The sequence below is a fragment of the Pan paniscus genome, chromosome 11 (assembly GCF_029289425.2).
Source record: "Pan paniscus chromosome 11, NHGRI_mPanPan1-v2.0_pri, whole genome shotgun sequence".
Taxonomy (NCBI): Eukaryota; Metazoa; Chordata; class Mammalia; order Primates; family Hominidae; genus Pan; species Pan paniscus.
Genome location: NC_073260.2, coordinates 52,675,265 through 52,819,443, shown reverse-complemented (window position 1 = coordinate 52,819,443; position 144,179 = coordinate 52,675,265).

Here is a 144,179-nt window from a genome sequence, read left to right as displayed (position 1 = left end):
CGATGAGGAAGAACACTCCTAAAAGAGTGGGGGCCTGTACTGGCAGCCTAGGGCTTATCTGCAGGATGGAAAAGCTTCCAGGTAGAGCAGATGTGAAGTCTGCTCCTTTTCTTGCCTTTACTGATTGTGAAGCTGATGGGAGTGACTTGTTTTCAGTAAAATGTACCATCGTCTTGACACCTCCAAAAGCTTGGTAGACTCAACTCACTGGACAGAAATGCAGGGTGCTTGGAGAGATTTAGTCTCAGTGGGAGAACACATTGCTACCATTCGCTGGCTCTGACTATGGAATATCTAACTCAGCCCAGAGCTGAGGGTATGACTTCATGGGAAGCAGCTTCCCCATCTTCACTGACCTGAGCTTTTGAGAATTAACATCAAAACCCGAATCATTAGCATTGAGATTGGAAGGGCACTTTGTCATTTTCTAGGAGAGAGTGGAATCTTCCTCCTGAAAGATTTTCCCTAATGACTACCTGCAGTCCCAAGGGTTGGTAGCTGTGCCAGGCCCTGCATGGTATAGCTTGGAAGAGAAACTTGGCTGAGCTATGGAGACTTGAGAAGGTTCCCAAGGGTTTCCTTCTCAATGCAGTTAGGTGACCCTCTGACTTACTGTCCAAAACGGGACAATTTCGAGAATAAAAAGGGGTGCCTCAAATGGCTCCCAGAGGTTTGAGGATCCAGGGCCCTGCCCACCTTCTGTTTCTAGGTCTGAGCCTTAGAAACAAGACACAAGACCCTAGCCTCAGAAAGATCTCAAAATCAAGGAAACTTTTCCATCAGGTAATAACGTTTGACTTGTTTGCTTATAGGACATAAGCCCATCACAGGGCTTACCCAGCTGCCTTTGAGAAATGTTTGGGGCCACATTGGCTAAAATTAAGTACTTTGTGGTGAACTGGATTTGACTGGAACTAAAGGATCAACTTCCAAGCTCACTCCTGTGGCTGTCGGCAGGAGGCTTCAGTTCCTTACCACATAGACCTTTCCACAGCATGAGGTGGGGACTCAGTGAAACCAGGTTCTGAATGTCAACAGAGAAAAAGACATTTTTGTTAATTGATTGATATGTGGTGGCATTTAAAAAGAATTAGCACTTACTTTTTTTGTTTGTTTTTTGTTTTTTTTTGAGACAGAGTTTCGCTCTTGTTGCCCAGGCTGGAGTGCAGTGGTGCGATCTCGGCTCACTGCAATCTCTGCCTCCCCCCGGGTTCAAGTGATTCTCCTGCCTCAGCCTCCCAAGTAGTTAGGATTACAGGCACCCGCCACCATGCCCGGCTAATTTTTTTTGTATTTTTAGTACAGATGGGGTTTCACCATGTTGGCCAGGCTGGTCTCAAATCCTGACCTCAGGCGATCCACCCGCCTTGGCCTCCCAAAGTGCTGGGATTACAGGCATGAGCCACGACACCCAGCCTTGCTTTTCAAATTAGTACACAGTTACGGCAGAAAATTTGGAAAAGAGAATCACAATAAAGAAAATTAAGTCACCAGTAACCCCAACACCCACTGCTAACATGTGGATGTCGTATTTTTCATCATTAGTCATTGGGCAGCTGTCAAATTGTTGATGTGATTCTGGCACTAGAGCTTGTAAGAATGCATTCTAAAAGCCAAAGGAAAATTCCACTACAGGTGGACCAGAAGAACATTAAAAATTTGTATTAAAGGCCAGGCACCCTGGATCACGCCTGTAATCCCAGCACTTTGGGAGGCCAAGGTGAGTGGATCACTTCAGGTCAGGAGTTGGAGACTAATCTGGCCAACATGGTGAAACCCCGTCTCTACTAAAGATACAAAAATTAGCCGAGTGTGGTGGTGCATGCCTGTAATCCCAGCTACTCAGGAGGTTGAGGCAGGAGAATTGCTTGAACCAGGAGGTAGAGGTTGCAGTGAGCCGAAATCACGCCACTGCACTCCAGCCTGGGAGACAGAGTGAGACTCTGTCTCAAAAAAAATTGTATTAAAATTAATATTTTTAATTGATAAATCATGATTCTATACATTTATGGGTTACAATGCGATGTTTTAATATATGTAGACAATGTGGAATGATTAAATCAAGCAAATTTAACATATCCATCATCTTGTTTACCTATCGTTTTTATGGTGAGACATTTGAAATTTATTCTCATAGTTATTTAGAAATATAGGGTACTTTATTATTGACTATAGTCATCCTGCTGTGTAATAGATCTTGAAATTTATTTCCTCTGTCTATCTGAAACTTCAGAAGAACATTTTTGACAAGGCGGATGCTAGGATTTTGGTGATTGTTATCATGCAAGAAAGGTTTGGTAGAGCTTTGGTTATATTTTTTTCCTGATGAAACAGGAGTTTCCATGTCTAGTGATTGTGAGCGCACTGAAAACAAGAACTTTATTTTAACTTCATACCTTTCATAATTCCTGGCACATGAATATTTGTTGAACTGAATTGAGATATACTTTCTATCATTCAAAACACTTTCACGTGCTCCAGGTTGAAAACACCACCTTGTTGCAAAGGGCCACTACTAGTCTAATGAACCTATGTATTAGTTATCTATTGCTGTGTAACAAATTACTGTTAAATTTACCAGCTTAAAGTGACAAACATTTTAATATCTGCCAGGGCTCCAGTGTCTGCAGATTTGACTGGAACTAGAGGAGCAACTTCCAAGCTCACTCCTATGGGTGTTGGCAGGACGCTTCAGTTCCTCACCACATAGACCTTTTCACAGCATGGCTTCCTCTAAAGTGAGTGGAGAGAGAGGGAGAGAGACAGAGAGAGAGAGAGAGACAGGAGACAGAGAGAGAGGAGAGAGAGAAAGGGAGAGAGAGAGAGAAGACAGAGAAAGCAGCCACATGCCACAGTGTTTTTACAACTTAATCTTGGAAGGGACATGACATTACTGCTGCTTTAATCTATTCTGTAGAAGCAAATCACCAAGTCCAGTCTACACTTAAAGGGAGGGAATTGAGTCCCATCTCTTGCTGGTAGATGTATCAAAGAATTTGTGGACATATTTTTGTTTAATTTTAAAATGTACTATCATTAATTTTTTTCTTTATTTTCAGTAGTGCAATGAGAGTGATATATATATATATATATATATATACATATATATATATTTTTTTTGAGATGGAGTCTTGCTCTGTCCCTTAGGCTGGAGTGCAATGGCATGATTATGGCTCACTGCAGCCTCTGCCTCCCGGGTTCAAGCGATTCTCCAGCCTCAGCCTCCTGAGTATCTGGGATTACAAGCACCTGCCATCATGCCCAGCTAATTTTTTTGTATTTTTGTAGAGATGGGGTTTCGCCATGTTGGCCAGGCTGGTCCTGAACTCCTGACCTCAGGTGATCTGCCCGCCTTGGTCTCCCAAAGTGTTGGGATTACAGGTGTGAGCCACTGCGCCCGGCTGAGAGTGGATATATTTTTAAACCATTGCAATCTATACAGCTATATAGATGCCATATATAGAATCTCTAATTTATACTCCTTTAATAGTTCACTATGTAAGTAATATAAAAATACATTCTCTACACACAAAAAGCCAAAACATTACCTATGACCAGACTCTCCTTTGGTCCCTCCCCTGACACAGTTCTTGTCAGCTGAGGAGCTCTTAACTGACCAGTACTGTTACTACTATACGTCTTTCCAGATGTTACACTGTGCATTTTATACTTAGAAAATATTCCATGTTTTGTCTACATGAGTATTTATACACGTAGTGTCATACTGCATGTGCATTCTTTATCTTTTTTCACTCAACAATATACTTCAAATTTGCCCTTTTAATTTAAACTAATACAAGGTATTCCAGAGTACAGAAGACCAAAATCTATTTAACGATTTTTCTATTGCTGGGCAGATAGGTTTTTTATAGTTCTTGATATGACAAATGCTGAGCCTTGTGTAGAAGTTTCCCATGCTAGTGGTTCTCTCTAAGGCACGTAACAAAAGACAGAGTTCCTGGGTCACATTTTCCTACTAAATGTAACGAAGATGCTTTTTTATTGAGATGGAGTCTCACTCTGTCACCCATACTAGAGTGCAGTGGCACAATCTCGGCTCACTGCAACCTCTGTCCCCTGGCTTCAAGTGATTCTCCTGGCTCAGCCTCTCGAGTAGCTGGAATTACAGGTGCCTGCCACTGCGCCTGGCTAATATTTGTATTTTTAGTAGAGACGGGTTTTCACCATCTTGGCCAGGCTGGTCTCAAACTCCTGACCTCGTGATCCACCTGCCTCGGCCTCCCAAAGTGCTGGAATTACAGGCATGAGCCACTGTGCCCGACCATGAAGATCCTTAAAAAGGAAACAAAGAGCTAATGTAGCTTCATTCAGCTTTTTATTTTCCAGAACATATCACTATTTCCTTCCATCTTTCCTCAAGTTCTCCTGGCCAACTCTTTAATAGCACAGGTCCAAGACCGCCATGACATAGGAATGGATGAACAGTTGATATGGATCATGCGTGGGGGATAGAAGGTGAACGTCGGTAAACAGGCTCGGTCATCCCCTTCCCTGAGGTGCTTGCCTCCTTCCACTCATGCCTTTGTGTGATCTCGCCCCTTAAGTATGGGCAGGGCTTCTGACTTGCTTCTGACCAACGGAACATGGCAAAGGCAATGGGAGGCCACTCTGTGATGACGTTGGGTTAAAAAAGACCCTGTCTCACTAGCAGATGTGTTCTGCTCTCTCTTCATTTGTTGGCTTCGAAGAAGCAAACTGCCATGGACTCAGCTGAAAGGAGTCAAATGCCTCCAACAATCACATAAGCAGGGAAGTGGACACTTCCCTAGTGGAGCCTCTGGTGAGAACCCAGCCCTGGCTGACGCGTTGATTGCAGCCTGTGAGACCTTTAGCAGAAGCCCTCCTGACCCACAGAAACTGTGAGATGATAAGCCACTAAGTTTGTGGTAATTTGTTATGGGGCACAGATAACTAGTACACGCAGTCCTACTGAGATTTTCTCTCTCCCTCTTTTTTTTTCTATGAATAAACACCTTTCTATTTTTGAGCTTTCCTTTCCAAGTCACACATTTTATTTCAAATAATTGATAGTTGTAATAATCAGCTTGCTGCTTGAAAATACCCGCAAGCCTCGGGGTATATTGTCTTAGTCTGTTTTCTGTTGCTATAACTAAATAACTAAAAGTAGGTAACTTATAAAGGAAAGAAGGTTATTTCTTACAGTTGTAGAGACTGAGGCTGGGAAGTCCAAAGCTGAGAGGTTACATTTGGTGAGGGCTTCTTGCTGGTGAGGACCCTCTGTAGAGTACTGAGGTGGTTCAGGGTATCACATAGACAGAGGGGCTCACTGAGAGCCAAACTGGCTTTTATAACAAACCCACTCTTGTGATAACTTGCCTACTCCTGTGATAACTTGCCTTCTCCTATGATAACTCATTAATTCATTAATCCATGAATGGATGAATCCATACATGAAGGCAGGATGGATTAATGTGCCTTCATGTCCCAGTTACCTCTGAAAGGCCCCACCTCTTGATACTGTTATATTGGGTATTAAGTTTCAACATGAATTTGGGAGGGGACAAATATTCATACCATAGCACACACCATAAAAACTTCTTGCTCATGCATCTATAGGTCAGCCAGGATTGGTTAATCTAGGCCGGCTGTTGCACTTGGCTGCAGGCTGGATGCTGAATGGGCATCTGCTCCATGAGTGTCTCATCCTCCTTGGACCAGGGGACAAGTGAGGCATGTTCTTCTCACAATGTGCAACATGCCAAGTCCAACTGTGAGGCATATTTCAATTCTTGCTTGGGTGAGGAGTGTTGACATACCATTGCTCAAAGCAAGTCACATGGCCAAGCTCAAAGTCAAGGGACAGGAAAGTATACTCCCTAGACTCCAAGGCCATGGCATGGAGCAGGTGGACTGGGGGAAGTACTGGGAGCAGTAAGTCAATCTCCCAGTGAAAAAACATGGGATTTGGAGTCCAGACATGTGACTTCTAATCTTTCCTTCCAACATAGCCTTTAGCAAATCAGCTTCTCTCTTCAGGTCCTAGTTTCCTCATCAATAATAAGGGAGGTTGTACTAAATTTGCTACAGCCTTGAAAATAATCATTAAATATCTTCTATGAGCAATGAACTACTTCGTATGGTAGAAAAAAATGAGTATGAATTTACTGAGACAAAGGATTTGTGGAAATAAACAAAAATTACATAACTGAGAACAAACTGAAGCCATTTATTCAGAGCTTGCTATAGCAAGGGTCAGCCACCAACACTAGTACTTGGTAGAGACTTAAAGGCAGGCAGGAGAGTCGGAAAGTTTTGTTGTGAACAAGATGGGAAGGTGTCAGGGATGCTCTGATAGGAGGTTGTTGGCATGAGGAAGTTGGAGGCAGGCTAACTAGAAGCAGGGCAATCTTATGTGATTGGTTCAGGGACATACTTGGTTTTCTCTGGTTGGTTAAATTTAAAAGCGGAGTCAACAGTTAGAGAAGCTGGCAGTTTCTGACCAGCTCCTGACCACTCTGGGCAAATTGCTGCAGAGGTTGTGAGTTCTAGTGTCTGCTTTGCAGATTTAGCCTCTCAGCTTTAAGACAATGTGTTACTTTTCTATGGCTGCTGTAACAAATTACCAGAAACTTGAGGGCTGAAAACACAATTGTTCTTTCACAGTTCTGGAAGTCAGAAGTCCAAAGTCAGTTTCACTGGGTTGAAATCAAGGTGTCTGCAGGGCCATGTTTTCTCTGGAGGCTCAGAGGAGAATCTGTTCCTTGCCTCTTTCAGCCACCATTCCTAGGCTTTTGGAGGCATTACTCCCATCTCTGCTCCTGTGGCCACACTGCCTCCTTCTCTTCTGTCTCCATCTCCCTCTTTCTCTTACAAGAATACTTGTGATGGTATTTAGGGCCTGTTTTAGTCTCCTTGGGCTTCTACGACAAAATTTCGTAGCCTGGGTAACTTAAACAGCAGACATTCATTTCTCATGGTTCTGGAGGATGGAAAGTCCAAGCTCAGAGCACCAGCATGGCCAGGCTCTTGCAGAGGGCCCTGCTCCTGGTTTGCAGGTGGCTACCTTCTTTCTGTGTCCTCACATGGCACAGAGAGAGTGCTGGTCTCTTCCTCTTCCTATAAGGACACGAATCCCATCATGGGGGCCTCACCCACATGAAGTCAGCTGGATCTAATTACCTCCCAAAGGCCCCACCTCCAAATACCACTCCACTGAGGGTTTCAACTTCAACAAATGAGCTTTGGTGGGACACAAACACTCATTCTATAGCAGGGCCCATCAGATAATCTGGGATAATCTCCTCATCTCAAGATCTTTGATTATTCACACCCACAGAAACTTTACCATGTAAGGTCATGTTTGTGGGTTCCAGGGATTAGGACATGGACATATCTTTGGGAGCCATGATCAGCCCACCATAGTATTCTTAAACCCTAGTCCAGTGGTTCTCAAATGCAGTTCCTGGACTAGCAGCATCAACATCACCTGGCAGCTTGTTAGAAATGCAAGCTCTCTGAAGCCCCAAACCTACTCAATTAGAAATTCTAGGGATGGGGCCCAGCAATGTGTTTTAGCAAGCCCTTCAGGTAGTTCTGATGTACATTGCAGTGTAATAACCTTTGTTCCAATCTAGTGTTCTTTTCTCAGCATTTTGGTGCCCAGTCTAAAGTGTTCTTTTATAAATATATATATATTTTTATCTTTATTCAGAGATTCCCAGATTTTTCTCAATTTGGCCTCCACTTCTGTGCCATCTCTGATGGATGGCTAAATGCTTGGAATGTTTTGTTTAGAAGAAACAGTACCATGATTGATTAACAAGGTCTGTCATGGCAGAGGAGGGACAGTGGTTCTACCAGTCCCACCTTAGCCTCTAGCTCTCTGGGGGTAATTTGTGATGGAAAAAATAAACAAAAACCCGCACATTTCACATTTCTTTATGGGAGAAACACTTAACATTGTCCTCTGTTTGTACTATTTTATATTGTGTTTGCATTCTTTATATCTTTAGGAGAGGTCTGATTTTGTATTAGCCACAAATATCTACACAACTGAAACAAAGCAAAACAAAACAACAAAAAGAACTCACTTTTTTTTTTTTAAGCCAAAGCTGCAAATGGCTCTGTGTCGATGGAAAGCTGTTTTTATTTGGCAACAAGACCTGGAAGGCTGGGCTTGAATTCATTCCCCTCCCAGGAGGCTACCCCAGAGCCCTACTCCACACCCACAGAGGACTCTGTGGTTACTTTTCATAAGCTGCCATAATTTTCAAAGCCCAAAGGGCTCATAATCAGATTTGGGAAAGCTGCTCTATTTGTAAGCATCTGAGTCTGCCTTTCGGGAGGCTTTTCCCTGAAGGGAGCGATGACTGACAGAAAAGACATCCTTTTTTTCCCCCACTTGGGGATAATCCTTTGTTTAGCAGGTCTTTATTGTTGCAGAGGAAGTTTACTTAGCTTCTGATCCCACTGGACTGATTCAGCAACTACCCCAACAGCCCCACCTCACTCAACATCCCGCCTCCTACCCCACCCCACACAGAAGAGCAGACCTCTGAGAAGGGGTGGGATGCGAGAGAAAGCACATGGACACAAATTCACATTTTGAGGCAGGTCTTTTTTCTCCTCAGCCTTTTGGATTTTGTCCTTCCACCTGCAAACCTAGCCTTACACAAGTGGGAACTGTTTTCAGCCGGGTTACAGCAAAAGGAATCTTTTGCAAGGATAATGCAGACAGGAGAGGGTTCCAGCTTCACTCTGTGTTCTTACCACCACGTCTCTGCCTCAAGAAAAGCCCAAATAGCAAACATACAGATTCTAAATCGTACTGTTTTTTAAAATATTAATCGAGTGAGTCTTCTGGATCCCTTTTATTTTTACAGCCTCGCTTAGGCTTCTTTAAAAACTTTGCCACTTTGGTCAGGCTAAGACCCGCTGAATCCTATTGCTTAACTATTGTTTAAGTTCTTAATCACTTCTTCAATTTCCAATATCAGTTTTCTTGATTCTTGTTAAGTAGCATGCTTTCACAAAAGACAAAAATTCTGACCCACCGCTAATATTTTTAAAAAATAGTATTAATTGTAACTAACATTTATCGAGCACTTACTTTATGTCCCACACTCTTCTAAGAGTTTTCCACAAAGTAACTCATTTAATCTTTACAACAACCCTATCTAGTCGATAGTATTATAGGTTGCAATTTAAACATGTGAAAACCAAGATTCAGAGAGGTTAGATAACTTACCCAGGGTCACATGGAACATTTCCTCTTTCCAATTATGTTTAGCATTTTACTCTAAATTTATTATAGTCTTTTGTTTGGCAAAAGGGGTCTTACTTCTAGAAGGAGACTGTTTAGGGATAGTAGATCAATCTCTGCTCATGAACAAAAGCTTTCTCATTGTGATGTTTATTGCTAACTGGGCTGTGGGTCTTGAATCCTGGGCATTGACCTAATTAAATATCAAGCTCCAAACAGCTGAGTTGACTGGCCAGCCAAAGGTCACATATCTGCAAAAAGGGAAAATAAACTATCTTCACCCCAACTAGAATGAGTTTCATCAACCAAATCCTATTTTTTTTTCATGGTTCAAGAATTCAAACAATATTTTTCCCTGATTAGTAGAGTTCCTCCAAACTCTTTCTTCTGCCATCATTCCAGGCAGAGGCCCCTTTTACCTGTGCAGTTCTGCTCTGTTGACTTCTAAGCTGCTACTGATGCTGTTTTTTTCACATCTGTCCCCGGTACATGCTTCTCCAATAGAGGCAAATGTCTTAATAATTGATGATTTTTGTTTGTTTGTTTTTAACACTTTTATCTAGGTTTTAAACATGTTAGAGACTCAACTCACAGATAAAATACAGAATTGACTTTTATTTCAAACGTATTTTTAGACTTGATGATTGTTTGATTTTACTTTTGAAAGAAAAAAAATTTCCCCATATTCAAGTCATCCAAGTAACTTTGTATAAGCTGTGATTAAGGATTATTGCTGGATGTTAACGTGTGTTCTCTTCTTTCTTTTCTGCCTTGTATTCCAAGTGTCTCACAGTGAGGAGTATGACTCATCTATCCTTGGGGAAAGTATTTTTTTGCTTTTCGGGTCCCTAACTCACCTTGCAGATGTTGGTAAGATTCCAGGCAGCACTGAACCTCTGGGATCACATTCTCTGTGTATTGTAATCCTAGATGAGCAAACGCTTTTGCATTATGTCATTGTTCGACATATTTCTGACTACAGGAAGGAAACCAGGGAGAACTAATAATAATTTCCTGTACAGAGGATTGTGCTGGATTTGGGATATAGTCAACAGGTGTGGGAACATCTGTAGCTATCCAGCAGTGCTTTCCTGAATAGTTCTTTATAAACATAATTAGTTCCCCTTCCAGCTGATTTGACTGTATCGATAGAATAGAGCTAAATCACAGGAATAAACTACTGAAGGCAATTAATTGCTTTTGGTAAATTCTGTAATCAGGAATTTTTGTCTTGAAGAAATATTATAGAATTAGCAACTTCCAGAGCACCCAGATAATTATTTTTTGGGGGTTTGTTTCTTAAGTTTTATGGAAAAATTAGGTATAATTTTGAAAAATTTTGCTTAAGTTTAAGGAAACAAAGCTTATTCTTTTTATTCTTTATGTGTACTGAGAAGAACACAATAATTTCCAAAATAGACTGTTGTTAAATTTATAAGATGCCATAGGTTTGGACTGAGCTCCTTCACTGGACCCCTACTGACCAAACCAAACTGGAGCCATTTATGCTAAAGTTCTGTGCCACCAAGCCAAAACTAAGTTGTTTATCTGATTTTCCAAGAGATCAGGAGAGAGTGGTAATGGTCAAATCCCCTAACAGGCTAGTTTTAGCTGGCTTGATAAGGAAGCACTGTCTGCTTTAACCCTTACAAGGAAAGTAACTTCGAAATGGCCAATTTGCTTTTTGTTCCTTGTTTCTGTATTCTTCAGCCATTTTCTGTTTATAAACACTCACTGCCCACATTGCAGAGCGGAGTTCTCTGAACCTCTTCTTGATTCTAAGGGCTGCTCAATTTGAGAATCATTCTTTGCTCAAATAAACAAACCTGTTAAATGTACTTTGTCTAATTTTTTTCTTTGTTGCTGTCCATGAAAAGTAGAACTAATTTATAGTCAATATCTGCAGGGACCTAAACTTGAAGGTGGGAACAATCAGCAAATCAATGACTTGTGTTTAACTTTTTTTTGGTTGGGGTAGGAGGAAAGCTAATTGCTAAGTTGTTTTAACTAAAATATGCTTCCATGAGGAATAGCAATAAAAATCATTTGAATTCTGGCAGTCAGCCTTCTTTCATACCTGTTGTCCAGAATGAGCAAATGAACCTTTTGTTTCAAAGGTTTTTTTTGTTGCATTTTTGGACCTAGAGAGGAATTATAAACATTTAAATTTGAATGCATATCCAGAGTTAGACAAGTATGTGTGTTCTGGTGTGAGCAGAGCTCTTGTCAGTCATAACGTGGCCGTGCGTTCATTCTAGCAGTTGCTGTTTTTCTTCTCTCCCAGTATACACATGCTTGCTTTTCAATTAGAACTTGAGTCATCTCCAGAAAGTTACCAAAATAAACTCACCATCAGTGAGCTCATAGGAAAATATTGCCCAGGTGTTCTAGCAAGTAGGGGTCATGATCTTTAGCCTTCTCTCCCACTTACCCTCCCTACAATTCTTAAGAAAGACTTCTCTAAATGAAGCTATTGCCTTTAAGTGTCCTCAGGAATTTGAACAGATTGAAACTGCCTGAAGCCATGGGGTTTACTGAAAGGCTTTAAAAAATAGTCATTTCAAAAAGCAGAGGAGGGAGCCCTCCTTCAAAATGGCCCAACAGTTCCTTGGTTCACAATAGGCAATAGATATATATTTTAGGATTGGCAGTCTAGAGGCAGATGCTACCAGTTGTGTGCATGAGTGTGTGTGGTACAACTCTAGCAGTTAAAAACATTTTATATATTAATATATGAAAGCACGCACCTCTGTAGAGACATTGCATTTATTTATCAATTATATACATGTCCTCCTGTACCAATATATAATGTATATTAAAACTCCCAGAGAAGTAGAACATTTAGAAGAATAAGTGAAGAATAAAAATAACTAGAAGTTCTATTATTTTCTTACCAGAAGTCTTGTGCACTCCAGGGGAATTATGCTCACCCTACTTTGGGATCCACTGCTCTGGAGAACTCAGTGAAACATGGGCCCTCAAATACTCTTCAGTCGAGCCCCCTCTGTGTGTGGAGCTGAAGGAGCATGGGACTGGGAGTTAGTTCACAGGGGCTGGATCTGGCTTCCTATGTAGCTCATAACTGCCACTTTATTTCTTTTGAGTTTTGTTTTGTGGAATAAAAATGAAAGGGGTTGAATTTACTTAATTTACTTTGAGGTTCTTTGCAACTCTAATAATCTATGATTTTAGAGAGCTAAATTTTGGGGCCCTTGGGCAAAATGACAACTATAGGGGAGGCCAGAAAAGGTGGTGCAGTGGAATTGTTGGAAATGGGTGGGTGTCCAAGAATCAGACAGAGGAAGGAGAGGATTCCTAAGTGGGGTGGAGGCAGCTCCAGGAAAGAGCTGACTCAGGAATGAAGGTTGCAGGCATGGGAAACCATGAAGCAGAAAAATTGCAGGCTGGTGGAAAATGCCTTTGGGTAGGTAAGAAATGAAGGGTAGAATGGTTAATTTTATGTGTGTCAACTTGGCTGGGCCATGGTGTCCAGAAAAACATTATTAGGATAAACATTTTGGATGTTTCTGTGAAGGTGTTTTTTTGGGGTGAGATTAACATTTATGCTTGGTCTGACAAATAAGATGTCAGTGGAGATGGCCTTTCCCTGGTGCCAGCTGTGGCCAATTATTTTTTAGTGAGGCAGTTTAACAACTGCCTGACCATCATCTGATTGTCACCTGACATTTCTGATGGGGGACGGGGTGGGGGCTGGGGGGAGCCCTCTCCTGCCTTGCTCTCATGTCTAACTAGTGACCTACTGTAACAGTATGTAAGATGAATTGAAACAAAAATGAAAAAAGTCCGGAAATAACATAGAAGCCTGAAAGATTGGTGCATGTATTCATTTATTCATTCTGTCAATCAAGCATTAAGTCTTGAATATATCACTGTGGCATACTTAACGTATGTCAGGGTAATCGATGAGAACAAGAGTCAGGTCCTTTGCCTTCATAGGGCTCTTAGAATTGAGTGAGGGAGACGCATATTAAACAAACACACATTAATATTTACTTAAAAAGTATAATAAACACTATTAAAATGAAGAGACTGCTCATAAGAACAAAAAATAAATTAGTGACATAATTCTCAAGAAGGAAGAGAAAGGGTATATTTAAGAGAGATAGCAAAGGAATAATAACAGGGTTTGGAAATATTTTGGGAATCAACATGTAGGGATTTGAAGAGTCAAAGATGGCCCCAAGGTATCTAGGCTGGGAGGAAACTGTTCTGTCCAGTTCCCTACATTCTGGACTTTGATGATTGTATCTGCTGGTGTCATTTGCCATGTTCTTCTAGCCCTGTGTTTCCTGTAAACTGTTAGCTTCACCTGGAGCCTTGATTAGATTCAGGTTCAATGTTTGTGGCTAGAATGTACCACAGATGGGGGCTCTCTCCTCCCTATTGCCTCACAGTAGGAGGTGACTACTATTTGATAGCCATTGTTTGAGGTTAATGTTGATCAGTGGCTTAAGGTATTGCCAGCCTGACCCATCCATTCTACAGTTCCTTATCAGTCTTTCACCTGATGGTTCTATTAACCACTGATGATCATTAAGGGCTGGAAAAGGATGACTTTCTAATTCCGTGATTCCATCTGTATTTATTGGCTAGAATTCCCTCACTGCTGTCCCAAAGCAGAACAACTCGGCATTTATGAGGGCATATGAGAGGGATTTGCCCTTGGGCCCTTGTGGGAGCTGGTGAGATGGTCTTTGTGCCTGGTGTTGAAACAGTTGGAAGGGACAGAGCATCAAAGTGGGAACAGCAAGGACAAGCTGGGACCCACCAGCAGGAGCAAGACCATGGGGATGGACTAGAGCTCTTGTCAGTCTCTCAGCTCTTTCCACCTCAATGATGTGGGTGGTGTCTAGCAAAGAAGGTACCTGGCTCAGGGGTTGGAGAAGGTGAAGGAGAATCTGGGGAAATGGAGCAGCTGCAGGCCCAGCTGCTGCCTGTGTCAATAGGAAGTTCCACAGAGAGAAGCAGGAGCTACAGTAGCACCTACGAGACCTCCACCAACCTTCTGAGTGTAATATTATCAGGCTGCTTCACTTCCATCTTCCAAATCTCTCACAAAATGTCTTTGGTGGCCCTCCTTCAATTCTGCTTAGTCTTTATCTCAATCACATGAGCAGGATGCCCCATTTCTTTCTTGCTGTTATATCAATTGGGCATTACAGCTGTATCACCAGCTCTAACAAGGATTCTTTGCACCAAGTTAACAATGCTTAAATATTATTCCTTTCTTCTGTCATTACAACAACAAAGTTTCATAATTAGGCCTTTCCTGTAGAGTCACCATTTTGTTATGAAGGGGGCAGACTTGAAGTAGTAAATTATAGTTTTAGTGAAAACACATTTTTCCACCAGGGTGAGGATATGTGGTTACAACACTCCCTCAAATGAATAAAAACCCAAACAAACCAAAAATGCCTGTCCCAAAGTACCAGAAAATGGATCTTTCTGTGAGCTATCTGTGCAGATATAGTTTATTGCTGATGCTGAATCATATACAAGAAACACACCATCTCCTGAAGACTATGCTGGATTTCAAGCATTCTTTCAGGTATTATAGTTGAATGTAGCAACAACAATTAAGGTAATCTAATTAGAAGCTTAGAATACTCCTTAATTCGCATCTTTGTGGTGCCTTTTGCAGAAGAAATTCCACTGCTCTCAAAGGAGGTTTCAAATCCTTAGAAAGGTGATTTCTATTCATTGGTTTAATTTTGATTCTTAATCTCCTCTCGGAATAATTTCCACACTTCTGAAAGTTGACTTCTATTCTGCCCTAACTAGCTCTGTGATCATACTCATAGGCTCCAGAGCCCCACCTGTCACATCTTGAAATGATAGGGTTGGACATGGATGGTTCTTAATGCTTCTAATGGCTTTAACGATATGTGTGACTATGACAGATTAAATGACCACTTTCCCATAACCATCGGGTTTCTCTCTCCATGCTGCCAGAAGACAAATTTATGGCCCCATGTGACCTATAATTAGTACTAAGCTTATTTCTGGCTCAACTTAATACATACTTTTGTTTTCTCTTTATTATTTCTCTTATCTAGAGCTTTTTCATGCTCTTTCATTGTTCTTTATGTTACTTCTGCAAACTATCTTAAATAAACTTTGGAAAACAGCAGGGTATAAATAAATACACACTTATTCTTATTTTATAATACAGAATTAACAATATAAGATTATAATTATGAAATCACTTCCCAACGACTCGATGTAGAAAATGGAAAATGGATTTCTTTCTTTTTTTTTTTTTTGAGATGGAGTCTCGTTCTGTTGCCCAGGCTGGAGTGTAGTAGTATGATCTCAGCTCACTGCAACCTCCACCTCCTCCTGGGTTCAAGTGATTCTCCTGCCTCAGCCTCTCAAGTAGCTGGGATTACAGGCGCATGCCACCATGCCCGGCTAGTTTTTTGTATTTTTAGTAGAGACAGTGTTTCACCGTGTTAGCCAGGGTGGTCTTGATCTCTTGACCTCGTGATCCGCCCACCTCGGCCTCCCGAAGTGCTGAGATTACAGGCATGAGCCACCACGTCCAGCCTAGAAAATGGGTTTCTATTATTTGAGGACATCAATTAGTTGAGTTGTGTGCAGTGTGGTGGTGGAGACAGTGGAGACAGTTGAGCAGCATGTGTGCAAGCACAGACACACCAAAGAGAGAGGTATGTTGTGGGGGGGGGGGCGGGTTCTGATCTGACCCCACCTGTGTATAGGCCCCAACTCTAGCCTGATTTCCTGATTTTGTACAAAGATGACAAGCTCATTCCCAACTTCAGATCTTTGCTATTTGCTCTTCTATGTCTACCTACCAGCTCCTTTGCCCTGCCTTTCTCACGCAGCAACACTTTCCATCCCTTACACGTCCATTTATTCTCTAGTTTTCATGGGTCATTTCAAACCTTACCCCCATGCCAGTGCATGCTGGGTAAGTCTGAATTATAGACTTGAGCGCTTCTGTTTGTATCATCCTACACTTTTTTTTTTTAAAGTATAGTATTTAGCATCTTAAGTCTTGCAAAAGCTAAGTTTGCTATGGCTTTACTTCTGGATATGCCATAATTTCTATCACAAAGAGTTGGTGATCAATAAATATTTCTTACTTGATCAATAGTCATAATGAAAACAATGTAAACAAAGGTATGAGTGCCAAGGGTGTAAAAATATTTTGAGAGTTGGTGGGGAAGCAGAGCAATAGATGATTTAGTGGTCATTGCCAACCCCAAGTGTTTTCACTGAAAATATGAACTCAGCCATTTAAAAGTGGCTAATAGGTTTGTTTTTGTTCTCACCTAGGTTTCTGTGACTGGCAGATACAGCATGAAATATGAGTTCTCTGCAAACTGTAGCTAATATTGGAAATGCGTATTGTGGCTTGAAGTTAGGTATCCTACCTGAGCTCACATATCTTTTCTCTTGCTTCCAGCACAAGAAGGTGAGATTCCACACAGCATGATAATTACCTGTTTACCTGCCAAGGCCACCCTCTTGGTGGCTCATTTCTCTAAGGAGAACCTGGGCTCATCACATTCACCACTGTTTCCCTCGGCAAGGCCTCTAGAGCCAGATAGTACATTATCCCTGAAATGAAATTTGAATCAAACACTTCCAGAACAAAAAAAGTTTTTAATTGTCCATGAACTGTTTTGACATTTTTGTTGCCAGGTAGGTAGGTATGGAAAGTAGTTTTTAAAATAGACATCAGGATTTGTGACCTTTTGCCAGCACAGTCTGATGTCTGAGCTCATGTTTAGTTTACAGGGCTACCCCTCCAATAAAGATAAGCTTATTAACACATTATTCTCTTTATTTGGCTTTTTAAACCATGATTCTCCTTTGAGACCCAAATTATTCAAACATAGTAAAATGTAAGAAGTGGCAGTGGTCCAGTAGACATAGATTTTGCAGCAATTCAAATCACAGAATTCCAAATACAAAAAACTCACATTTAGGATTAGAATATTGCTGTAGTTTTGTTTTCAAGGTAAATATAGCGTGTGTGTTTGTGTGTGTGTGTATGTGTGTGTGCATACATCATGAGGTCCTGAATCAAATTTGTTCTGTCAATTGTGTTATCAAAAAGAAAAATTACAGGCTAAGCACTCCTAGAGCAAATATGTTTTACTAATATCATATATTTACAATTTATACTCAAACTGCTTCCCAAAGATATTTGAAGCAATTTATATTAATAACTATATATAAAAAAATTCTGTTGTAGCAATGACTCTGTACCAATCAGAAAAATTATAAGCTATACATTCCTAAAGCAAATATGTTTTACTAATATTATCATATATTTATAATTTATACTTAAACTGCTTCCCAAAGATATTCAAGCAACTTATATTAATAACTACATATAAAAAATTCTGCCATAGCAATGACTTTGTACCAGTCACTGTTCTATTTTTTACATACATTTCTGTATCTTCATATCTGTGTTTTCTGTTTATGTGTATTAACTCATTTAACTGTCCCCATTTTACAGATAAGGAGACTGAGGCACAGAAAGGTTAATTAGCTTCCCCAAGTTTACACGGCTGATGAGGGGCAGAGCCGGGATCCAAACCTAGGCAGTCTGACTTCAGAGCCCAGACCCATGCCCTCTGCCAGCATACTGAATATTATTAGAGTAAAACTGGACAATTCAATATCATACAGAAGTGAGGAAGGAAACAGACCTGAGGCATCGGCTAACATAGTCATTGTGATTAGATACTCAATGTGAGTCTCAAAGTCTTGGCAATTAAGACATAAATGGAAACATATCAGTGAGAGAAAGCCCCTCAGTTCAAAATTCCTGATGCTGAATTTATTTATTTATTTATTTAGACACAGAGTCTTACTCCGTAACCCAGGCTGGAGTGCAGTGGTGCAATCTTGGCTCACTGCAACCTCTGTCTTCCAGGTTCAAATGATTCTCCTGCCTCAGCCTCCCGAGTAGGTGGGATTACAGGCATTCACCACCATGCCCAGCTAATTTTTGTATTTTTAGTAAAGACAGGGTTTTGCCATGTTGGTCAGGCTGGTCTCGAGCTCCTGACCTCAAGTGATCCTCCCACCTCGTCCTCCCAAAGTGCTGGGATTACAGGCATGAGCCACCACACCCAGGCTGATACTGAATTTAAAAAGTAACATCATCATGCAAATGTTTTGGGGGGCTATAAGGCCTCGACTGGTTTACTCAGGATAGTTTAGTCAGCATGTATGTGGGGGAATGGCTGGGTGTAGACTGACCTCCGAGTCTTCCTCACAGGGGCTGGTGCTGCTGCGGAGGAAATGAGAGGGAGGGATGGGTAATGCCTTCTGGGCCAGCATGTTTGGGGCAAGCAGGGTGTACCTTATGGGGACACACTTTCTGTCAGGAGCAGAGCTGGGCCTCCAAATGAAAGGCATCTGTTGTTCTCAGGCACATTCTTGGCATTTCATTTGAGAGAAATGCCTGATGGCCAAAATACCAGCAACGTGCTTGTAAATAACAAATTCCTCAGAGTTACTGAACACATCTCATCCTCTTTTTCAAAAAAGCTTACAATCATTCTTTTGCAGCTTACATAGATGTATTGTTTGCACACCAGGGTTTTTCCTGTCAAATATAATACATTCCTTTGTATCCTCTTGCAATGATTTTGAAACACACAGTTATCTACCAGAGACTTAGTCCTGAATTCTGGCACCTGAGCATGCATTGTCATGCCTTGTGAGATTCTCATTGAGTGTGCTGTGGGAACGAGCAGGCAAGGCCCCCACTGAAAACATGGCTGATGACATAGGGTCAGAATCATTCATTCCTTCCACAAATATTTAATGAGTTAGTTCATGGCACATGTTAGGATCTACACTGGGGATTCAATAATGAATCAGGCGTAATCGCTGAAGGAATAGAAGGTCCTTTGGAAAAGTCTGATAGGACATATGCAACTATCATACAGAGTGATAGGTGGTAAAATAAAATTAATGACAGGGTGTTGTGGGCTCTTATTTCAGCAGGGGGCAGAAGTGAGTACAGAAAGATCCTTGAGGAGATGACATCCTAGCTGAGCAGTTGTTCGAAGATGAGAGTAAGCAATGCTGTAGGAAAAGGCTGTTAGGAAGAAAGGCAGGCATCAGAAAGCCTGGGACAATGGGACAGCAGGTGCTCTGGAAACTCTAAGCAGTTTGGAATGGCTGTAGCACATGCAAGAGGTGAGCTGAGGGGCATGCACTGTCTGGGTCATTTAGTGCCGTGGAGCGTGCTAATAAGTTTGGACTTTCTTTTTTTGGGCAATGTGGAGCCAATGAAGAATTTTAGGTAAGGAGGTAGCATCGTCATCATCACTATCTTTTTCACTGCTCCTTTGTATGACTTATGTGTTAGACAATGTTCTAGGTGTAACATACACAGTATTGCAGTTGATTCTCCCAACAATTCTCTGAGAGAGATACTATTATTATTTCCATTTTGCCATGCAAAGATGGGCTTTAGAGAGTAGAGTCTATTAGCTTGCTGAGGCTGCTAGAATAAAGTACTACAGACTGGGTGGCTTAAGCAACAAAAAAATTATTATTATTATTATTTATTATTACTTTTTGAGACAGAGTCTTGCTCTGTCGCTCAGGCTGGAGTGTAGTGGCATGACCTCGGCTTGCTGCAACCTCCACCTCCCAGGTTCAAGTGATTCTCCTACCTCAGCCTCCCGAGTAGCTGGGATTACAGGCATCTTCCACCATGCCTGGCTAATTTTTTGTATTTTTAGTAGAGACAGGGTTTCACCATGTTGGCCAGGCTGGTTTTGAACTCCTGACTTCAAGTGATCTGCCCGCCTTGGCCTCTCAAAGTGTTAGGATTACAGGCGTGAGCCACTGCGCCTGTCCCAAAAAATTATTTTCTAACAATTCTGGAGGCCAGAAGTCCAAGATCAAGGTGACGGCAGAGCTGGTTTCTCCTGGTCTCTGCCCTTGGATTGCAGATGGCTGTCTTTTTCTTATGTCTTCACGTGGTCTTCTCCCTGCACCTGTTTGTGCCCTGACCTCCTCTTCTCATAAAGACACCAGTCAGATTGGATTAAGGTCTACACTAATGACTTCATTTTAACTTAACTACCTCTTTAAAGACCCCATCTCCAAATGCAGTCTCAACTCAGCATATAACAAGAAGTAACTTGATCAAAGTCACAGAGCTGGTAAGTGGTGGTGTGTGGAATTGAACCCAGGCATTCTGACCTGGAGCCCGAGTTCTTAACCATTATGTTGTAAATCTCAAATTTGTGTTTCAGGAAACACATTGAATGTAGAATAAGGAATACACGCTGGAATGGGTAAAGTCAAAGTGAAAAGGACCAGTGAGGAGGCTTTTGTAACAGGTCTAACTGAGAGAGAATTGCACTGAACTCTAACAGTAGCAAGGGGAGTGCCCACAAATTGATACCTTTAGGAGAGATTAAGGAGGTATGAGAACATGGTGACTGAGTGAGAGAAGGGAATGAAGGAATGGACGAGTTGAGAACATCTCCTAGGTTTCTGGCTTGGACACTTGGTGGATGGGAGTGCTATTTACTAGGAAGATAGGGAACTGACGCTGTTACCAAAGTCCTCTGCATCGAAGGTCTTTGAAGATCTTCATGACAAACCCTGCTCTCTCTGCACTACATGTTGGGGCTGATTGTAAGAATCATGGTTGGCTGATTCAAGATAGATAAGTATTTGCAGCTGCTCAGCACTCTAAAAAATGCATCTCTCTCCTCTTTCCAGAAAGGCTTAAGCCTTTCTTGAAATGTGTATTTTCTTCTGTTTTCCTTTAAATGTTACTTTCTGGATTTTCATACTCGGATTCATGGACTGATTTCTCTGTCTCCTGCTCTGTGCATCAGCTCAGTGAGAATTCGAGAACTCTCTAGTTGTATGTGTCTATGTGAGCATGTGTGTGTGCATGTGTATGTGAGTGCTGTGTGTAGTCATAGGTTCCACCAGCTCTGTGGTCACATGAAACTGTAATTGCATTGAATGTGGGAAGATTAAGTGCTTAGTTATGAATTCAGTTTAATAATGGCCCAGGCGTGGTGGCTCATGCCTGTAATCCCTTTGTAAAGCACTTTGGGAGGCCGAGGCAGGAGGATCGCTTGGGCCTGGGAGTTCAAGACCAGCCTGGGCAACATGGCGAAACCTCATCTCTACAAAAAATAAAAAACAAAATTAGTTGCATATGAAGGTGTGTGCCTGTAGTCCCAGCTACTCAGGGGGCTGAGGCGGGAGGCTCACTTGAGTTTGGGAGGCTGAGGCTGTAGTGAGCCACTACACTCCAGCCTGGGCGACAGAGAGAGATCTTACCTCAAAATAAATAAAAACATAAATAAAATAAGAAGAAAAAAGAAAAAATGGCAATGCCTTTTTTTGCTTTGGACGTTTCTTCAAAGAAAGTTATAATAGGTGTGACATGGGCATCTGTTACAGTACTGGCTCCTTGGGCCATTTATTCCAATGGAAAAAGAAAACCTTTTTGGAAAGAGTGCCATAGCATTTCTGGCCACTACCAACTCCAGCAGGAAAAAGAAGATAGAATTTCTCTCAGAGTTTTGCTAACAGCAGCAATGGCAAGACCTGGAGTTGGTATGACATATTAGAGTTTACACAGTGCTTTCATACACATTATTTTATTTAATCCCCAGAATAACCTCCACTTTTCACCTGGCCAGCTCCTTCATATTTTTACATGCTTTGGTTTTGTTTTCAGCTTCTTGATTCTTTTTATAGGATTGAATTACAATTTACACTTGTTTGTCTTTCTCCCCAACTAAGAATGGGGGTTCCCTGAGGGGAGGGGCATGTCTTCTTACTCACTCTTTTATTCCCAGCAACTCTGCTGAGGACGTTTGAGGAGAGATGGAGGCAGTGCAAACTAAATCTTCTTCTACTTTTTGTTTTAATTTTAGAGGGTAGAGAACAAGCTTGAATTTATTCATTCTACAAGTAGTATCAGCTACTTTATACAACACACCATGGTAGGAGTTCTTGAGATGCGCAGAACTGAATAAAGTTGTTGTTATCCTTAGATGTACAATCTAGGGGGGTCAAGATGGGGTTACAATTTGGGTGAAAATACCAGTTTTCCCAGGACAGACTTGTTTTATGCGTATTGTCCTTCCTTATTTTTCTTTTCTGATCTTTAATATTTAATATTGTAGTTTATAAATAAAAAATAGAGATATAAATTCATATTCATAGTTATGGGGGATTAAAAACAAATTATTAAAAGAATAACTTATGGGTAATAAGATGGGGCATAGGGAAAGATGGGATAAATATTAACTTTCAATATTTTTCTGAATATGTTTACTTTTTTTTTTTTTTTGGAGACAGGGTCTCACTGTGATGTCCAGGCTGGAGTGCAGTGGCATGATCTCAGCTCACTGCAACCTCTGCCTCTCGGGTTCAAGCAGTTCTCATGCCTCAGCCTCCCAAGTAGCTGGGACTACATGTGCACACCACCACACTTGGCTAATTTTTGTATTCTTGTAGAGACGAGGTTTTACCATGTTGGCCAGGCTGGTCTTGAACCCTTGGCCTCAAGTGATCCACCAGCCTCAGCCTCCCAGAGTGCTGGGATTATAGGCATGAGCCACAATTTTATACTTGGAAAATGTGAAGAAAACTTTAAGCAAACAAAGGGGAAGAAATATGCTAGACCCCACTGAAAAATACAGTAATTTCTTCTGACAACCTGCTTATTTCTGTTATCACCAATTACATATTTTAATGAAAACTGAGGTTAACCACATAATATCTAATCATGGCTATGTTTAGGTTCATATAAGGACTGAATGGCCCAATTATACAATTAACCACTGTGAAGGAAAAATAAGGCATTATTTTCTTCACTTTACATGTGAACAAACCAACAGCCAGAAAGGTCAGATGTCTCTGATAATTATTTATTCATTTATCTGTTCATTACACAACACTTACCGGGTGCCTATTATGTGTCAGGCACTGAAAGGGCACTGGAGCTGGAAAGAGGAATGAAATCCAGTCTATGCTTTCTGAAAGCCCAAAGTTCAATAGAAGAAATGAAGACATACAGAGATAATGGTGACATGGCTGGAGGAGTCCCTACTGGATGGACAACTAACTATACCAGGCAGGGTCAGGGTAGAAGGTTCAAGAATGGCTTCCTGGAGAAGAAGAGGCCTGGGGTAGGTAGAACTGTTAGTCCCAGGGTCAGCGAGAAAGGCGCTGTTAGAGCTAGTGGTGAACTCCTTAACCAGTCTAGATCAGGACTTAGCAACTTAGGGACCCTAAGCCAAATGCGACCTACCTGTTTTTGTAAATTTAAATTTTTCCTTAAATTTATTGAGATGAAATTTATATAACATAAAATTAACCATTTTAGAGTGAACAACTCGGTGGCAATTAGTACATTCACAACATCATGCAATCACCACCTCTATTGACTTTCAAAACATTTTCATTGCCCCAAAAGGAAACTCCTAAGCTGTTAAGTGGTTACTCTCCATTCCCCTCTTTCCCCAGCCCCTCTTAGCCACCAATCTACTTTTTATCTCTATGGATTTTACCTATTCTGTGTATTTCATACCAATAGAAGCACACACCATGTGATCTTTTGTGGATGGCCCATTTCAAGTAGCATAATGTCTTTGAGGTTATTTATGTTGTAGTATGAGTGAGTACTTCACTGCTTTTTCATAACTGAATAATATTTCATTATAGGTATATGCCACAATTTGTTTATCCATTCTTTTGTTGATGGGCATTTGAGTTTGTTCCTACCCCTTTTCTATTGTAAATAGTGTTGCTATGAACACTATTTGCTATTTATTTGAGACCCCGTTATCAGTTATTTTGGGTATATATCTAGTGGTGGAAATGCTGAGTTGTATGTTCAGCTTTTAGAGGAACTGTCAAACTGTTTCCCACCACAGCTGCATCATTTTACATTCCTATAAACAACTGGTGTGATTATAGCTCAAGGCAGCCTCCAACTGGGCTCAAATGATTCTCCTGCCTCAGTCTCCTGAGTAGCTGGGACTACAGGTGCATGCCACCATATGGGCCCAGCTTAAAAAAATATATACATATATAATATAATATATATGTATGTATATATTTAGAGGCAGGGTCTTGCTATATTACTCAGGTTGGCCTCAAACTCCAGGTGTCAAGTGATCTTCCTTCCTCAGCCTCCTGAGTAGCTAGGACTAGGCAGGCAGCACCACACCTGGCTTCCTCCTTTTCCCCCTTTTTACAAGTTATAACCATCCTAGTGGGTGTGAAGTGGTGTCTCACTGTGATTTAGATTTGCATTTCCCTAATGACTGAGATTGAGCATCTTTTCATGTGCTTGTTGGTCATTTTTACATTTTCGTTGAAGAAATATATATTCAAGTCTTTGCCCTATTTTATTTGGGTTGTCTTTTTGTTGTTTAGTTGAAAGAGTTCTTTATATATTCTGGATACTAGGCCCTTGCTGGCCTCATAGAATGAGTTAGGAAGTGTTCACCCCTTTTCTATTTTTTTAGATGAGTTTGAGAAAGATTGGTATTAATTTTTCTTTTAATGTCCACCCCCCATTTCTATGAATAGAGTTTTATTGAGACATAGCTGCATTCACTGATTTCCATATTATCCATGGCTGCTTTTCACTGCTGTCAATGGCAGGGGTGAGTTGTTGCAACAGAGATTGTGTGGTCTGTGAAGCCGAAAACAATTCCTATCTGTCCCTTTACAAAAAAAAGTTTGCTAAATCTGCTTTTCTGCTCATATGACTCTCTTATATGGAAAACTGAGAAATATCCCTTTTTGGAGTAAAATAGTCATAATAATTCAAAAATTGCATGAGGCCATTTAGTCATGCAAGTTCTGTTTTACAGGTATGTTTCTGTATTTTGGACAATGGACTGAAAAGGGGCCCTCACTTATCACCCTAAGAAATAATGCCGATTAGAATGTTGACAGTGGAGAAAGATGAATATGAATTGGATACACGATATAAAAGTAAGGGAGAGAACATGTCTGACCTGTGCAATGAAGGAGATGAGGACGCCTCCTCACTTAACTAGGAAAGACAGAGGAGAGCCACATGGTAGGGAAATCATACAATAGGTCATCTATGTCATAATATAAATGAGTACTTCATTCCTTTTTTGAAAGTGAATAATATTTCAGTGTATGTATGTGCTGCAGTTTGTTTATCCACTCTTGTGTTGGGAATATATCTAGTGGTGGAATTGCTGGGTTGTAAGTTTAACTTTTTGAGGAACCACCATATTGTTTTCCACAGAAGCAGCACCATTTTACACCCCTACCAGCAATGTACAAAGCTTCCAATTTTTCTACATCTTTGCCAACACTCTTACTCCCCTATTTTGAAATTATAACTATCCTTATGGGTATGAATTTTTGTGGTATCTTCAAGTTTTGATAGGCTGAGTTTGGGGTTATTTAATTTAATTTAATTTATTTATTAATTAATTTATTTATTTTTGAGATGGAGTTTTTGCTCTGTTGCCCAGGCTGGAGTACAGTGATGCCATCTCGGCTCACTGCAACCCCCGCTTCCTGGTTCAAGCAATTCTCCTGTCTCAGTCTCCCAAGTAGCTGGAATTACAGGTGCCCACCACCATGCCCGGCTAATTTTTGTATTTTTAGTAGAGATGAGGTTTCACCATGTTGGCTAGGCTGGTCTCAGGTGATCCACCCACCTTGGCCTCCCAAAGTGCTAGGATTACAGACATGAACCTCCACACCACGCCCAGCCTGGGGTAACTTTTAAACATCTAAACAGAAGTGGCATGGCGAGGCGACAGATGACCCCTAAAAAATAGTCCTCGCCTCTCAATAATAAATGTATCAAGGCAGACTCTCAGACCTTCTGACTTCCAGAGGCATTTGCTACCTAACTGGGCCTTTCTAAAAGACTGGATGAGGCCGGCATCTCCCCACACCCTGATCTGGAGGCTTAACCCTGTCTTAGAGGCCTCTCCTGTCAGCCCCTGAAGTTTTCGCATGGTTTCCCTTAGGAGGCACATCAAGTCCTCTCACAAATTACGTCTCCAGTGTTTTAAAGTCCGAGGTGCCTAAGCAGATTATGTTTTCCCTAACTCTCACTAAACGCACAATTACAACTACCCAACTTCCATTGTTCACACTAAACTGGAAGCTTTCTAATATATTTTACAAAAAAAGTGTTTGCCTATGTAAAAAAAAAAAAAAATATATATATATATATATATATATATAATCTGGGGCAAGGAATGAATCAAGATGGAGAAGTCAAGGATGGACCGATGGTAGTAGAAAGACTAGTTGTGAGTGTGGATTCCATTCAAATATACATCTAAGAAGAAATGAATGGGGGAATTATGATTTATGTAAAGGTCTCAAACTCTGATGAAATAGAAATAATATAAAGCAACAAAAATTGGGAGGGAGATTGGAGGTAGGAGGAAGTAAAAGAGGGTCTCAATTTTTTTTTTTTTTTTTTTTTTTTTGAGACAGAGTCTCACTTTTTAACTCAGGCTAGAGTGCAGTGGCACAATCTCCACTCACTGCAACCTCACCTTCCGGGTTCAAGCAATTCTCCTGCCTCAGCATCCTGAGTAGCTGGGATTACAGGCACCCACTACCACGCCCAGCTAATTTTTGTATTTTTAGTAGAGACAGGGTTTCACCATGTTGGCCAGGCTGGTCTCGAATTCCTGTCCTCAAGTGATCCACCTACCTGAGCCTCCCAAAGTGCTGGGATTACAGGTGTGAGCCACCATGCCCAGCCTGGGTATCATCTTTTTTAGTGGGGAATCAATCCAAACTATTTAAAAATAAAATATGTATTTTTAAAAACTGGCAGCCACAGATGATGACTCCAGGCTGATAATGACTTAATTTCTTTCTGGATCTCAGATGGCAAAGAAAGAAACATTTATCTGAAATTCTGCAATGTCCTCACTTTTACTTCGGTTTCTTTTATCTTTGTAAATGCACCTAAAATAAGATCAAGTATTTTTAAAGGATAACTATTACATAATTTTATTTTAATGAAATCATTTTTGTGTCTATCTTTATCCATTTATAGATATCTCTATCAAATCTAACGTATTAATTCTTCTTCTGTTGGTTTGGAGAGATTCCGTAAAAACAATATTCGTAGACTCTTACCATTGCTTATTTCTGGCTGTCATGGTTTGAAGTGAGTTGTTTCTTTCTTGGAACTTTGTGGATTGCTGAGTTTTTTATGCTTTTGTACATATACAGGTATTACTTAAGAAGATAAACTTAGCCGATATTTTCCCATAAATTCACTTTATAAAGGTTAGTTATTTTAAAGGTTATATATAAAATTCCTGAATGCATTTAGAATTTTACTTAACATCATGTTATGAAGACCATTTTATTACTTCCCACTATTCATTTGAAAGGAAGATTGTTTTAAGATTCTTATATTTTTACAAACACTGCTGAGCTCAAAAAACATTTAAACTTGCAGGCCACATTTGCCTAATTAGAAGTGTGAGCCTTTTTCTTAAGTTTCATAGTCTCTCTTTAATAACTGTATTGGATTTATATTTCTAATACAGAATCCTACTCCAAAGGGAGGAACATCACACCACTGGTTTTATTGGTCTTGGAGAACAGTAAGGCCATTGAAAATATTCAGAGGAACAGAAAAATCAGCACATGTTATATGTGATACCTGGATCTGTTGTAAAAGAAGAAAAACAAATTGGAAATTAAATATAAACTATTGAGATAATAAGAGCTCTGGTTGAATTCCTAATAACTAGGAAATTTGTTTGGGCCTGACATGTGAGATTTAACATGTTTCTTTATGACTAAGTTTACATTTGAATGGAAAGGAACCATTTTCAGAAGTTACTTGAAGTTTTAATTAATGCATTTTCAGCTTCCCTGGCAGAAGTTTAGTCTCTCTCTTTCATCCTTGTATAATTTCCTTTCTTTCCTGCTCCCTCCCTCCCTTTCTCTGTCTTCCTCATCTTTCCCCCTTCCACCCCACCCTCCCTCTCTCCTTTTTTTTTTCTTGCATTCTTTTTCTAAATGTAGTTTAAGGCCTATTTACTTAGGCCTCGTTTCCAGACCTTGACAGATGCGAGCTGTGCCCTAACACCGTGCGTCCAAGTCAAGCCTCAATGTGCTCTAACCCCAGTGTTTATGCTGCCTATTAAAGGCATCACTTTTTGGAAATATATAGGGAGTTAAATGATCTCTGACAGCTGTGAACTGCAGAAAAAAAGGACTCTATTGTTCAAAGAGCTGCCTTTAATATTGAGGAGCCCTTGCTAAACACTGCAGTCTGCAGTATGGCAAATGTTAATTGGCTGTAAACTTAACAAGAGCTGGTTTTCCTCCGTTCCCTCAACCTCCCCCAGTTCATTTTCTCCCCACTGCCTCTTCCAAGGTTCTAGTTTCTAGTATTCTACTTCCATTTGCCTTGTAAACTCACCTCTCTTAGATACCCTCTAAGATTTTTGGAAGTGCTATTTTCTCATAGTACTTTTTTCTTTTTGAAAGTAAACAGTGTACAACCAGACTCATTAGAGGCAAAAGTTCAGAAGTTTTGAATGTCCAGTCTGTGGAAGTCTTTGGTGTTCCTGATGGCCTCCTGGATACTTCTGCTTTCGTAAGCCATGTGAGGTTAGTTTCCTCTCAGAGCTTCTCCAGTGATTTTCAAGAGCAAACTTTATTTTATTATTTATTTATTTGAGACGGAGTCTCCCACTGTCATCCAGGCTGCAGTGCACTGGCGCGATCTTGGTTCACTGCAACCTCTGCCTCCCAGGTTCAAGCGATTCTCCTGCCTCAGCCTCCCGAGTAGCTGGGACTACAGGTGCCTGCCACCACGCCCGGCTAATTTTTGTATTTTTTAGTAGGACAGGGTTTCACCTTGTTGGCCAGGATGGCCTTGATCTCTTGATCTCGTGATCTGCCCATCTCGGCCTCCCAAAGTGCTGGGATTATAGGTGTGAGAAGAGCAAACTTCATTTATCCCTGGGCATTTTATGGCTAATAAGCAAGGGTAATAAGAACGATGTAGGATTGTTTAAGTCTTTCAGAATGGAGGGGAATCCCATAACCTTTGGTGGCCTCTTCCTATCGCTAATATTCTTCCTAATCTCTTCCATGAGCCCAATCCAACGTGTCTGTTAGGCCCAACTCAAGTTCCACTTTTGTTTTACGACCAACGTTTGTAGTGCCTATCATCATTCAATACTCACATATTGTGTTAGTTTATATATATGTATTTGCCAGAATTTAGATTTCATATAACTTGACTATTTTAAAAAATAAGATTCACTGAAGATGTTACTAATATGGCTGAATATTTGCAGCTCATACATAAGCTTACAAATCTGAGAGCATGTGTTGATTTTGACTGCCTCATTTTTTGCCTTCATCTTTCGAGTCTGCACCATACAATGTGATGCCCTAGATAAACACTTTGAATGGCCTGTTGACCTGGGCACTGCCAGGTGCACATTTTCAGTTCATTAGTTTGGTTTCCTTCTGAGGTTGTAAGCTTCTTATGAATTGAACATCACTTTATCATCCCTTTACCTCCATAACCAATTCAGAGCTGAGCACTTTGCAGGTACTCAGTGAATGTTTTGAGTGATAAAAATTGACATTTTTAAAGCTGGAGGAGGTCTTAGAAATCAACAACCACTCTTTCACTTTGTATTTAATTAGTTTTTTTATTTTGTTCTTTAATTACTTTTTGGTTGTATGCGAATAGCAATTTTGTTTATTTTTACTTACATAAAATGTCATTAAAAATTAATACATGTTTGATTACCTGAAAAAAATGTTCTGCTCATTGTCTAAGTCTCAATTGACAAACTTTGCCCTTGGTGAAGTCTTTCCTGACTTTCCCTGATCTTTTCAGTCTGCCATGAGACCATATAGTATCACTCATTATGGGTTATATGATTTTATATGTTAATTGTTGGACTCTCTTCTAGACTGTAAGCTCCTCAAGGAGAGATACCACGTTATTTTATTTTGTAAGCTAAACATTCAGTCCTTCAACAAAATGCAGAGTTGGTCAAACAGTTATCAAAGAACCCTTTCCATGTGTTCAGCATAATCTTATTATTTATCTATTGTGCTATGCATCTTTTAATATTGATTTGTAGGAATTCTTTAAATATTAAGGATTTAATCTTGTGTTGACTTTGCAAATATTTTCTTCTAGGCCGTGAACTCTCTTTTAATTTTCGTTTATGTGTTTTAAACTTTTGTGTAGTCACTGTGTCCATCTCTTCTCACAAAAAGACCTTTATGATGTGTAAGTGTAATGTCATGCTTAGTGAGACCTGTGGGAGGGGCTCTGGCACTAACTGTGTCTGAGTGAACTTTAATCCATGTGTTCCACAAGCATTTGAGCACCGGCTATGTGCCCAGCACCAGGACAAATGCTGAGTAGACACAGTGTCTCCCCTCAGAAAGCGTAGAGTATATTGTGAGAGATAGACACTTAAAAACGTTTATAGTCTAGAAGGTTCTATGCTGTTAAGAATAAGGAAAGCTGGGTGTGGTGGCTTATGCCTGTAATCCCAGCACTTTTGGAGGCCAAAGTGGATGGATTACCTGAGGTCGGGAGTTTGAGACCAGCTTGACCAACATGGAGAAACCCTGTCTCTACTAAAAATACAAAATTAGCCAGATGTGGTGGCACATGCCTGTAATCTCAGCTACTTGGGAGGCTGAGGCAGGTGAATCGCTTGAACCTGGGAGGTGGAGGTTGCAGTGAGCCAAGATCACGTCATTGCACTCTAGCCTGGGCAACAAGAGTGAAACTCCCTCTCAAAAAAGAAAAAAAAGAAGAAGAAGAAGGATAGAGTGCTGCTGAGGGAAGATTTCGCAAGGCATATTACAAAGCCCTCACTTGGTTGGGTGAGGATGTAGTTAATTGGAAGAATTCCCATATGAATGACATTCTAAGCTGGGTCCAGAAGGACAAAATGGATCTGGAAGGAAAGATGTTGCTGGCCTCTCAGAATGTCTCTGTTTAGTGGGTCTCAATTTATCATTCCAGTTTATCAGACTGAGAGGCACCTGACAGGTATTGGGACATTCCCAAGCCTTGGGATCCAACTCCTGTGTTACAGGCAACTCCAGGTTAAGCTGTGCTCAGGTCTGCATTTCATTCCCAATCCTGTCATTTATGGCCTGACTTCCTCGTTGTTTAACCTCTTTAGCCCCAGTTTCCAAATCTGAAAAACAGGATAAGATACAAATAGTTGTCTCACATAATAGGAAAGATTAAACTATATAATAAATGGAAAGCTGCTTGCACACTCTGGTTTCATGCTCAATAAAATCTTGATTCTCCATACCCCCTTAAACTTTGCCTGGAGTACAGCACATTTTATTCTGGTCACTTAAAGAACTCCTTCATACATAAAAATATGGCTGGGGGTGGTGGCTCACACCTATAATTGCAGCACTTTGGGAGGCTGAGGCAGATGAATCACAAGGTCAGAAGTTTGAGACCAGACTGACCAACATGGTGACCAACCCCGTGTCTACCAAAAATACAAAAAATTAGCTGGGCATGGTGGTGGGCACCTGTAATCCCAGCTACTTGGGAGGCTGAGGCAGGAGAAGCACTTGAACCCGGGAGGCAGAAGTTGCAGTGAGCCAAGATCACATCATTGCACTCCACTCCAGCCTAGGTGACAGAGCAAGACTCTGTCTCAAAAAATAAATAAATAAATAAATAAATAAATTATATATATATATATATATATATATGATAGTGAGTTTGTTTAAAAATGATCTCTAAACTGTCATTGATGGGTTATGTTGAAAGTATTTGTGGATTAAAAAAATTTAGAGTGTTATCTCCCACAAGTATGAAATATGGCATTAACTATCCAAAAAAAATACAAAAAATTAAATATTTCTTCTCTAGGTGAAACCAGCTCCTCCCCTCCTCCTTATTTATTACATTCTGCTTCTAAGCAGTACTTTTATTTGAAAAATGCATGCAAGTTACTGCAGAGCCTTTTATAAGTCTCGTGCATGCACGCTTTGCACACATGTACACTCAGCAATTGAGCTAGAATGATTTACTGGAAAATTGATGTGTGTTTTGTTCTGTCACTTGCCTTCCCCAGTTGAAAAAAGAATGACAGGTTCTCTCTCCATCTCACCCAATCTCTCTATCTCTCTTTCCCCAGCTTTAGAGATTTTACAGAACCCATAATCAATGCTGCTGTTTGAGAGCCTCCTCTTTTTGTATTTTATGAAATGTAAAGCCCATTGAAGACATTTCCTGAGGTGTCCTTGAGGGAATGGGAAGGGGGACGAGTGCATTGGAGAGCTGAACAGTGACAGCAGCAGCAAGGTGCAGTTTCTAAATCAGAGGTGTGGTCAGAGGCCAGCAGTTTCTCAAGTGATGGGACTTGTGCCTATAAAGTGAAATGTCTCAGCAAGACCTCAGGAGGCAAAAGGCTTTCTGGTGCTGTTGGGAAGGCAGGACTTTAGCATGAGGATTTCTCTTTGTAAATGGTCTCTGTTACCCCTTGAAAAAGAAAAGCCTGTTCACCCACAGGGAGACCTTGGGGCTTGTGGCAGTGAGAAGAATAGGGTCTGGTAGCAGATTCTGTTTTCCAAAGGTGGACTCCACAATATCTTCCATCCTACATGCCCTTCTTTGATGTGGCCCTGCCACACTCTATAGAGGGGTGAGGTCTAGTTTCTCTCCACTTGCATCTGGGCTGGCCTAGAGATTGGCTTGTAACCTGAAGTCGTGCAGCTTCTGCTTTTGTATTAGTCCATTTTCATACTGCTATAAAGAACTGCCCGAGACTCGGTAATTTATAAAGAAAATAGATTTAATTAACTTACAGTTCAGCATGGCTAGGGAGGCCTCAGGAAACTTACAATCATGCAAAGGGGAAGCAAGTCACCTTCTTCACAAGGCAGCAGGAAGAAGTGCCCGGTGAAGGGGGAAGAGCCTCTTATAAATCCATCAGATCTCAGAACTCACTCACTATCAAGAGAACAGTATGGGGGAAAAAGCCCCCATGATTCAATTACCTCCACCTGGTCTTTCCCTTGACACGTGGGGATTATGGGGAATATGGGGATTATAATTCAAGATGAGATTTGGGTAGGGACAGAGAGCCTAACTATATCAGTTTTGGTCTTTGGCAAGTAAGTTCTCTGGGCACTCCTTCCAGGGGTGCTCCATTCCAGGACCCAGCTGGCTGCTATGCTGTAAGAAACCCAAGCTCGGTGGACAGGCCGTGTGTAAGCACTCCAGTCAACAGCATTGGCCAGGCTCAGTTTTGCAGCCATCCTGAACAGCTTCCAGATGATTCCAGCCTCTCGCTCTTCTTCTTCCCATCTGAGTCCCCAGACATTGTGGAACAGAGACAAGCATGCACAGAGTGCCCCAACTGAATTCCTAACCACAGCATTCATGATTGTACTGAAATGGTTGTTGTCTTATGCCACTAATTTTTTTTTAAATGAGCTTTATCAAGGTATTTTAAGACACGTCCATCACCCAAAAATTTCACTGTGCTTTTTGTCATTAGTTTCCTCTCCTCATCCCAATCCCAGACAACTTCAGATCTGCTTTCTGACTCTGCAGTTCCTTCTTTTCTAGAAATTCCATACAAATGGACTTATATGAGTCTTTTTTTTTTTTTTTTTTTTTTTTTTTTGACACAAAGTCTCACTCTGTTGTCCAGGCTGGAGTGCAGTAATGCGATCTTGGCTCACTGCAACCTCCGCCTCCTGGGTTCAAGAGACTCTCGTGCCTCAGCCTCCTAAGTAGCTAGAATTACAGGCGCCCACCACCAGGCCTGGCTAAGTTTTGTAATTTTAGTAGAGATGAGGTTTCAGTATGTTGTCCAGGTTGGTCTCAAACTCCTGACCTCAGGTGATCCACCTGCCTCAGCCTCCCAAAGCGCTGGGATTATAGGCGTGAGCCATTGTGCCCGGCCTATATGAGTCTTTTATTTGAAGTTGCAGTGAGCTATGATTGCACCACTGATCCCCAGCCTGGGTGAAACAATGGGACCCTGTCTCCCAAAATAATAATAATGATAATAATAATAATATGAGTCTTTTCTGTTTTATGCCACTGCACTTTTGGGATATTTTGTTATGTAGCAATGAATGGCTAGAAGAACTCCCCTTTCCATTGTCTAGACATTGCATGAGTTTTATGAACAATTGTGCCCCTAAGGAGGGAAGGGTGCCTGATAATGGCTAAGACTGAATTCTCTCTTTAGGCTAATTTAAGTGGATTTAAAAGAAGTGGACATGTGCTGTTTCCTCTTTATCTGAGTTGGTAGACTAAGATTCATTTATGGTCTTTACCATGATGAAGTCAAGGGATAGGCCTATTTTTAGAGTAGTGTTTAAGGGTTCTACACATTTTCATGAAACACAAAGAGCTACTGAATATGGCCAGCTGACCAGCTCTGCTCCCCATCAGCTGCCTGTAACTGGGAAATGCAGCAGATCTTATCCATCCATCCTTCTGGTGCCACAACATAGACCTGCTGCCTCATTCCTCTATTCCAGGGCTGTAGAAGGTGACGAAAGTCACATTATCAAGTGGGAAACTATTGTGCCTCTGTTCTTTCAGGGAATTTTAGACTTTTAGAATCCCTTACAGGTTTGGGAGCTTTATATTTTTATTCTTTGCCAACCCAAATATCAAGAAGGCTGAGAGGAAGAATTGACTAGGCAAATGAACTGCCGTGGAGCTGTTTCTTATTTATAGGAAAGTAGTTATAAAAATCAAGGAAAGAGCCTGGTGCCCTTGCTTATGACTGGAATCCCAGCACTTTGGGAAGCTGAGGTAGGAGGATCGCTTGAGCCCAGGAGTTGGAGACCAACCTGGGCAACATAGGGAGACCCCATCTTTACAAAAAATTTAAAAATATAGCCAGGTGTAGTGGTGCATGCCTGTGATTCCAGCTACTCAGGAGGGTGAGGTGGGAGAATCCCTTAAGCCCAGGAGGTCGAGGCTGTGAGGCGTATGGCACCCCTATACTCCAGGCTGGGAGATAGAGTGAAACCCCATCAAAAAAAAAAAAAAGAAAAAAAGAAAAAAAGGCAAGGAGACAAAATCTATGGGGAAAGGAGTGGGTGAAAATTGAAGCAAACTCAGAAAAGTGTCCAAAATATTATGCCTAGAGGCAAACATAGGAAGGATCAAAAGAAAACATTTAGTCTCTCCTCACCCCTAATTTGCATGAAATCCAGTAAACACAAGTAAATGCACAACTAAACCGGGTTCTTTTCAACACCTCTGGGGAGGGCGCTCACAAGTCCTCCTGGGGTAACTCAGAGCTATTTAAAAATAATAAAGGAAAAGAATACTGTTGACAGGTGCTATGTGCTTTGCTTGATGTAACCCTTGTTTCTCAAACTGGTTTGTCTCTAGGTAATATTTTTATTAATCCTCTCAGATCCTTTAGTGTCACCTCATTGAAATTAATTTTTTTGTTGTTGGTCCAGGTCTCTGCGGAAGATGCTCTTTGTGGAGTGAATCGTTAACTGGGGAGGAGCCCACCTAGATTCAGTCATAGAACATCGTGGATTAGATTGTCATACATCAAGGAGCCGAGGACCATTCCCTGGGTAGCGAAGGTGATTATGATTTATTGTAATTGTAAGTGGGCTCCAAGCTGGATAGAGGATCATCTGCTCATTACTCTCTCTTTGGAAAATCCAATCCGAAAGGAGGTCTTTGGAGGTCACAGATCTTTGGAGGGTCTTTGTGTCTTGTTTCTTAAGTCTGTCTTTACTCACGTGTTTATAGAGGACACAGATGAAAGCTGCTTGCCCCCTTTACATGGGACTCACAGTGCTCCCACTCAGTATGGCTCTCATCAGAGATCCCAGGAAACTCCCCCAAACCCACTGAAGTGAACTGTGGCTCAAACTCGGGAAGGAATGGCACATCCTGCATGTGTGTGTGACTCCTGGGTGATGTTCTCGGGGACAGGGGCGCCTTCTCCAGGAGTGGCCAGAGTCCTGTCTGACTTGGACCTGGTCATAACCCTGTCCACTGCGTCCTGGCCCTGTATTCTGCTGCTTTTCCATGAGCCTCACCATTTGGCCCATATCTGGCCGGCCCCAGAGCTCTTAACACTACTGGAGTTGCCAGTCTCTGCCTCAAATTGCACAACATTTAGTTTTTTTTTTTTTAATACAGAGTAGATTTTCTGCCTTTTTTTTTTTTTTTTTTTTGAGACAGGATCTCACTCTGTTGCCCAGGCTGGAGTACAGTGCCACCATCTCTGCTCACTGCAAACTCTGCCTCCCGGGTTCAAGCGATTCTCCCACCTCAACCTCCCAAGTAGCTGGGATTACAGGCACATGCCACCATACCTGGCTAATTTTTGTATTTTTAATAGAGACAGAGTTTCACCATGTTGGCCAGACTGGTCTTGAACTCCTGGCCTCAAGTGATCCACCCACCTCAGCCTCCCAAAGTGCTGGGATTACAGGTGTGAGCCACTGGTCCCGACAGATTTTCTCTTTTAAGACCCAGTATTGTTTTACTCTCTTTTAGTCTAGATATTTATCTTTCTACTTATTATTGTATGGACTTAAGCTGTTCTGGGAAGTTTTCTGAGCTACTCCTCCAAATAAGAATGCTCTCTGCTTATGTGTGATCTTAAAAATAAAATCCCTTTATTATTGATTGGAAATTTAAACTCGATGACCTAGTTTCGGACTGAAACAGGTGTCACTTATAAACTAAGGGTTGCTTGGAAATTTTCTCATTATTCAAAAGCTTTTATTCCCCACCCCCACCCCTGTCCCCCCTCTGCCGCCCTCTGGTCATTTCCAATCTATTATTCAAGAATCTTTTGGTTGAAAAAGGTGGGGTTTAGAAAGATCTGACTCAACACTATCACTTTATGGGGTCACTGTTTTTTTTTTTTCTCTTTCTACACATAAGACACACTTACTTAGGTTGCAATGTTAATTAGCAAGCAAGAAAAGACAAGACAAGAGGAAAGCCGTAGCTTCCCTGACAATGAGAGTGCTTTGAATTCATGTGCACACTGGCAGTTGCCTGGCCAGGAGTGGGGACACATGGAGGGATACTGGGCACATGGAGTAGTATTAGTTCACCTCGACTTAGGTGGCTTTAGGTGGCTCCTCCTTTTATCCCTTGGAAGAATCCATGTTCTTTGCCTTTGGTAGAAATATTGTTTTGTATCTTAGCCAAACCCCATCAAGGCTTCTTTAAAAATAATGAGTCACAGTCATTTTCTTAAAAAGGGACAAAGAAAAGGCTAATCAGTAAACGTGATATGGAGGAGAAAATTGGCATGCACATGTCAAGTGATTTAAGCCCCTTAGCAAGTGAGGGCTTTCTCCATCAGGCCAGACCTTGCATAATATATTTAATTGGGAGTTGGGTGGGAGTTTGGCGGAATTCCAAGCCAGAGCAACTCCAGGGAGAGAGGTGTGTGTGAGAAGAAGGGGTGTGGGGTGGAGTGAATACCTGAGCGTTCAGAATCACAAAGGTTTCCAGGCAAAAATTATCCCTGCCCTCAACTAGACCCAATTAGGGAGAGTGACACAACCCACATCACTGCTTCTCAGCTCATTAATTCCTGCCACTTGAGAATGCAGATTTTCTTTCCCCCTATCATATCTCAAGTCCCAGGCAATGTACTTGTAGCTTGTGATGCTGCTGCATGAAGGCCTTGTGGCCATGGCAGGCCATGCTGTACAGGGCTGGGGCTGTATCTGTTCCGTAATAAAAAGTCAGTAGACCCATGCAGAATGCTAGAAAGAGCCTCACAATGACAAAGTGACTCCTGGTAATCCTAACTTTTTTGACTTAGTGGCAAAGCCTGACTTAAACCCCAAACCTTCTCATTTCAAGGTGAAATCATTCCCTTCTCCTGCTCTAAGGCTTAATAAGGTGTGTATTAATCTGCCAGGGCTGCCATAACAACATACCATGGGCTGTGAGGCTTACACAACAGAAATTTATTTTCTCATTGTTCTGGAGGCTGGAAGTCCAAGATCAAGGTGTCAGCAGGTGTGGTTTCTCCCGAGGCCTCTCTCCCTGGCTTGCACTGCCTCTCACTGGAGGCAGTGAGAGGCTGGAAGTCCAACAGCAAGGCGTGTGCAGGTGTGGTTATTCTCGAGGCTGGAAATCCAAGATCATGGTGTCAGCAGGTGTGGCTTCTCCTGAGGCATCTCTCCCTGGCTTGCACTGCCTCTACACTGTCCTCACATGGCCTTTCATCTCTGTTCTAGCATCTCTGGTAAGGACATCAGTCATATTGGATTAGGGCCCACTCTAACAGCCTCATTTTAACTTGATCACATCTTTAAGGGCCCTTTCTCCAAATACAGTCACATTCTGAGAGATTCAGGTTAGGATTTCAATGTACAAATCTTGGGAGAACACAGTTCAGCCCATAACAGGGTGTGACAAGGATATCAAGAACATGGGAGGGAGATCACAGCCTGTCCTGTGGCTTCCATGCAGTCACTGACTCGACGTATAAACCAACATTCTGTATTTCCAGCCTTATTTCATTGTCTTTTTGGTCTGGGTGATGATCTTGTTTCTCAGTAATTGACCATTCAAAGGGTACCCAGTTCCACAAGGAGGATGATGTTGGCTCTCAATGTTGGCTATTGCACTTGAGAAATACTTGGAGGAGATCTAGCATGGGAATCTGTAAGGCATGGTAGTCTGTAAAATTCTCTGGGAGGCCCCAGAGAGAAATCCTAATTTCCAGTCCTAATTTCTCTGTGGTTTTTTTTTTGTACATTCCTTTTTTCCTTTCCTTCAAGGAATACACTTTACATAAATTTGCTTTGATCATGCATGTGGAGCCAGAGTCATGGAACATTTTAAAAAATACTTGTCTTTTCTCGACATTGCAAACATGATAATTTCTGTTACAGACTAAATATTTATGTCTCCCCCAGCCCCACCAATTCATATGTTGAAGTCCCAACCCCCAGTGTGATGGTATCTGGAGGTGAACCCTTTGGGGGGTAATTAGGGTTAGATGAGCTCACGAGGGTGGGGACCTCTTGATGGGATTAGTGGCTTTATAAGCAGAGGCAGAGAGAGATTTTTCTCTTTTTTCTGGGAGCACAGTGGAAAGGCCATATAAGGTCACAGTGAGAAGATGGTTATCTGCAAGCCAGGGAGAGAGCTCTCTACTGATACCAACCCTGCTGGCAGCTTGATCTTGGACTTCCAGCCTCTAGAACTGTGAGAAATAAATTTTAGTTGTGTAAGCCACCCAGCCAGTGGTATTTTGTTATGGCAGTCTACTACCATTTCCTAAGAAAAGAGTAATGCTTCTAGAAGAAAGGTAGGAGCAGCCATAATTTTAGAGAAAGTCATAGATCTTGGGTTTATCTATCAGATGCCTTTGAGTTCACAGACACCTCTAGAATTCTGTAGAGAACACTGATCTTTTTCACTTTGTGAGATTTAGGAGTGGAGCTTTCTACCAGGAGACACTAAGTCATTTGGTGGAATGTGACAGAGGCATGAGAATCAGGTTTCCCTGGTATAAACTGATGTGAGAATAGGTCACCAGGCACCTGCTATGGCTGGAAATGCCTGTGTACAGTGCGCAGTGCATTCACCCAGCACTTTCCTCGTTCGCCCACCAGGACTCTCCTCATGTCAAATGTGCAGAAAGAAAGGAATGAGGGTCTGGCATTTTAATGGATTCGGGGTAAAACACTGCATCCTCTGAAGTGATCCATATATTCTGGAAGTCAAAAATGTTTTATCTAAGTAAGCAGATCATTGCCTCAGTTCTCTTACAGTTTTCGAAATGTGTATGTGTTTGTGTGCATGTGTTTGATTTGTACTTAAAGTGTCAGGTCCCTGACATCACAGTTGTGGGTGGTTAGATCTGATGTCAGGAGGGGATATTAGGGACAGATAGAGAACTACAGGGAAGGCAACTTGATCCATGTCTGCTCTGGTGTGTCTCACACAGCTTTGAACCCATGGACCGGCCTCCTGCCCTTGGCTGCTGGGAAGCTTACAGCTCAGCCATCTCTGTGTTCTGGTTTCTTTCTTCCCACTCCCTGAAAGCAGCGACTAGGAGATAAGAATAACTTACACTGGAAGTGTGGCTGTGGACCTAAGTGTGGATAAGCATAATATACGAAGTGAATGCTGCTGACACCTAGCAGGCTGTTACTCTCCACTCTTGTTATCGGAGGCAGCAGGCAGGGGAGGAGATTCGGCTGATCTGTGTCCAGGTCCTGCTCTGAGGCTCCCTGGCTCAACACGACCTATTCACCCTGCTGACTTTGGCCTCCTCATCTGCAAAACGGGAGGAATTTCTGCCATGCCTGACTCACAGGGTTGCTGTGAGGATTAAATGAGAATATATTTGTAATTTGGGAACATATTTGTAGTATGTACTTATACCACATACATATGTAATATGTATGCATATATGTATGTGCATACATATAAATATGTATATGAATTATTCTTATCATTTCCTAGTCATCATTTTATGCGAAATGCGGCAATAATGGAGAACTTACGGGAGGCAAATTCAATGTTATGATTGACATTCTGAAAGGACCCCATGTGGGGGAGGAGGGGGGTGCAGTAATATATGACTTCATTTGTGGTGAGAGGGCGTGCAGTTTTAAGTATGTGTGGCCTTCCAATTGTCTCTAGTTTGTTTTCTAAAACCACAGTTCATGACATCCAACTTTTACAAGACGAAATGTTTCCCTGATGAAAAAAATATTAGCAGTAGGTTAGAAATATCGAAAGAAACACATAAGTTTGTGCCCTCCAATGTGTCTTTAAGACTCCTCGGAAAGATAGCAGCTGGTATTCCAGAATTTTTTCTAACTTAAATTCATTTCTCCTCCTCCCTCCCCACCATTTTTTCCTAGTTAGAATTTAGTGTTTGCCGGCTGGGCTTGTTCAGCCTGTGCTTGTCGGCTCCAGCTTGGGTCAAACGTGAGCGGCTGGGCATCAGGGACCACAAGGTGGCAGTCTTGCCCGTGGGGGTGGGATCTGGCCCACCTTAAGATGGCCTCCACCTCCCCTTGGCTGTGGTTCAGAATCCCCCCAGACTCATGCAAAGAGGGCACAGCTATTTGTGAAGGAGGTCAGTGCCTGCAGCGAGATGATTGAAAGAAGGGGCGGAGCTCTGGATTCCTCTCTCTGGGTCAGCCTCTGGACTGATGCAGCGTTGATGCTGCACGTCCTGTGGAGTGGGTACACTGGGAGTCTAACCTGGAGACAGCCACTCACGCTTGACCCCATCCCAAAAAGAAAAAGGCTCACGAAGCTTTCAGGAAGCTCTACTCTGCTTTCTTCCCAATGATCTCCACAGCAATGGGCATTTCTTTTCTTTTCCCCCCCTGAAATTTAACTTAATGTTACATTTTATTTAATTATTTCTCCCCATGCCAAAAAAAAAAGATACAGAATAGCTTAATTGAGACACTAAAAGAGAATAAACTGAATAAAAGGAACTCATGGCAAATGGAAATTAAAATGAAGATCAAGTTAGACTCAGTGTGTAAACCTATAGAGCCTATATATTTATGCTTGAAGTTCTCAGGGAAGCAAAAGCTCTTGCCTTGGGCCCCCTGCTGTAATGCAATTTGTGCAGGCCCTGAAGGTATTCACAGAGCTGTCTGGGCCATAAAGGCTGTCAGCCCCATCCTCCAGGCCCTCTCTCTCTTCCTTGACAGCTGGTCAGATGTTAGAGGTTGCAGTAGAGGACTCTGAGACCCTAGGGATTGGCAGGGCCACAAAAAGAAAGTGCCTGGGTCCCTGAATTGCTGTGTGGATGAGAGCTTCCCACTGACCAGGAACCCCTCTTGGAACTTTATAAGATCTGTTGTGTTTGAAATTGTTGGTTGAAGCAATAGCCTGTCTGATTAATATGCTTTCCATTGTACTCTGGGCAGCCTTGAGAACCATCAGGAGCTTGAGCAACAGTCAGAATCATGTTGGCTGTGAGCCTGTATCCTGGTTGATTGTGTGCCTGTCCTGTGTGTCCCAGCTGGTGCCATGTGCCTCCTTAGGCCTGCTATAGATTTGTGATTCTATCACTGAAATTTGCTTTGGTCTCTGATTATCACTTTCTTCCTACTGCTACTTATTTGCTGCCCATTCAGAAGTGGAGGATGATTTTTTTCTCAGTTGACCAAAGATTTAGCTCTAGCATTAGATATTCAGCTTACCAAGGCATTACACCTTTTGCCTATAGCTTTTCTTCTTTCCCAGTCCATTCCCCAGGGTACCGTTTCCCAAATTGTTCTGTGGAACACTAGCTTAGTACATGATATCGATAAATATGTGGGGATAAAGAAGGGTTTTATGGCCAAATTATTGAGGAAAAAAATGGATTAGATGAAGTTGAAGATTTCTTGATGAGTATGGTGGCACATGCCTGTAGTCCAGGCTACCTGAGAGGCTGAGGCAGGAGGATTGCTTGAGCCCAGGAGTTAGAGTCCAGCCTAGGCAACATAGTGAAACTCTCTGTAAAATAAATAAATAAAACAAGACAATTAAAAAAGAAGATTTCTTTAATGCAGGACTTCTCGGAGCTTTTAACATTCTAGTGAAGGGAACAGCAAAGTGTGGCTCATAGGCCAAATCTGACCTGCCACCTGCTTTTGCAAGTAAAGTTTTATTGGAACACAGCCATGCTCATTTGTTGACATATTCTCCATGGCTGCATTCTTGCTACAGTGGCAGAGGTGAGTAGCTACCTCAGTGACCAAATAGCACACAAAGCAGAAAATATGTACTTTTTGGCCTTTTAGAGAAAAGGTTTCCCAACCTCTGCTCCCATGTCTCCAAAAGGAGGAATACATGTGGGTTCACACATAGGGGTTCACACTTATTTGGCTTCAAATCCCTTCCTTCCTTGGACAACCTATTAACCTCTTGAGAGTTTCAGTTACTCTTGGAAGATGTCATCAGAAGATCGGAAGGCGTTCGTATGACCCTTCGTATTACCATATATTCATATTATCTTTTATTTCTACCTCCACTGCCAAACTCAAACACATTTCTAGTTGCCCATGAACCCTCATCTCAACTTTTTTCTCACAGCAAGTTCCCTGCCCTGTTTCTTTTCCAACTCCTCAGTCCCAGGAGTTACTTCTCTTAATCCCGGTGTTCTGAATGACTGCAGGATTGAAATTCTGCGTCCTACTTCTCTCTAAGAGCACTGGATGGCAAGGTTCTGCAGGTGGGCTGGTCTGCCCATCCCCTGTATTAACCATGGTGGAGGGCGATGAACCTGACAGAATGCACAGGCTGCCAGCCGCCCTGGAGCCTGCCTGCTCCTAACTGGCATGCAGGCCATGTATGGTAATGCAGGAGGCCAGCCTCCGGCCTCGGGAAGGCTCATTCCTACCTCCGGGCAACTGTAGGTGTGCAAATAGCTCAAGGAAGGATCATTTTAAATGCCTTGAAAGCCTGATTTGTAAATAATCTAAGACCAAAGACAGAGCAAGTTAAATATTTATTTGAAGATTATGTCTCTAAGGAGGGATTGTTGAAAATTAGTGAGTGCCTTCCCTTCTTGCCTTCCCTCCCATGCTGGAGGGCATATTATTTTTATGGCTGTGTTTGACAGCCAGAACAAGCCTCTGTAGATTTAGTGGTTGTTTGTAGTGGCATTTATGTGTTTGAATGAGCTGGGCAAACAAGAAGGAGGGAGGTGCGGGTGGTTAATTAACTCTGAGAATCTCTTTGCCCACACTTCCATACTCGGGAAATGCTGGTAAAAGAACCATTCACAGGTTTTTTAAGAAGAATGGCCACACAAAAATCCTTCCCTTCACAGGGCTGGTTTGGAAAGCACAGCAAATCAGCACTCCTGCCATTGTAGACTCAGAATCTCCAGGGTGAAAGGCTTGCTTCTGAGCAGAAAATATATGTGGCCATGACTTTCTGGATCAGAAAACCAGCAGTCCAGTCAGTTCCTGGGATACTGGCATTCATTCATTCACCCAATAGTTTCTTGCCACTTGATAGTTGTAGGGCCTGGGTATGTTCATATATATATACATATATCCAGGTCAGCCTGCTTTCTGAGGTATACACAGAAACAGATTTGAAAAATTGCTATTTTTTTCTTTTTTAATGAATAAATATATAGTGAAAATCAAGCCTGTTGGAAAAAAAAAAAAAAAAAACTCCAAAAATCTTGGTCGATCAACCTTGCATTTAACCATCTATAGCACTTTCCTCTCCTGGGATATTTTATAAGATAAACTAGGCTCAGACTGTGGGCACCTGGATTCTCATCCCATTTCTCCCAGACAGAATCTGTGAATTCTTGGGGGAAGCCCCTCACCTCTTTTGGCCTCACTGTTGAGATGAAGGTGTTGGATCACCTCACTCTCTGGGCCTCCTTGTTGAGATGAACAACTTGCATTAAATAAATGTCCCCTCAACTTGCATGATCTTAGGAATCATCTGGAGGATCCAATTCAGTAGATCTGGGGTAAGGCCTGGGAATCTAAGATTCTATTAAAAGCCCCAGGTGATGGTCATGGGAACATCTGGGAAACACTGGATTGGATGATCTTTGTGGTCCCCTCTGGATATGACCTTTTAATATCATCATTTTTCCAGGAACTCCCCAACCTACTTCAATGGATGTCTCTGAAAAAGCTTTAAGAAGAGTCCTGAGAATCACTGGACTTTTCAAACCACACAGACAAAAAGAGAAGCATCAGAGAAAGGTCATACACAAACGTTTCAAAACCACTGATGCACCGTAGCTCACAGGTGTTCTCCTTGAATGGGGTAGCAGGGACATAAATGGGGCAGATTCCCTTAGTGACAAAAAGCACAATGGCGAAATGAGGACAAAGTCACTGTACTGTGCCGTGGCCCCAGGAATGTGGAGAGTGCATGGGAGGACGGGACCGCGTGTGGATGTGGGGTCAGAAGCCACCCATCCAGCTTTGACACTGTGGATGCCATTGGGCACTGATTTCAGGAGATACACAGAGGAAGGGGGAGCTGTGGGCACCTCTTCTTTCCCTGACTTACCATGGCCCTCTGGGGTAGGGAGGTTAAGAACTTATAGGCACTCACTCTCCCCTCTGTCCCAGGCTCTCATCCCAGGCCCTGGGATGCTGCTGCCAGCTCTCTGGGTCATCCTCTAGTACTTGCTCTCCTTCCATCTCTTCTCCAAGGCACCTTTCCTCCCTCTGCAAGAAACTTTTCATGCCTACAAGCCCCACTCCTTGTGCATGAGAGAAAAATGAGAGAAGCTCTTTTTTGTTGTGCACAGAGGTTTTGCAATACCTCCTTCTCCTCTTGCTCTGTGGGTCTAGCCCTAACTCCTGCTAACTCCTGCTAAGTGGCTTAAGCTTTTGGGCTCTGGTGAGCCCTTCACCACTCATTGTCCCTCTAGCCTTAGGGGAGGCATCAGCTTTGTGCTCTTCTGAGCTTTAGGTTGCCTCAGCATCTCTTGTTGGGCTTCTCAGCTCTTACATCATCTTTGTGTTAGTTTGTGGCATTAAGTTCCTTTGGTGTAAGAGACCTGTATGCGTTTCTGTTTTTCTGACTTGACCCCAAACATCCTAATTTTCAAGGTAGGCCCCCGGGGTTAATTGCTGCTCTGAGTAATGCATATAGCAGTAGCATCTGACAAGTGACTGGCTGAGATGCCATACTTAAACAAAAACCTCACACTTAGGATGTCCCAAATTGAATACATTGACCTTTCCAATTGTCTTCCGATCTCAGTGTTTACAGAATAACATTTCTGGCCTGTTGCAGTTGCCACTGTTCAGATTCTCAATGTTCTCTACACCTCTTCCCTCTACCTCACCCCGCACATTCAATAGAATGCCAGTCCTCTCGATGACAGTGCCCTGATAAGTATGAATCCACACCCCCATAAGCATCCCCATAACCCAGCTTCAGGCTGTTATTTTTCCTTTTGCTGCAAAGGCCTCTGCTGGTCCCTGGCTTTTGGTGTCTTCCCACCTCTGATCCACACATGTGCTTCTGGAGGGATATTCCTCAAGCACAACTGTGTTCTGTCCACCGCTGACAAGATAAAGGTCCCACTCTCCCGGCAAATGAGCCCTTGGAGGATCTAACCCATCTATATAGCCTCGCTCCTGGCAGGCGGTACCTCTCACCATTTCTCAGGCATACCTTGCATTTCCTGCATTCACACTGTTCCCTCCTCTCAGAATGCTCTTTCTTCTTATTTCTACCTAGCTTCAAGTCTTGGTTTAATGCCAGCTCCAACCTAAAGCCTCTCCTAATCCTCCTATCTGGAACTAATCTCTCCTTCCTCAACGCGCTCCTGCGTTTCATTGTTCAGCCCCTTTGCCTCTTACCACATTCTGCCTTGTAGGGTCGCTATGTTGCTAAGTCACCCCCAAATGGAAAGTCCTCTGGATGTGGTGCTTGTTCATATGTACAGCTCCTATCAAATAGTTGCTGTTCAGTGGAGACTGGGTAGAAGACATGTTATGGTCACTCAGTTAATGCATATCACATTTGTGAATTACAGCAATGCTTTCATACATACCTCTCTATATTTAAATCTATCTATTATTTTGTCAATGACATTGCTATTCTTCTTGGGAAATAGTACTGGCTTCTCTTTTTAACCCAGTCTCTTAAACACAATCACTGGATATTAATAATTTATTAGACAAAATTTCCCATACAGATGATTTGAGTGTCAGTCACATGCACATGTTAGGTGATTTGCATACATTATTTTATATAATCCTCTCAAGGAGGGACTCTCTTTATTTTATAGATGAGAAAAACTAAGGCTCATACAGATTAAAGACTTTTATCAACACTGTTAGCTGGTGAGTGGCGGGGCCAGGATCTGAAGGGGGATCTACATGATTTAAAACCTTACGTCATAGAAGGATACGTTCTTTACCTTCATCTTGGGGAAGAAAGATTTATCTCATGAGAAAAGACTAAATTTACAGACGAAAACTTCCATTTCTTGTGTCTTACTGGGCTTGGAACGTCTCCACTGGTCTTTGATGACCCTGGGCACTAGTGAGGTTGCCCACCTTACTCCATTTCTCCCCTGGTTTTCTCCATAGTAACACAGATACTTCTTAATGAAGTCCTGCACCCCAGATTCCCAATCTAGTTCTTTCACCAGCTCACTATCATTAACCCCACCCCCAGCCCCAGGTAGGCATGCCATCCTAATTCTCAATAGCTCACCAGTTGAAAAATAGCTTCTCCTTAGAAAAGACCCAGAGGATGCCATGCTGGCTGGTGGGAGATGGATCTTGCCATCACGGTCACAGACGCGAGATGAGCAGCAGAATTCCTGGCTTGGCCTTCGTGTCGGGTCTGAGGAGGCTGGAGCTGTTGGCAATTCTTTCCCGGGTCTGTCTTGCCTGCCAAGTTGGTTGACCTCTGGGGCATGGTGAAAGGTGTAGCTTTTTGGTTAGCTATTTTTCAGGGCTTTTCGGTTCCCTTGCTTTCTTTCCCCTTTAGTTTTTCTTTTCAGAGAGACTCTTAGCTTCCTCATTCAATGCAATAGCCCAGATGCATTGAGGCATGGGGGCCCAGAGGCACTGGACTCATTAACATGAGTCCTGTAAGTGAGTATAAAAGTGTTAATACAGTAGCAACGTGAGCCGGCTCCCTTTAAAAAAAAACAAAAAAAAACAAAAAAAACTCTTAGTTTTAGGTAATCCTCATTGTCTTTCTTGCCTTATTTCTTCTCCACTCAGAGTTTCTGTCTTTCCTTTTACCCTTTCTTTACTCTTCTCTCCATCTCCCTTTGTCTTTCATCTCTCTTTAAAGGCAAAACACGACACAGCTTCTCAGTGTATGCCTGTCAGACTTGTTGGCCCTCAGGCTGAAAAAGTTCTCTGAGTTCTCAGGAATCCTCCCAAGGCTGGCTGGCTGGTTTTGAGGACTATCACACCAAAAAGTACGGCTGCCTTCCAGGTACAGACCAGGTTGGACTGGATTGGGAGTCTAATTACCAGCAGAAAATTAAAGAAAGGTAATAATTGCCCTTAAGCACTTAACAAAAGCAAATCTCACCTTGAAGGTTTGTAAATTTGTAGTGAGGATTGATTTAAGGGAGCTTGTGCTGCACTCTTTGTGTTTGATTTGCAAACCAGAATGCACACGCCTCCATATGCATAATTGGATCCTCACGGTCTCTGCCTCCATGTGACCATGCAGTAGTTTATTTATCCAGTGCTCATTCAAAGAAAAGCTGAATGGAACAAGAAAACTCCCACTTTGCGATAGGATTAGATACCATGGAGTATTCCTCCCCCGTACTCTTTCAAAGATTTTTTTTTTAAGTTTCTAAATCTGCTTGGGAAGAAAAAGTAAATTGCCAGAAGTGAGATTAGTGGGGAATATTGTTCTTAGGACAATAGTGTCTTTATGGCTTGACTGGTATGAGCTCCCCGCTTCAAAAAAATACAAGAGCTGGAGGTGTGGGGGTTCTTAATTGCCTACATCTGATCAACTGGCAGCAAAAAAAAAAAAAAAAAAAAAAAGAAGAAGAAGAAGAAGAAAGAAAGAAATCTCATTCAGCTCTGATTTGGCCTGGATCAAGTCCACTTGCTAATCAGAGTTTAATGAGGATGCCACTGGCCCTGTTGTATTTGCCGATGCTTCCACTAAGGTCCCTGGCCTTCTGTTTGTGCAGGGAGCCCTTGCATCCCGCCGCCCCACGAAGCAGGATGCGGGCTGAGATGGAAAAGTCCCGGCCCGGAGAAGTTAATTAAGTTTAGGCCCTTGGCGTTCCAAGTCACCGGAACCGATGGTGGGAAGCCTCACCCACCGGCACAAAAGAGACCCACATGGAGCTCTGAATGACTGTCCCTGGCGGTGGTAGCTGGGCTTCTGCGCGCCCCACTGCCAGCTCTTAACCCCGGGAACTGTGTCCCCTCCCCTCCACTGCACAAACTGAATAGGCCTGCAGGACCGCGGAGGGCCCTGGCTCTGGCGTAGGAGGTTTTGGGAAGCGCATGGTCCAGCATCGGATGTTACAAGAGCGCGGATGCCAGGCCCTGGCAGGGATTGACAGATCTGTGAAGGCTCAGACGAAGGCCTGATTTGTTTTGTGACAGTTCCTTTGGTTTTTAACACAAATTATCATAAGCAAAAAAATTGAACTTTAGGTGAGCAAGCCACTCTTTCTTTCTTTTTTTTTTTTTTCAATTGTATATTCCAAAATCTCTGAGTAGAGGAAACTGAGCATCTGTGTCTCCATGGGGATGCTGCGGAGAGCTGTAGGTCTTGGGTTCAAGGAGCCCCAGGGTAAGGGACTCCCCCTCCTTGCTGCCTGTTTGTGTTCCTGGCAAGCAAAGCCAGGAGGACAGTGGAAAGAATGGGAGGTTGAGAGGCTTACTGACTTGGGTTAGAGTTCCAGGCCCACCTGAATTCTTTGAGGCTCAGTGTCCCTTATGACAAATAGAAAAATCATAGTCATTGGCCAGATAACAATGTCTCGGTCAAGACAGGGCTAGTATATGACAGTGGTCCCATAAGATTAGATGGAGCTGAAAAAATCCTATCACTTAGAGACATGATAACTGTGGTAATGTCATAGCACAAGGCATTGCTCACGTGTTTATGGTGATCCTGGCAGAAACAAACCTACTGCGATGCTGGCTGTATAACAGTCGGACACATACATACATATGTGCAGTGCATACTACTTGATAATGATAATAAATGACTGTTATTCATTTGTGTATTTACAATACTATACTTTTTATTATTATTTTGAGTGTACATCTACTGAAAAAAAAAGTTAACTGTAAAAGAGCCTCAGGCAGGTCCTTCAGAAGGTATAATAGCAGAAGGGATTGTTATTCTAGGACCAGATGGCTCCACGTGTGCTTCTGTCCCTGAAGACCTTCCAGTGGGAGAAGATATGGAGGTGGAAGACAGTGATATTGATGATCCTGACCCTGTGTAGGCCTAGGTGTGTTTTTAGTCTTAGGTTTTAGCAAAAAAGTTTACAAAGTAAAAAGTAAAAGCTTAAAAAATAGAAAAAGCTTATAGAAAAATGATATAAAGAAAAATGTTTTTGTAAAGCTGTAAAATGTGTTTGGGTTTCAAGCTAAATGTTATCATAAAAGAGTCAAAAAGCTTAAAAAAGAAAACTTTAGGCCAGGTGCGGTGGCTCACGCTTGTAATCCCAGCACTTTGGGAGGCCGAGGCAGGTGGATCATGAGGTCAGGAGTTCAAGGCCAGCCTGGCCAAGATGGTGAAACCAAGTCTCTACTAAAAATACAAAAATTAGCTGGGCGTGGTGGCGGGCACCTGTAATCCCAGCTACTTGGGAGGCTGAGGTAGAGAATTGCTTGAACCTGGGAGGTGGAGGTTGTAGTGAGCCGAGATTGCACCACTGCACTCCAGCCTGGGTGACAGAACAAGACTTCATCTCAAAAAAAAAAAAAGAAAAAAAAACAGAAAAAGAAAAAGAAAACTTTAAAAAGTAAAACAGTTACAATAAACTAGGGTTAATTTATTATTGAAGAAAGAAATTTTAAACATAAATTTAGGGTAACCTAAGTGTCCAGTGTTTATAACATCTGCAATAATGCACAGTCATGCCCTAGGCCTTCACGTTCACCCACCACTCACTCATGAACTTACCCAGAGCAACTTCCAGTCCTGCAAGGTCCATTCATGGCAAGTGCCCTATAAAGGTGTATTGTTAAAAAAGTAATTTTTTTAAATATATATTTTTTTATTTTTACAAGACAGAGTCCTGATATGTTGCCCAGGTTGGTCTCAAACTCTTGAGTGATCTGCTGGCCTTGACCTCCCAAAGTGCTGGGATTACAGGCATGAGCCCCTGCACTCAGCCCTAAAATGAAATATTTTATACTGTATTTGTACTGTACCTATTCTATGTTTAGATATGTTTAGGTACACAAATAGCTGCCATTGTGTTTCAGTTGCCTACAGTATTCAGTGTAGTACCATGCTGCCCAAGTTTGTAACCTAGGAGCATAGGCCATACCATATAGCCTAGCTGTGTAGGAGGCTATACTTTCTAGATGTGTATAAGTATGCTCTACGATGTTTACACAATGAAGAAATCACCTACAGTTGTGTTTCTCAGAATGTGTCCCTGCCGTTAGGTGACACATGACTGTACTTACCATAGTGTAAGGATTGAGATATGTGTGGACATTGTCAGGAGTGTCATTCTCAAGGTCACATGATAAGTGGGCCTGTTCCTTCCAGGCTGATGGTTCTCAAAATCTAGCCATCATTAGAATTCCCTAAAGAGCTAGTGAGCATGCGTGCTCCTGGGCTCCACCTACAGGGACTGATTCAGCAGGCCTGAGAATGTGCATTCCTAACAAGATCCAGGTGATGCTGATGCAGGTGAATTGTGGACCAGGTTTCAAGACATAACCTTAGATGATAGGGCAGTCAGGCAGGGTTCTGCAAGTACTAAGTAGTTTTATGACATCTGAAGCCACCTGCATTTACAGTATTATGGGTAGAATTTATTCTACTGGTCTATAATTAATTTTTCTTTCAGTGTCTCTCTTATTAACATTTATTGAACATTTTCTGTGTCCCAAGCATTATATTATACTAAGCCTATTACCAATATTATCTCATTTAATCCTCTCCTTTTCTCATTAAAACTTGCAACTAGCTGCATGGCTTTCTCACGCCATTCATAATAAGCTCAAACTGTTACCTTTTCAATGAGGACTTACGCTTTTTAAAATCAAACCCTCTCTTCATTCCTCAGCACATCTTAGCCTCCTTTTCTGCTTTTTATTTCCCTTTGAAAAGTATTAATCGCTATTGGATATACTATGTATTTTATTTATTTCATTTGTTATCTGAATACCCTCAAGATTTCCTTCCTCCCTTCCTTCCTTCCTTCCTTCCTTCCTTCCTTCTTTCCTTCCTTCCTTCCTCCCTCCCTCCCTCCCTTCCTTCCTTTCTTCTGTGTTGTTTACTGGGATTTCTCTAGTCTCTACAACAGTCACTGACCCATTCTAGGTGTGCTATTAAAGTGTATTAAACAAATGAAAGAACCAGCTCAGGAAGTAGATACTTCACTTTGTGGATGAAAAACAGGTTTAGGAAAGATAGGTAATTTGGTCAAGATTGCATACCAATAGGTGGACAAGAAACAACAAAAACTCAGGTATGTGTGTCTCCAAAGCCGTGCTCTCAACCCGGGGCCACCTGCCCTCACTGCCATCATGCTCTGGGCTAATTTGGGCAGGTTCCACTGGGAGCCCAGAAACCTAACATCCAGCATCCCACGGGGCTCCGAAGGCCTATTCTCTCCTGAGAGAGCAAACTGAGAGTGTAGGGTGCAGGTTGACCCGAGGTGGGGAAGATGGTCTTCTGAGAACATCACACCTCAGCCAGCCCATCGTTTTGGAACATCTGGGTGCAGCAACAGAGAATTTTACCAACACAGCACTCCCTCTTTGCTGAAGAGCTGACTGAACATGTTTTTCTGCTTCACAATTTGAATTCGCCCTCCAAGAAAATCCTTTCTCCAGCCCATAGGCAAGCTCATATATCTTATTTTATAATCCCACTGCTGAAATGTCAGCTGTAAACTGTGGAAGCCCATTTGGTTTTAATGCATGAGTGGCTCAATACATATTTGAGCAAATTAGTGAACAAAACTTTTTAAATTAAACTATTTTTTTGAGATAATTGTAGATTCATGTGCAGTTGTAAGAAATAATGCAGAGATATTTCTCAAACCCTTTACCCTGTTTCTCCCAATGATGATATCTTGCATAGCTGTAGTTCAATATCACAATCAGGATATTGACATTGATGCAGTGAAAATGCAGAACATTTCCATCTCCACAAGCATCTCTCATGTCGCTCTTTTATAGATACACCTAGTTCCCTTCTATCTTCCCTGTCCATAACCTCCTGGCAATCACTCATCTGTTCTCCATTTCTATAATTTTGTCATTTCAAGCATGTTTTATAAATGGAAACATACAGTATGTAGCCTGGTAGGATTGACTTTTCTCACTTAACATAATTCTCTAAAAATTCATCCAAGATGTTGTATGGGCCAGCAGTTCATTTCTTCACTGCTGGGTAGTATTACTTCATGATGTAGTTATACTAATTGTTTAACCATTTACCTATTGAAGGACATTTAGATTGCTTCCAATGTTTGTCTATTAAGAATAAAGCAGCTATGAATATTCATGGATAGGTTTTTGTGTGAACGTGAGTTTTCATTATTCTGGGATAAATGTGCAGGTTTATAATTGCTGGGCCATATGAAAGTTGATGTTTAATGTTTTTCTAAAACCACCAAACTGTTTTCCAGAGTGGCTGCAGCATTTTGCACTCCCACCAGCAATGTATGAGTGACCTGGTTTCTCTGTATCTTCCTCGGCATTTGGTGTTGTCATAAATTTTTATTTATATCATTCACATTAGGTGTGTAGCAATATCTCACTGTGGTTTGAATTTGCATTTCCCTAGAGGCGAATGATGCGGAACAAGTTTTCACGTGCTTATTTGCCATCCGTACTTCCTCCTTGGTGAAATATCTGTTTATGTTGTTTGCCCACTTTCTAATTATACTGCTTGCTTTATTGTTATTGAGTTTTCAGAATTTTGTATACATTCTAGATACTAGTATCTTGTGAGAGATGTGATTTGTAAATATATTCTCTCAGTCTGTATCTGTTTCTTTTTTTTTTTTTTTCCATTTTCTTACCAGGGATTTTCACAGAGTTAAAGTTTTTAATTTTGGTGAAGTTCAGTTTATCAATTTTTTTTCTTTTATGCATTGTGCTTTGACATGTAGTGTATGAATTCTTTACTTAGCCCTCGATACTGAAGATTTCCTCCTACATTATTTCCCAAAAGTTTTACATTTTACACTTAAGTCCATAATACATCTTGTGTTAAGTTTCGTATAAGGTATAAACTTAAATCAAGTTTTATTTTTTTTATTGGTGAATGCCCAATTACTTTAGCACCATTTATTGACAAGACTATCCTTCCTCCATTAAATGAGTGGCACTTTTGTCAAAAAGTTGAGTATATTTATGTGTCTGTTTCTGGGTTCTTTATTCTATTCTGTTGATCTGTGTGTCTATCTTTCCACCAATACTACAGTCTTGATTAATGTATGTTTTGATTAATATGTTTTGAAATCGAGTGGACTGATTCTTCTTACTTCATTCTTCTTTTTCAAAATTGTTTAACTCTTCTAGTTTCTTTTGAATTTCCATATAAATTTTAGAATAATCTCATCTGTATCTATAAAAAAATCTTGGCAGTGTTTTGGTAGGAACTGCCTTAAATCTTTATTTAATTTGGGAGAATTGACATCTTTACTATGTTGAGGGTTCTAGTCCATGTCCATGTGAGATATACTATGTCTTTGATTTCTTTCATCAGTATTTTGATGTTTTAAGCATGTGAGTCCTATACATATTTTGTTAGATTTACACCTGCTTTGTTTTTTGAGCTACTGGAAATGATAGTGCTTTAAAATTTGTTACCCTGTGTTTATTCATAATGTATAGACACGCAATTAATTCGTATATATTGATCTTATATCCTGCAGCCTTGTAGAAGTCACTTATTAGTTTTAGGAATTTTTTTTGGTAACTATCTTGAGATCTTCTCTGTAGGAAAATCTGTCTGCATGTAGAGGCAATTTTATTTCTTCCTTTCCAAGCTATATGCCTTTATTTACATTTCTTGCCTTATTGTCTTGGCTAGAACGTCCAGTACTACATTGGATTAATGATGCATGCAGATATCCTTGTCTGATTTCATTCTTGGAGGAGAAGCATTCAGTCTTTCACCATCAGGTATAATTTTGGCTGTAAGTTTTTTTTGTAGATGCTCTTTATCAAGTTCTAGAAGTTCTTCTCTATTCCTGTTTTTCTGGGAATTTTCATCATGAATGGGTATTGGATTTCGTCAAATGATTTTTCTGTATCAATTGATAAGATCATGTGACTTTTTTCTTCTTTAACTTATTAATATGGTAGATCTTGTTGATTGATTTTCAAATATCAATTGGTTTTGCATATCTGAGAATAAAGCCCACTTCGTCATGGTGTATAATTATTTTTTTGTATTGCTGAATTTTATCTGCTAATATTTTGTCAAGAAGTTTTGCATCTAAATTCATAAGGGATATTGGTCTGTGTTTTCTTTTCCTTCTCCTTTTTTGTACTGCTTTATTGTCTTTATCTGGTTTTGGCACCAGGGTAATAGAAGCTTCATAAAATGAATTGGTAAGTATAACCTCCTCTTCTATTTTCTGGAAGAGATTATGTAGAATTAATGCTAGTTCTTCTTTAAACATTCTCCAATGAAACCACCTGGACCTGGAGATCTCTTTTTGGGGAATTTTTAAATTACAAAGCCAATTTCATTAGTAGTTGTAGGGCTATTCAAATTTTCCAATGATCGATTCCAATGTTGGGTAAGTTGTGAGAAATTGGTTCATGTCCTCTAAGTGTCAATTTTATGTGTGTAGAGTTGTTTGTAGTACAGAATGGGGGGTCCCTGACTTATGATGGTTTTAATGCAGGACAAGTGGGGCTCAAAGTGGGACTTAGCCCATGAGGGTTCTTGGCTTTGCCCAGGAAATAATTCAAGGCAAGCCAGAGGTAGAAGAAAACAGCTTTATTGAAGTGGCAGTGTTACTGCACTGATGGTGTTACAGCTCTGTGACTGCTCCTGCAGAGCAGAGCTACCCAGTAGGCAGAAAGTAGCAGCTCAGGACAGTCTTGCAGTCATATCTATACCCACTTTTAATTGCATGCAGATTGAGGGATAGTTTATTAAGAAATTTCTAGGGAAGGGGTAGCAATTTTGGGGTCACTGGACCATTGCCATGGAAAGGGGTGGTAACTCCCGGGTGTTGCCATGGCAATGATAAATTGCCATGGCACACTGGTGGGCACGTCTGATTGGAAAGCTGCTTCTGCCCCAGCCCTGCTTTAGCTAGTCCTCAATCTGGTCCGGTGTCTGAACCCTGCCTCTGGAGTCAAGTCCCACCTCCTACCTCAGTTCCATGAGAGTTTTGGATGGTGGGTGCTCTAGTTTTTTCTCTCTCTAGTTTTGTCTCTCTTTCTTTCTCTAACAGTGACTTATACCATCATTAGATTTCTCTAGTCAATTTTCCCGGCAATGTAACAGCACTTTCATATGTGAGGCACTGAGAAAATACTGAAAAGACAGGCAAAGGCATAACTTGGCCCTCAGGGGAATCATAAACTAACCCAGACAGATGCTTGCTTGCCCAAAATGATCCTGTTCAGATAAAATAAGATGCAATTTGAAATCTAGCCCCTAATTCAAATTTAAAAAACAACCTCCATGGTTTTATTTATAGCTTATTTCTTGATTCCAGCACCTTTCCTGTCCAAGTAAGAACCAGTCCTCCCTCATGTGTGAAGGCATAACAACTGAGTCTGACTCACTGCCTAGCTCTATATGATGTAAACACAATAAAAGTATATTAAGCCAACTTTGATTCAATAATATAAGCAAATTTTCTTTTATTGTGGTAAAATATACATAACATAAAATTTACCATTTTAATCATTTTTAAGTGTACAGTTTTGTGACATTAGTATACTCTCATTGTTGTGCAACCATCACCACTATCCATCTCCAGCAGTCTGTAATTATCCTTGCTGAAACTCTATACCCATTAAACATTAACTCCTCATGTCTGTTTCCCCCACCCTCCTGGTTTAAACTTTATTTTGATGGTAAGGGGTAAAGAACATGTAGCCCCTGGAAGGCGTATGAAGCATATGCTCCAACTCTTTCTTTCTTTTTTTCAATAGTCCTTTATATCAGACCCAACACTGTGTGTATTAGTTAGGTTTCCATACCTATTTTACAGATAGGAAACCAAGGCCTAGTAAGCTAATGTCACCCCCTTTAACTGAACACAATTCTTGCTTGGCCTTTCCTTCTTGCCTAGGTGAATTATCTGCCCACCAAGAGTCAGATGACATTTTATGGCCTCCGTTGCTGGCTCATGCACTGCCCTAGGGTTTCTGAAATTCCAGCAGTGTGCAGGTGACTTGTAGATGATTGTATTTGTATTAGTCCGTTTTCACACTGCTATAAAGATACTACCTGAAACTGGGTAATTTATAAACAAAAGAGGGTTAATTAGCTCACAGTTCTGCATGGCTGAGGAGGCCTCAGGAAACTTACAATCATGGTGGAAGAAGAAGGGGAAGCAGGTCCCTTCTTCACAAGACAGCAGGAGAGAGAGAGCTCAGGGGAAACTGCCACTTTTAAACCATCAGATCTCATGAGAACTCCCTCACTATCATGAGAACAGCATGGAGGAAACCAACCCCATGATCAATCACTTCTCACCAGTTCCCTCCCTGGAGGTCTGTCCCTCCCAATTTGAGATGAGATTTGGGTGGGGACACAGAGCCAAACCATATCAGTACTGATGGTTCTGCTGTCATTGATTCTGTTTTCCAGTTACATCAACAAGGAACCTGGGGCTCCACCTACAGGTGTTTAACTATGAGAGAATGAGATCTCTGGTTTTAAAGGGGTTCTTAGCCTAGATTCCAGGCTTGACTCTACCTCTCAACCACTGTTCAACTTTGAGCAGATTACATGGTCTCTCTAAATCTCAGCTTCCTCATTGTAAAGGAGCTTCAGTTTCTCCATGGTGCAACAGGGATAGTAACATGCTTGATGTTCCCACTTAGATATCTGATAGGCATCTCAAACTCAACAGAATGAAATTGAATTTTGATTTTTTCCTCCTGAATTGGTTTCTTCTGCAGTCCTCTTTAGATTAATTAATGGATCTGACAGATGACACGACAGAAACCCAGAAGGAGTCCTCCATTCCTTTTTTTTTCTTGATCATCAGAAAGTCCTATTTATTATGCCTGAGTTACAGTTTTGTTACGTACATCAATTTCTCTTCAATTTCACAGCCATTACCCTGGTTCAGCTCCAAAAAGGACTATGAAAATAGCCTCTCAACTGGTCTACCTGGTGCTTCTCTATCATCTTTAACAATACAAATGAGGATAAAAATAAGAATGTTTTTACAGTGCTTGGTTTGCCAGCCACTGTTCTAAGTGTATTACATATATTAATTTATTTAATCCATGTACCAGTCTTAGGCAAATCCCCTACTTAAAATTAATCCATGGCTTCTCATTGTTTTAAGAATAAAATTCAAGCTCTCTATCTTGCTCTGCAAGATTCTGAATGATCTCACTTCTCCCTCCAATCTCTCCTCCCCAGTCTTCACCTTCACTCTTCAGAGGCTGACTACACTGCCTTCCTTTTTATTTCTCAAATATGTTCTCAAGTCTTTGCAGTTCCTGTTTTTTTCTGTTTTGTCTCCCAACTCTTTGCATGGCTAGGTTATTCCCATGCTTGAAGTCTTAGCTCATAAAATACCTCCTTGGAGAGGCCTTCCCAATCTTGTTTATCCTGTTTATGGGCCAAGAATTCTTGATCACATCATCCAGGTTATGATATGATGTGAACAATGCCTATCCCAGTTTGTATTGATCTTGTTTGTTTATTTGTGTATTTTTTTATTACCCCATTAGGTTGAAAGCTCTATGAGGGCAGAGACTTCATCTGTTTTGTTCCCTGTTCTTTTCAGCACCAAGGAGAATGCCTGGGTCCCAAGGGACTCAGTGGCTGTGGCTAGGATGAATCAGTGAAAGAATAAATCACACATGACAGAGGGCCTTTGACCTCATAAGGGTATTGGAGGATTAAAATGCATGGGATAGTCTATTGGTTGTACTTTATGAATCAGTCACCAGCTCAGATGTTTGAAAAGAATAATTATTTTCTTTTCTGTTATTTATCATTTCCTATAGCAGTTTTAAGTCGAAAGTTTCTTTTTCTTAGACAAGCAGACATGATAACCATAGTCTTCCTCTTTCAGACCCCTCCCAGATGTGTGCCAACTCAGGAATACCTTGTAATGCCAAAATTACATGAGGCAGGGTGATCAAGTTACTGCCAAGAACCAAGAGCCATGTCTACACAGTAGCTCTTTTTTTTCTTTTCTTTTTCTTTTTTTGAGACAGGGTCTCACTCTGTCGCCCAGGCTGGAGTGCAGTGGCATAATCGTGGCTCACTGCAGCCTTGACCTCCAGGGCTGCAGTGATCCTCCCACCTCAGCCTCCTGAATAGCTGGGACTACAAGTGTGTGCCATCATGCCTGGCTAATTTTTAAATTTTTTGTAGAGACGAAGTCTCATTATGTTGCCCAGGCTGGTCTCGAACTCCTGAGCTCAAGCAATCCTCTTGTCTTGGCCTCCCAAAGTGCTGAGATTTGAGTGTAGCTCCTTAAAGAATTCAGGACCCACTCAGGTAGGGGACCTTCGGAGACTCCTGGCATCTGCTCTGTCTGGATGGACATGCAGCCGCTCCTCTGGGATCCTGCCCCTTCCTCTGTGGCATTGCCAGGAGAGGCCTACTGGTCTTACTCTTCCCACCCCTCCGCTAGGCTAGGGAACACTTAGGGGAGGGGGGAGCAAAGGAGGAGTCCTGCTGAACCCCTTACGCCTGGCAAAGACCTCATTCCTGCTCTTCAATCCCCTAGGGTCTTGCGGCTTAGATTCCTGGGAGATGATGGTCGGGGAGATTTTCAGGCTGCCTCCATTTATCCTCCCTTGAGTCAGCGATTACAGAAAGGAAAGGAAAAACACAAGAGGAAAACCATATAATGATACATCATAAAAAATATCTAGCCAACACTCACAGAGCACCAGTTACAGTGACCACCTAATAGATATTAATTCCTACTTTTGTCACATTCCTCCCTCCCTTAAAGGTCTCACAAATGATCTGTGGAGTGAAACCCCATTGGGTCATTAAGGCTGACCAGGGTGAAACACTTCTCTTACCAACTTATCTGTTTCCACAGGACTCACACTGTGGTGTAGCATGTAAAGTTCTTTCTCCCATTAGAAATTGTCCAAACAGGCATCCAGGTGACTTATCCAAACTCCACTTTTGCATGGAGTTTGGATAAATCCTCCTTTTTCTCTGCTTCCCAGAATGGTGCTATTGGGTTTGAGATATTCATATGCACAAAGTGGGGGTGACCTGCTTCAGAAATCCCCGGGCCTGGGTTTATCCACATTACCAAGCTTCATCTCCCATCCTGTGTTCTCTGGTTTCCAGATGCCTTTGTTCAGGGCTGTGTGTGAAGCAGATCCTCTCCAAGGACTGTTGAGAAAAGCCAAGGCCAAGGGCAATGTCCCTGTGGAGTGCCTGGAGAAAGAATTCAGGGACAATCTCCATTCTCTGTAACTCTCTTCACCGTGGTCCTACTTTACTATATATTTAGTATCTCACTGTAGGTTTTTTTTTTTAAATAGACTTCGTTTTAGAGAAGTTTTATGTTCACAGTGAAATAGAGCAGAAGGTATAAAGATTTCCCTTATACCCCCTGCCTCCACACATGCACAGTTGATGCCATTATCAACATTCCCACCAACATGGTCCATTTGTTACATTTGATGAGCCTACATCAGTACGTTATCATCACCCACAGTCCTTAGTTTACATTAGGGTTTACTGTTGGTGTTGTACATTCTATAGACTTGGACAAATGTGTAGTTGTGTGTATCCAGCACTGTAGTATCATACAGAGTGCTGTCACTGCCCTAAACATCTTCTGTGCTCCACCTATTCATCCCTTCTTCTCCCCACTGATCTATTTAGCCTTACCTTTTCCAGAATGTCATAGAGTTGGAATCGTGTGATATGTAGCCTTTGCACATCGGCTTCTTTTACTTAATAATATGCACTAAAGGGTCTTCCATGTCTTTTGTGGCTTGATAGCTCATTTCTTTTTAGAGCTGAATAATATTCCTTCGTTTAGATGTACCACAGTTTATGTATTCACCTACTGAAGGTCATCTGGTTACCTCCAAATTTTGGCAATTGTGAATAAAGCTGCTGTAAACATCTATGTGGAGCATTTTGTGTGTGAACATAGTTTTGAATTCTTTTGGGTAAATACCAAGGAGTGCATTGCTGGATCAAATGGCAGACTCACTCAGTTTTATTTTTAACCTCCCATTATGGAGAATTTTGAACATATGCAAGAGTAGTCAGAATAATCAAATGAACACCTCTAAACCCATCAGTGAGAGCCAACAATCATCAATCCATGGCCAATCCTATCCCATCCACACACTCATTCATCCCCCTACCCAAATTATTTTGATGCAAATCCCAGACATTATATAATTTATTTTGTAAATATCCCAGTACACATGTCTAAATGATAAGGACCTTTTACTATGCCATTACCACAAAACCATGATCATATCTGAAGTAAATTAATAAAATATCCACCTTTAATATCATCAATTAAGCAGTGTTCAAATTCCAGTTATCTCATGCTTATCATACATACTTTTATAGCTTTATGTTTGAATCTATTCCAGTAAGATCCTCACATTGTCATTGTTAGATGTGTCTTATAAGTATTCATAGGTTTCCTCTTTTGTCTTTTTTTTCTGTAATTTTTAGAAACTGAATTGTCTCTTTGAGTTTCCTGCAGCCTGCACTTGGAGTTTCCCACAGCCTGCACTTTGACGATTGTTTCTGTGTCACGCAGGAATTTTTTGTTGTTGTTGTTGTTGAGATGGAGACTCTCTCTGTTGCCCAGGCTGGAGTGCAGTGGTGCGATCTCGGCTGACTGCAACCTCCACCTCCCGGGTTCAAGTGATTCTCCAGCCTCAGCCTCCTGAGTAGCTGGGATTACAGGCACCCACCACCATGCCCAGCTAATTTTTATATTTTTAGTAGAGGCGGTGTTTTGCCATGTTGGCCATGCTGGTCTCGAACTCCTGACCTCAGATGATCTGCCCACCTCGGCCTCCCAAAGTGCTGGAATTACAGGTGGGAGCCACTGCGCCCGGCCATTTTTACATGTTCTTCCAGTTTCTGCATTTCCTTGAATCATAGTCTTGATAAAATTCAAGTTCTATTATTCTGGCAATAGTACATCAGAGATGGTGTCCTGTTCTCAAACCTGGGTCTTGTAGAATAGCTCTGTCCAATAAACTTCATGTGATGATAGAAACAGTCTATATTTGTGTTGTAGAATTATGGTAGCCACTAGCTCTATGTTGCTATTAAGCACTTGTAAAGTGGCTAGTGCAACCAAGGAATTACATTTTAAATTGTATTTAATGAAATCTAAAGAGCTACATGTGGCTGGTGGCTACCATATTGAACAGCACAGCTCTTGAGTTTCTGAAGTCATTGTTAGTGAGCAAAGTGTGGCCTGTGGGGCTGTAGTTAGGGGCTGGTGATGAAACGTCTTTAAAAAACAAGCAAGCCAGCAACTTCTCCCTCCACATGATGCAGTCAACACAGTTGCATCATTTACTACCTGAAAGGGCCAAAGCTGAGCTCCAGCACCCATCTTTTCCTTTTGGACTGAAAGGAGAACTCAGTCCTGTGTGCATCTTCTATACGCTGGGACCTGGGCACTGGCTGCTGCCTCCTCTTCATCTGTGGATGTCCTCAATAGTCCTAGCCCCCAGGCATCCTCAAGAAAACATACAATGATCATACATAATTCTCATAGCTATCTTCTGTAGAAGACCCTTTTGAGTATATGTGGTTTTAGTTTTTCAAATGAGTATCAATTGCCTTGAGAGGGATCTTTACTGTGGAGTAAGTAAAGAAAGGCAGGATATTATCCAATCAAAGATGCCACCCAAGAAAAAACAGTGGTACAATGGGATTTGGCTGCTCCTGGGCTGACACCAGCCTTCCTTTCAGGTGACTTTGATCCTGTGAAACACACTGAGGTAGTCATTAGTGCTACACTGGTACCCAATTCTTCTTTCCTTCAAGACACACAAAAAGCTGTTTCCTGTCCCCCTCTGTGGTTGAGCAGAGCCATCTGACCTGATCTGGCCAATGAGATGTGATAAGTGTTTCAAGCTAGAACAGTTCATCTTCTTTTTTTCTTCAGAAATGAAACTTCCTCAGCTTGAGTTCTTGAGTGAAGATAGTAAAAAGAAGAATGTGTTCCAAAGTGAAGGACACGTAACATGAGAAATAAACCTTTGCTGTTTTCAGCTACTGTCATTTTAGGAGTGCCTGTTACCTCGGCTGAACATAACCTGTTCTAGTGAGTGCACCTGTTTTAAGCTTAGCAAGAGGATGACTCAATGTAGTATGAAGAAACGGCATACACAGATTACAGTCCATTTAGAAAAAAAAACAAAAACAAAGGAGGAACTTATTAAAGTTGGTAACTAGGTTTCCTGAAGATTGGGTCTCTGCAATTGGATCTGCTCTTCTCTCCATAGGACTTCACTGGACCTCCAGAATCTTCTTCATGGATATTCATTGCGTAAGATAAAGACTCAGTGCTTTAGCACTGAGATTCTAATTCTGCGTTAGAACTGAGAGTTAATGTAAAGTGGTGTTAAAATGAGTGTTATATGTACACATATTTATTTTTTGATTGTTGGTTAATGTTTGCTCCCTAAACTAGACTCTAAAATCCATCATAGCAAAGACTGAATCAGTTTATCACTGTGTCCCTAAATAACTATGAATGAATGAGTGAATATATGTAGATATGTCTCATTGAGCATTCCTTGAGTGTTTCAGTGGGTGTGGAGCAGCTGTCTCTGTCAAAAGGCACAGGATGTGGTGGGGTGTGGGGTGAGAAGGCTTGTGGTGTGATCCACGATCCACAGCCAGCAGATTTCCTGACTCAGAGCTCAGAAGAGAGAAACCTGCACACTTGAAATGTAACAGGAGAAATGCTTATAAGTACACTACTGTGAAGTCAAATACAATAGCATATTTCAGTGACATGAAAAATAATAAATATGCATTATATAGATTCTCCTTGATTTACGATGGAACTACGTCCTGATAAGCCCATCACAGGTTGAAGATATCATTAAGTAGAAAATACATGTAATACACCTAACCTACCAAGCATCATAGCTTAGCTCAGCCTCCCTTAAACATGCTCAGAACACTTACCTTAGCCTACAGTTGGGCAAATTATCTGGCAACACGGCACACTGTAGGGTGTGGGTTGCTTACCCTCGTGATCACAGGGCTGGCTGGGAGCTGCAGCTCACTGTCACTGCCCAGCATCCCAAGAGTATTGTACTGTTTATCAACATCCTGGGGAAAGATCAAAACTCAAAATTTGAAGTTTGATTTCTACTGAATGCATTTTGCTTTCGTACCATTGTAAAGTAGACAAATCATAAGTCAAGCCATCATAAGTTGAGGACCATCTAAAAAACAATGCAGCTGCCTGCCTTGTTTCAGCTTTGGTCTATGTAGAATACATGTACATTTGTCTTCATTTATAAAGATGCCAATGCTAATTTAGCCAGTTGTCCCAATGCACAGCATAAGAGGTAGTTACTTTTTTTTTTTTTTTTTTTTTTTTTGAGATAGAGGCTTGCTCTGTTGCCCAGGCTGGAGTACAGTGGTGCAATCATGGCTCACTGCAAACTCTGCCTCCCAGGTTCAAGCGATTCTTGTGCCTTAGCCTCCCGAGTAGCTGGGACTATAGGCATGCGCCACTATGCCTGGCTAATTCTTGTATTTTTAGCTGAGACAAAGTTTCTCTATGTTGGCCAGGCTGAGGTGATTACTTTTAAAACATTGTAAATGGCTTCTAAAGCAATTATTGATAGTTATTCATCATGCAGTACTCATACACATTTATATATAAATATAAATAATTGCTTTTCAGTCCAACATTGCTATTAGTTTTTATTCAATTTCAAATTCTGGTTTTGTGACTCGTTTGTAGCATCAGCTATCAGCGTCATGGGTGGGCTGACTGGCCCTTTAACATCATCTGCAGCTTTTTTCAAGCCATACTGGGTGCAAAATTGACAGGTCAGTAATTGAGAAATATGGATTATACTGCAAATAATTTTAATTTTAAATTTCTCAGACGGTGGAATTTGGATAAGTGTTTGTGTAATTCTTACTGTATCTTTAGAGATAGAAAAGATATATGTGGATTGATTTCTTCCTTCATGGGAAAACAGTTAAGAAGACAAGGCTAACAGAGGTAGAATGCTTTTCTATCATTTTGTATAATTCAGTATCATACACCATATTATGTGATAAAGAACTGTAGATGCTATAGAAATATACAGAAAAAAGAGATGATTCAGCTGAACTAATCAGAGAAGGCTCACATGGGCCTCAGAGCTTGAGTTGGATATGGTACCCCGAAGATAAAGGGGAAGGAAACCAGACAGGTGAGCCTGTGCACATGAAATGTGGGAAGGAGTACACACAGCACATGTCCCATTAAGATTAGAGGCTGTGTGGCTGTGAGTCCTCAGAAATACGGTAGGGTGGGGAGGATGGGTGCAAATACCAAGAGACTAGAAAACAACTGTTGTATAGCTTTGAAAAGACTCCATACACTTCCACAGTTTGCTACGTGAGTGACATGTGTTTTGCTGTGCTAAGAACTTGCCCTGCCCCTTGGGAATGTGATGGTTCCACTTTATCAGACTCCATATGTGAGTTACTGATCTCAACCACTGGACTCCATCATACGTATAAACCTAAGAGTTTGACAGAGACTTTGGGAGCTTAGGTTGTGGCAGGGTGCACTCCGTCAGCCGCCTCTTTAAAATCTGAGAGCTCAGGCTACGGCAGGGCCACACCCTATTGGCTTTGGAGCTGATCTCTGGAGCCTCACCAGCCTACATTAGCACCTCTCAAGCACTAAGCATTCTTGCATGTCATTATAGATCTTCACTGTGTTGTTCACTGTGTTGATTGAGCCTTCTCTTCCAAGAACCTCTTGTATAAAGCTACACCTCAAACTTTAATTAGACTTACATTCCACCGAGGCTTGCATCTATCGTCATTGAGCAACCAGACTTTAATAATTGGACTCTAACAAAATTGAAGCTAAGTGGTTACTGTACCACATTAATAGTACACAATAATGTACACTGCACACTATATATACAGTACAGTATGCAACGTATACCATGTACAAAATAATGGTACACAATAAAGTCTATTGAGTATATTTTCAATGAGATTTGTCCTTGTTACTCTCTTCTTAAGCTTTATGAATGAAAGCAAAACTTTGTCTTTGTATGGCAAACCATGTGATTTGTGAAATCATTCTCTGATCATCCCTTATTTTAACTGTGCAAAAAAAATCACCCCAAGAGGGTTGTCAGAGGCAATGGAGAGCTTTGAGAGAAAGTGTATCCATTGAGAAGCTTTGAGATACAAGTAATAGAAACTTTGACTCAACTGGCTTTAAGAAAAAGAAAACATATCATTACTTCACACAGAAGTCTGAATGTGGGGCTGGGGCTGGCTCTTTTCCCTCCATCATTCTCTGCTGGTTGGCTTGTTCTGAGGCTGGCTGTCCTCCCTGTCACAAGATGGCTGCTACGATTCCAGAAATCACATCCAAACACAACAAAGTCCAGATGACAAAGATAGGGCACTCCACCCTGGGTGGCTTTTAAAACAAAAATAAAAAATATAAAGCTTTAATCAAAGAAGCAAACCTTTCACCAACTCCCCCAGTAGACTTTTCTTCCTATTCATCGCCCAGAGTTACACCACATGTGTATGCCTAAAGCAGTTACTGGAAGGGGAATGGGGTCCTATGGGAGTACAGCTGGAACCACCTCCCTTGAAACCCAAGGTCAGACAGAAGAAAGTGGGTCCCTGAATACATTTGTATTCTCTTAGGAGAAAGGAAGGGGAATTGACTATTGGCAAGGTAGCTCAGGTTTTATATGGCTCGCTGCTCATATACTTTAGGGTCCTCTTTAAGAAAAGGCATACAAACTTATAAATACAAAATTAGGAATGAAAAAAGAATATTTTCATAGACTGAGAAAGGAAACCATAACAAATTACAAAATAAAAAAATGGTAAAATGTCATAAAAAATCTAAAGATGTAAAATGACTTTTCAAATAATTGCCTGGGGTATTCCTATGACTTTTTCCCTGCTTTTTATTTGAGGCAGGGGCTATATAGTCTTTAAAAGTCTCTTCACATGACAGTGATTTTGCATATCATCTTCTATATCACGATAGAAATATAATTCAGTTTTTCCTTGACATGGTAAATCAAATAAAAAAAATTGATGGTTTAAGAAAGTTCCTTTCAGCCTGATGCCTTCCTGGGGGTAATGTGAGATAAAGATTTAGGGTTGTTGCTAAAGTTGCACAAACCTCCATCCAGCTTCTTTCATACATGAGTTGTAAGAGCTCTCAGATTTCAAGCTGTCTTATGTGTTGACTAATCTCGAATACTCTTTTCAATCATTACACTCATCAAACATTTTATCGTCCATGTCCTCACTGTAATGTGTATTATGAGGTTTGGGCTAAACTTGTTGACATTGGTATTTTGTGCCAAATCAGCAAGAAATTAAAATTGTTTCCATTGTGTCCACATGATTCAAATTATTAATCAAATTATCAAATAATCCAAGAGCCTATTTATCACTTTTATTCAAAATCTGTCTTTTCTTCCTAATGTATTACTGTTTTGTATTTATTTATTTGTTATTATGTAGAGTTGATTTAAATGTAGGAATACATGTGAGTTTTCAGGGGTTTTTTTAGGAGATACAGTTTAATTTTATTTATTTTAAATTTTCATTTATTTTTGACCCATAATTGTCCATATTTATAGGGTATATAGTGATGTTTCAATACATACACTGCATAGTGATCAGAGCAGGGTAATTAGCATATCCATCATCTCAAACATTTATAATTTCTTTGCATTACTGCTTTTTATTCCCCAAAATGTTCTGAGTATAATCAAAACAGTTTCTAAACCTCACTATTTGCTTTCAACCAATGCGGGCACCTTTAAGTAAACCACACAAACATGTTCCACTGAACCCGAACTGAATGTATCACCAACTCCACTTCCCTTTATCAGCATATCATAAAAGACCTGCAGACACCCCACCGCCATTCAACATGAGGGAAACGGGTGAAAAATGACAGGGGTCACAATCACGGTGGTTAAAATATCTTACACAAACATGTAACCTTGTCAGTGAAATGCTCGCCTCTTCCTGGGCCTTGGAAAGGAGCCCAGGCAAGTGAGTGCGCTTGGAACTCCAACCTCAGGAGCTTCATCCTGATCGCCCTCTGGCAAGGGTGTCTGGAATCAGGGATGGCAGGAACCAAGCCATGTCTGCGATCCAGGAAGACCTGGACAGGGGAGAGGCGGCAGGCCTGGAATGGATGTGGGAGGTAGGAGACCCAGGAGGCAAGCATCTCAACACCTGGGGAGTGAGTGGATGTGGCAGATGAGAGAGTGACTCAATCAACGACAAGTCTCACTGTTCCAGGTTGGATCGGCAGGAAGATGGGGCATTACCGATGGGAGCAAAGAGGTTGGAAGGGTGGGATTTTTATATCCCATTACAAGACAGAGCATGGCTTAACTAAGTGCGTCAGGAGAGCGTTAGACATGAAGCTGGCTGAGCCCTCAAAGGATTTTGGAAGGTGATTTGGTGCTAGGAGAAGTGCCTTATTCAGGGCTATTCCTTAGTGCATGGGAAAGCTGGAAAGAAACCCAGTTTTTCTGACGCTCTGTTCTTTTCTTTACCCCAGGCTGCCTCCCAAATACAACCTTTACCCCACACTAAGCATCCCAAACTTGAGGAAGTTCTTAATTCTTGCTTAAGGAGAGCCTTCCTGGGCGGTTGCTCCAGCAAGTCTTGGTGGGTGGTTCCTGTTATTGATGATTTTATCAGTTGTAGGAAATCTGTGCTGGGTGCTAAGAACATCCATAAAACGGGAGGCATGGGGGGAATCCTATTGTATTAAGTCCTTTTCTCTCACTTCAGTTCTCCCCCACCCTAAGGCCTCCCACAGACATCTGGGATCCAGTGCCAAAATATGCATTCTAGAGCCTTCAAGCAAAACTAGGTCTTCTGCCAGCAAGAACGCTGAATCAAAGCTTTCTGTATCCCACTCCCTCTAAAAACCCTTTATCAAACTTTCACCACACAAAAATGGAAGCATTTCAGTCTCTGAAGCAGTTCAATGTGACTGTGGCTGCTGCATCTTGAAGGGGATATTCGTTCATTCAACAAATGCATTTTAAATTCTGCAATGTGATCAACACCATGCTAGACACGAGAGATACAGCAGTGAGCATGTGTAGTCACGGTCCCTGCCATCTGGGAGACTCTTCTCAAATAAATCACAAACAAATGTAAAATTGCAACAGTGACCCGAAGGAGAGGGACATACATGGCTGATGTGTATTCTGCTGTCCTTCACTTTCCTTCCCTCTGTACACACAATGCTGTTCTGCCCCTCAAGAGGTGAAGTCTTTCCCCTCCCTTGAATCAGGACTGGCCTTGGGAATTGCTTTGAACAGCGTACTGGAGGGACACTGAGACTTCTGAGCCAAAGCCTTAAGAGAACGGGCAGATCTACTTCTACCCTCTTAGAAGCCATTGGCCATATGAAAAGCCCAACTATCCAGAGACCACCATGGTGTGAAGAAACCAAGCTGGTCTGAGGGACAGGCTCTATGGAGGCAGCAATGCCCAGCCATGTCTCCACTCTTCAGCCACCCCAGCTGAGACACCAGGCACGTGATTGGGGAAGCCATCTTGGACATTCCTGCCCCAGTAAACACACGGGGAGCAGGAAGATCACCCTGCTGAAGCCAGTCCAGACTGAAAAATTGTGAGAAAGAATCAATTGTTGTTTAAAGCTACGGAGTTTTGGGGAGGGGTGTTATACAGCTGTAGAGCTGTTGCCATGGGCTCCCAGAGCGCCCACTCCCCTGTGTCCTGGACCCTTCAAGCCCTGTCTCCAGTACCCCTGGGACTGCTCCCCCTACCTGTGTGTTAGTACTAAGTGGTTAATTCCTGGTCCAGAAGGAAGCCTCCATGATCTTGTCCCAGCATCCATTCTAATGGGGCCTAGGTTCTGGTTGGTCAATATCTGCACAGTACCAGTCAAGGTTTTGAGTAGCAACCTTGGCTGCAGGGTGCTCTCAGGTCTTATAGTGATGGCGTTTTACCTCTTCAAAGAGTCCAGGAAAGGAGTCTGTGAGGAAATGGCACTGAGCTGAGATCTGAAGTGTGTAAAGGTGTGAATTTGGTGGTGAAGGAGAGGGAGGCATGACTTCAGAGGGGGCATGTAGGAGGGCTTTGTGGTAGGACAGAAGACGGTGGAAAGAGGAACTGTCTGGACCTTATAATGCAGGGCACGGTGGATTAGATTAGACAGCACCCTTCCCTAGGCTGGCCAAAGACCTAGGAGAGTCTGACTAAGACTGATGCATGCTGGAAGGTGACTGGCCAGCCCAATCAGGTCCTGTCTTTCAAAGAGTTTAAATCAAGATGCACCAAGAGAGCCAGTTGGTCAAGAGCAGAAGTGCAGCTGAGCCACCATAATGAAGGCTGGGGCTGGGGCACAGGGCACCTATCCTCAGTTGAGGCCTGACCTCCATTGTTGCTGCAAAGCAGAGGTCGCAACCCGCAGGGTGGTTGGTTGGGGTGGCCAATGTGCCCCTTTTTTGGTCCATCCACATAGGGTTGCCAGAACAATATTTTATTATTAAATTAGTTGCCAGCATTGAAATATCAAAGGTTTTCAAATATGAAGATCTCAAACGTGGGAAATTTTGGAATATTTCTGCCACATCCCTGATTGCAGCAATAGCTAGAGGTGAGTAGGAACTACTCACTTTAGATGGAGCGTGTGTAGTGCACACCAGTGTATTACATGTCCACTGCTCCCTGGGGGGACCCCCACACTTGAGATGAGTGTGAGTCATCATGCGTTATCCCACACAGGCCCTGCTGCACACATTCACACTGCCTACCCAGCTCCTGCAGGCATTGGACAGTGTAATTTCTTTTGTTGGGACACTGAGGCTGCTGTTGTAAACCAAAGACCTTAATGTCCTCCTGGTTGTCTGTGTGGCGGGGTTGCTAGATTTAGCAAACACAAAATGCTGAAGCAGAACAACCACCACCCAAGAACAAAATAAAATGGAATGTCCAGGTAAATTTATATTTCAGACAAACAACGAATGATTTTTCAGTATAAGTATGTCTTCAGTACTGACATTTTCTCTAGCCTCTTTGTGAAGCAAAGCAGCATTGGTGCTGAGATGGTGTCCTGACCTTGTATTTCTGGTACACAGAACCAGGTACATTCCCTACCCATGGCTGCCCATTCTATGCCTCCATTGACTGAGGTCACCTCGAGAGAGGCTCTGCTTCTTGCACCTGATGCTCCACAATAGCCCAGGTGTTGGATGAGTAGCCTGTCGGAATAGATTGGCTTAGAGGAATGATGAGAGCCAAAGTTGGAAGGCCATTTGGGGACAGACTGCAGAGGGCCCTTATGCCAGAATCAAGATTGAAGGCGACACCATGGCAGTGGCCTTTCAAGAAGATGCAGCTGACATTGTTTTGAGAAACAGGAAGACAGCATTCCTGGGGGTGAGGAGCTCCCAAGAAAGTTGTGGGGATACTAAGGTTGGCAGTAATGAGGGTCTCCATTGGAAGGTGGAGGCTGGAATGGAGAGGAGTTGACATAGGCAACCAGTGTTGTAGGAAGAATCAAGAGGTTTGGTGACAGCTTGAATGAGTTGGTGACACTTCTATGGTTATCGAACGGGGGCAGCAGCACTGCCCTGAGCTATATTTCCCAGGAAGCTGGGAGGGGAGCTGCCCTGAAGAGAAAAGGAACAATGCCTTTTTAGATGTGTTGACCTGGAGGTGCAGTCAAATAGAAAAATCCAGTAAGAGGTTGAAAATTCTGGTACGTTACAAAAGGAGTTAGGATTTACTGTGTGCTTGCTATGTATTTCCTGTTCTAAGAACTTTATATATATTAATTTGTGAAATCATTACTAAAACTTTCTGAGAGATATACTATTTTTATTCCCACTGTATAGATTAGGAAAGTGAGTAACAGTGTGGTAACTGGCCTGAAGTCACACAGCTACAGCTGGTAATGTTCCACCCTAGCTGTCTCGTAATGACTGTGCCTCACTTCCTCACAATTTAAACCCAAGGATTCACTCCTCCACTTTCCTTTTAGCTGATCAAATCAATCTACAGCTAAGAAGAAAAAGTTTTGTCAGTATCATGTTAGTTAAAATTTTGTAATAAAACATGGACAATAAAGCCCAACATCCAAAATCAAATTAGATTTATATATAAAAAGAATCAAAATGGGTATGTGGCCATGTGGGACATTTATTTTGTGGGTTCTAACTAGGATGCTTTAATTTTACATCGCCATCTCTGTATTTGGTAAGGCCATAGGTGGAGATCAGTAGTGAAATGAACCAACAATAATAATATTATGCCTTTGAATAACTTTTTAAATATGATTAAAATTATTAGCCATAATATAGTAATTAATGAATTCTAGCCTTAATTTAATGCTATATATCTAATTATAATTAAATTCTACTTTAATATATCATATTCAGTTATAAAATGCGAATCCATGGCAATTTTCCTATATAGTTGGCTGAAAGTAAGCAGCTTGCAAGTAATACAGTTTATCTTTAAGAAATCTTTATTTTTTTCTGTGTAAAATGCTAATGCGTTTTCATAAATCAATTTACTTGTCATACATTCTTGCTGGGCTGAAAATTGTTATTTTGTATTTTTGGAGAGAATTGTTGGATCTAAGTTCTTGGATTAATAGCTGCCATTGCTCCCTTGTTTTGGAAACATTTTGAAAGAGACCGTTGCATTCCTGAAGTCAGAATGTGGTTAATTCAGCTTTCATACACACAAGTTCTATTGGAAGGGAGAAACTTGAGGGAGGGGAAATTGCATCCCTGGCAATGTAAAGGGCTCATCACCAGTAGAGGAGATTTAGGGCACAGGTGCACAAGACAACTGTTGCCTCTTCCCACTGAGCCAGCAACAGTGCTTCCAACTTCACAAGCAGCAGGGAGAAATCTGGGGAAGAAAAACATCTTCACTCTTGTGCATGTTTTGGCCTGTTGCTGCCTCTGCTACAGGTCATTTGGGGTGTGAGAGCAGCCTGGCTCTTTTCAACACCCTGTTTTTTTCCTGGTAATAGAGCAATAAGGAAACTTGGAAAAAGTGATAGCCTGGAGAGTGAAATTCGGGAACACCCATTGAGCCATGGGGAGTTCCCAGATCTCCCCAACAATTCACTGCTGACACTCCTTGTCTGACTCTGAGGAAACTCATTTGTGTGATTATTGATGGCAGGGCTGGGGTACTTTGGGGTGGACTGAAGACAAAGTCTCTCAGTGCTCTGTGAGATGCCAGTGAGCTCAGGGTGCTGGGTTGTTGAACCATTGAAGGGTAATTGACATGTGCATTTCACAGGCAAATTGGCAAAATTTTTGTGAACTTGTGCAAATCATATAAATAGGCTTGAAGTAGATGAATTATGATCAATTCCTATAACTGGGCCTAGTCTGAGAGCTGCGAGAATAAGAATCTCATGGAGTAATCCCAACAGGTTGCTAAATAGGGTTGTATATGTGTGTCTATGTGCATGTGTGTTTAAGAACCCTGCTCCCAAATTGCTATGTGACTTCCAGTACTTGTATCCAAATTCCTCTTTCTGTTCTAATGGCATTCCTTCTCAGCTCTCCCCCTGCAGCACACCATCCCTTTCTTCTCATTTCTAAACTTCAATAGTGAATTCAACAGAATTCTTTTTCTCTTCTTGGACACATGAGTTTTTAACCTAGGAAAGAAGGGAGAAAACTCATTGGAGATTTATTTGAACACTTGATTAAAACAAATCTTATAATTGAAAATATTAATGGTTCATATTTTTTAGGGGATACAAAATTGACTTATTTCACACAAGTTCTATTGGCCACTTGGAATAAAGTCAAAACACCTTTTGGATAGGTCATCTAAATGTATTTTTTCTTGTACATAGGTTTAAGTAAAACCAGACTGCTATGTCCCTGTTTCCTTGACATTGCTATGTGATGTTACTTGTCTGAAGGCCAGACACAAAATGAGGTGTGTGTGCGCGGACATATGGAACTAGTTTTCCTCTCAATGACAAACACATGAGTGGATACTATGCTTCCTCCCTGGTTATGCAGCTTCAAGCACATCGACAATGAGGCTACCCCAAAACTGTGCTATTTGGGGTAGAGTGGAAATTCTCTCACAGACTCCTTCAACTTCTTTTCTGGTGGTAGCTTAAGAAATAAGATGAGAACAGGAAATAAGTCTCTTCAGAAATAGAAGGTCTAAGTCAAACTTTTAATTTGGGAAATCTTCTGCAAACTTGATTACTTGACTTAAACTTACTGGTTCACACTCTAGGGGGTTCGGCTGACTGTATATTGTACTCTTAACAGCCATGATTAGTATTTTATTTGCTTTTATTTTTTCTCTCTGGAGTAAAGGGAGGGTAGGAGGCAGCATAAAACTATTTCCAAGTGATTTAAATGAAAACTATTAAGCAATGGATGATTTATTATATTCATAGTCTACATTTTTAAAAAAAATCTAGGCCATTTATGTTTATTGTGTTTAGGATACTCTGAGAAAATAGTGGCAGTAAAACATTTCACTTTTCCTTGTCTAACAGTTTTACATGAAAATTTGGTTAAATGATAGAGGATGCATGTAAGGGAAACAAATGAAAAAGTGGTAGTGAAAAGAAAAAAATTATATATATTCTTAGTAGAAGCTGTTAAACTAGCTTTATAAATATAAACTGTAATCACTAACAGATAAGTAGCAAATATATTTTAAATTTAATAGCACATGCAGAACCATAATAATTACTGTCCAGTTATACTAAGATGTATATATTATGTTATATTCCTTAATGGGGTGGTGTGAAGGACTTTTTGCAGCCCTTCCTAGTAAATGTGGCATGGTTGGGTAAATGATCATTTTAAGGGTCTGTTGTAAGTGGTAGATGCCTCAGCAGCCTTTTGTTGTTTAGTTGTTTTGGGGGCAGTGAATATTTTCACTTTGTGTTTTATTCAAAGGCAGGAAGGAAGAGCTGCTGGGGAGGATAGATGGGCACATCCCCTTGTCCTCTGGGGCTTTTGAAAACTGCCTTGTCTTCCTGGCAGGTTATGATAGGCAGAGCCTATTACCTCCTTTATGGAACACCCACTTTCTCCTTTATCCCCAATCCATGCCAGCTCTTATGACTGAAGAGAATGTGTCTTATCAGGTGTTTTGGGACAGGAAAAATGTTTGAGAAAATGATTAGTATTTCTGAGAGAATTTTTATTTCTAAAAATAGGGTGTATTCTATCACCAAATATCATTCTGCCAGTCAAGCAAGATAATGTTATGCATCTATAATCAGTGATGATTTCCAAAAAATTTATATTTTATACTCAACATACTATGCAAGATCTTGCAGAATTCATTTTGCACTGCATGACTGCTTAAAGGCTCACCCAGAGGGCTACTTCAAGCAAGAAACCTTTAAAGTTCTTCTTTTGAACCATGGTAGGAAGAAGAGGATGTAAACATGATTTCTTTTTTTAAGTCACTGAAATATTTTATTTCAGTTTATTTTAATTTAAATGATTCATCTAAAAGATTGTTTAAGGTGGTATCAAATCCCAGTGAACATGAGAGAACTTACAACTTCTGCCAGCCAAAAGATCTGAAATGTTGCCAAGATGCCCTGGATTCAACCAACTTGAATGATGATCTATCAGCTTTGGGGATTTGGATTCTGAGATTAGAGGCAGCTGTGAGTAGAAAGAAAAATCCACCCCGACCTCCACCCCTCCTTCTTCGTTCTAACATTCCCACAGAAATGAATATGCTTTTAGTTGAGCCGACTCAGACACTGAGGACTCAAGGCTGGAGGATTTATTTGAAAAGGAAACCCAAGAAAAATCCTGACACATCTTGAAAAAGCCTCTATAAATCTAAACCTAACTGCAGTCTGAAGGCCTGCCCACAAGATGCAGGTCGAAGGGAGATGGTCCGGACCTGAAGAGCCTAAATCCACCGATAATTTTTTGTGAATTTGGGTCTGGCTCTCTGACACATATGGCATTCAGGATTCCGTAAAGGAGACAGTCCATCTGTGGGGCACAAACAGCTCCTTCTTGGAGGTGGTGGTTCTCGGACAAAACATAGTATCTCCAGAGTATAGTACACAATAGAGTGTGGGAAGGTACTTTTAAATACTTACATTTTGGCTTTTCCACTGTCCATTTCTGCCCCATTTATAACACTTACAAAGATGGATAACTTAGATTCTGAAGAAAGGTTATTTTTTCTTCACTTTTCTCCTTCAAATGGGAGATTAAGTAGTTTAGGGGAGGCATGTTAAAGAAGGCTATCAAGACCTGTCCCCCACACTGTCTGTGTCCTATAAACCAGCAGAGCGCTGCATGGAAAAAGTCTTCTGTCTTCTATGTAGCTGGAATAAAAGGAAAGGGAAGGAAAACACCCCAACTGCCAATTCCATTGCAGTCATGAAACTTGAGAAGTCTCTGTTGTCTGTTCTCAGGAAACGGTGTGGGTTCTTTTTGGAGTGGTTATGTTCAGGAGACCCAGAGCTGAGATGGAGAGGACTTCAGGAAGTTTATGCAATGTATCCTTCACTTGCGCAGGAGGATAATGTATAAAAACAAACTGGACTACATGTAGGCATGCATGAAAATGAGTATTCCTGAACATACTGAAGTTGGACTAGTATAATTAGTGATTGCTAAGTGCCCTTGGGCCAAGAGGGAGTGATAAGTGAATGGAGACCCTTAGGGCTGATCATCCTGGGGAGAAAGTCCTCTTTGGCATGGGATGAAGCAAGAGCTGGGCCATAGCCTGAGTGAGTGGGGCCTCTTATTCTCTCTCTCTCTCTCTCCCCGTCTCAGGGACCTCACGGCAAAAGTCTGCACCTCCAGAAAGAAGATAGGAGAGCCGGACTTTGTGACATGGTGACAGGCTACGACACAGGAAGGGGGACTCCTGGGACCCGTAGAGGATGAGCCTGTTGGTTGGCGATTAAGCAGGTTTACCTATTAAGCAAGGTCATCCCTAAGGAAGTTCCCATAAGGTAGTTCCATGAGTGCTCAGGCTTTTTGGAAAACAAACTCCAACAGATAGTGAGCACCTTAGTCGCTCAGTTGAGTGATCAGTTGTGAAAAGGGATTTAATGTTTTTGGAAGTAAATGGGCAAGTGTTCCATGCATCTGCTTTCTCACCCCAAACCTCTCTTCTCACTGCTAGTGGTTCTTAGCCTAAAGAGGCTTGATTTCATCATCTTTCCTCTTGCTTCTGTTGCTCCCTGTTGCTAAGAGAATATAGTTATATTTCTCAGGTCTTCTCTTGCCCCACAGTTGATGATTCTATAGTAGATGATATGGAGGAGGAAAGAAAATAATCAAACAATTGTCCATGCCAAGCCCTTTGCCTGTGTTTTTGTATTTGTTCCTTTTGGAAATTATGACACATGAATATTATTATTCCCATTTTACAGATGAGAAAACCAAGGCACAGAAAAGCCAAATCACTTGGCTAAGCACAGCTCACTAACGAGGGGAAGACCCATGTATTGAGCCTAGAATCATCTTCCTCTAGAATACCTGCTGGGTTTTTTTTATGCCATCTCCTTGCGTTTCACTCCTGGGCACTTTTTCAAATTCACTCTGGAGAGATGAGTATACATTTAGGTAGCATGCAGGAGCAGGATAGGTATGCAGATGTGCAGGTGGTATACAGGAGCAGGATAAGTGTGTGGATATGCAGGTGGCATGCAGAAGCGGGATAGGTGTGGGGATGTGCAGGTGGCATACAGGAGCAGGAGACAAGGCTGGAAGCATAGTAAATACTAGTCTCCTGGCCTTTTCTGACTCTACCTCATGCCCCCTCCTCCCAGCCTCCAACAATCTCCTGCCTCTGAAAGAAGTCACAACAAGGGATTTTTCTCTTGAGATCAAACCAGTGATCCATCCAGCTCTGTTTCCTGCCTCTTCAGTTTGGCTGAGTCATGACACTTGAGCAGGAGGCAGAAGGCTCAGCAGCCCCTAAGGCGAGCAAACAATATTGCATATCGTAAATGGGATGAAAACATACTGGCTGACCCCCAGACCCATGTGTGCCCGAAAGCAGGAGATTTAATGAAGCAAATGGCCAGGTGAGGTCACAGACCAAATTCCAGGCATGCTTTGCCCACACTGGCTTCAAGGGTCTCCTTGCATCTCCCTGTCATATTTATAGACACATCTGAATCTCATTTTTAAAATTCCAGCCTCTGAGCTTTGATATATTCCTTTCTAATACTTTTCTGCTGTGACCTGATGAGCAAGAGGGGACATTTGCATCTGCCTTGCAATTAAGCTAAACAAGAAAGGAAAATTTTAAACAATCTTTAAAATTACCTTAATAACACTTATAACACTGGCATATTAGGGTACAGGAAGAAAAGCGGCTTTTATTTTAAAATATTTTCTTATGTCAGATGAAGCTGGTTTATATCCACAACCCTTCCTTTCATGTCATCTCTTAACTTATTTTCCCACCACTTAAGCATGCTGGCTGGTGCCAGAAGTGAGATCTTCTGCCCTACCAGGGCTAATGGTTCACCAGCAAGCAAGGCCAGTCACAAGAGCCATCTCAGTGGCTGGTCGGATAGATTCTGGGTCAGATACGGAAGGAGCAGGAACTCAAAGGACCTGATGTCTTACAAAGCACTCAGCTCTGGCTCTGAGAGTGGTAATCTGGGAACATACTGGAAATATGGGGAGCTAGAGCAGAGGGGAGCTTGCATGGGTATGGAAGCTATAATCAGAGGCCAGCCTCCAAAGCTGCTTGGATTAAAGATCCATGGTGCAGGTCCCTGAGGTGACCAGGCCAGAGGTCACCCCCTTGCCTCTGCAGTGGATCCTCTGTGCTGTACACTCAGCCATCCGTGGCCAGACCAGGGTCTCCCGCAGGGTGCATGCAGGGTCTCCTGCAGGGACCGGAGAACTTGATACTGTTGGTGCAATTGCAGGATTGAGTCTTTTTTTTTCTTTAACTTTTCCCCTGCTTCTTTTTTTGCCCAACGTGTGAATTTTTGTTTATTCCTTTCACATCCCTTTTGCACTAATTTTTGTCTTTTTCTTTTTCTGTGAGGCTGAATTAAGTCTGGCCTACAGGAGATGTGCAGAGTCAGTTGAAAGAGGAGCAACAGAGCAACATTCCCTTTTCTTCGTGCCTTTTTTTTTTTAATGGCATTTGAGCACAAAAGGTGGATCTCAGGATCTTGCCTGGAACTTTTCTCAGATTACCAGGGTTGCAGTACAGTGGCTGAACTCTGAGTCATTTTTCAAGCCCTTCCCTGAGAGCCAATACCAGGCATGCAGAGTCTCTTCTGATGGCGTACGGAGTCCAGAATCAGTCCCTGGGGTTTGAGAAGAAGGGCAGATTCGCCTTGGGAGGGGTGGTCAAGGGTTCAGGTTGATTACATTGGCATTTCTCTTTGGAAAGTTGCAAAGCATTGACATTAAAATATCCTCCCTGTTAATTAAGAGTTTTCATATAACAGGGGTAAAGAACTTTAATGAGCATCATGGCACCCTGGTCGCTGAATTAATGGCTAAGCGAGGGGGTCTCGGGCTTCAGGCTTATCTGCCATTAGGCATCTCTGAGCTGGCAGGAGGAGCAAACTGACAAGAATCACTGTGGAAATGATTGAGTTTCTCAAGCAGCCTGTGTTATTTTAATTAGACCAGGATATTGAGAACATGGTGCATTGATAAATTGGAGAAATAATGAAGGTTGTTTTTTCTCCTCTCATCTCTTTCCACCCCCTTCAAATGAAGCAATTATTTCTCTGACCTCAGGAACTGCATTTCAAAGAGGTCTGAAGACAGGCTTAGGCCTGCTGCTCCAGTGAATTCTGTGGTGCCCAATTACTGACCTCAGGAGTCAGCATTCTGAAGATTAGAGTCACGGGGAGTTTGCTTCACAGACTCACTTCTAATAATATACCTTCCATGCAGACACCATTAACCTGCCTTTTCCAGTTAGCCAATAAGGTACATCGAAGGGCAAAATTGTTATCAGCTCTCCAGGGGTCAGGCCCCTGGCTCTAATTAGAAACAGGGGTATCTGCAAGGGAAAGTCATAAAAGCACCTAGTCAGTAAAAGCTGACAGTGAATGAAGGCGAGGTGAGAAGTCATTCAGGCCTGGAACCTGTGGACATAATGCATATTTGGTGCTGAAAGAATCACAGCTCATTTAGGCTATCCAGCATTTTAAAGCTTAGCTCTTCTTTTCCTTGCCAGTTTTATTCCTATAAACTGGTGAGGACACAGTGAATCCTTCTCCTTGCCCCCAAACCTGGAGACCTTAGTCATTTAGTTGAACTAAACACACATTGACTGAGAGCTACTGTGTGTCAAACACCATGTGGGTGGATAGCTGGCCCTTCTCCATGGGGTTCTCTGAGAGAATTGAACCCTAATGCCCAAGGCATCTATAGTATATCTTAATGTTTTTCCTACCCATCTAGAAAGATGCTGGCTACATGGTATCCATGGGAGTGAAGCAAGAGAATAGGGTCTGGAGGCAGGGAACCTAAGGCCGATTTGAGCTGACTTCTTAGAACTAAATCAAAAGGAAAACCCCAACTTTCCACACCTAAGTAACAAAAGGACCAGAGGCTACTCCGTTTGCAAAGCACCCCCCGCCCCGCCCCGACACACACCCGTTTTCTCTGTGGCAGATAGAAAATGGAAAGTATCTCGAATTGGCTGTTTTCTGCACCAGACGTTGGCATAGGAATGTAACTTTGTAACTTCACTTCAGCCTCTGACTGGTTGCTTTCCACAACCAACCAGACTGATTGCCGGCTAAGTCTTCATTTGCATAGAAGTTAATTTTATTACTTCATTTTAGCCTCTGATTGGTTGATTTCCACAACCAATCAGATGCTTGCGTAGGGTGTAACCTTTGTAACTTCACTTCAGCCTCTGATTGTGGGCCATGACTTCATTTCCATAGGGTGCACACCAGGTAACCAATGGGAAACCTCTGGAGGGTATTTAAACACCAGAGAATTCTGTAATCGGGGCCTTGAACCCCTGTGCTCAGGCCTGCTCCCACTCTGTGGAGTATACTTTCATTTTCAATAAATCTCTGCTTTTGTGGCTTCTTTCTTTCCTTGCTTTGTTTGTGCATTTTGTCCAATTTTTTGTTCAAAAACGCTGAGAACCTGGACACCTTTAACTGGTAACAACAGGATTGAGAAAATAGTCACCCGTTTTCTATAGGGCTTAATTTCCTTGGGTGGCCCCCATTGACAAAGGCTGGATCATAAACACAATTTCTCCTCTCCCACTTGTCCTATTCCAGCCAAAAAGGAAAGTAATAGCATGAAATTTTGTGATAAAGTCTGGAGGAGGGGCATGTGCTCCCTCAGCATGGATGAAGCAGCTAGCTTAGTCAGAGAGGCTAAGACAGTTAAGGGAAGTCTTCCTAAGGGAGAAGCAATTACGCTCCTGTCTGGTGGAAGAATTAGAGCTAGTCAGAGGAGGGGAAAAGAAATTTCCAGGTGGAGGGAACAGTGTGATAACATGAGTGAAGGCCTTGAAGGAGTCAGAGGGTGGCTATTCCTGAGTGGACATTTTGATGACCGGTGATTCTTCAGCATTGGGCACATAGTCTTTTTAGCACGACATACAGAAGATGTTCTGTAAATGTTGAAGGTTAGGGGGAGAATGGTGATGATGGAGAAAGGGTTGGGAAGGAACAAGTCTGGATGTGTTAATAGGAACTTTACCAGCCGCCTTAAATAATTAGGGCTTTATGCCAAAGGTGCCAGGAACTGCTAAAGGACAGTGAAACTGATTATGTAGCTTCTTAGTCAAGTATCTGAAGTATGGGAGGGAGCCAGGTGTGGGGGCTCATGCCTGTAATCCCAACACTTTTGGAGGCCGAGGTGGGAGTATCACTTGAGGCCAGGAGTTTGAGACCAGCCTGGGCAACATAGTGAGACACCGTCTCTACAAAAAAATTAAAAAATTAACCAGGTGTGGTAGCACGTGCCTATAGTCTCAGCTACTAGGGAGGCTGAGGTGGGAGGATTGCTTGAGCCAAGGAGTTTGAGGCTGCAGCGAGCTATGATTATACCATTGTACTCCAGCCTGGGTGACAGAGCAAGACCCTGTCTCAAAACAACAACAACAACAACAACAGCAAACAACAACACAAAACAAAAATAAGTACTGGAGAGTATATAAGTCCAATTCTGCACCAGAGAGTAAGTCTTGCAATTAGCTGATGACAAACAGGCATCTGGTTGAGAGGCTGGTAACCCATGCAGAGCCCACCTCTGTTGGCCATCCTGAAGTTCTCTTCTCTCAATGGGCTGTCTGTCTCCTTCCCTCTTCTCCTTCTCTCCATCCCTTTTCCTACCCCTCTGCCCTTCTTTAGGACCCTGGCCATACTTGGAGAAGCAGCCTCAGATCCTGAGGTCCAGTGGTTTGGGAGAAAGCCCCAGTTTCTTTGCATTCTGTGATAGAGCATCCCTGAGATAGCTCTCTCATCCTATAGCATAACTTTGATATGTTATTATGCTTGGGAACTTTATTCAACTTTGTATGATTCTACACTTGTCCTTTTTGACAATTATCATCTTTCCAAATGTCCCAAGTAGTTAACGGCAGCAGTTGTTTTAGGGCAATGAGGTCAGTGAGAACTTCTCTCAAAGTCATTAATAATATAATTAGGTTACTTTTATTTTAAATATTCATTTTATAATGAAAGCATTGTAGTTACAAGTGATTATTATTTTTTTCATGTGGAGCTTTGCTTTCTCTCCAATGCTCTGGAATCTGGGCTTTTATAACTTTCATACCTCATTTCTTCTATCAGTTAGATTCCAACACACTCCAAGACTTAGAGAATGGTTTCCAAACTGGGGCCCCTGGTGGGCCCCAGTTTGATGCATGTAGAAGTGTGTGGAGGGGACAATGGGGGAAGGCAGGTTCCAGGCTCTCACATCCCTGCTTCATCCCCAGCGTTGACCTCAGGGTTAGATTCCACTGGAATCATGGACTCCACCATTGACCAAATGTTGAAAAGAGAATAGCTCAAGGTTGACAGCATAGAAGTAAGTGAGGAGCCATTAACTGTCAGTACCACGAAGAGTGTGTTGTCTTCAACCGTAGACCTAGAGGAAAAGCATCTAAGAGTCTGGGAGCCTTGGAGTCACTCACTGCTGCTACATTTTAAGGACCTGCAATAATTTCCCACCATTCTTTTGGGAATCCTCAAGACAAACCACTATGAGATTTAAGAGATGAATTGAATGGAGGAAACCAGCCAGCATTTATTGCCATCTCCTAAGTATCAGGCCCTGTGCTGAAAGCTTTATGTATGTTATTCCATTTATTTTCCTTAGAAACTGTAGGAGAAAGGTTTGGGAAAGAAGAGAAACATTGCTGATTCTAAGTCCATGTAGCTCCTGATGGAGCACTCACAAGCCAGAAAGAATGTGACCTTACATTCCATAACTTGCAGTTACTATTGATTGGAAAGATCAAGTTAGAAGCAAGGTCTCCAGATGCTCCAACTTGCCATTGGCAGGATTATTAACCATAGAGGTTATAAAACAAGGCTGTGGAAATTTTAGAATTGAGGTTTTCAAACTTTAGTCTGTAAATATCACCTGGGAACTTAATAAAAATAAAAATTTTCAGTCTCCACCTGTGGAGATACTGATCTGACAGGCCTAGAGAAGGGTCTGAGAAACAACATTTCGATATGTGGTTGAGAAGTGCTGGTAGACCATGTGAATAGGAAAGCAAAATAACCTTCTATTAAACCTGGAAGCTGGCTTTGCTCATGTTTGTTTGCATCAGAAAAGATATGACTGCTAATTGATTTGGAAATCAAAGTTGTTGGATTGATTTGCATTTGGTTATTGTCCTGCAAAGCATTGGTAAGCAAGTGTGGCTAGATTTCTTCAAGATGGTGCAATATCTTCAGCATCTATATTAGCATACTAGAAATGTTCTTACCTCCCTTTTTCTATTTTTCTTATAAGCTACAATGTGTGATGGCAAGTAATTAAACATTCCCTTATAGCTGATTATTTTTTGAAGTGTATCTGTCCATACCACTAATTCAACCTTGCAAATACATTCCATTTCCAAAGTCAGTAAGCCTGAAGACCGTCTGGGGAGATCCTTTCTTCACCATGGGCAGGAGCCCTTGCACCCCTGTGCCTTTGTTTGTTTCTTTGGCATAGGATGCCCTCTTCACCTTGTCAAATCTTATTGATCCTCAAAGGCTTATTGAAAATGTCATGTTCTTCTAAAGCATTTCCTGATTTGCCTCTTCTACTTCCTTTTTATTGTATAGTCAAATAGGGATTTTCATTATCTTTGAGTATGCAAAACTTGTGATTATAATTCTTTAATGGTGCATATGTTTTCTTTTTACATTCAATTTGTATTGTTTTATTAAATTACTAAAAATGCTTATTGTAATACAGTCATTTGTTTCTTAATGGTGTGAATATGTTCTAAGAAATGTGTCAGGCTGGGTGCGGTGGCTCACACCTGTAATCCCGGCACTTTGGGAGGCCGAGGCAGGTGGATCTTGAGGTCGAGAGATTGAGACCATCCTGGCCAACATGGTGAAACCCCATCTCTACTAAAAATACAAAAATTAGCTGGGCATGATGGTGTTCGCCTGTAATCCCAGCTACTTAGGAGGCTGAGGTAGGAGAATCAGTTGAAACTGGGAGGCGGAGGTTGCAGTGAGCTGAGATTGTGCCACTGCACTCCAGCCTGGTGACAGAGTGAGACTCTGTCTCAAAAAAAAAAGAAAAAAAAAAAAGAAATGTGTCATTAGGCAATTTTGTGATTGTGTCAGCATTATAAGTTTACTTACACAAACCTAGATGGTATAGCCTAATACACACCTAGGCTACAAACCCATACAAGCTGTTACTGTATGGAATACTGTGGGCAATTGTAACACAACGTTAAGTATTTGTGTATCTAAACAGAAAAGGTAGTGTGCTGCACATTATGACAGCTATAATGTCACTAGACAATAGGAATTTTTAGCTCCAGTATAATATTATGGGACCATCATCAATATGCAGTCTGTTGTTGACTGAAACATTATTATGTGGCATGAATGTAATTAAGTGCTACAGAAGCACATAGAATAAAAAGCTAAGCCTCTGTCATCTGCATCAGTTCACTCCCCACTACAGACCTTTTAAAAATGTGTTTGCCAGTAAAATAGAAAGAATAAATTTAAAGTTTGATAACAGGGCAGGATAACTATACATAAAAAATGTATTGTACTCAGGTGAGGACACCTCAAATGCCCTGACATGATCACTACCCATTATATATACATGTAAAAATTTTCTCACGTAGCCCACAAATTTGTACTAATAATTAAAATAAAATAAAATGCATTTGCAATCTGCATCTGTCACATAAGCACCCCTTCCTCCCAAACACACACAGACTTACTGTACTTTTTAGAGAAGGTTTCATCTGTGGCAAAGTTGGCTTCCTGTCAGCTGCTGCAGCACATAGGTGGAATTGCAAAGAATGTTCAGTCTGTCCCTAATTTGGATTTAAACAATATGATGCATTCCATAGAGAAATTCACAAGTGGATTTCCTAGTTTATCCATGTTGTCCTGATCTCTTTGAGGACACCGGTGTTACTTCCTGGTTCTTCAGGTTCCCCTTACACGTAGTCTCACAGTCAGAAATGAAAGTGGCCCCTGGATTGGCCCCTTACTCTCATGTTGCTCTTTTCTCTCCTCCTCGGTCTTTCTCTTTTTATCTCTTTTATTTATCTCATCCAGCGGTTGGCAAACCTTTCCTGCAAAGGGCCAGAGAGTAAAGACGTTAGGCTTTGGGCCGTGTGGTCTCTGCTGGACCACTCGACTCTGCTGTTGCAGTGCCAGACAGCCATAGACCATGTACAGACAAATGCGGGCATTTGTGTTCTGGTGAACCTTACTTATGGACACTAAAATGTGAATGTTATATAATTATTACATCACAAAATATTGTTCTTTTTATTTTTTCCAACTATTTAGAAATGTAAAAAAACCCCTGTTAACTTGTTTGCCATACAGAAACAGGCAGCTGGCCACTTTGACCCAAGGACCAGAGTTGACATCCCTTGCCCTCCCCCAAACTCTCATTCCCTATTGTATCCAGTTTTTGATGAAAATGATAATAATTTTCTATTACCCCTATAAAGGGTGGGATAGGAGCATGGATCTTCAGATTCTGAAGCTCTAGGAGGGATGGCGAAAGAGGTCCTCAAATTGTTTTGGGCTTTAGGAAAATATCTAGATGGCAACAAACAAAAGCAGTATTAGATCTTCATATCTTTTATTTTACAGTGCTAAAAGAGTGTACCCTTGCTAGTCTGGACTTAAAACATCATCATTTATTGTACATATTTTATTCTACTTCATTAGATTAGCTTTCTGAAAATAAGGACTTTGAAAACTCTGTTGTCTCTGCATCTGAATGCCTGGTACAAATTCAGTGGTCAAACCCCTTGAACAGTTCTTGATATCTCTATTAACCCTATACTTCTTAGCCAATACTCTTTATCTTTCTATCTCTACTCCTTTCTGCTATTCCACATATAAATTAGTAAATAGAAAATGAGGCCGGGTGTGGTGGCTGACACCTGTAATCCCAGCACTTTGGGAGGCCAAGGTGGGCAGATCACTTGAGGCCAGGAGTTTGAGACCAGCCTGACTAAGATGGTGAAACCCTGTCATTACAGAAATTACCTGGGCAGGGGGAGCATGCCTGTAATCCCAGCTACTCGGAAGGCTGAGGCACTAGAATCGCTTGAGCCTGGGAGCTGGAGGTTGCAGTCAGCCAAGATAGCACCACCTGACTCCATCCAGCCTGGGCCACAGAGCGAGACTCTGACTCAAAAAAACAAAACAAAACTGTGAGGATGTATCTTTAAAATTCTTTTATAAACAGAGACTCATGAAAATAAAACAAAAATGGAGTAGAATCAAAGGAAGACATTTACCTCTCCAGTTTCTTTTCTTGAATCGCAAGGTGTGGTTCACAGGGGATGGAGGGTACAAATCTTTTCAGCTGCTATCCTGTAATAAACCTAAATGTGGTGAATTTGGGCTGGCTTTCTAAAAAGTTCAACATTCTCAGCCACTTATATGAAGATGGCAATAAGATTCTGTCTGCATACCGGTTGAGTGTATCTTACCTCTGTGACCAAATCTAGAGTTGCTTCTGACCACCATCTCCACCCCATTCTTGCCTTCTTTGCCTTTCTTGCAAGAAGATGTGGAATTCTTAGTAAAGACTGAGTCTTTCTTTATATTAGTAACATCTGAGTTTTGGTGACCATGGAGAAATGGACATTGGTCAAAATAGCAGAAGGGAGGAGATGGGTAAGAGGGGAACTTCCAGAATGCTGAAATATACCTTTGACTCTGAAATCTGAGCTCACACATCAGGGTCTTCAGTTTACAAATGTTTCCCTGGTCAGAAAAAATAAAATGTCTAACAAGCTTACAAGTATACTCAGTAGCCATATTAAAGTTCTCATAAATCATTTATAGGATTCAAAGTAAACATGCCTGGCTCTTTGTATTTTAGTTCCTTGGCAGAAATCTCCATTCCAGCTGGCCTCAGGTCAGCATGGGTGCTTTTCCCAAACACTCAAGTTCCTTCTTCTAACGTGATCTTCTTTCATTTTTTAGATGAATACCTAACTGTCTGTCCTGTTTACAGCTGCACATGTGGCCTACATGAACAATTTAGAAGTATGCTTTGCCATCACTTGACAGAATGAGACCCTACTGCTCATAAGCCAGAGAATAAACGCATGCTGCCTTTATCTAGAAAAAGCCTTTCATGGATATATTTTCAAGGAATCATGGATCCACTTGCAAATATTGGCTTTGATTCTGCTAATGCAGTGTAAGAGCAAGAGTTAGCAAACTATAGTAATGTCTGCTTTTGTGTGGCTCACAAGCTAAGAATGGTTTTTCCATTTTAAACTTACATTGAAAAATCAATGAATAATATTTAGTGGCATGTAAAAATTTTGTAAAATTCAAACTTCAGTGTCCATAAATTGTTTCATTGGATCCCAGTCATGCCCATATGTTTACATATTGTTTATAGCTGTGTTAGCACTGCAGTGGCAGAGTAGAGTCCCCCTGGTAGAGACTTCTGAAAGAGTTTGCTGAACCCTGGTTAAAGGCATGGGCTTTGGGTAGGACTTTCTGGTTTGAATTCTGGCTCTGCCACTTATAGTGTGAAACCTGTAAATTTTCCTTGTCTATAAAATATTTTCTTTTATGCAAAATAGGTGCAGAATATGATTCACTTTATTGTTTTCTTGTGAAAATGAGTTGGTATCAAGTTGGGGCTTCTCCAGGTTCTGCATTCCCTCCAGATGCCACTGTTCCAGTTCTGGGAATTCTGCTCCTTCCTGATCAAGGACAAGATTTGCAAATAGACTTTGCAAGGATTTAACTGGTATTTGGATTCAGTGAACAACAGTATCAGTCTTTTGGGTTTTGGCTTTCCATCATCTCAACTCTAAGAAGATAAGAAACATTTTCAGCACTCACAGAAAAGCCATGTGTGGTGTTGTTTTCCATGCCACGGGCTGGAAACTCCAAGGTTTCCGCATGTATTCTGTAGCTTTAATTCATCCTGTGCATTCAGAAGTAGCTCTTAGTGCTTACATGGGCTGGTTCCCAACCCTCTCAGATCACAGATAGGAATCCCACTTCTTTTGTGCCTCATCTCAGTATGATAACCACATTTCTTTCATTGTACTCTTTGTCACTACGTTATCAGCTGTGGTTGTCTGCATGTATACAACGTAAATACAGTCTGGTAAAGAATGAAGCAATTGTTGGAAAGATATTGGGTGGCTAACAAAATTAGAAGAAGAAATAATGAGTTGCCCACTCAACTTCAAGGAAGCCTTGAGGGTTTGAGAGCACAGAACTTATAGACTATCTCAAGATGCTGCTTTTGGGTGACTCACCCACATTACTGCTGTCCCTATGACTTTAGGGACAACAGCCAAGGGTCTGAGAGAACAAATCCGATGAGCTACTCATGTGGTCGGGAGGAGGGTCCTGTCATTGAAATCCCTTTAGCATCACATGAGGAGGGATGCCCAGTGGTCCAAAATGAGATACATTAACTTCACTCTATCTTTTATATTTTTGGTTCTGGTGGGTGCAGGAGAGGGAGAAGGGGGATACTATTTAAGTTTTCTTTAAACCTTAGTTTCTTAAGATACAAAAGCCAGATAACACTCTTTTAACTCTATTGATGTAAAGATTAAATAAAATAATATGTGGAAAGTGGTTTACACCATGCTTGGCACACAGTGAGCATATAATGACTGGTAACTATTATTCAATTATTGTTCTCTATGTCAATTTCCATATATAACATTTTTAAAAAATCAAAAGCTGTGATCTCAGCACCCAGGACCCATAATCTAGAACCCATTTCCTGTTTCTAGGCATAAGACACAGCAGAAATTGCACTTAGGGATAAAGGGTTTGATCATGTAAATGGCTCATTACTCTTTAAACAAATGGTTTAAGTCCCTGCCAAGGCCGTTTGTATACCAGGTCAGTAGCTGTTTGCTGACTTATTTATGCGTTAGACTGAAATCTCTCTTAAAACAAGACTGGGGGCCGGGCGCCGTGGCTCATGCCTGTAATCCCAGCACTTTGGGAGGCCGAGGCGGGCGGATCACGAGGTCAGGAGATGGAGACCGTCCTGGCTAACACGGTGAAACCCTGTCTTTACTGAAAATACAAAAATATTAGCCGGGAGTGGTGGTGGGCTCCTGTAGTCCCAACTACTCAGGAGGCTGAGGCAGGAGAATGGTGTGAACCCGGGAGCCATGCAGTGAGCCGAGATAGAGCTCCTGCACTCCAGCCTGGGAGACAGAGTGAGACTCCATCTCAAAAAAAAGAAAAACAAAAAATGAAAAACAAGACTGGGTCTTTTTTTCATTTTTAAGCTTAATTCAATTAATTTTTAAGTAGACTGAGCATCTACTACAGGCAAAGGTCTGCTGAGGAGGAATGGGGAGGCATACAAAGGGAATTCTTCATTAGCAGAAGCAAAGCCATTGTCCCTTCATTACAAAACAATTCCAATGCAGGAGCCAGGGGTCGAGGTGTTACCCTAAAGGTTCTCGGGATTACCAGGCTACAGAGACTAATTAAAGATCACAGAGATTATAACAATGTTCTGTGGGTCCATCTGAATATGATAGTGTTGAGAAGATGTTATTGTACTATGTCTGCTGCAGTTTAACTGTGTTTTACTAATGTAGCCTGAGTGTATTTACCAGCCAAATTGTGGATGAGAAAAAGGGATATCCAACTAGTTGTCTTTGTTTACATTTTACAGCAGAGTTTTCACATTTAAGAGTCTTTATCTCAGTCCCGTTGTGTGAGTAACTTTATATAATAAGAATTCAGTGGTAAACGTATACGCAGGCAGAAATGCATCTCTAGTCTTCTCCCCATGTTCATTCTCGTGAATATTTGCTCTAAAGATCCAAGAAATATAAGAACATTTTTGGTTTATCTTTGTACTCTAGAAATCAGTCTTAAATTAGCTGGGCATGGTGGTGCGTGCCTGTAACCCCAGCTACTTGGGAGGCTGAAGCAGGAGAATCCCTTGAACCCAGGAGGTGGAGGTTCCAGTGAGCTGAGACCACACCATTGCACTTTAGCCTGGGTGACAGAGCAAGACTTTGTCTCAAAAATAAATAAATAAATAAATAAAAATAAAAATAAATCTTGCTCTGCACAAGTCTAGTATCTCTAGTATCTCTCAATAATACTAATTGAATTAGAGTTAGAGCTAGTTTATTCCTTCCTTCATGTTTTTTAATCTTTGGGGAATTACTGAAGACCTTTTGTGACCAGTTAATATATCATTTTAAAAATGATTAAAAATTTGTTTTTACCAAAGAAATTATTACAGCTATTTATTATAGTGTTTTTATGGGAGTTAAAAATAATAGTAAGAGTAGCATAAGAGTGAGTATAAAATAATAACATCATTTCTCAAGCACCTTATACTAGATGCTTTGGTTATCTATTACTGTGTAACAAATGACACCAAAACTTAGTGGTTTAAAACAGCCATTTTGCTTTGCTCATGATCTTGTGGGTCAGGACTTTGGGAATGGCTTGGCTGGGTGGTTTGTCTCTGCTCCACATGATGTCCGCAGGGGCAACTGGCACCGGAGGCTCCACTCCCTGGGTGGCTTCTGCAATCACAGTATCTGACTCCTCCCTGCTTTTTGGTTTCTCTCCCTTCACATGGCATTTCCTCCTCCAGCCTGCCTCCATGTGGCTTGAGCTTCTCACATCATGGCTGTCTCAGAACAGTTTTACTTCTTTTGCGGCAGCTAGTTTCTAAGAGGCAGAAGCGAAAACTGCCAGGTCACTTATGGGCTATGCTCAGAAGTGGCACAGCATCACTTCCTCCCTATTTTTCGTTGTTTGTTTGTTTGTTTCTTTCTTTCTTTCTTTGTTTTCTGAGACAGAGTCTAGCTCTGTCGCCCAGGCTGGAGTGCAGTGGCACAGTCATGGCTCACTACAGCCACGACTTCCTAGGCTCAAGCAATCCTCCCACTTCGGCCACCCAATTCACTGGGACTACAGGCATGTGCCAACATGCCTAGCTGATTTTTTTTTTTTTTTTTTTTTTAGAGACAGGGTCTCATTATGTTACCCAGGCTGGTCTTGAATTTCTGGACTCAAGCAATCCTCCTACCTTGGCCTCTCAAAGTGCTGGAATTATAGGCATAGGCCATTGTGCCTGGCCTCTTCCTCCACATTCGTTTGGTCAAAGCAGACCCATGGTATGCGCAGGTTGAAGCGAGTAGAGAAATAGAGTGCACCTCTTGATGGAGGAGTGTCAAAGTCACTTCAAAAAAGAGCACATGCAATGGGGGTCATCTTTGTTACAGGCATCTTTGGAAAATACAGTCTGTCACATTAGGACATGTTTAAGATACTTCTTCAAGAATTCCACTCACTTAAGCCTTTCAATAACTCTCTTAAGTAGTCACTATTATCACTACCATTTTGCAGATGACAAAACTGAGTCCCATGGAACTAAATAACTGGTCCAAGGGTACACAGCTTGTAAAAGATAATTTTACTTAAATAATGAGGAATCTGGTTCTCAGGCCAAAGTTCTTCACCCTGTGTTTTCTTACCTATGGTATTAGACACGTCTATATAAGCTATGTAAGCTGGGCAAGTTGCTGAACTTCTCTGGATATTGGCATCCCTAAAAGCAAGAGGAAAGGTACTCTCCTTCAAGTGTTTTTGTAAGGATTAAAAGAGAACATGTAAGGATGATGCTTAGTACAGCCTGGATAGAAGAGACACACGTTAAGTGTGTCTTACTGAAGCATATGAGCTCAGAGGCTGTGAACATATTAATTTTCTTCCTGTTCACCTAAACAAACCTCATCCTGCCTCTACATTCTGGTGGCAGAGGTGCAGCTTGCCCTGTTATTCTCTTCATTGCAATTTGGCTCTGGGTTCAAACTCTGGCTATCTTCCCCCAGGCCATGTTTTCCCTTTACTTACCCTTAATTTTAGCTTAAATTAAGTAAATTCAGAGGCTTTACATTTTAGAGTGTGCACAGAGAATACTGCAGTAAATACCTTTGTAGGTGTGTCATTGGCTTATTTTGTATATCTATATACAAAAATGACTTGCTAGATGAAAAGGATTGCATAGTTGTAAATTTGATAAATTCTACCAAATGTCTGCCCATAGGCTTTTTTCAACTTATAATCCCCCAACAATGTATGTGAGGCCTGTTTTCCATCACTTTGCCAAAAGTGTGATTTGAAGCTCTTTGATCTTTGCCAAATTAGTCAGTGAAATATGGTATCTCATTGTAATATAATTAGCATTTCTCTTATCAAGGGTGATGTTATTTGTCTTCTCATGTGTACGAGAACCACTTGTGTTTCCTTTTCTGTAAACCGTATCTCCATATTGTTGCCGATAATTTTCTAATAGAATATATAACATATATATAAGAAATTTGCTTCCAACAGCACTTTTGTATTAAGAACATTAGCATTTTGCCTGCATATGTGCATCTTTACTGGCTTTTGCATGTGAGCTTGCTGTTTTTTGTTATGCAGAATTTAAAATTTTTTTATATAGCCATGTTTTGTGTTTTTTTCTTTGTTTCCTGCCATACCTAAAAAGATTTTTTTTCCATTCTAAGATTAGGAAAATCATCTTCCATGTTTTATTTCACACTTTTATGAATCATGCAGTTTCTCTTCATCTGATTGAGACAAACTTATAAAATTAGGTTAACTTACATAAAAATCTGGAGGCTTGGTTTGGGAGATCTGCAGCCCTCCCCTATACTTCCACATGGAAACAATTGGCTGGAGGTGAAGGGCAGGCCTGCCCCTTTGGACAGGACCAGTTCTCTTTGCCTTGCCAGGGTCCCTACCTTGCCCTTTGTACTCACTGGCATTCCAAGCAAGTCCTCCTAGTCAATTAAGCTTGCTACTTCTGAATTAGAGCCTTATGTGGGGTTAGGAAGTGGAAGGGCTGAGCTGATGAAAGAGAGTTGGGATCTCTTGGCAGAGCAGTCTGTTTTTTGTAAGTTTTCACATTTCTCTTCATTTTGAACATTATAATGTGGCTTCCAAAAATCGGGTACACACCTATGTTTTGGAAGTAGACAAAGCCATTGAACAAATGTTGTACATCTTACACAGTTTGACTATGAAATTGGTGTGATGATAGTGATGTGCAATTTAATTGGTAAATTATTTAAAACGTTGTTAAAAACAAGCATGGATTTAATTTGGAGTATAAATAAATATTTGGATGACTTTTTTTCTAAGATTAAAAAACCGTGGCTACATTCTCTTGCCTCAGGCATGGGGTCATTCAACTCTGATGTCAGGATCACTTGGGTATACGTTTGATACCACTGGATAATGACTTCTACAAGATGCCTAGAGATAAATAAATTTCATTGACAAGTCAAGTCTTGTACTTTATATAATCATCTTATTTCCAATAGCTGATATCGGACTGGTGCCCTGTTAATTTGAGTTTTCAGGTAAAAATTAGGTTACTTGGTACATGAAACCAGAGGAGTATTTTTAATTAATATAGTGTGTATAAAGACTGTGTGTTAATCAAACAGAAACATTTCTATGTATGAGAAAAGAATTAAAAATGAAAAGCCAAGAGGGAGAACTTATGTTGTTTCTCTGTAAGTCTTTTCAGAATTTTATTCAGATAATAGAGAATAGATTTATTTCAAACAAGAAACATTTATTAACTGTTTAATGTGTGCAAGGAATTACTAGTGTAGCAGAATAGAGCAGTTTGAGTACTTATAATCTGGTTGGGAAAGAAGGATAACTCCATAAATAAATAAATAGTGTTAGCCAAAAAGCACTCTAGACTATGCATGTGTCCCTCCAGGTGCCTAACACTTAAAATGATGAATGAAATGTATTTTAAAATAAAACATTTAAAAAGCATAGCTGAGCTGACAGCAAAGAAAATACCGAAGCTAAGAAATGATGAGAGAACACCTATTTTTTTTTTTGGCTTGGATACATCTGTCAGTGTATGGTGTTCTACAGACTTGGTTTTAATGGACTGTAGTATGGAAGTCACAGGCCAAACCTAGAATCCAGACAGGTGAGAAATCTGATTGGGGAACCCTGAAGAACAATGACACCCTAAAGGTTAATGCTCACAAAGGGCAAACTAGAAAGCCCAACCCCACAAAGGGGACTTGACTGCTTTAGACTTTGCCCTGAATTCTGTAAAAGATGACGAGGAAAAATAAAAGCCTCATATGAGAATTCCTATTCATAATCCAGAATGGGCTTGTATTTGGAGGCCATAATTCACACTGTATGAGTAGTCTTAACAAAATTTCAGGATGGAAATTTAGTAAAAAGATGTCCTACGTTGATAAGCACCTGCAGGCAACTGATGGAAGCAAACAGACCCTTTTTTGAGGATGCATGTTAAACACAGGTTTCAGAGAATTCTGAAAGAAACATGAGCTCACAATTTAAAAAAAATTTTTTTAAATCATAAAACATACAAGAAAATTGGACACTATGAGAGAGAGACAACAGAAAGCCAGCAAATGGCAGAATCAGGTTTGTAAAAACTGCAGGCTCAACAGACACAGACTATAAAACAAATATATTTCACACATTTAAATAAACCAGTGAAGATACTGAAATCATGGTAAAAGAACAAGAAACTATGAATATTGATGAGGCAGATTTTTTTTTTTTTGAGACAGGATCTCACTCTGTTGCCCAGGCTGTGTGCGATGGCATGATCATAGCTCACTGCAGCCTCGAACTCACAGGCTCAAGCGATCCTCCTGCTTCAGCCTCCCAAGTAGCTAGGATTACAGGCACACACCACCAAACCTGGCTAATTTTTGTATCTTTTGTAGAGATGGGGTTTCATCATATTGCCCAGTCTGGTCTGAAACTCCTGGGCTCAAGTGATTCACCCACCTCGGCCTCCCGAAGTGCTGGGATTACAGGTGTGAGCCACTGTGCCTGGCCAAGGCAGATTTTTATAATAAAACCAAATAAAACTTGTATAAATAAAAATACGTAGTATTACATTTTAAAACTGTCAGGTAAACAGCAAATTAAAAACAGCCAACAAGAAAATTAGTGAACTAGAAGATAGATCTGAAGACATTACTCAGGAAATAGCACAAAAATAAAAAGATAAAATGTACAAAAGAGAAGTTTAGACATAGAGGATATAGTATGAAGGTCTAATAAGTGTTAAGTGAAAATCCAGAAAGATAAAATAGAGAAAACTGGAGAGAGATAATATTCAAAGAGATAGTAGCTGAGAAGTTTCCTTAATTGATGAATAGCTACAATCCTTATGTTTAGGTAGCTCGAGGAACTTCAAGCTGGATTAAAATGAAATTTCATCTGAAAACATCCTAGTGAAACTGAAAATAACCAAAGACAAAGAGCTGATCTTGAAAGCAATCAGAAAAAGAAAAAGCAGCTCGAGAGGAAAGAAAGGTTATCTGTAGAGGTGTGTTCACTTATATAACTTCTCAATAGCAACAGTGGAAGCCAGAAGAAAAAGTAATAATATTCCTCAATATACTGAAGAAAAAATAATTGACAACAAAAATTAAATATAGAATTAAATATCTATTACAAGTACCTGTTGAAAATGAAGCCAAAATGAAGATATTTTAAAAGAAAACAAACAAGGCGGGACACGGTGGCTCACGCCTGTAATCCCAGCACTTTGGGAGGCCAAGGTGGGCGGATCACGAGGTCAGGAGTTTGAGACCAGCCTGGCCAACATGATGAAACCCTGTCTCTACTAAAACAAAAATTTGCTGGGCGTGGTGGCGCGTGCCTATAATCTCAGGTACTCGGGAGGGTGAGGCAGGAGAATCACTTGAACCTGGGAGGCGGAGGTTGCAGTGAGCCAAGATTGTGCCATTGCACTCCAGCCTGGGCCAGAAGAACGAAACTCTATCCCAAAAAAGAAAAAAAAAAAAGAAAGAAAGAAAAGAAAAAACAAGCAACAGAACTGGCAAAAACCTGAGAGTGTTTACTGTGACTAGCTCCCCATTAATGCCTAAGGACTATATTTCAGGAAGGAAAAAATGAGCCGAGAAGGAGTACCCAAGATACAAAAAGGAATAATGAATAAATAATACAGTGTACTTTTGGGTAAATATAGATAAACACAGACTACATAAACAAATTAAAAATCTATCCTATGGGTATATAAGATCGATATAGCAATAAAATCCTCAAATACATAGCATATAAATCAGGAGGCATGTGACCAATGTTTAAATGCTCTGTTTCATTTATTTTCAAAGGAAGGTAAAAATATTGATTAGCATCTATTTTTTAAAGTTAATAAATATGCATGTTGATCATTTCTAATATACTGCTAACAGAATTAACATATAAAGTATGATTTTCAAGTGAGAAGAGGAAAAAAGTGAAATGAGGAGGGGAAAAGCAACACTATCAAGTCAAAAGGAGGCAGAACAAGGGGGAAAAGTTAAAAAGTTAAAGAAAATACAAAACTAAGTGGTAAAAATTAATCCAAATGCAATATTAAGAAAATGAATATTAGTTGAGTAAAATTTATAGTTAAAAGTCAAAAAGTGTCAGACTGGTTTGAAAACATCAACAAATAAACATCAGTGCTACAAATTCAGATATGGATTTGTGGAGTTATAAGTTCAAATAAAAGGTTATAGAAGGTTGAAAGTAAATGGATGGAAAAAATTATACCAGACGATACAAACTCAAGAAAACTGTTATAGCCAGATTAATACTAGACAAAAATCTATTTTAAGGCAAAAGACATTCTGGAGATCATTACAAGATGTCTAATTTAAAAACTTCAACATTTGACTAAATTGCAGAAATGGACAAATCATCCATCATAGTGGGAGATTTTCAGACTATTTCCTTAGCCATTTATAGACAAGGCAGATAAAGAATCAGTAAATGTATAGATTAAGCAGCTCTAATGGACATATATGGAATACTTCCCACAACTAGTGGAGTACATTCAGAGGGTTTATGAAAACTGACCTGGGTGTGAGGGATAAGGTAATTCCCAGTAAAAATTATGAATGAGTGTCATGTGGACCACATTATAGAAACAGAATGGAGTTAAGCTAAAAATCTATAACAAAAAATAACTTTAGGACACACTGTGGGCCTAGATATTTAAAAATACACCTCAAACTTCCCTGAATCAAAGAAGAAAGCGATACAAAAATTAGAAAATTGTGTAAAACTAACATTTAATAAAACTGCTGTTTATGGAAATCTGTGGACAGTTGCTGTTCAGTTCTAGCTGGTGATGTGGGGGCTAAAAAATGTCAGAACTTCTGTTGTTTTTTTTTTTCCAAAGAAATTCAGGAATCTGAGATTTTTATTGAAAAAATTTCTGGTGTTTATGACATTGTGTGTGTCTCCTCACCTCCCCCCAAAATATTGGCGTGCCTGTATCCATTTGGTTTGACATTTCTAATGTGAGAAATAGGAAATCATTGAAGTTTTAATGAACTGAAGAATGACATGATTAAATTAGTTTGATTGGAAATACTCAGGTGCTAGTAATATTGTATATATTGTTATTATTTCACATCTTATATATCTTAGTTACATAAGATATACAAAATACTATACATATATTTTTTTTCATTTTTGAGGCAGAGTCTCGCTCTGTTGCCCAGGTTGGAGTGCAGTGGCATGATCTCAGCTCAATGCAACCTCCACCTCTTAGGTTCAAGTGGTTCTCGTGCCTCAGCCACCTGAGTAGCTGGGACTACAGGCACATGTCACCATGACTGCCCTATACATATATTTTTAAATAGAAATAAATCTGGCTCAGTCTTTCACTGCCAAAGTATATACAGCATTTATCAGTTGATTTTGAAGGTTCCCAACATTAATCACCTTCCTTTAGGTTGCACACAATCCCTGCAGTCTTTACAAGCCCAGGAAAATGTAAAAGGTCCCCAGTCCTAAGCCTGGTGACAGCTGCGGCCATTGCTTCTTTGCATTGATCTGTGTGGCACAGTGTAAGCACCTAATAAATATTAGTTGTTGTTATTCTTGTGCCCAAGCAGTAAAATAGATTTAATAATACCAGCATCATAGTGCTGTTCTGAGGATCATCCAATACTTCGGGCAGAGACAGTGAACAGAGGCTACCACCCTTTTTCAGTCTGTTGAATAAATGAAACTAGAAGTCAAGGGAATGGCCTGCTTAGTGGAAGGCCTGGCCTTGGAAGGCTGTTGCAGTATAAGTTTCCCAGATCTATGGTAGAGGAAAGGGAGACGGAAAGGAGCTGAGTAAAGGAAGAGAGATAGGGTAAGCTTCTTGATCCTTCCTGTCACTGAGGTTTTAGGTTATAATGTCACTTCAGAGAGGACGTCCCTGATCACCCAGTTTCCTCCATGGCATGGCCTTTTCTAATGATGTGGAAAGGAAGTGTTACAACCTGACATCTTCTTGTTTATTTGTTTCCTATTGTTCACTCTGCTAGAATAAAAGATAAATGTCTGTCTTGTTCACTACGGAGTCTCTAGAACCTAGAGCACACACTGCACACAGTAGGCAGTCCATAAATATTAGTTGGCTGAGCAAGTATATACTTTATAAATTTGCCTGACTTTACTTTTATTTTTGAACATTAGGAAGAGGCTACTGAGGTCTGGATTCTGGCAAGATAGGAATTATTAGTAAAGATGACTCAGCGATTGCATTTACATCCTCTGTCTTTTCTCCAAATTCATTCAGGCCTTCAGGACCTGGACTTCCTTTGGAAAGTCCAAACTTCCTTTGGAAAAAAGACTAAGAGGAATTCTTCCTGAAGTTCCTTGTCTGACTGTGGCCACTGTCTCCCTGGAGAACTGCACTTATTTCAGAAAGAGAGACTTCTAGATAAAGCGAGGTGATGCTGGCTTCAAACCAAATTAAAAAAAAAAAAAGCTGGAGATATGCAAGTTGCTAAACCAGCCCTTCTCTCAGGCTCAAATCAGAGGACAATTGGTAACAACCACCTTTCTCTCATTTGGTTTTGCAGCTCAAACAAAACTGTCACCCTCGCCAAAACCCCTGAAATACAGAAATGTGGTATTAAAACAGTTATGACTGGAAAAGAGGTTCAATGGCCTCATTTCATGATGAAATTACCTATTGCTGTTATTATGAATAGTGAATTCTGTTTATATAAGTTTTGATTGAATGTACACCTGACATTTCAAAGTGCTCTTTCCTTTATATTTCACTTTATACTTGTGACATTCTTAGATATGTTATATCCCATTTTAGAGGGTATAAAAACTGTGACTCAAAATGATTACAAGCTTTTCCCAGGATCACTTCATTACTTATCAGAAGACCAGGATTCTAGTCTTGGCTTTGCTGCTGTGTAATGTCCTGTGCTTCTGTCTGTCTGTGCTACCCGTCTCAAAGCTAACTCTTTCTTAAGAAACTGAAAGCTCTTCAAATTAGATCAAATAAGATACAGATTTAGAAAATGAGAGGAAATACTCTAGGATTCCTTGTTGAAGAAAGTCTACATGTTATGATTATCCAGGTTTGTGGTGATTATTTTTGACAACATTACATGCAGTAATTTAAAAATTACATTTTATGCAAGACATTATAGATAATAGTTTTAAGGAGATAATGATGATACTCTGTAATTACACTGTGCTTTTTTATCTTTCCAAAGAACATTAAAATCTATTATTTCATTTTATCCTTACAAATGATACCTTAAATTATCATAATATTGTATTTTTTTAGCAGGTTATAGAATCAGGTATCTCTAAATAATGTTTGCAAACTATAACAGAAGGCCCATGCAATTGCTTAGGGTGAAAAGGAAGTTGAGTTGCCTTTAAAAATACCTGGCAGTAAATTAAAAGTGGAGAAAGAAAAATCCTCCCCATTTAAAAACTTATCTATCTAATTCCCTTGGGATTTCAGGCTCTGTTCACGATAGTGACTGTTTTGGCATCAACGAAAACTGCAAGTTGTATTCATTATAGTCAAGAGTGAAATGGCAGTGAGCTTTGGCTTTCACTGGTTGCTGGGATTAAGAACATGCTAGTAATTAGCTATAACTCATTTGCCTCAGCAATTATCCACAATTATTCATAATCTCATGGGTAATGGAAGACACAATGCAGTTGGCTCATGCTGCCTTTTGGGTACTGACCTCTTGGGTGAGAGGTCATCCCAGGCATGAGAAGGGGTGGGCTTTCAGCAGAGTCAGTGGGTCTGCAGACAACATGTGAAAATAATTTACTAGAGACACCATAGAAACATTGTGTACACAGGGAAATATTGTCAATTTTTTTTAGAAGTGGAAGAACAGAAATAATTTTTGACTTGTTTTTTGTTTGAAAAGAATGCCCTGGAAAACAATATGGTGGACTTTCCTTGGAGTGTGCAACACAACTAGGTCTTGTGTAGAAACCATGTATCTCTTCTAGGTAGAAAACTATATGGGAGAAGGGAGTGGATTGTGGAGCACAATACCTGGGCCAAGCAATCCTTGGGATGGAAGCTTGTAGAGTCTTAGCCCACAGCCCTTTCAGGAGCAAACATACATGTAAGCATCATGTTACTTTATTCTTTGCAAAACCCCAAAGGGAGCTTACAAAGGAAACTCTCGTTCCTTCTATATTCATTAACTGGGATTCTTCTGTAAGCAAGAGCTGTCCCTTCCTCCCCCATTTATTTGTTGATTCAATTATTCGTTAATATCAATATACAATCCTAGACAATTATTTTATTCTATGGGCTATGATCCAGTACTACAATTAATACTTTCTTTGCTCCAATTATGGCAGCTTGCCCGTGGGGATCTCCTCCAAGTTGTGTCTTTGTCTTTTGGCATGTCCCATCCTTTCTTGAGCATTTTCTTATTTCCTGGCAGCACAAGATCTTTCAAGCTCATCTTTTAATTTTCCTGTCCCAGCCTTGGAATCAACCTCTTTTCCAAGGAACCTTGTTTCTTTCGTTGGAAAATGGTATATGGGAACCAAGATCCAGACACTAGGGCTGCTGAAATTGCTATGGGATTGTCATTGCTCCGAGGCTGTCTCACAGCTAGGAAACATGTACACACAAATACACTTATATTTCTATATCTACCTATCTGCATATATATGAATTCATATTGAGTGCAGGAGTTCATACTGATACCTCCCAATTCAGCATGCATGTTCATTCTAGCCTGTCCTTTTGTTTATCTGTAACTTCTTTCTCCAATGATGAGAAGTCTGGCTCTTGTTATCTACAATATATTTACTTACCAAAGAATGAAATAAATTGTTGTAGGTTTATGCTATATATATAACACACAGGAAACCTTTGTAATAAAAGCTATACTACTACTATACTCTCTATATTCACACTACTTTCTATATTGCAATATATATATTCACACTACTCTATATTGCAATATATATATTCACACTACTCTCTATATTGCAAGATTTCTCAGCTCTGTTTTCGACATATATTTCACATACAACCAGCCTACAATTTTTCATCTTTCCCACTGATTCTCCCGCTTGGCAGCCTCATGCCTTTCTGCACATTGAAGGCTGTGGTATAGTCTGTGGTACTGGCCATGACACAACTGTCTGGTATACCAAGTTGCCAGTAGGGGTTTTACTAACGGAAGACTGGAAGAAGCAACATCCCTTGCTACAGTTTTATCAGTGAATGCCCTACATGCTGCCCTGAACAAGGAAATAGTCACCCTGTGTCTGAAAAGGGTCAGGTATGGCGGGGGGAGGCTATCAGCTGGTCATCTCTCAGATTTAACCACATGTTTATGGGAGAACTCTGTTTTCTTTCCGTGAGTTTCCTAAGGTACCAGACAAACCCACAGCATAACCTGGAAGTCTAGAGTGGAAGTCTACCAGACCTCTCTTGGTGAATTACCACAAATGTTGGCTAAATGTACTTCTTTAAAAACATCGCAGACAGCAGGCATGTTTGGGTGCTCCCAAGGTAAGCCAGTCTTTGGTGAACTAGCTATAAGATGACTTACTCTCTATGTAAAAGGTCTATGATACCTTTTTCTCCAAATCCTTATCTCATTTGAAACACGGAGAAGCCAGAGTCAGCAGAGGGAGGGAAGGAGGAGAAGAGAAAGAGCCAGATTAAAAAAAAAAAAAAATCACAGAGAGGCTCATCACACCCCATCCACTCCTGCAGGTTTCCAAGCTGGTTCTTGCCCAAGCAAGGCCAGGTGAGAAATTTTAAATTAGATAACAGCTTGGCACTTTACTATGGAATCTTCCCGGTATTTCATCTAGGGCAGAGAAGAATGATTTGGCAAAATTTGGTTGAAAGTGTTTTGCAAATGAGAGTGAGTTATATGTAGGAAGACATTTCTCCACCGTGTGTGTGTGTGTGTGTGTGTGTGTGTGTATTTTCTTCTGAAATTGGGATGCATCTTAACACCAGTGAGTACGTTTGTGGAGGTAATTTTCTTCCTTTCCCTCCCTCCTTCCATTTCTCTTTTTTTCTTCTTATTTTTTCTGAATAGTTGTTATTGAAACCATATTGTATCTTACAATCAGAGCTGAGGAATTACTGCAAGTTCTATTTTTTAAAAATTTGTATACGTTTATGGGGTACAAAGCACAGTTTTGTAACAGCATAGTGGCCAAGTCAGGGCTTTTAGGGTAGCCATCACCTGAATGATGTACATTATACCTGCTTAGTAATTTCTCATTATCTACCCTGCTCCCACCCTTCACCCTACCTATCCTATCATTCCACTGTCTGTGTCCATGTCCACCCATTTTTATCACCCACTTATGAGTAAGTTCTATTGTTACTACACTTGTTCTTAGCCAAAAGGCCGAGAAACGATAAAAGTTCTATTGTTTAACGCAATATTGCTAGTGTGAGTTTTTCAGTGGAAGAATGCTTCTTAAGCATAAAACTGTTCCTTGATTTGTATTATGTTATCAAGCTCACAATCTCATACCAAGAAATGGACAGCTAACTTTCCCCACCTTTAGCTGTCTTTGGACTTACTTCAAGACAGATTTAATCTTTTAGGCAGAACACTTTGTCTGTAGTGAGTATATTTTCCTTTCTCAGGATGGTTTCAGAAAGGGAAAAGAAAAAGAAGTTTATTTCTGTAGGAAAAATTGGAACCAAACTGACAATCTGTCTATTAACTTTGGCTTTCTTGGTTTTTCTTTTTAATTGTACAGTAAATGGCAGAACCAGATTTAAGTTTCTCAGAATCTAAAAACAACAACAACAACAATAACAACAATAACCACAACACAACAAAATGTCCTCATTTTTGACGAGCTATATAGAAGTTTCTACTTTATGTGATTTAAAAGGGGAGAGCTGGAGAATCCTGAAAAGATGGAGCTTCTAATGGAAAGGCTGACAGACCCTTAACGACGAGCCTGTTGCCAGGCGCCACCGTAATAAATGGTGGCCAGCTTCCAGGAGGGCTCACAGCTGCATGTCTGAACTTTATCCAGCTAGAGTTTGCAGGCCCTGGCCAGCTTGTAATTCATTCTTGGCTGACACATTCCAGTTCATAATTAGTGTAGTGCTAATATGATCCTCATTTTTTAATTCTTTCCTGTAAAACTGGACTGTTTCAAAAGACAAAGATGTACTTCACTTGGCAATCAGGAAATCCACACGGTTGGATTCTCCAGGCACTCACGTGTGGCTGGAATCTATAGAAAAGGGAAGTAGGTTCAGCTTTCTTCTGTTTCCCTGTGAAGCAGCCTATAGATCCCCAGATTTTATTTCAGCCTATGTTGTCAGTCTCTCCCCTCATAAAATCTTGTTTTCTTTTGGCCTCCTAATGCATAGAAAATGGATCATCACTCTCCCTTGATCTCACTCCTCATGGACAAGTGTATAGAGATGCAGCCTGTCAAATGGAATGAACAATATGTGCACAGATCATACATTTCCATAATGGATCTGCAACTTGCATGTTTCACATTTCTTATAATTTCCTGAAGTTGCTCTGATGGATTTGTAGTGTGGGCACTTGGCCGAGGTGAAACTACATTTCCCAGAATTCTCTACCTGCATGGTTCCAGGTTGGCTTGCACCACAAGAAGTGAGAGGTAGAAGTGACATTCGGGGGTGCAGAAGCACCTTGTTGGTAGCTTCTCCAATTCCTGGGCCAAGTGTAGATTTTGTTCTGTGATGAGAAAGGTGCCAGAATCACATCCTTTAATGGGATGTTTGGAGAAACCAATACGGATTTCAGTCCATCCTCGTGGGTTCAAGCTCATTGCCATGGGATCCACTTTTGTCCCACTCTCCCCCACTTCAATTCCGTCTTTCTTTCCCAGCTGCCTGCCCTGCTGACTTTAGAGCCAACACAGACACAACAGCCTTACACAGACTGTTTAATCATCACCTATCATTGTGTAAGGTCAAATTCTCATAACAAATCCCTTATTTTATATCACTGTAGTGATTCTTCTCCTCTAATCTCACTCTGCCTGATACAGTTACATAACTCTTCACAATCTTGCCGTAGAACAGTGCCCAGGAAGTACGCAATCAACTTTTGTTGCTGAGGTAGAACGGGTATCTTTATTCTCCTTTTATAGCTGAGAAAACTGTGGACAAAGGGATTCAGTGACTTGACCCAGCCAGTAAATACCAGAGATAGGATTTGAATCAGACCTTCTGAGACCATACCCAGTATACCTGAGTGGGTACCATATGTAAACTGAAATCAAAAGAAGTAACATGTGAAGAGGTACTCAACATTCCCAGTAATCAGGATCACACAAATATGAGATGCCATTTTTTTTTACCCATCTGGCTGCAAAAGTTTGTAATGGTAGATATGAGAAAGAATCTTCTCATGAGAAGAGGAAATACTTATGAACTGCTGGCATTAACTGGGGTAGTCACTTGTGACAATTTGGTATTTGCTAAAATTTAAAGAATTCATATCCATGACCCAGCAAGTTCATTATGCATGATTTACTTCAGCATACACTTCCATGTGTGCGCAAGGAGGCATTTTTAAAGATGCTCAGTAGAATAAAATGATGCACATTAGCCTGATGAAAAGGTGATGATGCATTCATACTCCAGAACAAGGTAGTCCTGTCTACACTCAGGTGGAAACCACTTCATGAGTATTGTAACATAAACAAGAAGCAAATTACAGAATTATATGTTTAAGGAGTACAATTCGTGTGAAAACACACAAATTAAACAGGGCTTTATGTTTTCCGTGAGCAAATATATGTAAGTAAAAGTATTTTTTAAAAAGTTGGCAAGCTAATGATGATTAGAAGAGAGAGGGAGGAAGCTGTGATAGGGAGTGATAAAGCTGGGTTTAATTTATTATGTTTTTTCTTTTATAAAGAAAATGCATTTATTACCTATGTAATTAATTTTTTGGCTCCAAAAATAAAGGTAACATGTATGAAAGATGAGTTATAGGCCTCACTGAGTACTAAAAGAGGAATGGTATGTTTGAATTAATTTCATTAACACTTTCATTTTATAGAGAAGGAAATTGGTACCCAGAGGCAGGAAATGATTGGCTGAAGGCAGAATCCAGTAAAAATTTGAAATCAGGAGTGTCTCAGAAAAGTTGTTGACAGAGTTTCTGAAATAATCTCTGAAAATACTTTGATGAAATCAGAGTGTATTTCAGAGCACCATTGTGGGGACCCCCTGAATAAACATGATCCAGTTTCAGGGACTGTGATTTAGCCAGTTGGCAATGTTGCCCAGGGACCCTGTTAAGATCACACAACACCTTACTATCATCTTTGATTCTTATAGTCTATTGCTAATTCTATATGTTTTTCTAACATCTTCAACCTTTGTTGCCTCAGTAAATTTATTTTCTCTGTAGCAAGTTCAAAAATACTTTGACCTTTGTCCTTCCTCAAGGTGGGCCATTTTTGCAATATTTACCTAAAGGACAGAAAACTCAGAGGCAGTTCCCTACAAAGCCATTCTTTAAACCAACAGAAATATGTTGGTGGTAAATTCTGAGTTTATTTTTCTGATGACCCAGGATAGAGGGAACTGGGTTCTGCTTCTACGAATATACAGTACAATCATGTGCTGCATAACAACGTTTTGGTTGATGACAAACCACATATACCATAGTGGTCCCATAAGACAAAGGAGCTGAAAAATTCATCTTGCCTAGTGACGTCGTAGCTGTCAAAACGTAGACAATGCATGACTCATATGTTTGTAGTGATGCTGGTATAAAGAAACCTACTGCACTGCTATTCATATAAAAGTATAGCATATACAATTATGAATAGTGTATAATATTTAATAATGACAATAAGCAACTCTATTACTGTTTTTTTACTATACTTTTCAGCATTTTAGAGTGTACCCCTTCTACTTAGACACACACACACACACACACACGTACACACACATACGTATATGTATGTAAAGTTAACTGTAAAACAGTCTTAGGCTGATTCTTCAGAAGGTATCCAGAAGAAGGCATGGTTACCATGGGAGATGATGGCTCCTTGAAAATCTTTCAAAGGACAGGATGAGGAAGTGAAAGAGAGTGATATTGATGATCCTGATGCTGTGTAGCCTAGGCTATTGTGTGTGCATATGTCTTAGTTTGTAACAAAAAATTTAATAAGAAAAAACATTTTTAAATAGAAAAACACATAGAATAAGGACATAAGGAGAGAAAATATTTCTGTGTAGCTATACAATGTGTAAGAATTTTAAGCTAAGTTGTTACTATAAGAGTCAAAAAGTTAAAAAAATTAAAAAGTTTATAAAGTAAAAATGCTATAGTAAGCTAAGGTTAATTTATTATTGAATAAAGAAAAATATATATATTTTATAAATCTAGTGTCACTTAAGTGTCCAGTGTTGATAAAGCCTACAGTAGTGTACAGTCATGCCCTAGGACTTCACATTCACTCACCACTCACTCACCGACTCACCAAGAGCAACTTCCAGTCCTGCAAGCTCCATGTATAGTAAGTGCCCCATAGAGGTGTACCATGTTTTATCTTTTATATCATATTTTAATTGTACCTTCTCTATGTTTAGATTGTTTAGAGACACAAATACGATGTGTTACAATTGCCTATGGTATTCAGTATGGTAACAGGCTGTTCCAACTTACAGCCTAGATGCAATAGACTACACCATACAGCCTGGGTGTGTAGTAGGCAATACAATTTAGGTTTGTATAAGTACACTCTAAGATGTCTGCACAACAACAAAAATGCCAAATGCATCTCTCAGAAAGTACTCCTATTGCTTAGCGAGACATAACTGTAGCTGCACTTGACCTTCTCAAGGTTGGGAAAAAACCAACCATAAAGCAGCCTGACAGGTAGAAGTCTCTTTGGCGGATAGCCTAACTGCGGTCTGTTTGTAGAGTTCTGCTTGATGAATAGAATTGACGAGTGCCCTGACTTGTACCCATCATTTAAGTCCTATATGTGTCAGCCCCAGCTCTAAAGATCTTCTCTGAATCGCTGACCCTCACTCTCTACCTTAGGTGCTCTCCCTTCAGATCACCTGGGCTCACCCAATTTGTGTTGGAAGAATCTACTCTGTGTTTTTCTCTTTCACAGTATTGTGAGCAGAGGGAGAGCTGCTGGGTGCTTGTGGGGATGAAGCTCAGAGGCAGGGGACCTCCCTGTGACTTCCTTCCCTCTGGGCCTCAGGCTCTATCATTGCCTTTACCAGAACATCTTTTTCATCATAGTTACAGCAACACCACACAGCATGGTACCTGAACAAAATTGCTGAAAAGATGCAACTTATGGAGATGTTACTCAGCCAGAACAATGTCTTTCCTTGTTGCCACCTTACCTTTCTTAGCTCTGTGTCCGCCAGCCTCCTTTGCCTCTTGGACAGCAAGCTCTTTCCAGGGCCACCGTTTCCTCCTCTGCTATTCTTTTCTCATGGAGAGTGGAAGCTCTCATGGTTGCTTCCAGAAGCAATTCTGTTCCTTTCCTTTGGGGCTGAGCTCTTCTCTTCAATCCTGGTTCCATGATGCAGAAGAGGCACTCGAGCAATCACAACTGCCTACAGCTCTCACAAAATGTTTTATTCCATTAAATGTGTTCACAAGTTTCACCTTTCTCCAAGCAAAAAATAAACACTTTTTTTTCTGTACTCTGATACCTGGAGGTGTAGTATTGTATTACATCCCCTTTTCATCCTCTGCAATGTAACGGGTGGGGGAGATCGTGGCCTCATCTCTATGCCGAGTCTCAAATGAATCAGAATCCAAGGCTGTCCAGCATCCAGTCTCCTCCAAGGCTTACTCTCTTTAGGTTAACATTTCTGAGCTCTGGATCAACAAGTATCAACACACGCCACATATGTTACTCATATTCTTCAACGTACTGAAAAGAAAAATACCCAAGCCTACTGTGTTACCGGAACTGAAGTAAACATTGGCAACAAGTATGGAAAGGCTGACCTGCTGTAATATTTTCCCATTTAAACCTCTTAAGTGCATCGTGTGAATCACCTAACACCAAAATATTGTGCTACCCAAGCTCTATAAGGTCTTTTTTGTTACTTATACAGTGAATTTTGCCTTCAGTTTTATGTTTTGTGTAATCATGTGTTTGTGTGATTTTTTTGAAATGTTAAGGGTTCTGTTGCTTAATTCTTGGACCGATTTATTGGAAAAGGGAACTCCTCTCCTCTTATCTATCCACCTTAGTCTTCCAAGATTTTATTTCTAATGTTTACAAAAAAGAAAAGTTCCTTAGATGATGTGAATTGGTATGATCTTTTGTAGGGAGATGATAAAGAAACAGTAATTAGTTGACGTTTTATCAGAAGTAGCTTATTCTACTACTAATAAAATCAATGAAAAATGTACTGTGAGCTAGGTATTTTGAAAGTGAAAACCATGAATAAAAGGTGGTTCTATTCCCCATGAGGGGACACTTACATGTATTTGATGAAAATTAATAATCACCAAATTCACTGGCCATGCCATTGAGTTCTGTACTGCTGGTGGCATTAGGGGGGTCTGCTGGTATACCCTCTCATCCTCTACAGAGTCTACCTGCTGAGGCAATGCCCAAACCCCAGCCCAAACCTCCCTGGAAGAGCAGGCAGGACAAACCATCTCTGGGCTGTACTAGTTCATGCCAGGACTCAAGATTCCCTCCTCCACTCTTAAGATGATTGTATGAGACTCACCAATCCAGCTAAACCCACAGTTCCTTGTCTTTTAATCAGTGGTTAACAGAGTGTGGTCTCCAGACCAGCATCATCAACATTACATGGGAACTTACTAAAGAGTAAATTCTCAGGTCTGACCTCAGACTTCCTGAATTGGAAATCCTGGAGTCGGGGAGGGGTCTCAGTGATCTCTGTTTTAGTAAGCCTTCCAGGTGATCCTGATGTCCTCTCAAGTTTGAGAACTACTGTCTTCAGCCCTTTCCTGGGTAGAAGCCCTCCTGCTTCGAGTTCATTAAACACGGGGCTCCCGCCTCAGCCCCATCACCCTGCCTGGGAGGGGAACCATCTCTGGAAGTACATTTGCATTTCACCTCTAGGCATGGGCTGAAGACCTACTAGCTCTTCCCCCCAACCCCCAAGCCCTCGTCCTATATTAGTTTAGAGCTTTGATTGTACCTTTATTATCAGATCTATTTATTTACTTTTCTTTTTTGGTGGCCATTGATCCTTCAGTGGGCTAACTCACCCAGGCTGGAAGCAAACTTAATTTGGGAGAGTCCAATTTTATCAAATGTATCACAGAATCTGTTTTTGAGCTAAAATGAAACTACGTCTATAATTCACCAAAGTTAGTGTTCTGTCCTGAGGTTATTGCAAACCAAGTTGCCTGCCAGATTTCTTCAAAAGTCTTGGGTTGTTGGAAATAGAATTTCATGCGTTCCCACCTTAGGAGTTGGTGGAAGCCAGGTAGGGGCCTCAGATTAATGTCAGAATGTCCACTTTCATCTATGATTATGGCAGTGTTGTTGCTGCCCTTGCTGGAAAAATCTCGTTGTTAGCTACATCTCTCCAGAGCCAGATGGAAGACTGCTTTGGTATGTGAGAAAGTTCTCAAAGGAGAAGGCAGAGACCCTTCTGACAACGTGAATGAGCTCCGCTGTTTTCCCTATCACTTCCTATCCCTTTCCTTTCAGTTCTAAATCTGTTGTCCCTTTTCCTCTTTTGTTGGCTGATCCCTTTTGGCTCACCCTTTAGAGATGGGCTTCAGAGTTCCTCACTTCTGTCCTGTCTTCATTCTCCACTCTGGGAATGTACCTTCGTTCCCACATCTATACCTCTGGACCTGAAGGTTCCACTCCCTGCTGGGCTATTACCACTGGGCCATCTCATCAGAGAAGAGATGAGGGCGTCCACCAGCCCCTAAGGTGAGAATGCATGAAATTCTATTTCCAACAACCCAAGATTTTTGAAGAAATCTGGCAGGTGACTTGGTTTGCAATAATCTCAGGACAGAACACTAACTTTGGGGAATTATAGCCATGGTTTACATTTTAGCTCAAAAACAGATTCTGTGATACATTTGATAAAATTGGACACTCCCAAATTATGTTTGCTTCCTTAACTTCACTAAGTGGAGCCTTTGTTTTCAAGTCCCAGCTCTTCCTCTTCTCATTGTCCATTTTATACACATTGGCATGACTTCAACTATTCTTCCCCTCTTGCTGTGTGTCTGCCAGTCAGTCAGTTATACATAGTTTATCCCCAGTGCACATCATATCTCTGCCCTCTTGCCACTGCTTGGCCTCAAGCTGTGGGCAATTCTTGTTTATGTTATCACAATAACCTTTCAGCTGTTCTCTGTCTCTCTAATCTCTTACTAAATTAGCATGCTCTACATACCACCACAAATGATCATCTTTCTAAAACGCAGATCAGATATTTCTTTCTCCTTGTTGAAACATGCCATGGCTTCCTATGGCCCTATAAGGGAATAAAGTCCCACATCCTTAGTAGGTGCTCAAAGTTGCCACGATGAGGCTGCTCAACCTACCTTAATGCCATCGTGACATGTAACCTCCATGAAGTAGCCTGTTTCCTGAGCTGTTGCACATTTGTATCTGCCTATTTCTTTTCTTATGTTATTCCCTGCATATTACCCCAGGCCACTCTTCTGCTTGTCAAAACTCTGCTCATTAATTAAAGTTTACCTTAAAATATTATTCACAATATTTTATTCACAAGGACACAATATGTGTCCCTTTCTCTGTTAGAGTAAATTGTTCCATCTGTTGAACTTCCCACTGAATTTGGATACACTGTGACTGCATTCATTTAATCTTACTTTTCTATGAGTTTGTCTTTTTTACTAGATTGTTCATCTCTGGGTAGCTTAGGTGTCACTTTGTCCCCTAACTGCTTTGGATGTTTCTGCATCCACTCTTAGGTTGGTGGAAGTCTGAGGCCCTCTCTAGATTTCTGCTGAATATGGGGAATGTAAGCGTGTGTGTGTGTGTGTGTGTGTGTGTGTGTAACACGGGGGGCCACATTCTCCTGACTTCCTCTGCTTACCTGACTTTGTTCACTTGTTGAGTTTGATGGCATCATTTTGTTCCCAATAAGAAACATCTTTGCTTCCGTAATGAGGAATGTACTTATTTCTCACACTGAGGTCTCATGAGTTTGATAGACTTTCCAGAAAAAGAAAATTGTTGGGTGAAGCAGTCATGGGGTGACCACATCACTGAGTTCTCAGCCTTCCACCAGCGGGAGCTCTGCTGCTTCCTTCCCCGTCTCTCCCTCCCAGCTTCACTTCCCTCCCCTCGCAGGTGGTCTGGGACCTGCAGTTGGTGTCCTTTCAACTTTCAGAACAACTTCCCTTCTCGTTAGCCTGGGTGCAGGAGGAGCCTGTGACACTCACAAGACTTACCTTTTCCAAGACTCTGATAAAAGAATTTTACTTAACACAGTTGCTTCTTAAAGGAAATCCTGGTGTCAGCTGTGAAGATCCTCACATTGTCTCTTTCTCAGAGCAGCACATGTGTATTCTCACATTTTTGGTATAATGTTGCCAAAGACATTCAGAAAACAAATAATTGGCTGCCTGCCACTGAATGCTTTTCTCTTTAGAGAGGGAATCCCAGGAAAGGTAGAAGTTGATGGCGCCCGATATGGACTCTCCAGAGGGTCTTTGGGAAATGATACGGATCTAACTGCAGAGGCAAGTGTCCAGTGCCGTGGAATGAAGGGCCTAAAGGTGGTGTGGTGGTGACAGTGTCTCTGAGGTCCCCGGCACCATTGGGCATGTCCTATGACTGTTGCTCCTGTGGCTGGATCATGGCTGCTCTCCGCCTTCCTGGGTTCCTTCCAAGTCTTGCTCTCTAGCTGTCTCACACATTTCCCAAACTTCCCTCCATTTGTCTCATAAGTTCTTTCTTTCGGTGCCCCTTTTTGTTGTTTGCCACCAAAAGCCCAGACTGGTACAAAAGCTTTGCATATGGTTTATGCTGAAAAATATCTTTAGAGGAATCTAGTGAATACTTAAAATTACCAAAATTATGAATTATAATTTCTTTTATCATTTGGGTAGTATGAACTTGACCAACATTATCCCATGTTTTTCCTCTGTCCCCATGTTTAATCCAACTATTTCCATGTTTTAGTCTCTGTGAATTTAAGGCTAAAGTAATTTTTTTTTTTTTTTTGAGACAGTTTTGCACTGTTGCCTGGGCTGGAGTGTAATGGCACAATCTTGGCTCACTGCAACCTCTGCCTCCCGGGTTCAAGTAATTCTCCTGCCTCAGCCTCCTGAGTAGCTGGGATTACAGGCTCCCACCACTAAGCCCGGCTAATTTTTTTGTATTTTTTTAGTAGAAAGGGGGTTTCATCATGTTAGCCAGGCTGGTCTCGAACTCCTGACTTCATGATCCACCCACCTCAGCCTCCCAAAGTGCTGAGATTACAGGCATGAGCCACCGCACCTGGCATTTTTTTTTTTTTTTTTGAGAGAGTTTTGCTCTTGTTGCCCAGGGTGGAGTGTTATGGCACGATCTCGGCTCACTGCAACCTCCACCTCCCAGGTTCAAGTGATTCTCCTGCCTCAGCCTCCCGAGTAGCTGGGATTACAGACACTTGCCACCACCCTTGGCTAATTTTGGTATTTTTGGTAGAGATGGGGTTTCACGATGTTGGCCAGGCTGGTCTCAAACTCCTGACCTCAGGTAATCCACCTGCCTCGGCCTCCCAAAGTGCTAGGATTATAGGCGTGAGTAAATTTTTTTATTAGACTATAAAAGCTTATTTTTTATTGAACTCTCAGAGAGCTTAAAATGTCTAGATGTTATTGGTTCTGAGTATACACCAATTCCTGCTTTTGTAGTTAACTCTAACTGATGTGCTTGGAGAATGGATTTAACCTGTTTTCTTGGATGAAAAGTAAGTGCTTCTAGACAAAGCATTGTAAAGAAAGTCCCAAAGTCATTTGCAGATGTTAGTCATCTCCTAATTCCTTTATGAGTTCCTCATTTTGATAGGCCTGGACCACATGCCATCCACAGCTGTTGAAGGGAGTGTCTGTGGGCAAAAAATAGCTCAAAACCTTTGAATTTAGAATTTTATTTAAGTGATGCTTATAGCAAGAGTTTTGAAACAGTGCTCTGCAGAGCCGGGCTGGGGGTCTTACAGGAGATGTGCATGGAGAAGTGACAAGGCCAACACCTCTTCATGCAGGACAGCATCTCTCTCTCTTTTTCTTTTTTCTGTTCAAGTATTACATTTTCACACAAACCAATGCGCCCCTGCTGAACCTAGCAAAAACTGGACTACTACCCCTTCCACGTACACCTAGGAAAAAAATGTACATATGCACATAGAGAAATTTTTGCATGCAACTTAGGATGTTCGTGGACCCTCTGAAGATCTTCGTAGACTTCCATTCCATAGGTTCCCAGATTAAGGAATTTTTAAAAAGCTTTCTTAGTTGAAAGCTGCTTTGACTCAAGAAGGAAGAAGATGAAGGAAAGCCTCTGTTCTATCTATATTCCTATGCCTTCAGGTTCTTTCAGTATCTTCATATCTGGTTGGTTTTCAAAAACTGCCTTTTCATGGCCCTCTGAAAATAGATTTCATTTGCACAATAAAGGTGTGTGTGATGAAGCTTTGCTCTTGGACAAAGCCAGGCTACCTATTGGCTTTGTGTTCAGAAGATCATTTACTAAGACAAGTTTGTTTCTCTGAAGAGTATGTCTTTGCATGCTTTTGTGCTGAAGATGACTCCAAGTTTCATAGGAACAGGCTGACATAAGGAGCTCATGGTCTGGAAGCCATCCTCAGGACCCCAGGGACCCAATGGGGCCTAGATCAATAATAGGGAAAAGGCAAGAGAATGCTGAGAGCCAGGTATGGGGCAAGAAGAAAAGAAGCATAGGGAAATGAAGAAGGAAGGAAGGAGAACTTGGTGAGGGTCAGAAACTAGCTGATGCATTTTTCCTTCCCTAGAAACTACTCAACTATTGCTCTTTTGCCTGGATCTTTTATTCCCCTATTTATGGAACTGACCCCCTCACATTCTTTGGGTCTTACATTAAATATCACCTCCTTTAACTTACCCCTAATATAAGTAGGTTTCCTTTGTTTGTTCTTTCTCATAGCATTTCAAATACCCTGTTTATAGCACATATCACAATTTAATATTGTGTGTATATATATATGTTTGTGTGTGTAAATTTGTATATATGTGTGTGTGCATAATTTTATATAACACACATATACACACATATATACATAACATTACATATATATCAGTGTATACTCTTTCTTAATTATTGGCTATCTCTGTCTTTTAGTGTAAGCCACAGTAAGGGCAGGGACTTATGTCTCTTTTGTGCATGATATAGAGTACAGTTGTTTACCCAAAATAATTATTGAGTAAGTGAATGAATAAACGGATCATTGGAAGTTTTTTGGAGGGGTCTTGTTTTGTCACCCAGGCTAGAGTGCACTGGCGTGTTCATAGCTCGTTGCAGCCTCAAACTCCTGGGCTTAAGCGATCCTCTCACTTCAGCCTCCTGAGTAGTTGGGACTATAGGAGTGCGCTACCATGCATGACTGTTTTATTTTTTTTAAAGATGAGATCTTGCTATGTTTCCCAGGCTGGTCTCAAACTCCTGGCCTCAAGAGGTCCTCTCACCCATGGCCTCCCTGAGCACTGGGATTACAGGTATGAGCCACCACACCTGGCTTTCACTGGAAGTTTTGATGCCAGGAAGATGCCTGAAGTATGGTTCTCTCTGAACTATGGAAAGAGCCATGCTACCCAGTGGCTTAAAGATGGATGACTTAGACTCGGGGAATTCATTGGATAAAATAGGAGAATGTGGACTTTTCCCAAAAGGACACAATTGGAAAAATCTAAACTCAGAAATTGCTTTGCTCTGGATTTCAGTGTGAAAACCCCAAAGGGAGGACCACCACAAACTAGATCTAGCTGGGCCCTGTTGACAATCTGAGCTTTTATTGCTAGCTTGGAAGGTGTCGTGCCCCTGAGAAGGAATGCAAGGGAGTGGGCTGAGAGCAACGCCACTTTCTGGAGTCCAGAATGTTAAAGCAGCAGATCCTAACACATCTCATGAGGACAGTGGAAATAGCAGGGAAGGTGACCAGCCTTGCCTTCTTTTGGTTTCACAAAGAGTGATCTCCAAGCTTATGTATAGCCCATGGCATTGACACCCCACGAGAAACACTGTTGAGGGTGAGTAAGAACTGCTCGGAAAGTGGGCAGTTTCTATCTTCTCTGACATTTGCTGATAAGTCTCAAATCTTTAGCCCTGTGGATGCCAACAGATACTTTAAAAAGCAAGCATTCAAGGAAGACATTCTGCGATGCAAACTGGAACTGGAAATCTTCCCCTTCCTAGACTTAACCCAAGGTAAAAGGAAGATATCTGCTGGAAAAGCAGATATTTCCTCTGGAAAGATGTCCTAAATGGAAATGGAAGAACTGAATCCATTATATTTAGAAGTTTTCTCATTTGTAGTATCTATCTCTAAGTGTATTAGCTTTCTTATAAACAATGATAAAATGTATAAAAGGCGTAAGCATTACATTTTCTTGGTTTGGGTTCTCATGAGTTGAATTTTCTTGATCAATTAAAGGAAAAATAATTCTCTCAACTTGCCTGGTTTGCCTGAATTATTCTAGAGAGTGGTTTAAGTTTCCACTTCACTTCATGTTCTGTAGATGTGGTATTGGCAAATCCTGTATATATTCTCTGCAGTAAAAACTCTAGGAATGTTTGGCGATTGAACTTAAGGAGTCAGAAACTTGGTTTTGAGTCCAGGCCTGTCACTTACTACATGGAAGACCTTGGAGAAGTGACTCAGTAACTGGCCATTTGTGACTAAGAATGAAAGCATTGGTTTAGATGGTCTCCAAGCTCCAATTATAAGATCAGATGATATTCTTTGTGAACCCGGGAATTTATGTTGATGTCCTCTTTCTCCTGTAAATTAAAGAAGAGGAGGCTGACCAGTGAACATAAATGATGTTCCTTCTCCAATTTATCCCACAAATTAGCACGGATCTTACCTCTCACCTGTCCCTACCCTTCCCGGGGAGGGCCAAGATATGTCCCTCAGTGGGTTTCACCCATCCTGATACAACATAAGGAAAGGAGTGGGGGCTTATGTATTCTTGCTGAACAAACCAAACTTATAGGAAATGTCAAAATCCTGGACTTCACTTCAGCCTACAGTCAAAGAATGTGCTAAGGAGATGAAATAGACCACTCCACCTAAGAGAGAAGCCATCCAATCCCTCGCAAACTGAAGTGAAGTCACTTATATCATTGTTTCACAGTTTAACAATGTGGGAGTTAAAGCCAAATTTTTATGAAGAACAGATGGGCCCACAGGCCACAGAAAGGGAAAAAACTGCTCCAAAATAGGCTTGCTAAATATTATTATCTCTAAATATAAGCAGGGAGAAAATTCTGTTTAAAACATGCTAAAAATGTCTTATGTTTTTTTAGTATTTTTAATTAATATATTTTTTAAAGATGGAATCTTGCTATGTTGCCCAGGCTGGGCTCAAACTTCTGGGCTCATGTTACCCTCCTGCCTCAGCCTCCCAAGTAGCTGGAACTACAGGTGTACACTACTACACTCGGCTGTCTTAGGGTCTTTTTAGTTCATTATCATTCCTCTAGCACATAGATAAATTAGCTGCAAACCATGTAATACTGCCCATTCTATTACACTTAGCATTATTTTCATTAGCAAATTCAACTCTCTTTTATAAAGTATTTTATCCAAAGACATTGTCTCTGAGAGATATATTGAGAATCTAAGTACAGCCTAGGAAATGTGGACCAAGGTCGGCTTTTCTAATCTATTGGATGGGTCAGTAACAAGTGGTTTGGAAACCAGGAACTTCCCCTTGCTTCTCCCAAGTATTTTTTTGTCCTATCTGTTACAGATTCCTGGAATTTCTTTCCCAATGACTTTCTTTCATTTTATAACTAAAATGAGATATAAGAGACAAATGCTTCTACAGATGTAGCACCTTGGCTAAAGTTCTTACTAAAGTGTAAATGACTGATAGAACAATTTTCCTCAAAGAGTGAATTTCAGTGGGGTAGCTAGGGTAGGTCATGTAAAGAAGGTACAGACTTGCCTTCAAGGAGCATATCTACCACGAAAATAATTTCTTATGTCAGTTTACTCTGCATTTTTTACAACACAACATATGCTGTATTTCAGGTCTGTCAATCTCTAAATGTCCAGTTGCACATAAAGCTCACTCCTATGCAATCCAGATGATCTCATCCAGAGAAGCTCCACATTGCACTCAGTTAGCTGCGTCATTAGGAGATCATGCGAAAGTCAGAGGTGGCCAGAGTCAAGAGCCACGTTTCATTATAATTCTCGAGTGGTCATGGATAGCTGGAGCCTTTGAAATGGACATGGATTATTTATGGATAGAAAGCATTTAGAGGATAAGGTCTCCGGAATGAAAATCCAAGAGGAGAAATAAATGGGGAATGCATCTCAGGGAGATGAATAATATTTCCTAAAGTGTGTTTTTTTCCAGGCAGATTCCTTTATTTTTACTGCTTATAGAGGTAGTCTTTGTGAGAAATTTCAGACCTGAAGAAAGGGCTGGTGGAATGAAGTCTGCTTTGTGAAATGCTCATTTTTGGTGTCTGCATGCATGGGGAGGGGGCTGGATGGCTTCTCTAGGGGGGCTGTATTTTTTTTTTTTTTTGAGATGGAGTCTCACTCTGTCGCCCAGGCTGAAGTGCAGTGGCGTGATCTTGGCTCACTGCAACCCCCACCTCCCCGGTTTAAGCAATTCTCCTACCTCAGCCTCCCAAGTAGCTGGGACTACAGACGCGTGCCTCCACACTCGGCTAATTTTTGTGTTTTTAGTAGAGACGGGGTTTCACTATGTTGGCCAGGCTGGTCTTGAACTCCTCACCTCAAGTGATCCACCAGCCTCGGGCTCCCAAAGTGCTGGGATTACAGGCGTGAGCCACCGCGCTCAGCCTGGAGGGCTGTGTTCATATATTTGCCTTCTTTTTCCTTCTCCAACCTCTTCCAGAAGCTTTTCCTTCAGCAAGTATTTCCTTAAACACCGATTATATACCTGCAACGATACTAAGCAAAGGAGGTACAGCAATAAGCAAACGATCCACAGTCCTGCTGGAGACACAGGCATGAAGCAAATGACCACCAACAACTCGCCGATTTTACTTGGAATAAAAATGTTAGGAAGGAGAAGGACACAGCAGTGGACGTTTCAGCCACTTGGTCTGAAAATGGAAGCTTCCCTAATTGTGTCCTGAGTTCCAGACTTGGTTTGTCTTTATTGACTGTGAACAGGATTTGGTCACACTGAGCTTAGACAAGGAGGACCCCATCCTTTGCTGCCCTTCTGACCTGGGTTTTTCTCCACCACCATAGTCCTCAGTGCCCCCATCATTCTGTTAGTCCTGTGTAGACTGTGAACTCCTTTGGGAAGGAGGAACCACGGTCTTACCTTTGAGTATTAATGTTCCATACAGTGACTGTTGCATAGTAACTGCCAAATGAATGTTAGTTTGATTGAACTAGACCTTCCTGTTTCCTCTGTAATTCCAAGTACAGACATCCTCTGGGAAGAAGGGCTGTGGGTTCCATCTGGGTATTATTCATCAGTTACACCCTGTGGAGTGCTTTTTTCACTGTGGTGTCTGGCTGAGAGGCCCGGACAAGATGCTGAAAGGTGAACAGGGCTGGTTGCATGAGGCAAAGTCTTCTACTCCAAGCCCTCCAGGTCCTCTGTAGGATGAGACAGGCTTTGTGAAGATTCCTCTCTCACGCTCTCAACAGATGGGGGAGATTTGGATGTCAACTTTTCCCCTAAAGGGTTCCAGAATCAGACTGATGGCTACATCTCAGCCAGCCTTCCAGATCTTCTCTGAGGTGCCTCCAGCGCATCCAGATGGAAATTGTCAGCATTTCATGGAAAGCACGCCATAATAAAAATTAGCTCTACATTCCCCCCAACAAAAAATAGTTTTTCCTTGCATCCTTTGGGTTGCTACCATCCACTGAGAAACATTATTATTAGGTTGGTGCAAAAGTAATTGAGGTTTTTACAATTAAAAGTAATCACAAAAACCACAATTACTTTTGCACCAACTGAATATTATCCTAAAATCCAACTTTCTTTCCACCACTACTTGCTTTCCCTTCAAGTTCATAGCTGCTAAGTCTACCTCCTAAATCTGTTTTACAACTCTCCTCCCAGTCTCTAAGTTCTAATTACTTAGAACAGGCAACTGGCCACCCTCTTTCCAGCCCCGGCTTTCTGCAGAGACATCTTTTCAATGTATAGAAATTTGTAATGACTATCTTTAATGGGATGCTGTCACCCACAGTGTAAAATACAGTCCTTAGGTGGACATAAGAAGCCCTGATGATCTGATCCCAGGCCACATGATTGTCCTTGTCCTCCATTCTCTGTCCCTTCTCAGACGTTCTCTGCCCCTGTTACTCTTGTGACACTGTGTACCATCTCTTCGAATACCCCTCCAGCCTCTCACTGCTCCTTTCTCCATATCAGCCTTGTCAATGTCTACTCATCATTCAAGATCAAGCTGAAGTACCTTTGCTTCTGAGAAGTCCGCCTCCCAGCCTTCCCACCCATTCAACTTACCCAGTTAATCGCACCCTCTTCCAGGACACTATGGTTTCTGCATGACTCTCCTGGAGATCGTCATACAGTGCTGGAATTTCCAAAGGCTGCCCTTTAGTTCTTGCTTGTGTCTTGTTCAGACTTAGGTTCCCAGACCCTCACACTCTACCCTTTATTAACCATGTGACCTTGGACACATTACATAACCCCTCAACTTCATTTTTAGTTTATTAAAAAGGACCAATTAATTTCAGCTTATTTAAGGACAAATAAGACTGTTATGAGGGTTAAATGAGATGAAGCATATAGCACCAGGCCTGGCACATAGTAACTGTCTAATACGTGGCATTATCTGTTGTTATTATTATCAACTAGGATAATATCAATGCAGATATCAATTGTTTTCTGGAGCTGTTCTGGGACTGGGGGGTGCCATCAGAGGGAAAGCTTTCTCCTGTGCTTTGGGCTTCAAGTAACAGATTTAGAGGAGTGGGTGTAGCTATTACCATTGGCTGCTGAAGGGAGATTCTTACTAAGGAACCAATGGTTGTCCTAGAGAGAAGATGGATGTGAGCTTTGACAGCGCTAGCCTGGAGCTGTTGGGATTGCAGGTGTGGTGCATGGAAAATGAATAGGCTTTTATTTTAGTTGTGCCACCATTAGAATTTCAAACCAAGATGGATATGACCTGGACAGAATCATTAAAAAATCTTATATGAATATATTTTATGGATTTGAGTTAGCCTATTGCATGGCCACTATGAATCTATGACAAAAGAAGTTCAAGGTATTGTTCCAGCCTTCAATATTCAAACCCCTACTTCCTGCAATGGGGAGAGAAAGCTACTTATATTTTGGCATCAGTGTATAACCCCAGGCATAGTTGATCCAGTCTGGCGTGATACAGACTTGGTCTCTTGGAGTTCAGTGAAAGTGAGGTCAGCATGTACAGAGGCCTGGGGAAAACAAACTGATTTAAGGTACTAAACTGGAAAATACTGTTCCATTTCCTTCTGAATGGAGTCCACAGTGGTGCTGGAAAATCATCTGGAGAAACACAGCCCCAAGAGTAATAGCATGCTGTAATGCATTTGATTAAAAAGAGGAAGGAAAAAAACATGTTATGTGCTGTCCTCATGCTAGGATCGGGGAACAGGCAGCCTGTGAGTTGTGGCCCGTGGAGATTTCACCTGGATTACTTTAAAAGCACTTTTGCAGAGCCAGGCAAATGAAAATCATGTGTTTATTTATCAAGGAGACCTTTTCTTGGGAATATTTTATTTGCAGTTCTATGAAGAGGCAAAACCTCCACATTTTTAATCTTTCGTGCAAGAACTTCTAAGTGCTGAAAAAGCAGTGACAGGAAGAATGAGTTTGGATGTCCCAGAAATCCTGATAAAGTTTGGAAACTTGTCCAGACTGTTTGAACTTTTCGTCTGGACCGTATTAGATTCTGTGTCTCTGAGAGCAAGTTCATTTATATCGTGTACATTTCTCAAGCTACAGTGTTTCAGTGTTTTTATCAACGGCTTGGCAAAGATGACACTGAGACACTCAGTCTTTAATGTAGGTATGTCTGAATATCGCCAAATGTCCTCAGGCTTCGGTGGGTATTTGAGAGACATGTTCAGGTCATTCAATTCATCAGAGGGACATTTTCTGCCAATCAAAAGTGCCTTTGAGGGATTTCGGTGGTCAGTCTCCAGTCTTCTCAGTCAAGTGGTGTCAGCCTAGTATAAAGGGTTGTGCCATAATATCACGGGACTCGTGGAATAAGACTTTTTACTTCATTGTTTGGAGACTTCAGAATGTTTAAATGTAGACCCAATAAGCAACACTACTTTGTGCTTTGGTTTGAACCATGGGAAACTGAGTAGAACAGCAGATAGTCAACTTTAGCTCCTCGTGATTCTCTGGAGAGTCAGGGTGACAAGTCATGAAGTTTCAGGGTACTAAGTACATTTTTAGTGTGCTGAGTCTGGAGGAGGCTGGAAATGGGCTTTAATTTCTTCGTCTCACTTAATTTTGTGTACCACTGGACACACATGGGTGTGGCGAATGGAAAACAAATAAGCTTTTATTTTAGTTGTGCCATGGGAAACTGGGTTCAACCATGCCTGCTCCATGTTTGTTCCATGGGCAAATGGAGTTACTTTTGAGGAAATATGTGCATTAGTTATCTATTGCTACATAACAAATTACTCCAGAATTTAGCAGATTAAAACAACAGTTATTATCTCACAGTTCTGCAGATCAGAATTCAGGAGTGGCTTAACCGGGTGGTTCTGGTTCAAAATCTCTCGCGAGGTTGCAGACAAGGTGTCAGCTGGGGCTGCAGCCCTATGAAGGCTCAATTGGGGCTGGAGCATCTCCTTCCAAGATGGCTGTGTCCCATGGATATTGCAAAAGGCCTCAGCTCTTTGTCACTGGGTGTCTCCATAGGGCTTCTTGAGTGTCTTCATGACGTGGCAGCTGGCTTCCTCAAGAGCAAACCAAGTGCATAGGTTTGCATGCACACTCACGTGACAGAGTAAGAGAGAGAGAAGAAACAAGAAGTCACAATAAATTGACCTAATTTTGGAAGTCACACAGTTTCGAAGTGGGCCTCTAAGTACAATCTACTTTTAAGGGTAGAAAAATTAATGTCCACCTTATGAAGGGAGGAATATCAAAGAATTTGTAGACATATTTTAAAAGCAGCACACCATGAGCCTCAGAAGTCATTGACATGAATGTGAATCTCCAGTCTGTCTCTTATTAATTGTGTTGCTGGGGACAAGTTGATGAATCTTTGAACTTCAGTTTAGTCATTTATGAACTGAAACTCAAAATACCTACGTTGCAGTGTTATTGATAGCATTAGAAATTCTGCTTATAATATATCTCAAAGAGTTCCTAGTCTAAAGTTGGTGCTAAATAAAGAGTAGATATGGGGATGATAATGACCATCATGGGGATGATGATAAATAACCTTGGGTAAGTGACACAGTCTCTTTGCACCTCATTTGGTTTATAATACGTACACCATGGAACTGTATCAAGAATAAATACTGTAATTTATGGAAAAGAAGTTTCTGGCAGAAAGTATATTAATTTCCCCACTCTTTTGAAGAAACACCAATAAAATGATATTTTGGCTGTTTTTGTTGCTAAAACACATCATGTTTAAAAAACCATTAACGTCATAAATATTAAAATTTCTAGAGCACAACCACTGGAAAAAATAGAGGACTCACACTGTAAAATCCACTGATCTAGACAAAAGTGCTCATCTCTCCATTACAGCAACGATTTTCTTGTGTGATTTATTGCACTGATTGGTGGTTCTGTGTCAGCCGGTCCTTTCTCGGAATTATACCTTGAGATGACATTTATCATGTCCCCTAAAATACACACTTACACACACAGATACACATCAATCTGTCATTTAGTACATTGCCATCATCCAAAAATAATTATTCTCTGGATGATGACTTGACTGGATATGAAAATGGATGGAAAATATCATAGAGTGAGGCATTTGATGGCAGATGCTTTTTCACTCTTTCAAAATGATGCTTTGCCGGGAAGCCAGCGGGACTTTTGGTATGATAATGGGGTGAAAGAGTTGCCTGGTGTTGCGTAGCTTCCCAATGGGGCGATCAAATCTCAGAACGCAAGCTCAGAACAGTAGCAGAGTGGCCCAATCACCACTATTTTTTTTTAAGCTGGGTCCCTTGTCTCCCAAAAACCATTTAATTGAGTAGTTCCTGGCAAGGTTACTCCAGCAAAGCACTGTCTACGTGTGGTAATTTCAAGGTTCCAGGAATTTAAGATAATGTTGGCAAAGCTACCATTAATTTGAGGAGCAAGGGAAAGCAGTGTTGTAACAGTGATGCAAATGTGGGAAGAACTAGGAATGAAGGCCATTATATTCAGGCCTCCCTTCCTTTCCACCTCCTTAGTCAAAGGCAGGGTGGGTGGAGAAGGTTCCAGTTTTCCCTGGAATGAATTGTCAAGACTTTCCCCTCTAGGCTTGAAACATGTTCCCCTCTGAGCCACTCAGCACTTGTCAAACCGGTCTTTACTTGAAAGACACACGGCATCAACATGAAGGTTGTCACATAAGTTCCCCTCTCCCCAGTTTCTGAGGGTTTTGAAAGATGTCACATCCTGCCTCTGGAGCCAGCAGAGCAGAGCCTGCAGCCAGTGCTGCAGGGGAAGCTGCCAGGGGGCCAGAGACCCCCCCCCCTCCACCGCACCCCGCTCTGGAGAGGGTCCCTGGCTGGTTTCTGTAGAGCAAATGAAGGAGAAAACTACAGACAAGGCAGGTGAGGGGAGACAAAGCAGGCAACAGGAGAAGTCAGTTTTATGGAGCTTGCAAACCTGAGCTCAAATATTAAAAATGCTTTCATCAGTCTTCTTAATCCAAAGAAATTCTTTTTGGCTTAGATGGGAGGAAAAATCAGTCCCTTAAGGGGAAAGCAAGAGGAGAAGGAGGTAATAAGGATGTGAGTCAGACGCAGGGAATTGCTGGCAAATGCATTCGTTTTGGGAGGCAGAGGAGGACTGTTTTCAAGCTGCTCTAACGTTACAGGCCACTGATAACACCCGCCTGCTTTTTATTGATTTCTCCCTTTAGTTATTAAAAGGTTTGATTCCATTAAGTGGGGGAAAGGTGAGGAAAAAAGAACCATTTTTTTTTCATGCTTATTTTTTTCTCCTCTGGGGAATAAGCAGCACTTGGGCTCCAAAGCTGTGTTTTTCTTTGGGTTTTGCCTTTTAATAGGGGTTGAAGAAAGTGGTTATAGACATTTGAGGGGAAATAAAGCCTGTGGTTTATTAACAGGGCTGGTTTTAATCAGCAGTGATTTGACTAGGGTAACATTAGAGCTGCAACAATGATAGCTGATACTATGATTTTCTATGCTTTTAACCCCAGACTGAAGTCTTGTGGGTTCATGGACAGAATTCATTTGTTCCCCTGGCCAGGCTGTGGGGAGGAGTGTTCTGTGACAGCCTTAGGTAAGGGGAGGAGAGGGCTGGGGACTGGGGTAGACGCCTCAGGGGTTCTTCCCTGCTGGAATTCCAGCTGCTGGGAAGCAAGCTTCACAGATGGAGGGTTTGGAAGGACCAAAATGGAAGGTGGGTTTGGGACCCCATTTGGCCACTCTGTGTCTGGATCCAGATGGATAAATATTCATGAGCTTATCTTTCCAGACCTGAGGCAAAATCTCAGGTCATGACACCTTACACTCTTATTAGGAAAGTCAAGAAAGAATAGGCCACTTCTCAGGTGGAAGGCTGCTCTCAAGTGAAACCTAGTCTTGTCCTACCCAGGATGAAATCTTTGGGAACTTTCGCACCCAGCCCATTATTTACTATAGCCACTGCCAAATCACTGCTAACATCCCAACAAATTTGGGATAAAGATCAAACTCCTATATTAGTCACCAATTATGATTTGCCATCTCTGCAGCCAGCAGTAGCAACAGGATTTCTGGGAATGTTCTCTTTAAAAGTAAGACACTTTATTTTTCAGCGTATTTTCTAAAAAAGGAGAAAAAGAAGACCAACATTTACCCGTGTCAACTACAAGACCTGCCTGCTTTGAAGATGAATAAGGTCATTTACAAAAGCTTATGGAGAGGCCCATGAGTGCGGGGCTGATGGTGGGGAGTGTGAGTGGATGGACTCAGCCCCCAACAGTCCTCTTGATTTTCTGTAACATTCTGTGTTCATGTGTTTACCTATATACAAGCTACTCTTCCCAGCAGTAGAAGAGTGCTTGCTCTCTTGCTCTTGTTCTTCTGCTGTCTTGTTCTTGTTTCTTGTTCTCTTGTTGTTCTCCCAACTGAGAAGCACTGGCCAATCCCCAGTTTCTCCCTTGGTGCCCCGTGTGAAAGGGGCAGGTAACCAGGAGATGGTGCCTGAGATGAGAACAGAACCAATATGTGGTACAGGGAGGAATCTGAGAGGTCCCCTAGCTTGCAGTCAGAGTTAACTCACTCCACCCACCCCCCATCTCTTGCTTCCTCCTCCCCCTCCTCCCTGACCACATCCCCTCCTATCACTCTGCAGTGGCATCTCTTGAAGGAAGTGCTCACTTCACAGCAACAACTCCCTCTCGGCAGCTGCCCCTGCCCCTGACTGCACGAGGTGACCTGCAGGAGCCAGGTCTTACCATCCTGGCTGAGGAGTAGATGCCCAGCTCTGGAGCAATAGATTGTCTGTCTCAGGAGTATGAGATCCTGGGACTCACAGAGGGCAGGATTTTTTAGCGCGGAGTCCCATTAATGACAGTATTCTAGAGCAGTAGTTGCCAAGCATTTTTTTTCCATTATGCTTGAGTGAAAAAAAAATGGGACACATGTTCCTAATATGTTTATATTTATAGGTTATCTACATGTATTACTATTACTAGCTAATATCTCAAGACCTACTATATACTTAAGGTTTTTAAAATGGAAGGTAAATATGGCCCAGTAGTAATGAGCATACTTAGCACCCAGATCTTAGTTTCTAATACTGTTCTCCAGTGAGAAGAACCACAACTCACTGGATAAATGTGTGATCCTAGGATTGGGAAATGAAAGGAGCATCTTATAGTCCCCCAAATAAGGAATTGCCCAAACAATAACAAGAACAATATCATAATATTAATAATAATGGGGAATGTCAAAGGGACACAGGAGCCAACTGAAAGAGCTACCAATGGCCAAATTTGGAACAATTTGGGCAAGAAAATAAATAAAATAGTATAGTGTCATAACCCAAAGTATAACATAAATATCCGTGAATTCACACAGATATAAGTAAGTGATTGAATAAATAAATGGGGGAGGAGAGCAAGTTTTATGTGCAGAAGGTTTCCAAATAATTTATGGAGATACTCTGCCATTGAAGAGGTGAAACATCACTTCCCACTGATAAGGGTGGGCCACACATTGTGACTTCCTTCAAAAAGGTACAGTATGGAAAGGGGACGGGGAAAAAGAGTGGGTTTACTGGGTTTACAGTGGAGAAACCTGACAAGCAGTACCCCAGTCAGTGACCGAGGGCAACATCTACAGTGATAAGACACGTTGATAAGATACACCCTTGATAGAATGACACTCTGGTCTTTCTCCCAAAACCCCCAAACCCAAACTAATGACGAGAAAAACATCAGACCAATCCCAATTGAAGAACATTAGACAAAATACCTGACCAGTACCTCCCAAAATTGTCAAGGTCATCAAAAACAAGGAAAGTTTGAGAAACAACCAAGAGGAATTGAGGAATAACAAGAAGACATGATTATATGTAATGTGGTGTACTGGTTGTGAGCCTGGAACACAAAAAGGACACTAGAAAAAAAAAAACTAAGAAAATTTGAATTAAGTATGGACTTCAGTTAATAATCTAAATAATTAGCTTTGGATAGTGTATCAGGATTGGTTCATTAACTATGACAAATGGACCATACCAATGTAAGAAGTTAATAATGGGGGAAGTGAATATGGGATATATGAGAACTTCTTATACTATCTTCATAGTTTTTCATGTAAATCTAAAACTATCCTAAAAACGAAGTTTATTATTTTAAAAAAAGTAAATATGGTGTAAGAGTTGGGTTCAAATATGTGTCTTGGCCTTGGTACCAGTGACATTTTAGGCCAGATAATTGTCTGTTGTGGGAGGCCAACCTGTGCCTTGCAGGATGGCCAGCAGCATCCCTGGCCTGGACACACTAGAGAACAGTAGCACCTTCCCAGTTGTGACAACCAAAAGAGTCTCCAAATGTTGTCAAATGTCCCCTGGGGCACAAAAATCGCCCTCAATTGAAAACCACTTGATTTCAACAAATACTGGATTAGGTAGGAGGGCTGGTATGAGATTAACAGTGTGAGAACATTCTCACATATAAAAAGTGGCCACCCTAATTTTGTCGACTACATGTGTGTTTGCTTGTGCATGTGTGTGCACTTATTTCTTTATCTATTATCTCTCACCTTCCCTGTTCATTTATTTCATTATTAGTTGAATTAGAGGAAATGACCAGCTGAGAAATTATGATTCTTTATGTTGTATGGAGCTGGTGCAGAGTATGAAATAACAGCTTCATAAAAGTAAGGAAGAACAAACAGCAGAAGACGTCGGGAATGTGAAAAGCAGAGAAAACAAAAAGTGGAACCAGGAATCTCTAAGGGTCTAGTAGTGGATGGTGATACCTCGTGCTTGTGAGAGGAGCTCTTGTATCGCCTCCCATTAAACTCAAACAAATATTTATAGAGCACTTGGCTAAACCAGGCACATGCTATGCACTGTATAACACTCTTTCATGTGGCCCTTGCATCTCCATTCCCAGACTCATCCTTCCCTCAGCATCCTCATGATGCTATCGGGCAGTCTAGGACAGACAGGCCTAGGCTCCACAATTGGGTCTGACTCCTCAGAGAAAAGCCAAATGCTCAGGCCGTTCCCTGACAGTAAAAACCTCTAAGGTTCCTTTTCTCTGGCCTCTGCTGTACACACACACATGTGCGCGTACACACACACACACACACACACACACACACATTATAAAACTGCTTTTACCGGGCGCGGTGGCTCACACCTGTAATCCCAGCACTTTGGAAGGCCAAGGCGGGTGAATCATGAGGTCAGGAGATCGAGACCATCCTGGCTAACACGGTGAAACCCCGTCTCTACTAAAAATACAAAAACAAAATTAGCCAGGCGTGGGGTTGGGCACCTGTAGTCCCAGCTACTCGGGAGGCTGAGGCAGGAGAATGGCTTGAACCCGGGAGGCGGAGCTTACAGTGAGCCGAGATCACGCCATTGCACTGCAGCCTGGGTGACAGTGAGACTCCATCTCAAAAAAAAATTGCTTTATATTTATATTACTACATATATGTTCAATTTATACACGTTTGCATCTGTATTTAATTTGATAAACTACAAGAGTTCCCCCGTCCTACTAAATCCTATCTTTCCTTAAAGATCCCAATCAAATGTCATTTTTAGGAACCATTCCTCGATTTTCCCAATCAGGAGTAGTTTCTTTTTCCTGCACACTTTCATAACTTTCCCAGTGGTCTGACAAAGGTACTGATAGCCTGCATATCTTTTTCCTAATAGACTGCACACTGCCTTTGTGACTGGAGTGCCATTATCATCATCATCATCATTTTAATCTTTGTATTCTCTGCCAACCCAGTGCTCAAAAACTTGTTATATAAATAAAAACCTATGTATAAATTATCTTTAATAAATTAGTGTATTACTCTTTATCCTTTTGACATTCTTCAAGTTCAGTAGGAACTTTTTGGAATAGCACAATACTGAACTTAAAAGAACAGAGTGGGCATTTAAGGTACGAGGCCAGGGTAGTCATATCAATTAGGAGGAGACATTATTTCTGACTCCAAATCCCATCCTGCCAGTGGAGTCCTAATCTGCTATGCCTGAAACCTGCTTTGACCTCGATCCTTAATACATGGGGATCAAGGTTGAAGAATTGATTTCTTATAGAAAATACTTTTGGAACTTTTCTGTGTAATAAACCACCCCCAAAAGTAGTGATTTTAAATGACAATGAAATACTGTTTTTCAAGATGCTGTAGGTTGGTGGCACATTTCCTCTGCTGGTTTTTCCTGGGGCTCACTTATGTGGCTGCACTCATCTTGGGAGCCAGCTGGGCCAGAGGGCTCAAGATGGCCTCCCACACAAGATTGGCAGGTGGTGCTGGCTCTTGGCCTGGATGCCTGGATTCTCCTCCACATAGCCTCTCATCCTCCAGGAGGCTGGACAAGCTTCCTTACATAGCAGTCTCAAGGTTGCTTTCCAAGATGGCAAGAACAGAAGCTACAAGGCCTCTTTAGGCCAAGGCTCAAGAATTTATACAACATTAATTTCACTACATTCTATTTGTCAAAAGCCAGTCACAGGGCAGCCCAGAATGAAAAGATGGGGATGCTCTGCTCAATGGGAGGAGCAGCAAAGTCTTTATGGGCTTGTGTCATCTACTTCATGCAGCAATGAAGCATCTCCTTGATGCAGATCCTGGGGTTACTCCTGGGAACTTGGCAGAAGTCCTGTACTTATTCTGCTCTCAAAGGGACAGAGGTAGAAGTATAAATGTCTGACTGATATCCTTGAAGACGTCTCTTTTTGCCTGGAGATGGGAGAATTTGACCTGTCTCATCTATGAAGAAGAGTCCTATCTTGGCTGACCATAAATTTCAGGAAAACTAACCACTTACCTCTAAAAATGGCAAGACACTGCTCAAATTTTGGAATAATTTCTTGCAAGTGGTAATAACTTCATAAAGATTGATATTTTACGCCTGGGAATATGAAGTAACTAAAATAACATTATCATTGTAATAGTCTGTTCTCACGCTGCTAATAAAGACATACCCAAGACTGGGTAATTTATAAAGGAAAGAGGTTTAATGGATTCACAATTCCAGATGGCTGGGGAGGCCTCACAGTCATGGCAGAAGGCAAAGGAGAAGCAAAGGCACATCTTACATGGTGGCGGACAAGAGAGTGTGTGCAGGGGAATTGTCCTTCATAAAATCACCAGATTTCATGAGACTTATTCACTACCACAAGAACAGTATGGGGGAAACAGCCTCTATGATTCAACTATCTCCACCTGGTCACGCCCTTGACATGTGGGGATTATTACTATTCAAGCCAAACCATATCAATTATAAAACTGCATTTCTGAAACACTGAGCCTGAGAGGAATTTAGACGTGAGAAAGGGAAGCTTTTATCATTCATAGTAAGTTGAGCAGTTTCCCCCAAGTATAGTCTTTTCTCTGCCCCAACAGTTGGTAGTAAGAGTGAGTATGGTGCAGTGAATTCCCTGGTCATCCCCTTCCACTCAGATATGAGGGAGCGTTTTCCATAGCATCCCTTAGCACAGTCAGGGAAAGGGACGTGGTGGTGAGTTCAACCAGCCCCTCATTCAAGGCTCACAGCCGTACTCCCAGGGAGGAATTAGCATCGCACAGCCGAGGAAATGGAGTTCTGAGAGGTTAGGGAATTGTCCAAGGTCTCACAGCTTGTAATTATTAGAACTGGAATTTATGCTCCATTTCAGGTCTTTCTGAAGCTAAACTCACCACCACCACTTCATTTCCCAGGAGGATATGAACAAAGACTCTGCCAGATTGATCATGACTTGGGTGAAAGAATATAAGAAAACAAGGACTTAAGAGAAAAGAAGCATAGAGAGTTAAGTATTGGGGGGAATTCTTGAGATGGCTTAGAAGCACAATGTTACTTAATCCCTACCTGTATAAGAAAGGTCCAACAAAGAAAAATTAATAAAGGTGAGAGAGAGAGAGGACTGCAGGCCAAAAGTGTGTGTTCTGGCCTTCAACAATGTCTCCTTGACCAAAAGTCATTTCACATTGGCCAAGGAGGAGTTCAAAACACTCTCCGGTGTGCTGTCCAGGCCAGCCTTGGCTTTCCAGCCAAGTATGTGATATGGGTAGGGGAATTTAGGGTGACCCTGGGAAAAGCTATTGGCTTATGGAATAATTCCGTTTGCTCTGGCATTGCATGGGAAATTAATTGTCTTTTCAAGTAAGATCCTGTGCTTTGCAGGGTACATATCACATACACATATATATCTGTGAAAAATCTATTGAGATATTAGTTTTGTCTTGTTTTCACTCTTTCAAAAGAGAAAAACTGAGATGAGAAGGAGTGAGGGATGCCCTCCCCACAGAACCCTGGGAGGGAGCAGGGCCTTGGAGTAGGTGTCTAGGGGCTGTCTAGGGACTGATCTCCGATGTCGAAGCCCAGCCTGGCGCTGAGTTCCATACCTTGAGAAGTGTGGTATTTATATACATTTTGGACCTGTTGTGTGTGTTAGTGACTGACCCATGATAAAGGAAGAGCTGACTCAACAATGGGCTTAGTCAAAGAAGGTGTGGTAGAATTCATGTCTCGAGGCCAGTGTGGTGGCTCACGCCTGTAATCCCAGCACTTTGGGAGGCCAAGGCGGGTGGATCACCCAAGGTCAGGAGTTCGAGACCAGCCTGGCCAACATGATGAAACCACATCTCCACTAAAAATACAAAAATTAGCTGGGTGTGGAGGCAGGTGCCTATAATCCCAGCACTCGGGAGGCTAAGGCAGGAGAATTGCTTGAACCTGGGAGGCAGCGGTTGCACCAGCCTGGGCAACAAGAGAGAAACTCTGTCTCAGAAAAAAAAAAAAAAAGAGTCCATGTCTCTCAACACACACGAAGGGCCAGGATAACCAGGGATTCTTCCAGAATGTGATGGAGGAGAGAAAGGAGCCTACAAATACTGATGCCGATGTTCTGCTAGTCAGATAGATAAAGACTGGGAACCAGATTTGCCTGATCTGGAAGAATGAAAGTAGTACATCTCTTATACTCAAGTGTTGTGGGGCTAATTCATACTTAGTATATACATTTATGGAAATACACTTTCTTGCAGTATTTTCTGGTTATTGCATGTTCTTCAATCTTACTTCTCCTGCTAAGTTCTTGGGGAGGGAGAGATCATTTTTTATATTTGCATCTTCCTTAGTTCTAGGTTTACAATAGCCGCCATAACAGACATGTGTTGCTTTTGATGCTTGCAGCATATCTGAAGCTTATTAAAGCTTATTAAAAGAGTCTTAATTTTCTAACTATTTTAACAAGAGGAACCAATCCAATGGCACAGCTGAGGGAGACCCTGCTTGTCCCAGAAGCTGGCATGTGGATCTCAACCCTGATACATATTTAGGGTGGCAAGTGTTTTGATGCTCATTCTGGGGAGAAGCCAGCTGACTCACCCAGCTGTCCTGTCTCTGTGAGTCTCGCAATCGCAGGGAGAGATTTTGTCCAGTGTTTGCCTTTAGAAAACACACTGCCTTGTCAGCAATCTCTTCCTAGTGCCTTCCTCCATGGCAGCTATGTCTGATGATCCCATTCTGCTGAAATCAGTACCCATTCCCTTCTAGATTAAGATTTGGGGGAGAACTTCCTTTGCCATGTAAGGGCAATATGCGCTCAGTTACATTTGCAGTTAGACTGACATGTTCAGTGTCTCTCTATAGGGCTGATGGGGCTGGCTGCTGCTGTTTTCATTTATATAAAGGGGATGATGAATGCTCAGGTGGGTGCAGGCAGATCACGACTTCTCAGGTTTTCAGAGGCCACATTTTTAGAGCCACCACTGAGAAGCTGCAGCTGTCAAACTGCGCCACTCAGGGTGATAACCTGCATTCTCCTTATTCTCCAGTGTGAGTGAGCGTGTATGTGTGTGTGAGCCCACAGTCCTTTCCCCACCTGCTTAGAAAGTACTTAATAGGTGGAGATGTAGAATTCTGAAGACAAAGGTTTGTAACAAGTTCATAGAGGCTGAATGTTTCTTTAACAGAGCTGATACTATCATAGGAAAGCCTGGGCTTTTTCATTTGTGAAATAAGAAAGTAGGATAGTTTAGTTATCAGGCTGTGTTCTTGAAAATAAATATTGTTACATTTCTAAGTACATAATATACATTTATTATAGAAAATTTAGGCGAACCAAAAAATACAAAAGAAAAAACCACCTATAACTCTATAACTTTAATGTTTGTATGTAACATTAAAATAAATACTGGATCTATAACCTAGGCAGAGTATATAATATGATGTGATTTTAATAAAGTATAAAACATTATATTGAATTAAATATAATATGTGATATGTAACTACTATAAAATATTATGTTGCATTATATATTTTTCCCACAAAATTGGAATATATATATATATATAGTATATTGCAACTTAATGGTATATATGTTCAGACTCTTAAATGTGAATGAGTAAATGTTTGATGAAAGAATAAATAAATGAACTCATACATTAAATGAACAAGTGCATAGACACGTTAATTTTTCTTCTGGCAGGGGAGGACTTACAAGTTATCTAAAAATTTTAAATGAAAGGAAATCTGAGAGATTTAGACTAACTTCCTTATAATGGGATATTATTCCCTTCATCCTGACTCTGTCCCTATAACATACACATACACACACACACACACACTCGTCACCACATATTGTTTCCCTAATCATATAAATCATTCATGTGGAAAGCCCCCATGTATTCCAGATATTTCAACATTGTTTATGTTGGGCTGAATTTAGGTGTTATCTTTCTTTCCTCACTTTTTCTTTTTGGCATCCAAATACTTCTCTTTGGAGATAAGCTATGATTCAACAAATAGAGCTTCAAATAAAAACCTGCCCAGTTATTCTAAGGTCAACTGCCTCTGACTCAAGCAGTTGTTAAATTGTTTTGAGACTTGAACTGTACTCCTCAGTCTTCCAAACATTGCAGAAAGAGGAAAAATGGAAAAACAAACATAAGTCAGAAAAGATGGGAGAAGAGTAAATCATATCTCATTTGCCTCTGCTCCAGTTTTGTTTAGAGGTGAAGAAGAGGGTTCTGATGTCAGAGAGATCTGACTTGAATCCTGACATTGCCACACTTAGCCATGTGACCTTGAACATTTATTTATTTTGGCCTCTTAAAGTTCTAGTTTTCTCATTAATAAGATGGGGATAATAGCAGTCCTATTTTATAAGATTAGTGTGAGGATTAAACAAGATAATATGTACAGTACTTAGAACAAGGACTTTTAAAGACTAGGTGCTAAATACTAAGCAACTATAATTTTAATATTATTGTTTTTAGGTCTTTCTTAATGTTGATATTATCAGGCAAGCTTTGACCTTGAAACTAAAGAATTGTAGAGGGAGCCACAAAATTCACTGTAAATTTCATTCTCAAAACTATTTAAGTGTTTTTCTTGTATCTTTAAAATGAATACTAACATGGATCACATCTCTAATGGACTGGTGGGGAGCAGTCAATTTTCTGCTCATAAAAGGAACCTAATACTGTTAAAAAAAAATAAGTACTCACTCAGACCTGCCTAGGATAATTATAAGGGCATGCCACAATCCATAGTGCTATATTGTCTCTTGATTTCAGTACCCTATCCAGATTATAAGTTAAGGCCTCTGATCTTGGTTGGAGAATTACCCCATGCAGTTAATATTGCTTCTTGAGAGTGGCTGTAAATGAAAATCCAGTTCTGTTAAAGATTCAGTTGCAAAAAAGAATGTCAAAGCTGATGAGGTATGATGTTGTCATGGGATTGGGGTTTAGCACCGTGAAACTGATCATCCATGAGTCATTTTTTGGCTCCAATAGGGGTGCACCTCCAGGGAACAGTAATGGGATTTACAAGTATCCTGGCAGCCATCTGATTGCTGTGTGTTCTGCCCAAACTGCACAAACTGTGAGATGAGGACGAATGAAACCAAGAGGGAATTGCATTTCATGGATTAATTCTTTCTGGCATTTTCAAGGTATCAGGGCTTGAGAGAACACTGTGTTGATTAGCATTTGGTGTTAAACAGGGTGGGGATGAGAAGACAGGAGGACATACGGTATTTCCCTTCCTACTTCTAGGAAGATGTCTAGCTGGCCCAGCAGTTGGTGAGAGAGGCTCGGGGACAAGAGTAGTGGGGGAAAAGAGAAATCTCTGAAGAGTTGACAGGGTTACGAAACAGACAATAGAGCCAATGAGGAAAGAGACTGAGGCCAGCACCCTGAGCATGTCCATTGCGAGGGCACATTTTATGGCTCCCGTGAAATGTGGTCTGCAGCATCTCACTAAGGCATCTGCAGCAAATGAGGCTACAGTTTCCCTGCGGACTGCGTTGAATCCGAACTGAATGTGGCAGTGCATTTTCTTTGCTCAGTTGTCCTCCTTCTTGTATGTGTACATTGTCCCCTTGGCCATCTTGGTCTTCTCTCTTCAGCCTGCCAGAAATGACGTAAATGACGTTCTTGGTCACAGAGGCTCCAGTGTACTTTTATCAGTGTGACTCTTCCCACAGTGGGCACGACAGAGTCCCCTGGGTTCTGTCCTTTTCCTACACTCTCATGGGAATTATGAATGGGATGAGTTCATTGTTTGAATAGGAGGGCTGTTTCTTCATGGGCATACATGTATCTATTAGCACTCTAGTGACATGTTAATTGATAGGAAATGACATATGCATTGAAGAAGGATGGCTGACCAGTCAGATAGACATCCTTTAAGTCTGGTGTGAGAGCCACTGATTTCTACCAGGGCTTTCCTGTGTGTCTTCCCCGGTGAGCCACTTAACTTCTCTGGATCTCAGTTTCTGGAGGCAGTTGGTTAAGCTTTTGTACCTTTAAGCTCAAATTTTCATTGCTGGTTGTTTGATATTGTTTGTGCGTGTTTTTGTATATGTGTATGGAAAGACAGATAAATATAAATACATGTACTAGTCAGAGCTCTCCAGAAGGATAGAACAAACAGGATATATGTATATATAAAAGGGAGTTTATTAGGGAGAATTGGCTCACATAATTACAAGCTGAAGTCCCACAATAGGCTGCCTGCAAGCTAGGGAAAGAGAAAAGCCAATAGTGGCTCAGTCCAAGCCCGAAAGCCTCAAAATCTGGGAAGCCAACAGTGCATCCTTCAGTCTGTGGCTGGAGGCCCAAAGCTCCCTGGGCAGCCGTCAGTGCAAGTTTCAGAGCCCTAAGGCCAAAGAACCTGGAGTCTGATGTCCAACATGAGGAGGAGGAGAAGCAAGCGTCTGGCATGGGAAGAAGAAAGAGAGCCAGAAGACTCAGCAAGCACATTTATCCATCTTCTTCCACCCGCCCCGTTCTAGCTGCACTGGCAGCTGACTGGATAGTGCCCATCCACATTACGCACCCTCTCCCTCTCCCAGTCCACTGACTCAAATGGCAATCTCCTCTGGCAACACCCTCACAAACACACCCAGAAACAACACTTCACCAGCCCTCTAGGCGTCCCTCAACCCAGTCAAGTTGACACCTAAAATTAACCATCCCAAAGTATATGTAGTTTCTTTAGCTGTAAACAAAATTTCTACTTCTTGGGTGTTTTGAGGCTTAAAGAGATATGGATGTAAAATCTTCCAAGCACAATGTTTGGTGCATAAGAGCCACTCAATAAATACATGATGAATGAGTTAATATTACTATGCACATAGGGACATGTGCTCAAGCCACCCCTGACTTGCAAACCCTCAGTTGAGCTCAGTCCCTGCACATGAACACGATGACTGTAGGGATCCAGCCTCTTCCTTTGGCCTTTCCTATTGCTGCTGCCTGCAGTCCTGGCCACCATGCAGCCATTCCATCTGGTTTCATGGAACTACTGGAATGTCAAGAACTACTGGAGGTGGGGCAGCTTACCCCCATTTACTCAACTTGAGAGGGTGAGATCCCCTTTTCCTGCTGGGGCAACATTGGGAATGGATAATTTCCTGGCAATCTGACTTGCCCCTTGAAGTAAATTTTCCCAGGGAGCAATGTTTTACATGGTAGTTGATATCTTGGAGCAGCCTGCAAAAGGATCTTACATGAGTCAGGGAGGAAACACATGACACACTCACACTGGATAATTTAAGAGAGTTTAATAAAGGGATTGTTTACAGAGATGTTGGCAGCATGTAGAGAAATCACAAGGGATGATGCAGTCACATGGAGAATGTCAATGGGAAACCTCAGGTGTCATGCTGGGCCTCAAGAAGCAATGACAGGAGTAGTTATCAAAACTTGGAGGAGACAGCTTTGTGGGTACGGCCACCTGCCAGACCATCTTCAGTGGAGAGACACAGTCAGCTTGTGCTAAGTGAGCAGGGAGCCAGGGAGTCAACATCTAAATCTCCATCTCCCCCCACCCATTGGGTGAACCCAACCAGAAGCCAGAGAACAAAGGGGCCAGTGAGTGCAGACCATTCAGATCAGCCTTTTGGGTGGAGCAGGATGAAAGAGGGCAGACTGGGGATCTGCAATCATAAAATGGTTTTCTAAAAGGTCTTAGAATCTGTAAACCAAAAATAAAAGTCTAAGTCCTCCAACTGACTTAATGGAACCCTCCTGTCAGCCAAGGGGACCCACTGAAACCTGAAAAACCAGTTGAGACCCTGTGGGAAGGGGGTGTCAGACATAGCTCATTATGGTCTCCACCCTTTGGAGTTCAGGCACAACTGACAAGCATTAACATTAAAACAAAGATCCTAAGACCGACAGAACAGACTCTTTGTAGCAGTAAGATACCAAATTCCAACCTGACTCTAGGATAGCATCACAGGATAGATAGCAGGGCCTTGAAATAAATCAAAGTGTTTTAGCCCCAAATATATTTCTTTGACGTGTTTTTGTCAAAGAAATATGCAAAGCTGTCTCTTGTGGGGGAAATTTACATTCTATAGAGAATTCCCTTCCCTTTCCAGGTATTTTCTGATCCTAAAGAGATTGGCTGAGAGCCCAGCACCTGTTAAAAGTCTAAATAGGAAACATTTGCCATTGCCTCTAAGGGCAGCCACCTATGAGACTTTATGTACAAAATAAGAACTTTGGTCTCCACAACCCCTTATCTTAACCCAGACACTCCTTTCTATTGATTCCAAGTCTTTAGATATAACTTAACTCTTTCAACCAATTGCCAACCAAAAAAATATTTGAATCCACCTATAAAACCCCCTGTAAGCCCACCTCCCGCAACACTTTACATTATTCCACCTTTCCAGAGCGAACCAATGTATATCTCACATGTACTGATTGATGTCTTAGGTCTCACTAAAATGTATAAAAGTGAGCTGTAGCCCAGCCACCTTGGGCACATGCTCATAGGCCCTCTGGAGGATGTGCCATGAGTCACAATTCATAACCTTGGCAAAATAAACTTCTAAATTAATTGAGACATCTTTTGGTTTACAAACCCAACCACCCTGTGTGGTATTGTTTCTGAAGGAAAATGGATTCCAAGTTCTACTGTGTGCATTTTTAATGCACGTAGTCTCTCTCCCACTCATGTGCATACATGTTCTGTGTGCACGCATACACATATATTTAAGGATACTTATGCATATAGGTTAGTGTAATTACAATAAGCATTTAATTTTGAGAGTGAAGGGGGTACTACTATTAATTATTCTGGTCAACAGGTAAACTGGCACCTTTCTGGGCAAACTGGGGCATATGACACTCTAGCTGAAGTGCAGCAAGATGGATTTCATAAGTGACAAATGAATCTTAATCTTGTTACTTGGTAATCATCTGTATTTAAGATACATGTCATACATGCATGACGAGCAGAGAATAGGTGTATCTGCAAGGTGCAATTTGAGAATATGCCAGTTAAAAGAAGAAAGGTCTCCTATCTCAAATAATCACCATGCTTGCCCTGCCCCACACCTCAAATGTCACTGTTAGCACGTTTTTCCTTTGCATTGAGGTATTTTCTCCCATATAAATATAGATGTCCCTAAGAAAGGTTTTGTATTAGGCTGCTTTTGCTATTGATACTGTACTGATCACAGATTTTTCAAGTTCTGGCCATCCTGAAGATGGCTTCCTGTGGGAAGAGGATACATAGGAAGACCCTTCTGATGAGGAGAAATGGCTGAAAGGCCTTGGTTGCTGGCTAGGAAACAATCTTCCAGTCTGAGTATCTAGACTCTAAGCTACCTCCTTTGCCTTCTGGACCCTGGTGCAGACCCAGCCCCACATCTCTCTCTATCTGATTTATCATCACAAACCTTCTTTTAGAGCCAAGCAAAGCTGCATTTTATTGGTTGTCAGCTGTACCCTATGGGTGATACTCAAGGTAATTTCAAACAGAATTCAGATATGAAATTAAAGTACATGGAATCCCAGACTAAAATAGTTATTCCTGTAACAGACTTTACTAATTGCCTGGTGAGCCTCAACTTATTTAGGTAAACACCTCCTTATCAGAGGAAGTGACTCTATGTCCAGCTCAGGAGTAAATCTAGGTTGGTCTAAAGCATCATGATAATTTCTTTCTCTTGTATTGGCTTACAAAAGACTATGAGACAAGTTCTAGCCAATGAGACATGAGAGGAAGTGCCCTGCGAGCTTCTGAAAGGGGTTTTTAATTTCATAAGCCTGCTTCTTCTTCAGTCAAATGGAGATGACGGTTTTGCTCAACCAAAATTATCTCCTGCCTCGGCCTCTGGGAAAACTTTCATGACACAATTTTGTACTTTTTATAATGAGTGATGGTGTACTGCTGGGCCCCTCTTCCCAGACCTTTTAGTTTTCCTTTATCCCTCTTCAACCATTAAACTTTTCCTCATCACAAGCTTCACAGATTTATGTTACAAACACAAGCAAGTCTTTGCTATCCTAAGACAAAACCTGTGACCCTACCACGTCACCAAGCCACTCTGCTTGATCCTTCCCGGCACCACCCACCTCCTTGCTGGAGCTGGCTGTGTTCTGCATGTTTTCTCAATTCCCACAGCTCCTTGTATGTGGGCATCTGTGTTTATGCCCCATGGAAATCTCTCTCATAAAAATCGACGAACCACCTCTTACTCACCGACGTCAATCGCTTTTATTCAAGCCCATCATTATTATCCTCGAAGTTACTGCACTGTCCCTTCTGATTTCCCTACAACTTGCCCACATCTTTGTGAACAATCCCTTTGTTACATTCTCCTAGGCTACCCAATTTTTTTTTTTGGACGGAGTCTCACTCTGCCACCCAGGCTGGAGTGCAATGGCATGATCTCTGCTCACTGCAACCTCCGCCTCCCGGGTTCAAGCAATTCTTCTACCTCAGCCTCCCAAATAGCTGGGACTACAGGCGCGTGCCACCATGCCCAGCTAATTTTTGTATTTTTAGTAGAGACAGGGTTTCACCATATTGGCCAGGCTGGTCTCAAACTCTTGACCTTGTGATCTGCCCGCCTCGGCCTCCCAAAGTGCTGGGATTACAGGTGTGAGCCACCACGCCTGGCTTAGGCTATCCAGTTTGAGTGTGCTGTGTGTTTCCTCCCTGACTCATGCAATAGGCTTTGGGCACTGGTCCAAGAAACACACTGTCCCATGGGAAAACTCATTCTTCTTACACTTTCTTTCCTCCCTTCACTTCCATGTCATCATTCTCATTTGGGTGTTTTCCTCTGGCTCCTCCCTCCAGTCACTCACTGGCTCAGGTTCTTCCACGTACACCTCAACCTTGGCATTTCCCAGATCTCTGCCCTCTGCCATTTCTCTCCAGCCTGTCTTTGGGGTTCTCATCTACCTGTGGTTTCCACCTTAGGTTCCACAGTCAGATCTGTCAGATGCTCTCTTCTTCATTTCTGCCAGGGGGTGCAGAGAAACCTCAAACATAAGAGGTCCTCGGTTAGACGTGATCTCTGTGTTCTGTCCTGTTCTCCATCTCAGACAGTGACTCTGCCATTCATCCAGTCATCCATGCTGAAGCCATCGGAGTCACCCAAGAGCCTCTTTCCATAGCTCCCCTGTGGTATCCTCCTAGTTCCTGTCCCTTCCGCTCCTAGAGTCTCTGCTCCTATCCATCCCTCTCAGTGTCTCCCCTCTCACTCCCTCAGTGGGAGCCCTTCTCTTTCATACAGCCTGCTTTTCAGACTCCTAAGTGGCTCCTGCTCTTGTCCATTCTCCAAATGGCCACCACTATGTCTTTCAAAAGTAAATTGGATGGTGTTTCCTACTTTAAAATCTCAGATACCTTCTTATTGCTGATGGAAGTCTCACCACCTCAGCATGGCACACACAGTTGACTTGGGCTACTTTTTCAGATTTGTTACCACCACCCTCTTTTATTCATCAAAAATGCTAGCCATAAAGAAGTCCTAGTTGTCCCTTGAACATATGGTGCATTATTTCATGGGGGAACCTTTAAATGGGTAAATCATTTCAGGAATGTTCTTCCCAAGCGTCTCATCCTGCTTAATTTTCAAGGTCAGATTTAAAGTGCTCTGGACTCCACAGGTGATGGGATAAAATATAGATGTTAAGAACTAGGGATTATTAGTTAAAATTCTGCCAAACTTGATTCCCATTTGGGTAATGGCTTTGCCGCCATGTCCTTGATGGCTGGTCCAGTCCTGGTCTGGAGGAAGGGCTCAGTAACTTCTAGCTAAGTAAATGCAGTGTTATTTCCCTAGGCATCACTGATCTCCCTAGCTGCCTGCATCTGAGCCTCCTGCACCATCACACATCCCCTCAGTGGGCACTACTCTTATTTGTGATGTTTCCCCTACTGAGCTATGACCTCTGAAGATCAGGGACCACAGTCATTCATCCTACAAACTGATATTAGCTCTACTCAGTGCTAGGCGCTGTCCTAGGGGATTAGGTTTTAGCAAGGCACAAAACTGACCAAGGTCTCTGCCCTTAGATAGCTTACATTTTAGCCCTGGCAGACTCAGGAGCATATTCAGTGAATAAATTGTGTGATATTAGAAAACAGTGCTAGTAAAAACATAGTACAGCAGAGCTAGGAGTCACGGCTCATGCCCAAAATCCCAGCTACTCCGGAGGCAGAGGCAGGAGGATACCTTGGACCCAGGAGTTGGAGGCTGCGGTAAGCTGTGATCACACCACTGCACTCCAACCTGGGGGACAGAATGAGACTCTGTCTTCTTAAAAAAACAAAAAACAAAGTAGAGCAGGAGAGGAAATTGGGGGTTGCAAAGGTTGGACGGTCAGGATACATTTCAGAGGGAAGACACAGAGTAAAATTTGAAGGCAGCTGGGCATCATTCATTAAAATTCTGCTGAAATGTAGTCTCTATTTGGATAATATCAACCGAGGATTTGCCAAGGAGCTCTCTGAAAGGAGAACATTCCAGATAGAGGGGACAGTTGAAGAAAGGCCCCATAAGGGACATGGATGAAGCTGGAAACCATCATTCTCAGCAAACTATCGCAAGGACAAAAAACCAAACACCTCATTTTCTCACTCATAGGTGGGAATTGAAACGTGAGAACACATGGACACAGGAAGGGGAACATCACACTGGGGCCTGTTGTGGGGTGGGGGGAGAGGGGAGGGATAACATTTGGAGATATACCTAATGTTAAATGACGAGTTACTGGGTGCAGCACACCAACATGGCACATGTATACATATGTAACTATCCTGCACGTTGTGCACATGTACCCTAAAACCTAAAGTATAATAAAAAAAAGAAAAGAATAAAAGGCCCCAAGGCCGACCTGTGCCTGGAACTTCTGGGAACACAGAGGAAGCTGAGCCTCTGGTGTAGAGCAAGTGAGT